Source organism: Eschrichtius robustus, chromosome 9, assembly GCF_028021215.1.
Source record: "Eschrichtius robustus isolate mEscRob2 chromosome 9, mEscRob2.pri, whole genome shotgun sequence".
Taxonomy (NCBI): Eukaryota; Metazoa; Chordata; class Mammalia; order Artiodactyla; family Eschrichtiidae; genus Eschrichtius; species Eschrichtius robustus.
Genome location: NC_090832.1, coordinates 16,026,692 through 16,170,870, shown reverse-complemented (window position 1 = coordinate 16,170,870; position 144,179 = coordinate 16,026,692). Strand labels below are relative to the sequence as shown.

The following is a 144,179-nucleotide window of genomic DNA, read 5'->3' as shown; positions in this document are numbered from 1 at the left end:
TGGTACCCCTGTGCAGGCTGAAATAAGAGATAAGTGAGGTGGAGGGGATCCAAAATGGTAAATAAGAGATGGTGAAGCAGTGACACCACACCCGGTTATTTTTTGGGTCAATATAGCGATAGAAAATGAAAGTATTTAGACATTGGCCTCAGCCTTGGTTTGGGATTTTTCCTAGTAGAGATCTTAGTGGAGGATGGTCTTCTCAATATAACTGTTCAAAGCTAGGAAAGAGAATGCAAAGTTTCAGTTGTATGAAGATTTACCAGCAGGCCTCACTTTTGAATGCCGTCCAGTAGTGCTTTGCAAGGCATGTATTCCCCCCAAGAGATCCTATCTATACTCTGGATATCTGTATGATTCCCAACTCTATATTTCCATCTCAGCCTCTCTTCTGAGCTGAGGGTCCATTTATTTTATTACCTTTAAGAATTCTTCCAATAAGAATTTCCAATATAACCTATCCAAGACAGAAATCAACACTGAAATCTTCCCCTCTTGCCTTCTCTGTCTTACAAATGGAACCCACAGGGTCAGAAAACGGGGCGGGAGTCACCTCTCACTCTTCCCTTTCCTCCCCACAGTTCACCAGATATGAAATCCTGTCAACTCTACCTCCTTCTAATCTTCTAGTCTGTCCTCTCTTTTCTGTTCACTGGGGTGGCTTAGTTCAGGCCTTCATCTCCTCTTGCCTGGGTTGCAGCCACAAAAGGCCTCCTAACTTGTTACCCTGCCTTTGGTCTTCTCTTCTGCCAGTCCTCGGAGAAGACTTCACTGACTGCCCAGAGACTAGGGGATGACATGAGAAGTCAATGGTCTGGTGATTCTCAACCTACAAAATAAAGAAGTTGTCTAGGTGGGACCTGAGGCTTTTCTATCAATTAACAAAATTGCTCTTCCCATTTTGGACTCCAAGTCCATCAGTAAGTGTGATGGGATTCCTGCTCCTCTTTCCTGCCATGGTTTACCCACCTGTAATCTTCCGGGAGCTGGGCTCTTAGACACTCAGTACTGTTCTTAACCTCCCACAAGCAAGTGTTTATGACATGCTGCAGCTGTGGCTGCATTTATGTATTCAGTGGTTGGAGGTCTGGGGGTGACTTTGGACCTACAACACAGAATCTTCACACAAATACCACAGGAAGGTGCATGTCAAGAAGACAGTCACTTTTCCAGCAGGGCCTTCCTGACTCATAACCCAGCCTTGGTTTCCTGTCTCACTTGCTGGTTAGGGAGAAAAAAAAGATGATTTTTGTCAGACTCCCTGGGAGAAGAGGGAAAATTTAATTGAGTGCCTATTGGAAAGCATTGTTGAAAGTTTGAAAACTGCTGACCTAGAATAGCCCTGTACTTTATAACATATAAACTATCCCCTAATGTTGTAGTAATAAAGATTTCCCATGGGCCAGCTATGTTCAGTCTCGTGAGAGGCATTGTGACAGACTTAAAACATGTAAGATGTATCCCTCTCAAAATGTAGGAGGCAACTTATACGCATGGACCATTAGTACAAGGTCAGAGAACCAAGTACTGAATTGTATGGGGCAGAGATGGAGGCTGTTAGAGAAGATTTTACAACATCCTGAAGAGCCAAGAATGGAAAAAAATCTATGAAGGAACCACCTGGGCCTTATATTGTATTTTAGAACTGCAGCTCACAACATATCCAGTGTATTTGTTTGGTTTTCATAAAATAGTATGGTGAGAACTTGATTGGGGTTTCACTGAAAGTTTGTAAGGCACCTTTTCTTTTAATTCTAGTTACTGGTTATTTTTCTGTGATGATGAAACATGGGTATGAAGAGAGAAAAATTCAATCATCTGTCTGTTTTTTGCTTACTTTGTAGGATTGAATTTTAAACTGTTCTTTTAAATGTTGGCAGCATGTAGACTGAAACATGGCAAATGGTAAGAGATTCTAATCACGGTTAATGAAAGCTGTAAGGAAATAATCATGGACGTGTTGCCTTCTGTCAGTGTTTACTGTGACATGGAGATTAATTTTATTTTAATTAGGATGATCACTGTGGCCGCCATGTCTTTAATGAATGCCAGGTTAAATCCATTACTTACTTCACAGCTGTGAATGGGTTCCATTCTTTGTTAATATTTGCATATTCCAGAGGTCAGATTTTTTCTTTCTTTATGGAAGAGGAATTTTTCCTTTAGTTTCATGTTTAGGATATTTAACTTCTTGGTTCTGAACTGAACAGAAATAACAGTTATGATTGCTGCTTCTCAAGCTGAATGGACTCATTTGACTTAGGGTAAAACTTTTTAACATCTAACAAAAGTAATATATTCTTAAGACATACCTTAGATGATTCCTTCAGTTGGGACAAACTCAACACATCTGTTATGGGCTGAATTGTGTCCCCTCAAATTCAAATGTTGAAGCCCTAATCCTCAGTAGTTCAAAATGTGATAATCTAGAGATAGACTTTAAAGGGGTGATTAAGTTAAAATGAGGTCATTAGGCTTAGCTTTTATCCAACCTGACTGGTGTCCTTGTAGGAAGAGAAAATTTGGGTACACAAAGAGACACCAGGGATGGGCACAGAGGAAAGACCATGTGTGGACCAGTGAGAAGGCAGCCATCTGTAAGCCAAGGAGAATGGCCTCTGGAAAAATCAAACCTACCGGCACCTTGATCTTGGACTTCTAGCCTCCATAACTGTGAGAAAATGAATTCCTGTTGTGTAAGCCATCCAATCTTTGGTATGGCAGCCCTAGCAAACTCATACAAACTAATGCAACATCCAAAGCCAAATTTATTATTTCCCTGTTCAAAGCCATTCATACTGCGGCAGAGGCATTTACTGCTCACTGAATATCCATGTAATTCCACCTGAAAGACCTGCCCACCCGCAGTCAGGAGGGGCCGTACACTAGCTCTGGTCTGTGGGCATCTACAATCTTATCCCCTGTCCCAGTGACCAAGGAGGCTATTGTTCCAGACGGTGGGGTTTCCATCAGGTCCCTGGGAGACTGAGTGGAGTGAAACCTCCCCCCATCCAATGGAGGGTATGTCTCCTAGGTGAGAAATAATTCATTACTGTATTAAGCCTGGCATTTGGAGGGTTTAGTTTGTTTCTTCAGCTTAACTTTGTTTGTCATGAGCAGTACCATCCCCAACCTCTTAGTTCACCTGGAAGTGTAAACTTAGCCACATATTTGCACTCGTAATTTCATAGTTTCACATCTGACTGATCATTAGTCCTTTCCATTCTACTCTTGCAACATTCCACAGGCCTGCCCCTCCTTTCCATTCACAGAGCTGCCATAGTTATCTCCCTCAGCAAGTGATAACGATGGTGACAGTGGTGATGATGATGATGGAGGAACACCGCTCCAGGCACTGTCCTAGTGCTTTCCATACACGAAGTCCTTTATTCTCGTAACCTGTGAAGTAGGTACCATTGTCATCCCCTTTTTCCAATGAAGAAATTGAGATACAGGGAGTTTAAGTAACTTGTTCAAGTTCACACAGCTAGTAAGCATTGGCAGAGCTGGGATTTGCGCTTGGTAATATGGTTTCCATTGCTCTCAAGTAAAGTCACGGCATTAACAACCCTTCCCGTTCTAGTCCCAGCGTACCCTCTTCATCTCTTCTCCCATCAAGGACAACCCTCTACTCCTGACCACTGCCAACCCTTCACTCCAGTTACAGTCTAGATTATTTCTGTTCTCTAAACAAATCCTGCATTTGCCAGCCTCTGTTTCATCGCTCAAGCTCTTCTATCCGAATTGCTCTGCTGTCCATTCTCTTTCCCCCTTGGTCCTGCCTATCAACATCTTGTGTATCCTGCAATGCCCCATTTGTTTGCCACCTCTTCCGGGGAGCCTTCCTTAAGTCGTCTTCATTCAGCACCCCCGTAATCCCTTGCCTCTACTTCCCTGCAGGCACTCATGTTTCACTTATTTATGTGTGTCTATTTCTCTCTCTAAAGTATAAGCTCCCTGAGCACTGGGACCGTATTTTCTTCGTCTTTAGATCTCCTCTGCAAGCAATGAGCACGGTACACACACACACACACACACACACACAATCTTTGGGTTATAAAGCTTTTCTTTTTTAATTAATTTATTTTATTTATTTATGTTTGCTGTGTTCAGTCTTCGTTGCTGTGTGCGGGCTTTCTCTAGTTGCAATGAGCAGGGGCTACTCTTCGTTGCGGTGTGCGGGCTTCTCATTGCGGTGGCTTCTCTTGCTGCAGAGCATGGGCTCTAGGCACACGGGCTTCAGTAGTTGTGCTACGTGGGCTCGGTAGTTGTGGCTCGTGGGCTCTAGAGCACAGGCTCAGTAGCCGTGGTGCACAGGCTTAGTTGCTCTGTGACATGTGGGATCTTCTCGGACCAGGGCTTGAACCCGTGTCTCCTGCATTGGCAGGAGGATTCTTAACCACTGGGAAGCCCTGGGTTATAATGCTTGAATGCAATTAAGAGAAAGGAAAGTTTCCTTGAATGCTTTGCTACTTAACAAAAGATAATAGTGTTACCCCTTGTCACTTTGTCCACCATGGCTTAGGATTCCCAATCACACTGTGTGGAAGTGACTTTGTTAACATCAAAACATTTTGCTTCATCCTCTGTCTGTGCTCCTTTCTCTGAGTTTGATGCTGTCACTTCTCATCTGTGTCGTGTTAGCAAATTGTCCCTTTGGTCTTTATAGTAGAACTGAATTTCACTGGGTTTCAATTATTTCTTGGCTTTGATTTATTGATTAAGAGCAGTCTTTTATCCTGGTGGCACTTTTCAAGCGTGTGGTAATACGTGTTCCAGTGAGTTGCAAGGAAAGAGAAGAATAGTGCCTCCTGCCGCTTTTCTTCCCCGCAGGTCTCACCTTCGAGCGTTTCATGAAGCCCTTAGTCCTCTTCTCTCAGGGGTGGGCGAAAGTTGAAAGGAAAGTGGAGTTCAGTCACGTCTGCCACAGGTATTTCTGGTTCACATGCAGGACAGATTGGAAACTTGAACACAATTGGATTTTCTGAGGATTTCAGTTCTCATTTTCCCCAAGAATGTATTTGTGTTTGTCGTCTTCTTACATAGACATGAATCTTCCCTAGTATGGCGGCTATTCCCCAGGATGGCCTCCAGTGATCCTCACCTCCTGCTAGGCATGCTTTTGTCTTGTCCCCTCCCACACTAAATAGGGGAGCAATCCTATGTAAACAGTGGGCTGTTGCAGAAGGGATGGGGTGTGTCTTCCAACACTAAATTATAAAAGGCATTGTGGCTTCCACCATGAGACTATGGAGAGGTCTGTGTGGCAGTGAATGGGGCCTCGTGCCAACAGCCGGCACGAACGACAGCCTTATGAGTGAATCATCTTGAAGGAGATGCTCTATCCTCAGCCAAGCCTTGGGATGTTTGCAGCCCCAGCTTTAACTCATGAGGGACTGGAGCTGGGTCAGCCCAGCCAAGCTGTTCCCCAGGTCCTGACCTACAGAATCTATGTGAGATGATAAATGTTTATATTTGCTTTAAGCCGCCTAGCTTGGAGGTAATTGTTTGTGCAGCAATAAACAATATACATGGCACATGAAATTTCAATTTCCTGGTTCTTTGAGAGTCCACTATCTCATGTTTTCAGTTCTAATAATATTTTTGGCGATATATAGAGTATGACTCTGTGGTTGAAGTGAAAGTCAATGGTATAAAGAAAACCCACCCTGGTTTGGTCAAATGCTCAGCCTAGGGAGATTGCCTGTTTCCTGCTTCGGTTGCGCCTGGACCCCTGGAATGGCCCCAAGACATGCTCCCCTTACTTGTTTCACCCCCCAAGCTCCTCTGCTCCCTGCTCCTGGCCCCCTGGCCCCTTCTCACAGGTGCTCTGCCATCAGGACTCAGAGACATCCACCGACACCCAAGACAACCTGGACCTCCACGCCCCTTCCATCTGCCAGCATCCCCACAGCCCTGATGGGGATGCCGTGACTTTGAACTTTGTGAAATATTTTCTTCGTCGACCCCAGAAGGAGAGAAGGCATGCTGAGACAAGGATGCAAGCGCATAATCACAGAAGAGGCCAGATCTTTTTTTGGCAACTGGAAGAAAGAGCTGAAGGCTGTGAAGTCTGCATTTCACTGGGGGAGAGAAAGTGAGTCATTCATTACTTCAACAGAACAAACCAGCCCCAGACACAGATGACCCCTTTACCTTTTATGAGCAAGTAAAACCACCAAAGGTAACTTGCACAAGCCGGAACCTCAGCTACCGACATGACGGAGTACCTCTTTGCCAAAGACACCTGGAGACATCCACAACTGGAGTCCAGTCATGGGCTTGAAGAAAGGTGGCCTTGCCCACTCCCGTCTGTTTCAGAAGGGGCCTCCGGCCGTCTGGGGCTATCTACACTGCCTGCCTGAGACACTGAACACTTCCCCCTCCTCCCCATCTTCCTCCCTCTACCCTCCTCCTTCTCTACCCTCTTCCACACGGGCACAATGATAAAGTCCATCTTTACCGTTCTAAACAGGGCGTTTAAGGCACTTCATTATTTAACGGAAATTCTGCGTTGCTTTACAGGACAGGAGTATGGAAAACATTTGTAAAATTCTGTAAGGATGAATCCTCAAAACTGAAGCAAGTATATATTAAGTGTATACATGTTTCCTGTAAAATGTTTAAGAACACAAGTCATCTCTAACAAATATTTGCCGCGGACCCATACAGTTTAGAGAGAAGTGGAAGTTAAAATCTACATGGTTAATGTATTCAGTGTTCAAAACCATACCAGATAATTTAGGCAAGAAAATATACTTCATCTACTTTGATTACATCTGCAAGACACTGTAGCTGCCAAATTTCCAGTTGGCTCCATATCTCACGGAGAGATTGTTTTGAAAGATATTCTCAATAATTCCTGCTTTAGGGACACACACAACCCCTGCCACTGCCCACCTCAAATCACTTAGGGTTTTCATCTACTGATGCTCAAGCTCTGAACAGGTCAAACCTGGCTAAGCGTCCACTGACAGTGGGCTTGGTGGTCCGAGGCAATCCTGACAATTTAGCGGAGCCCCCGGGGCCTAAGGGACGACAGATGATTCTGGTCCTTTCAGGCCTCTTTGGAAGCTCAGGCCTTTCCTGAGGATCCCGGTCAACTCCAGGTCTGCCTATGAGGGCAGGGTCAGCTGTTTGCCCCTCCAGCTCCTGCCCACTCATCCCCCCTTGCCCAGGGCTGGCCCACTCAGACCGGCTCCAGGTAACACAGCACATTCTGGGATGGAATGGTGTCCGACTGCCTTTTCCTAGTCACGATGTCAATCAGGTGCTTTACACGGTTCCCCCACCCACCCACCCATAGCCAACAAGAGCTATTGCATTACTGAAACTTCCTGGGAACGTGGAATTCATCAAACAGAAACCCACAAAGAAAAGTATGAACAAATTCTACAAGTGTTTGCTCCCTTCAGGGCTGCCAGGGCAGGAAAGCACTTTGTGCTTCTTGCCTTTGGAGAGACTCTGGGGGCCGCCCAACCAGCTGCCCCTAAGTCACAATCATGAGTCTCGTGTGGAAATGTCTGGAAGGAAATGCTGTTCTCCAGGAGGACAATCCATCAACCAGGGCCAAAAGGCCATTATCGTGAGCAGTGCTCTGACGAGGCTGGGCACCAGCCTGGCCAGCTCTGCGGTGGCGGGCTTGTGCCGTGGTCTCCCTCCTACGGGCCTCTCTCCTCTGCCACATCCTCTCCAGTTTCCTCGTCCTCTCCTCTCATTGCCCCTGTTCCACTGGCCACACCCTTCTCAGCACTGGCCCCCAACTACCAGGCCAGCTGGCTTCAACTCAGGCCAGCCTCCCCTGCCCTGGTAAGACACCCCCGGCTTCACCTCCTCACCTTCTCCTCCAGGCTTGTAACCTGATAAGGTCCTGCCCACTCATGCCCCAGTCAGAGACCGCGGCACCTTCCTAAGCCTCCTCTGCTTTTGAGGGAGCACACGTACATCCTACGATGCTCTGTGTGCACGAGTGTAACACTCCCACCTCTGTAACGCAGTGGTGACTGTCTGGGGAGAAAGCGCAGCCTTAAGGAGGGGACATGGTCATGGGCAGGTTGCTTGCACAGTTTTCTTAAATTTTTATTTAGTTGTCAACATTTTAAAATTAGGAGAATTCACATTTAAAAAATGTATTTCTAGATTCTTTTGAAAAATTGAAGACGTGGCCATATGGGTCCTGAGTAGATCTTGGGGGACTGAAGAACGTACATGAACTTAATATGCAAATGGAGCTGCTGTACTCCCTTCCCGGGGCCCTGAGGGCTGCGGGTCGGGGAAGGTCTTGCTGGTGGGGACGAGGTGCCACCAGGTCCCTGGGTAATTAGTGCCTGGTGAGAATTTGCAGGAATTCAGAGTCAGGATTCTCTGCTCAGAACCTGTGTGTCTGGCATCAAAAGAAGGTAAGTGACAAACTTGCACCTGAATAAACATGGTTTCACAATGATGCTGATGTCAACACTTCTAACCAATCAGAGGCTGTATTGCTCAGGAAGCTCCTCAGAGGTCAAGGAAAATCAGCTCTGGGGAGGCGGAGGGTGGGTACGGGTGGTGGGCTGGAGCTCAGGACTGGCCTCAGGGGCTGTGACCTGTGCAGTCACGCAGGGCCCGCGCTTGGAAGGGCTGCACGGCTGGTTTAATACTCTGCAGATGTTGTCTTGAAATTAATGATAATTTTTGAACCAGGGTCCCACAGTTTCACTTTCACTAAGCAATCTCCCCAAATTACATAGCCAGTCCCGGCAGAGCTTAACCAAAACAGGAACCCCACCTCACCAAGGGGATATTTTTCAGATGAGATGTTTTAAAGAGACTTGAAATGTTGATGGATGCCCGTAGCTCTGGTGTTCTGAGCAGAGAGTGATTTTGTGTAATACTGGCCTAATCAGTGAAAATAGAGAATCCAGTCAATAGATGATAGGGCTTCCCGGAGAATGTGGGAACAACTTAACACACTCTTAAACGAGCAGAAGACTACTGCTGTTTCAAGGAGGGTGAAGTTAACATCTTTTCTGCTTTAAGAAATTTTGCAGACTGTTGGATGGGTGGACCCAAGACAGCTAGGACCACATGTGGCGTAATGGTGGTGGGAAGCTGCAATGCCTCACAGCCTTCACGTGCAAGTAAATGCTTTGGAAACCTCTAGAGAGTAATCTACTTGGTGTCGTCGTACGAACGCGGGTTGGAAAATAATTTCCAGACACAAGGCAGAATGTAAAGAAGACAGAATTTATTAGAGGGAGGGGTCGCTGCCAGAACAGAGGGCCGACTTCCTAGTAGTCTGGGAGAGTCGAGCCCGAACATGTGCTATTGATCAGTTTTTATAACCAGAAAACAAAGGAATGGTCCGAGGTGAAAATTTCGTTTACTGATTGGTTGAGGCACATATACCTTCCTTCTATAGCGTGGGAGTGGGACAGGGCAGACGTCTTTCCTTATTTGGGACAGGTCCCCTCGCCCAGGTGGGCGTCGCCCAGGTGGGCTCAGGAATTTCATAACCATCGCAACCTGGTGGGGAGGGCAAGTAAGAGTCCGGTAGGGGGTGTAACGCTGGCATTTTTTCAGGCAGGGTTGTCCTTTGTCCTTGAAGCACCATTGTCCTTGGACAGCACACTCGGGGTTGCTACTTTCCTTCCTAAGGAGTGCACATAAATATCAGGGTACCGCAGCATTAACGCAACCAAACTATTTCAGAACCTAAACCTCCCAAATGGAATATTTCTGCAAGTGTATTATATTAGAGTCTTTTGCTAAATATGCTAGTTCGTACATGGACCTTAGAGCAATTAAAAAGTGAATTGAGGGAATTCCCTGGAGGTCCAGTGGCTGGGACTCTGCACTTGCACTGCAGGGAGCCCGGGTTTGATCCCTGGTTGGGGAACTAAGATCCTGCAAACCATGTGGTACGGCCAAAAAAAAAGAAAGTGAATTGATAAGTTGTTATGGGTTGAATTGTGTCCTCTCCAAGACATTTGTTGAAGTCCTAACCCCCAGTACCTCAGAATGTGATCTTATTTAGAAATAGGGTCATTTTGGATGTAATTAGTTAGTTAAGACGAGGTCACACTGGAGTTGGGGGACCCTTAATCTAATGTGACTGGTGTCCTTATAAGAAGAGGAGAGGACACAGACACACAGGTGAGGCAGCCATGTGGTAATGATGAAGGCAGAGGTAAAGTGCTACAGCTGCTGGACGGCGAATGTCAAGGCTTGGTGGCCATCCCAGCACTGGGGAGAGGCCCGGAAGGCCGCTTCCCTGCAGATGGCACAGGGCCTGTGGCTCTGTGACTCTTGCTTTTGGACTTCTCCCCTGGAACTGTGAGAGAATACATTTCTGCTGTTTCAAGCCACCCAGTTTGTGGTATTTTTTTACAGCAGCCCTAGGAAACTAACCTAGAATATCTAGGTATTCTTCAATTATGTATTTTTTCTTTTTGGGTAAATCTAGTTCTTCCTAGATGTCTAGATTTAGAATTTTAAAAAAAGAGGCACTCCATGTTTTTTGATATCTGGATCTCATTTTAAGCTCCGCAAATGTTGGCCTCATAAGTAAACTTCGGTATTTTTAGTGTGTGCTATACTGCTTAGTACTATAATACTAAGAGGTGATTCTAGTCTATGAGTATTACATTAAAATAAGTAGCTGCCATGAATGAGTGTGTAACTATTATAGTGAATATGCAGGAATCCTCGAATGTAATCACAGGTAGCGGCATTTTTGTCTCTCCTTGTCCTTAAGTTTCCCTGTGGGCCTGGTCCTGTCTTTGTTCAAGGTGAAAGAACTAGAAGCTTTTCTGATTATTTGCAGTTTTTCTGGTCACTTTCAGTTAACCAGTCCCAACCTAGTAATTAATATGCTCAGGCTGGTATAATATAAAAGCTTGAACTTTCTCTAAAGCTTCCTTCCTTCCTGTTCATCCATCCAGGATTAATATGTGAGCACAGAATGAACTTCTGTGGTGGTGGAGCTGGTACACACTTTGGGCCTTTGCCATAGCAGCGAGCTACTCTAACGAACACACTCTGCGTTACTGGTACAGAAGCAGGTGCATAAGTAAAGCGTGCGGCTCGCAGGCCAGATGGAAATAAGTGCCGCATAAAATCCATGCATGATATTTATTTCCCAGAAAAGTGATGCACTGATTAAAGTTTTTCTGAATCGCTTCAAGATATCATTTAATGCTAGTAAAGATAGGCGAACTAGCTACAGTCTGGGACGTGTCCTGGGGGTGGTCTAATGAGTCTGTAAATAAACATGATCCATATATTACCTTGGCCACATCAGGTAAATTATCCTCACCAGCAGAACTCCCTCATTCCCATTCTAATTTCTCATGTGCGCTCAGAAAATTTACTAAAACCTCCAGGAGTTTGGCAAAAGGAAGTCATCAGTCTTGACCTTGCAAACGGAATCATCGCTGCCGTCCTCTTGCTCGTCTGTTTAAAATTTAATTTCAATTCTGGCTATTCTAACCATGTCCAGGGGGAATTGTGGCATCGGGAGAAAGAGTTATTTAAGCAAACAAATAGTTCAGCTTTTAAAATAGGCTAAAGGAATTTATTTACAAACACTAGCACTCCTCCTTCGGAAGACAAGCCAGAACCCTAGGTCCTACCCAATGAATACACCGTGATTCACACCTTGGTCATAGGGTGTTATGGCTGAAAGGATTCTCTTTACCTGCCTGACTCGGGGGAGAGAGAGTTGAGTAAGCGCGAGCTTCCGGAGCCTGAACAGCGCTTTATAGCGGAGGCTGTGCAGTGTCCGAATCTCAGGTTGGAGGAACGCGAGTGGGCCGTGACCCGGAAGAGCTTTCCCGGTAGCGGCTCAGTGGTGTTTCTTCGTCTCAGTGTGATGGCCAGATGTGGCACTCGCATGCAGTGGCTACTTCATAAATGTGTGCTGGAGGAATGACTCCTAATGAGAGGCTGCACTGTGTAGGGGGCTACACTGGCTGGCTCTGCCCCTTACTTGCTGTGTGACTACGGCAAATTACTTAGCCTCTCTGTTTCCATTGCCTCATCTGCCGAATGATGAGTCGTGAGGATTAAACAGTTAGTAGATGTAAAAGAAGTGATTATGATAGTAGTTGGCATTTAGTAGGGTTATATAAGTGTTGCTGTTGTTATTACAGTAGAAGTATGAATATTCTCCTTGAATATTGACTTTCAGAATGTTGAAGTGGTTCTCAGCATTTCTCTCTTAATAAGCCCAGTAGAAGAGTATAGAAGCGTTACAGCACATCAAGATGATATTTTCATGTCCAAATAGCATTTGGTATGTAAATATCTTTTTTTTTTTTAAATTAACATATGTAGTCATGTACTTATTCATTCAACTTACTGTTTGCTAATCCCCTGCTAGGTACTAGGGAAGCCAAGCTAGTACGGTAAGCCAGATCATTCTTTGTTTTTCTTCCGAGATTTTATGATCTAAATCCTGTTGGTTAAAAACCATTTTTTCCCAGTCTCATAAAATTTCCGAAACTACTTTGACTTTATATCTTAAATATTTACACTTACATAAGCTGGTCCTGTCTTGCAGGACCCTTTTGCAGCATTCTTTGGCTTACTAACAAAGCTTCCATTGATGAAGAAATCAACTGACATTCAGTGTGTTTGTATAAAAATAAATAATTCCACTTTTGAAAAAAAGATCAGATTTATTTGAAACAGACATTTGAAAAAAGTTCTAAATGTGTTATTTTGTATTCATTTCCCTTTTTTCCCCCATAAAGTGAAAAACAGATAATGTTTCAACATAGTAGGAGAGTGGGGGACTGTGGGAGCTGATAACTAGAATGTGGGTGCCAAGGCTCTGAGTCCTGGGTGGTGCCTCCAGCAAGGCTGGCACTAGGCTGACATGAGGTGTCACTCCCTCTTCTGGGTACGGACAACACTAGTGCCTGACAGTGTTCTCCCTTGTAGTGCCTGGACACCGCCTCACAGCCCAACTCCAAGCAGAGCGCCAAGTGGCCCCCCAGTAGCCATATGAACTGCCATTTGAGATGAAACTTATTTTCACCCCGAGTCTGCGGTTAGCAGCCAGGTACACGCTTAAGGCACTGTATTAGTACCTAGCATTGTGGTAACACAGTACTACAAACTGGGTGGCATAAACAACAGAAATGTATTCTCTCCCAGCTCTGGAGGCTCCAAGTCCAACCATCAAGGTGTGGCAGGGCCATGCTCTCTCTGAAGGCTCTGGGTGAGGATGCTTCCTTGCCTCTTCTAGCTTCTGGTGGTTCCTGGCATTCCTTGGTTTTATAGGTGCAATCCTGAGATCTTTGCCTGTGTCCTCACATGACGTCCTCTGGCTCTCTTCACACTGTCTTCCTCTGTGTATGTCTGTGCCGCTGCGTCTCCTTTCCTCTTAGAAGGACACCAATCATGTTGGACTAGGGGCCCACACTACTTCAGTATGATTTCATCCATTACCTCTGCAATGATCTTATTTCCAAATTAAGTCACATCTGAGGTTCTAAGAAGGACGAGAATTTGGGGGGGTGGGGACACTATTCAACCTAGTACAGGCTCTTTGCCTTCTGGATTATCACACAGCCAGTTTATTCCCATCAGTAGTTGCTGCCTTGGTCCTGGAGGATAAGAAAGTGGACTGGCTGTGGGAGGGAGGAGTGGGACACATGACAGAAGAAAGGCCGTGAGAGGCTCTGTCCGCCAGCAAAGGGTAGCGATGGCGGACAGGGCACTTGGAATATGCACCTGGGGAAGGTGGGGACCTGAAAACTAGGAAAAGGGATACATTTCCTCCACTCACAGCTTGTTTCACAGCTGGAACCAACCTACAACAGCATATCCCAGGATTAGCAACTGCAGACGGCCCAGCTAAGCCCCTCATGGGTGGGGTCCGGCTTGTTCCTTGCCCAGCCTGACTGATTTTACAGGACAAAATAGAGGATACAGCACATTTGGTAAGTTAGATTCTGACCCTGTTTCCCAGAAAGTCTCCATGTTTCTTGGTGCACTAGAATCATGAATTTACTAGAAGTTTTATTTTCGAAAAGGATGGCCGCAGTCACAATCGCAGTACTGCAACATCTACGGTGACAGATTTGGAAGTACCTTGAGGCTTATCTTCATTTATTATGCTCTGCAGCAGTTCTGGGCTTTTCTGTACAGAACCTCTTTCTAAGGGTTCAGACAGCCAAAGGGCATCTGTGGAATTTTTAATAATTTTCTCTCTCTGTGGGTTGGGCAGTGGGGACAGAGGAGGGTAATGCCACTTATTACTTATTCTACAGCTTATTGCCTTGCAGTCTGTACTGAGGACATTATGCACACTTACCGCTTGCATAGTTTTCTGGGCTGTAGCATTTTGCTGTACCATGACATACAATGTTATAATTTGGTCTGTTTTTCAAACATGATGTGCAAGATAGTGCAATAGATTTTTCTGTTATCTTAAATGTGAAAGCTGGAAAGAAATACCATTCTCTACTTTTAAACATATTATGTTTCCTAGGATCAACATAATTCTCTACCTAGGGTTCTGACAGACCATACTCCTTCAGTTTAAAATTTTTTTTCCAGTTAGGTAATTAGATTTCTTAGTGATATGATAAATTTACTTACTTATACAATTATACAACTATACCTGATCCTTTTATTATTCTATAATTGAGATGTTTTTGTCTGTCCATGAAGATCCACTCTTTTTATATTTCAAAACAGTTGCCAAGTTGCATCACCAGTTTTGAATTGCACAATGAAATTCACACTGTGACTGAACAGCCATTTCTGACGTATTTGGTTAAGCACTTATGGAGGATTGGTGATGATGATTCTGAGGGTTTTGTGAAGCAAGGCCAGAGAGAATAGTTAAGAGTGGGAAAGAACAGAAGAAGGCTGAGAACAGAAGGCAGTGTTTGGAGAGTCACATTGTTATAATTAAGATGGTCCCCAAATGGTCCTGGGTGGTGGCCCTCCTCCCCAGCTGCACCGTGGATCCACCCGGGAACTTTTAGCACAATGTCCAGGGCTGACCCCCAGAGACTTTGACTTAATTGGTGTGGGTTTGACCAGCATCAGATTTGCATCCCATGTGTCAGGGAACAGGGGACTGCACATCTAGCAGACGCCATGTAGAACTGCCAGTTGATTTCAGAATATCTCAGTTCTCAGAGTAGAGCAGGGAAAAGGAAAAACTGCCTTCGTCATTTAAAAACAAAACTTGGCTACTCCAAATTTGGAACCGGACTGGAGATCTCTGTGTGGAGTGGGCTTATGGTCCTATGAGGGCTCCTGTCCCCTGAGGTTCTCTCACAATGACCCTGGGTTCCACCAAGCCAAGCTCCAATGGAAGAAAAAGGGATGCTGGGCGTCTGTAACTCCGTGGCTCTGCCCTAAGCTCACAACCCTGCCTTAAAGATCCTGCACAGAATTGAGAGGAGGCTGGAACTTTCAGGTAGGATCTTACTAATGACCAGTGCAGCAGATAAAAAATAAGATCCCAGCTCCACTACCACAAAACTTCAGGGTGGAGGGAGGGGGTCACTTCAACTCTCACAGCTTGGTTTCTTTATCTTTCAAATGAGTGGAATCATCAGCCTTGAAGGTAGGTTGTCTGCAGGGTTGGGGGCGGGAACTTAATGAGACAGCATTTATAATAAAGTGTCTGACACGTAATAGGTGTCAGTGATGGGGAGCTTTTAGTATTATAAGAAGACCCAAACTGTCGTAAACCTGCATCATCTGCTCCAGATAAAACTAGCTCAGGACCCGCCAACCTGGTTGTGGGCCCACTTCCCTGTGGAGGACACCTACAGGCATAGTTAAGTTTAGACATCTCCACACGGTCTAATCACAAAGCCAGTGAAAAATCACTTCTCCCACCTTCCTCTGCAGCACCTAAGGAGTTCGCCTTCTCAGAAGGACCTTCTAGCTTTCCACTGGAAATTGACACTGGGAATGTCAGGCCCTTCATGGACACCCAGCCCCCTTTTCCCTGGGATGGAGCCCATTGTAACACAACACAACACAACACACAATACAACACAACACAATGCAGTGATCCCAACAGTCCTGAGAGACATATAGGAACAGGGATATGAATTTCTAAAGGAAGGATTCTCACGCCATCCTCCACAGCACATGGCGGGCAGGGTGCGGAGGCCAGGCAGCCTCCTCAGAAGGCGAACATCTTTCTGGGTCACTAGGATCAGCTCTCTTTTTAACAAAGATTTGCAGAGGAGGAAATTAAAACCAGCACCTCATTCTCTCAAGCTGGAGGAAATGCCCCGTTATTATTGCTGTTATTACCGCTATTAGAGTTGATAAGTCATTCACAATGAACACAGGACCTTTAGCACAGAGTTTTTTGGAGGGCGGTCCCTGAACTTGTGCCTGCTGGTGAACTGTTCTGTTGCTGGGCCGTGGCAAGACAAGTGCAGAATGTGAGAGTGGATGTTTAGAAAGTTTTAGAGACATTTGACATTGTCATGGGACCAGTACAGACTGGTGTCAGAGAGCAGGGTTTGGAGCAGTCTGAGTGTTGTCAGACTTGCCTGGTGAGTCGAAGGTGACACAAGCTGCAGATTAGTTGTGTCCTGCAGGACCACGCCTCGGTCCACGATGACCTGGTCCTTCACCACAGATGGCCTGGGGTGGTGGCCTTTAGAATCATTCCTACTTTTGCAGATGGGAAAACAACTGCTCAGCTGAAGGCAGAGTCAGGTAAGAGGAGAGTTGGAATCACAATTTGATTTCACACCTGATTCTTTAGCCACTATCTCCTGACAGCCTCAAACCAACAAGGTGTTGAAAAGCTGAAACTAAATACTGGCGAAAAAGGTGTGTGGGACCTTGGGAGAGCAGAGTGACAGTTATTTCCTTTGTTTACTATGGAAACCAAGTAAAAACCCAGGAGCATCTCTGTAGAGGGGAGAAGTGTGATTTCCTTTGATTTAAAAGAACAGCCACCTCTAGATTGAGCCTATACTGAGAAGAGATGAGACCTGTATTTCTGTGTATTTATACTGGAGAATCAAGGTCCAGGAGGTGAGACCCAGAGATGATCCCGGAGGGGCGAGGGGTCAGCCTGGCACCATGGGGAGATGGGAAGGGGGTTGTAGGCACAGGCAAAAGTAGCGGGAGCGTTCTGTGTTTGGGAACTCCACGTTCAGCGAGGTATTGGGCAGAGTGAGGTGTGTACGGGTGTTCGGGTGGGATGGGGAGGGTTTGAACAGATGCTGGAGCAGAAAGCAAGGGCCAGAGCAAGAAAAGCCTGTGTGCAATGCTAAGTTGTTTGGACTTCAGCCTGAAGGGAATGGGGAATAGGGAGGGAATTTTAAGCATAGGATATTGATCACATTTGCTTTCAGAAATCTCCCTGTGGGAGTAGTATAGAGAGTGCATGGAAGGCAGGGCATGAAGACAAAGTAGGAGAGCATGGGAGAAGTCCACAGGACAGTGTGGGGACCAGAGGAGGAAGCAGGTTTGAGATCCAGACAAACATGGGACCATTAGGACTTGCTTATTAATTGGACACGGTGGATAAGAGACTGAGGTAGATGGTTCTCAAGTTTCTAGGTTGAACAGAGAAGAGAGTGAGTGGTGCTAAACAGTCCTGGCAAAGGGAAGCTAGGAAGTGAAGCAGGTCCGGCCTGGGAAGATGGTGATTTCATTTTGAATTTGTTAATTTGAGGTGACTTCAAGGCATCCACGTGGAGGTGCCAACCTCCACCTGGATGCAGTGGGTATAGGTGTTTACCTAAGTAAGCAGTGGGTATAGGTGTTTACCTCCATTTATTGGAACTTGTCAGTGGGAACGCTAACTGAATCGTGCTGGGTAATGATTGAAGCAGGTTCCCTACGGAGATATTTTCCCACTGTTCTCTTCACATCCCTGGACATAGGATGTGCCTATGGCGATAATTTCTCTACGGCACTGTTGGACCTATAGTGAATTCTCGCTGCTATGTTTATGATCCCTTCACACACAACAGCAGGCACTGTTCTAGGTGCTTTTTCCCTAGTAACTCATTTTCCCTCAGAACAACCTGTGAGACAAGTGCTACTGATCATTTTATAGATGGAGAAATGGAGGCACAGAGAGGTTAAGTAACTTGCCAAGGTCACACAGTGCCTAAGTGGCAGAGGCCCGATTCAACCCAGGCACTTGGGATCTGGGGCTTGTGCTGGTAACCATCACCATATACTTGTCTTGAGGCTGGAGGCTCTACCAATCCCGGATGACCTTCGATCTTTACCATCCAGGCCCTCCACCATTTCCTGAGGGAGTGTGGAGGTCCAGCAAAGGCCCATCTTCATGTCCAGAATATTTTCCTGTAGTTCTTTTGTGGCATTGCCAGGAGGATCACACGTATGTTCTGTATCAGCCACTTGGGGTCAAAATTGTTGACCAGAACACTTAACTTAAGAATGACAGAAAAAGAGTGCCAGGGAAATAAATAACCAGCCTGGAGTGTGCCATGAAGAGTGAGGAGAGCCAGGACTGGCCCTCGTAGGCATGGTTCTGGCCAGCAGCAGCGCTTTTCCAGTTCTGGGTTGCAACCCTTTAGTGGGTTTAGTAGATTGTGAACAGCATTCTTTAAAAATAATAAAACAGAACAGAATAGAATAGGACATGTCAGAGTGTATTACATGTAATATGGGTAAGTTATGTGTGTGGATTTCTATTTAGGTCATGCCAGAAATGTATTTCTTTTTTTTTAAAATATATACACCTGTTGGTCCCCAGCCTCATTATTTTGCATCCCAGAGCTTTTTTTTTTTTTTTAAGTATTTGTTTATTTATTTATTTATTTATTTATGGCTGTGTTGGGTCTTCGTTTCTGTGCGAGGGCTTTCTCTAGTTGCGGCAAGCTGGGGCCACTCTTCATCGCGGTGCGCGGGCCTCTCACTATCGCGGCCTCTCTTGTTGCGGAGCACAGGCTCCAGACGTGCAGGCTCAGTAATTGTGGCCCACGGGCCAAGCCGCTCCGCGGCATGTGGGATCCTCCCAGACCAGGGCTCGAACCCGTGTCCCCTGCATTGGCAGGCAGACTCTCAACCACTGCGCCACCAGGGAAGCCCCAGAAATGTGTTTCTTATTGTGGTTTGTGGTAAAAAAATCTTACTGTGCTGACCATCCACGACCAAAACCATATTCACTGTACTGTTTTGCTTTCTAATGAATTGAGATGGGTGTATATTTGTGTACTTTAACTATAAACGTATTTGCATGCGTGGGCACTAAAGGTGATGTACCTGTAGATCTGAAGCTCGGACCAGGAATCCGCTGGAGGTCACGATCTGGGGAGTCTGTGGCAGGTAGATGGTAGGTTGTCAAACTGGAATCTTCATCAGGAGACAAAGTTACCTGGAGTGAGCATGTGAATTAACAAAGGGGAGCTGACAGTAGAACCCTGGAGAACTGCTTACCTTTAAGGCGGAGATGTAGGAAAAGGAGTTCGCTGGAATCACTGTGATGGAATAGACAGAGGTGGGAGGAAAACCAGGAGGGTGTTGGCAAAGAGAGGTTCAAGATTGTCAGATGTGGCAGGAGGTCAAGGCAGGTAAGAGCTGAAAAAGCACAGACTGAATTGAGCAACATGGAGTTCGGGGGGAGACCTCGGTTGGCAGTGGTGGCAGTGGCACTGCAGAGGGCGGAGCGTGAGAGGGGAAGACAGAGACCTGGGGGAATGGACCACTCTTTGAGAACACTGGACGGTGAAAGGGGAAGGGCAGGAGGCCTTTGGCTGGACAGGGGATAACTGGCTCCTCTCGAAACAAATTTGACCTTAGTTTTACAGAAAGAGACAAACTATTCCGCAGGCTAGGCTTACAAGAAGGCGCAGGGATACGTAATCTTTGTTAGAAGGGAAGAGCTGAAGATATGGATTGTTCCCCCTGCTTTTCATCATCTCTGAACAGTCAGGTAAGAATTTCTGTTAATTGCCGTGACAAAATTTTAGAATTGTGACAGTGACTGTTATTGGCTGTGGTTATTTATGCAAGTAGTGGCTAAGTTTATTTTGGAATTATGATTCCAAATTGTAGTATGTGATACAATCAAAGGCCCAGAATTAGGAAGGAAAAAAAGAGGGGTGGCAGCGGGGTGGGGAGAAGAAACAGTAGCCAGAGGAAAACTACACTGATATACTGCTAACAACATCGCTGCTCTCACACCATAAAGAATAATGAAATAATGGACTGTATTCTGCAAACTGAAAATACTGTGAGCAACTGATAGAATCCTCAGATGATAGAAGCTCATCTCTTGTGTTCTAGGAAACTCTCAGACCATTTAATTCACTAAAAACTATTCATTGTTTTAGATTAACTACCATTTTAAAAAACTTGTTTGCAGTAGAAATGAAGGGGTTTGCCCTGGAAAAATTTACATTTTAACCTTAGAGATGAGAAGTATTTTCGGTTTTGCTGAATTTAAATATTCATCTGTGTAAACGGTTTCTGGCCTGAGAATAATTCCCTTGTTCCCAAATATTTTGTCTTCAGTATTTGAAATCTGCAAAAATGGTAATTCCATTCTCCGTCAAGATTTGAACACTGAGTTTTGATTATTCAAACACTAAGTTGTGTGTGTGTGTGTATTTGTGGCAAGAGTGGGGCTGTGGAGTTCACTTCAAATGTAAATTATATCCTGGGTGGAGCTATTGGATTTATAGGAAGAGGGACTTGTTTACTTCAACTCATAATTCCAAGTCAAGGTGACACATTTGGGTATCTGAAGGTCAGTGTACCCCTGCAAAGAGCCTGACTCTTCCCTGGCTATTTTTCTACAAGTTAGGATGCCTAAAACTCTAAATTTCTTCTTATATGTGCTTAGTACTTGTCATTTTTGTAGTCATATAAGTGAAAGCTGAATTTTAAGCATAAAGGAAGAAATCTTATGCAGTGAGAAAAAACTGACACAAGAAATTCTCAGAAAGAACTTTGTGAATTTCTATAAATCCTTTGAAGTTATAATTGAATGACTGAATTCATTGTCCAAAGACTCAAAGTAAGGAGTTGGAATTTTCCACTCTTTGCCACACTCCTGGAAACCAGGCACAGTTTTCAAAATAATTGGTATGGCCAGTCCCCAATACCAGAATGAGGCCAAGATTTTATATAGTTTCTCCATCATTAACTACAATTTTAGCTGTTTTTTGGTTTTGAATGAAATTCTCCTGGTTAGTCCAGCTGGTTAAAGCTGGTACTAGGTAACTTGGATAAGTGCCGGATGTCTAGAGGGGGTGATGTGGAGAACTGTCATACATCTCTAGGTGTGGGCTTCCCTGGTGGCGCAGTGGTTAAGAATCTGCCTGCCAATGCAGGGGACACGGGTTCAAGCCCTGGTCTGGGAAGATCCCACATGCCACGGAGCAACTAAGCCCGTGTGCCACAACTACTGAGCCCACGCGCCACAACTACTGAAGCCCGCACGCCTAGAGCCCGTGCTCTGCAACAAGAGAAGCCACCCCAGCGAGAAGCCCGCTCACCGCAATGAAGAGTAGCCCCCGCTCTCCGCAACTAGAGAAAGTGCGTGCGCAGCCACACAGACCCAACGCAGCCAAAAATAAGTAAATAAATAAATTTATTAAACAGAAAAAATCTCTAGGAGCCAATCAGGGTAGTTTTGTCTCCCTTCTCCATGAAAAGTTGGGTGGGAAACCTACCACCTTAAGGACAGCTGGTCTCTTCCATGGGGCAGGGGTTTTTAGCCTTGACCCCCTCTAATTACAAGAGTCCAAGACGGACACCAGCCACCTTATTTCACACAATCCCCACTAGATCTTTCCTTTCACTCTTCAAGGCCAGACCTGTCCCGATGATGAACATTAGGCACGGAACACTTGGGAAAATCCCTTCTCAGTCATGTTCTGGCTGGAAAACCCCAAGTGAAGGAATAAAGCACAAACACAAATCTGGATAGAGCAGACCAGGGCACCAGCCAGAAGAGTCAGGACAAAGCTGCTGGCTACTTTTATTTTCAGTGTCTTTATAGCTGTGAGTCTAGGAGCCCACCCAGAATCCTCTCCATCATAGAAAGTGTTCAGAGGAAATTGACTTGATTCTTTATCTCTGAGAAACTTATTTGAGTAGCTGCCAGTAAACTCTACCAGGTTTTTAAAAAGTTCATAAAAGCTACTACTTGTGTTTGAACATCTTTGCGGTTTCTTTCAGTTGCCTGAACAGAAATGTATTGTTATGTACAACAGAAACATATTAGTGTCTCCCTATAATTTTACACACATACGCATGCAGTTTTCTGTTTAGAACTTTCCTCCCCATCTCCTTGCCCTAAACCGCATAATAAGCTCATTCATTTGTAACCCTTCTTGGCTGCCTGATGGTTTAAAAGTAGCCAGTCAGTGCTGTTACTTTACTAGCTTCAAAGACGTTGTTTGGAAATGGCATTAAGAAAGCTGGCGATGCAGGGAATACAATACTAGAAATGTAAGACCAGTAACCAGCACTGACTCTTAGAGAAATATTTGCTGTCAGGATATCCCCAGTCCCTTGGCCAAGAGACATCAAGCCTTCTGCCCTTTAGATACAAAGATATCTGAATGCACTGTCTTTGAGGTAACAAGACACTGTGTAAGGGGGGAAAAACTGGTCTGCAGAGAATTTCTCAGGCGCGGTAATTGCCTGATTGCACAAACATCGCCTCGTCAGTTTTTCTCACTCTCCGAGAGAGGAAGTGGCACGGAGAGGAACGGGTGTTTGGAGCGGCGGGGTGGGCCCGGGAGGGGAGGAGACACCGCCCCGCCCTCAGAGGAGGCGGCAGGGAGAAGGAAACCTCTGCGAGGAACCTGCGCCTCGGCCCCTTCCCGCGTCCCCTGCCCCAGGCGGTCGCCAGCGCAGTCCCCGGCAGCGCCGGCCGAGGCGGCGGGAGAAGCGCAATCCCCGTGTCCTGGAGGGCAGCACACGGTCACCCGCGCAGAGGACCATCCCTGGCCCCAGACCCACGCCGGTCGCCCGTGCGTGTCTGCGCGCCACACTCCCACGCCCCGGGCCCGCTGCCTGCCGGGCGCCGGATCCGCCTCCGGGGCTGGCCCCAGAGGGTCCTCGGCGGCGTCTCTGAGGCTGCGGCCCCCGCCCCTCCCTCCTCTCCGCCCTCCCCCTCCCGCGCTCCTCCCGGTCGCCGCGGCTCCTCCTCCAGACCTCCCCGCCAGCCGGCGGCGGCGCGGAGCAGGTGCTGACGAAGCCCGCGCATGCCGCTGCCCGGCCCGAGGCGGTAGCGGCGCCGGGCGCTCCGCCCGCCCCTCCTCTGGGCCGCATTCGGTCTACGGCGCGCGAGGGGACATGTCGGTGGCGACGGGCAGCAGTGAGGCGGCCGGCGGGGCCGGCGGCGGCGGCGGCGCGCGGGTTTTCTTCCAGAGCCCCCTGGGCGGCGCCGGCGGCAGCCCGGGCTCGAGCAGCGGTTCGGGCTCCTCCCGGGAGGACTCGGCGCCCGTGGCCACGGCGTCCGCTGCCGGGCACGTTCAGCAGCAGCAGCGGCGCCACCAGCAGGGAAAAGTGACAGTGAAATACGATCGCAAGGAGCTTCGGAGGCGGCTCGTGGTGGAGGAGTGGATCGTGGAGCAGCTGGTACAGCTTTACGGCTGCGAGGTACCTGGGCGCGGGGCCGGGAGGGTCGGGGGCCTCGCTGGCCCCGCTGCGCAAACACAGGAATTCTCCAGGGCTCTGGCTCCCAGGCGCGCACCGCCCTGGCTCCTGGGGACCCAGGGCTGGGAGGGAGGCGCAGCGTGTTCTCTCTCCAGAGTGCCCTCTGGTGCCGGGGCGCAGCGATGGGGACGCCCCTCCTGGGTTCAGCTGCCGGGTGCCCGGAGAGCTGGGGGCCCCCTTGATGGCCGTGCCGAGGGCTGGGTCTTGCTCGGCGCGCTGCGTTTCTGCCAGCCCCGGGCTCTTCTCGGCTCCAGCTGCAGCTCCCCGAAGTGGGGCTCGGAGGGGATCATCCAGGCTGCGCGCAAACCCACGAGAACAGCGCTCACTGCTGCGACCCTGGCAGACCCGGTTTTCGTGGAGGGGGAGCAGGGAAAAGACTGAAAGCTGCTTAACGGAGAGGAGAGGTTCTGGGGATCTTAGAGACCACCTCGGTTTCTGAAATATACAACAAAATCATAAGCTGAATGCTTTCCCTTTTCCAGCCAGCCCCGACGCATGTCCCCATAATTCGGCCTTGCATTACCAAAGCTGCACACGTTGGGCTTTGTTGAAGCAGCTTTCTTTCTTCCTGCCCAGTTTCAGTTACTCCCGTTGACGGGCGCAGAATGAGAGCCTTGGGCAACCTGGAAGGGTGCCTGGGTGGAAGGGAGCCTGCGGGTGGTGTGCGGGATGCCCGGAATCGCCCAGCTCCCCCTCCGCCGCGACATTTACTTCCCACAGTTCAGGGGCTAAGCTTATACGCAAATCTGACTGCCGCGTCAGGAGAAATAGTTGATGTAAGGAGAAATATTTAGAATAAGCTGTAACAAAAGTATGGCAGAGGGCTTCCCTGGTGGCGCAGTGGTTAAGAATCCGCCTGCCAATGCAGGGGACGTGGGTTCGAGCCCTGGTCCGGGAAGATCCCACATGCCGCAGAGCAACTAAGGCTGTGCGCCACAACTACTGAGCCTGTGTTCTAGAGCCTGCAAAACACAACTACTGAAGCCCACGCGCCTAGAGCCTGTGCTCCGCAACAATCCACCGCAACGTAATGAAGAGTAGGCCCCGCTCGCCGCAACTAGAGAAAACTCATGCACAGCAACGAAGACCAATGCAGCCAATAAATAAATAAATAATAAATTAAAAAAAAAAAAAGTATGGCAGAAAAATGACCAAAGCCAAAATGATCGCCCATGAGAGTCTTTAATAACAGTATTTGTAAATGAAGTATTCTACTTTTCTTAAGGGAGTGGAGTTTGGAAAGGGTGGAAGAATGAAGAGGGTTAATAATTAAGGATATGGTTTCTAAGCTGAAGCTAGGTTTGTGTCTATAGGGCTGTTACCCTCTTCAGCAAAAATGAAAGCCAGATGAACCCACTGGCTTTTCCTCTGGTTTAGATTTCACACATTTTATGGCCTATTGTGAATACATATTTTCCTTAACATTCTCATTGCGCAAGGAAACAGCATTCTCATTACAGACTCCTGATGAATGATTGTGATATAATGAAGCTTGACTATATGACTAATGGGCTTGTAAAAATATATTGTTTCTCCAGCCCAGCTCTTACAAAAAACCATTTTAATTGCATAAATAAAACTGGCCAAAATAGGAAGTGTTTATGGGGTTTTCTTAAAATAGGAAGTTGGCAAAACTCTTTAAAGAAACAATATATTTGATTTAGATGGGATTACTGTGGGATGGATGGATGTGCTCAGTCTGGCCTCTGTAGAATCCAATTACTTTTCACTTATTTCATACTGGTCTTTATACTCCATTTTGGGTTTGGAGAAGATTTGGGTTAATAGAGAAACTATTGTTGAAATTAACAGTGATTTAGCAATGTTCTTTTTATGGGAGACTAAATAGATGTAGCTTGGGAAAGAGTTCCAGCCTCTCAGCAGGTTGGCAAATCATATATTTTAAAGGTTCTTCTGAATAATTGGAAAAAAATGAAAGATTGAATACTCACTGTATTAAACATGTAGGTTAGGTACCTATTTTAAAGGGTAAATATGACCTTGAATCTTCTCCTTGTACTTCTCCCATTTCAGACCTCAACGTATAGCAAACAGCTAGAGAGTTGAGAGGTTTTGTGGTGAAATGACACAAGATGCTATAGGCTGCCTGCATGTCATTAAAATGGGGCAAATATTCCTCTTCAAGTTGTTCTGTCATTTTAGGTTGAAGAAATATAAGTCATTGAAAGGGTTTTTGGCAATTTGTAAATACTATATTGACGCTACACCTTCGTTGAATAATAAAAAGCCTGTGGACTAATAAGTAGCCACGTAAGGGATTGTCTTCTGCCATCTATTTTTCCACTGGTAGGGCTCTATTTTTAGCTTCATTTCTCTGGTCTGGTAGCCTTTCCTTGCTGATAGCTTCAAGTATTTCAGCCTCTGGTTTGTGAATCGAGAAGGACCTGCCTGGCTTGTAGCTGTGAATCTCATGAATATGAAGGTTAGGAAATGTCCTTTTTACACTTAAAATTGGTAATGTCTCCAAATGTTTAGTCCGTGAAATTGACACGGAAAGCCAGCTTGCCAGACTTCGAACCAGCCAGAGGCCTGAGCTATCTGCCAGGTTGGGGGTCTTCCAGATGAACATGTATCTAATTTCAGAAGAACTTGCATCAGGCAGGTCAGCAGTTAGATGACTTGTCCTTTTCAGAATAGAAAATAGTGGTCTTTTAGAGTGGCATAAAGTATGATATTTAAAATTGGAAAGGAGTGGGAGAGAAGAAATACACAGAATAACTTCCTGGCTATGGTTTTATCTAGAAGTTTGCAGTGGCCAATCGGTTTTATACAGAGAATAATACGAAGACAGAATTTATGGAGTACTTACATTATGCACTGCGTGTTGTTCCAGGCACTGATTCATTTAGTCATTACAACAACCCATATGAAGAGAGTGCTGTTATCATCTCTGTTTTACAGATGAGGAAACTGAGACACAGAGGGATTCAGAGGCTTTCCCAAGTTCACATAGCCGGTGAATGTCACTGGGTGAGGTGGGGTAAGAACCCAGCAGTGTGGCTCTGGTCCATGTTCTAAGCACCAAGCCTGCTTATAACTCTGCAGGGTCCTGTGCAAGAGAACAGATGGAGGCCCTTGTGTAGCATGTGTCTAAATGTTATGAATCAAGCTAATGAGCATTTATATATATTCTATCCTCCTACCTTGGCAAAGATATCTTCATAATGGCCTGGAAAGCTAGGCTTGAACTTTGAATTCTCAGATTTCCCAGAGCTCAGAGCTGGTTGGGAGAATCTTCCCCTGGGCCAGGACCTGCTTCCCTTGGTTCTTCACCTGTGATACGTTCAGTGAGGTAAAGGGCATCGTGTCCACTTGCATGTCCAGTCTGTCCACACCCTCTGCCACCCCCTAACTATGCCTCTGGCCCCAACCAGTGGCAAAGTCCCCCTTTGGGAGGCCAGACCTGAAAGGAGCCTGTTCATGCCCTGGAACTGTCCTGGTATTTGATCCGGGAATTCTGGGGACTCAGAGTGTAGCCTAAAACCAGATTGAGGGATACTGGCTCTGGATGGGTAAGTCCACCTGGTCCCAGGACCTCTGCAGGAAGATGAGTGGGGCCCAGGGCTGTGGCCCCTCCTACACAGTCTAAGGGTGGTATTGTTAAACACCACATCGTACATACAGCAGAAATTAACACAGCATTGTAAAGCAACTATACCCCAATAAAAATTTTTAAAAAACCCACATCATACAGCCTTGTGGATACGTAAATAAATGTCTTTATAGATTCTAAAATGATTATTTATGTTTATAGTTATTTTCCATTTCATCTTCTTGTACAGGTAGTTACATTTTCACCTAGGAATTTGCTTATAACAGAACTGCTAGGTTAAATCTACCTCCACATGTAAGAATTTCTGTTTTAAGACATTTTCATATCTCTCCCAAACCCTGATAGTTTTTAAGAGTATTTGATATCTGGCATAGTGTCTACTTTGACGAGTATTGCAAGAGGACTTAACTGGATAAGTCATGTCAATTTTTCCCATCTTGCCCAGCATCAAGATAACATCTGTACTTCCAGTTTTGCAGTTTGATTTGCTTTGGAAGTAAAAGCCTGTTGTTAACCTCGGATTACTGAAACGCCTGCAGCAGCCTAGCCGTGAACAGACTTGTACACTGAGGGTATCTCCTGGGTTATCCTGAATGTCCATTTAGAGGGGCTTTCCTTTTGCTGCAGCTGTCTGCATTTTAAAAAGTGGTTTCTGGCACATTACACTTTTTCATCTTCCCTTACTCCCTACCATCCTCATTCTGTAAGTCAGTGGTTCTCAAATTTTTTTGATTGTGGCCCTAGAAAGAAACACTCTTGCTCTCTGATACATACACTGACACGTGGTTGGATGAAAACAGAGATTCACAAAGCGCCACTTAATGTTACCATGTACGTGAAAGACAAATTACAAAGTTAATATAAAATATGACTTTATTAATGTTGAAATACAATATTCTGTTCTATTTAATTTACCAGAATTGCTGGTTGTGACCCTCTAAATTGATTTCATAACACATTTTGGGGTTGTAACCTGCCATTAAAAAAATACTGTCCCGAAGGGAAAAAGCTTGAACATATATAAGATAATTAGCTAAAATTTATTGAGTGCTTTCTGTGTATCAGGTATGGTTCATGGAATCCTAGTAACAACCTCTGATATTCCCATTTCATGGATGTGGAAACTGAGGCACAGAGAAGTCAAGAAGTTGCCCCAGGCCCCTCAGCTGGGACACAGCAGAGCAGGGCTGTATCCAGAAAGTCAGATGTACTTTAATCACTGCTTCTTGAGGTGGGGCAGTGCCTGGCACCTTCTCGAATCCCTGTAGGTTGCCTACTCCCCTGATGCAGCTGTTGTAACTTCTGAGTTGACTGATGCATGTAGGGGGACACCAGTGTCTGTGGGTTTGTTCTTTGATCAGGCCTCCTGTTTTTAGTTCAGGTCCTTGCTTTGTTCTCGATTCCTACTCTGCAACACCAAATTAGCGTGCTTTGCTGCTTTGTTAGTCCCTCAGCTGGAAGGTAGAAAGTGCTGTCTAGAAGATGGTTTGTGGATTATGTGGTGAATCCCCATTTGTGTAGGTATTTGAGAATGAATAGACTTTTAAACCAAACTGCTTAAAAAAAAAACCTCCATAAACTCAATCTGTAAAATATTAAGGAATGAATTAAACATGTTAAAAGTCCATGAATAAAAGAATTCTAAATTGCCAAAGGATGAAATGAAAACTGTACTTAACAGGTTTCCCTTTGGAACAATGGTTAGGGAAATTTGGTGTGGAGGCAGTGATTAAAAGAGTAAATGCTTCGAAGTGAGGTGAACCTGAAAGGTACATTGGCCCCAGCATTTAGTACTGCTTAGAGACTGGGCAATTTCCTTAACCTCTCTGAGCCCCACTGCGTTTCCCCCTGCGTTTAAGGGAATAGTCCTGGCCCCTTTGTGGTGTTGTTATGAGGACCAAATGGGTCAGACCGTGGAGCTGGACCTTAGTCGGTGTTGTAGTTGGAATCATAACCAGCCACTAACTGTTGGTCGTTCTCTGTGATGTGGGAGAGCAGGAGGGGGGAATAAAAAAGAAGTATTCATACCTATTTGGTGGTAGAGTTTGGAGACGGATGTGGGGTCAGAGGCGCTGGTGTATTTTTGAACTTGAACATGGGCAAATATTCGCTCTATCATTCCCTTTTTTCCTAGAGCCTTCCTCATTCTGGAAGTTCCTGTGGATTTTCATATATGTGGAGAGAAGTTAGGCGTCAACAATTTGAAGGCAGGATTGGCCTTAATTTTCTTTGTCTGTGTTCCTTGTAGGGCACAGTTCTTCGGCCCTTAAGCATTTATTTGAGTGAATGAAAAAGGGTCAACCTTCCGAAAACCTTTTAAAAGTCATTGATCTTTTAGTACCGGCTTATTTGGTGGTGCTCTGTTATCATACTCAGGGCTATGGAAAAAATCTGATCCAGGGTTTTGTTACAATCATCTATATCAAGCTCTTGCATCATTACTGTTTTATTTCAGCATTTTTGGATATACACCTACCTCCACTGACCTATTTGCTCAAAACAGGAATTTCAAGGCAGTAGTCACAGCTAATTGATTTTTAAGCTTAGACTGAGAGAATTCTTTTGAAAATTGAATCTTCCTCATGTCTCTCGTCCACTCTTTTCCTTTGCTTCTACTGTTCCCCTCGCCACACTAGCCTACCTGCCCTTCTCATCTCTGACACCTGTTTGCTTCCAGTATCTTCCATTTTTCTCTCACCTTTGAAACAACCTGGCTTCATAGGGTACCCTTGCCCAGCGCATAGTCTCCTCAAAGACGTCATCTCTTTCTAGATGGAGGGAACAACTGAGTCTGTTTCATTTTCCATGTGGTGTGTGCACCATGTGCATAATTGCATTTTGTAGTTTACTCTCTTGTCTCCCATTTCCTGCACTTGTCAATTTCAAACCTTCACCTGTCTTTTAAAAAATTGTTATTATTATTATTTTTTATTTTGTTTTTGGCTACGTTGGGTCTTTGTTGCTGCGCACGGGCTTTCTCTAGTTGCGGTGAGTGGGGGCTACTCTTCGATGCGGTACACGGGCTTCTCACTGCGGTGGCTTCTCTTGTTGCGGAGCCCGAGCTCTAGGCACGCGGGCTTCAGTAGTTCTCACTGCCGCCGCTTTAGTCCAGCACCGTATAATTTCTCACCTGCATTATAGAAGAGACACTTTGGTCTCATGTCCCTCAAATTACTGCTACTACTGGCACTAGTACTACTACCAGCCCTCCACTACTGCTGCTGTTATTACTACTTCTGCGACTCAAGTAGCTCTCGGTCGAGGGCCAGGTGATTTATACATTTTATCTCCTCCAATCGATCCTGACAGCAACTTTATGAGGTGGGCGGTATTATCTTAATTTCTTCTCGTTATAGAGGAAGAAACCGAGGTCAGAGAAGTTGTTCCTTGTCCTCGTCCAAGGTCACGCTGACTCCCAAAGTCACATAGCCTCGATGCTACCATTGCTCCCAGCAGCTGCATTTATTAAGTTCTTACTGCACAACCTGTCCTTCCTGAGCCCTCGTTCATTCCCTGCAGTAACTCTGCAAGGGAGGTAGAGAGACTGAGGTACAGAGAGCTTGAGCAACAGGTCGCAGTCAGAGGTCACGTCACTCTCAAGCGGCAGAGGCCGGAGCGAAGCCCCGTCTCTGGTTCCTGGGCTGGGGTCTTCTCCTCTGGTCCTTCATCTCCATCTCTCCCTCACCACGGGAGCTTCAGAGCCCCCTCCACACGGCCGGCTGGAGTGTTTCTAAAATCCTGACCGGATCTAGTCCCTCCCCACAGCCTTCAGGATACGGCCTGAGACAAGGCTCAGGGCTCTGCTGCTGCCCCCTCTCTGGTCTCATCTCGTTCCCCCACCCCACCCTTGCTTCTTCAGTTATCAACCGAGATCCTAGTGCAGGTCAGGCAGGAACCCCTTCCCGTTTGTCTCTCTCTACCAGAATCACCTCTCCCTCCCTCCTCCTCTGCCTCACCTGCCTACCTCTTACCTGTTCTCCTCCAGGAAACCTCTGTCACAGGTGTCGTCACTGGCAGGCTGGTTGATAGGCCTTTGCTGGCTTGTGCTCACCCCTGTCTCGGCGCCTTTCTGTGATCCTGTCTCCTGCAGCTTCTGAGGGCAAAATCTTGTGGTCCCTGCAGCCCCGGTAGCCTCTTGCATCCTGGCTGCACTCAGGGGTCCAGGACCTGGCTGTCAAGTGAGTGACGCAGAAACTGGTCCCCTAGACCAGATGGCAGCATCTTCCGGTGCCGTGCATTTCAGAAATACATACCCCAAATTAAGTGCATTAATGTAATTTGGCTCTGCCTCTATTAAAATCTGCTCTTCATGGGACTTCCTTGGCAGTCCAGTGGTTAAGACCCCGAGCTTCCACTGCAGGGAGCGCGGGTTTGGGGAACTAAGATCCCGCATGCTGCACGCGGTGCGGCCAAAGGGGGGAAAAAAAAATCTGCTCTTCTATCGTTGACCTGAAGTTTCGGTTCTTTTTCATGCTTAGGAATTATATACATGTGGTGTTTTGAAACTGTGAACTAAAAGGACATTATGATGGAATAAGGCACAGATGCCCGGGTGATGAAAGTCTTCAAAGGAAGTAATCACACATTACTGCCATTCTTCTCTGTAATTTTAGCTTTTCAGTATGTACAAGAATATTATTTTGTTTGCACAGTAATCATTCATTTCTTTGCAAGTGGAGATGCTTGCTGCGCTGGGAAGGGGTGAGGGCTTTTCCGTTAGGAGATAAGATTCAGAGCAACAAGCTCGCACAGGTCTTGATAGAACAAGGGATGAAAGCCAGGATTCCTGCCTCTGCTTAAAAGTTCGGGCCAATAAATTCTCACCAGGTTTTTCTTAGTCACCACTGGCATTTTGGAAATCTGTTCCACTGCGTAAAAGCTTAGAAAAAAGAAGAGACCAGAGTGTGAATGAGTCTGTAAAGCATCACTTTATGGTTGAGGAAAAAATGATCACAGAAGGGCTTTTCCTTTTTGAAAGAATCCTTAGGTCAAACTGTGGAAAGACCTGTGGAGGGAAGGAATATTCATTCATTCCAACAGACATTTACATAGATGGGGAAAGAGGAATAAGATGCCTTTATCCATTTAAACTGTGTAAGAGAAAAAGAGAAAGTAAAGGAACCCTTCCTGTTATAGGGGCAGAATGGAGGTGTCCATATGATTGGAAGCCCTTTGAGGGTGGCAACTATTTCCTGTTCACGGTTGTATTAGTGTTTTCAATACATTTATTTACCACATAGTGGTTGTGTATTTCTTCCTTTACCCAAAGCCTGTTTTCGGGAAGGGTTATCTTAAATTCATTGACATTATAATGTAAATGACTAAAAACACTTTATCGTTCATGTTAATAGGAAGTAAGGTCTTAAGTAAGAGAAAGTTGTCACTTAATAGCTGAACTTCAGGAGTGAATACACAGGGCAGGCTGTATCATTTGTGGGCTGGGAGACCACGTTGGCATCTATGATATCTATGACTCGAAATGTGTTCCCAGTATGATGTGGTGGGAAGGGTCCTGGCCTCTGTTCTAGCAGGGCTGCCGCTTACCAGCCACATACCTTGGCAAGTCATTTTCATGATAGGTTTTTGTTTTCAGGTTTTCTTTCCTCATCTGAAAAAAAAAAAAAAGAAGAGGGAAGTCTAGGGCTTTCAAGCTCTGATCTTTATAGAGATTCTATAATAAAGCTGACCGTGCATTGGAGAAAATGAGATTTATTAAAGAGAGGGTGATATTTAAAGCAGTAATAGAGGGTCTTTCCTCTCAAGGCAAACCTGAGACAATTAGACTAGTTCACCAAAGGATCATCTGATTTACGTAGTCATTTCAGTAGCTAAAGTGAGTGTCTCCAACCTTCCCTTGCATGATGTCTTATGTGATGCCACTTGGACGGGAAGGATCCAGCTGAGAAGCCTTTTTAAAAAAATCCTCTTTCCCCCTCCAGCACTTCCTCCCCACTGTTGATTTCCAAGTTAAATTTGAAATCTAACAGTGCAGATACTCAGAGCTACCCTATCTGCCTATTTTTTTTTTTTTTTTTTGCATTTAATTGGGTTAACCTTTAAGAAGAGCTGGCATATTTGACTTAAAGCTTTTAGGCATATAAGTTATAATATTGCCTGTTGGAGGCCTTTCCTGTTATTATTTGTCCATTATCTTGGCAGCTCATAATTAACTAATGGTGGTATTTATTTTAACTTGAGGAAGATTTGTGTTGAGATATAAAACGAGCATCTGAGAGAGAAAAGTGCAGCTGCTTTAGCAAATAAATTTTTAAAAAGGCAAAGAGTACAAATTAGCCTAAATAAGAGTCTGAATAAATCTGTACTAAACAAATTAATTTTCACTGGGGAATTTATTCCTGGAATGTCACTTTATACTTAGTTTTAGAACATGATGGGATAGAAAAAAGAAAGTAAGATTTTTCATAGGCAGTTCCGGTAGGAAGTGAAAAGCAGAATTGATTGATCTTTATAATATTTGCTTATTTTGTTTCATGATAGAATCCAGAAAGCACCATCAGATAATCCCATTCATCCACACAAAAGCTCTGTGATGTAAGTAGTTATCCTATTTTTAAAATGTGAAAATTGAGACTCAGAGGGGCTTAGTAACATGCCCATGTTGAAACTGCCAGTAAGAAGAGAAGGAAGGCTCAGAGTTGGAAACAGCTCTTGGAAACCATGAACATCAGTTTCACCTTCACCCCCTGATCATTTCCTTGTATTCTAGCATTTTTGACTGATACACTGGGCAAGCCTTTTCTGCTTATTTGACATATTTTCAAATATACTGCATCTTAGTTGAACAATTTACAGTATTCTGTTATTTTTTAGATGAACTATTTACAGGATTCAGCTGTTTCTTTAGAAAAATTCAAATCTATTAGTTCTCAAGTATACATCACAGTTGAGTGTGCTACTTATTTCTGATTGCCAGGTTTGCATGAGCAGTTATTATTGGAGTCCTTATGTTCTCTATTTATCCACTTAGATGGAATTTTGAGGTAAAAAGTTGGAAACTCACTTTAAATTAGCCATTTTATCCTACATGTTTGAAAGTACCAAATATTACCTTTGACATGGTTGAAGTAAAGAAATAATGCTTCTTCAAAATGAAATGTGAAAAACCCTTAACAACATCCTTTGCTTCTGCCTAAGGATGTTTTTGTCCTGAGCTGCTATGGTCAACCATCTATTAATATCTTTTATGTTTTCTGTGTCAGTAGTACAACTAACAGAGCTGCTTCATTCGTTTCTGCAAATGTTAATGGAATCAAATCTGTTTCAAGCCAAGCAGGTAAGATGTTGAGTTTTCAGATTGGTGAAGATAGCTTTTCTGCTTAGTTCTTATGAGCTAATACTCCACATAACAATTCTAATTAGTCAACTGGTTTTTCTCCTGTTTGTGATGGGGTGTGGAAGCTCTCTAACAAGTCGGAAGAAAGTGAGTCATTGATTTGGTGCTAAAACATGATTATGCTTGCTATAATGAAAACACTACAAATATTACAACTAAAAAAAATAACATGTACTATCTCTGGTAGACAAGGGCCTTTTGTTAAGCTAAAATATTCCATTTCTTCATCAAACCCCAGATGGTTCAGTATTTAGTAAGCTTATACCAGAAGCAGTTTATATGGATGGATGTTTAGGTAGTGAAAGTGTGTGTGTGTGTGTTTGTGGGGGGTGTGTGTGTGTGTGTGTGTGTATCTAGGTAAACAGACGGACCATCACCCAAACTAGCCTGAGACTTTAAAAGCATTTAGTTGCAAGTCACGTCTCAAACTTCTGCAACATTCCCATGTTAAACTTCAGAGAGGGATAGTGGGCTGCATTTAATATGTGGAAGATCCTTGGGTTGAGTTAACTCATTGTTCTGAAGAAGAAGAAAATGAGGAACTAGTTTATTTATCCTTGACACCTTACTATAAATTGCCTTGCATAAAGCAATTTAAAACAATCAAGGAGGGCAAAGAATGAGATACAGAGAACATATAAAACAGTAAAGTGAAATCCAAATTCTCAAGCCAGTAGTTATGACTAAGACACTGACCCCCTCGGCTGCCTCCGTGGATGCAAGGCCGACCTCTGAGCAGTCCTGGAGGGCGTGAGTGTGGACCTGGCCTTCCTCCCAAGGAATTCAGGCTATCTTTTCCATTTCACTAATCAAAACAAACTGAAAAGTTTTTAGAGACGGCTTCTTACTGGTGATAAGAAATAGGTTGTCTCATCTCAAGATCCCTACTGGTAGGGATCACGGTTCTTTTTCCATCCTTTATGCCCGGATGCAGGGCATGGAGTTCTAAGATAGCCCCTCTCACCTCCCTGGGGTAGGAGTGGGCGTGGTCTTCCAGAAGGAGGAGGCAGGCTCCCCCGACCCGCCTTTATTTGCAGACTGGGTGTGAGCCGTCATCCTTGGCTTCCTTTAATTTCCCCCTTTAAATGATAGAGCCCTCACGGGGATGTTTTGAGGATTAATAAGGTTAAAAATCATCCCAGGAAAAGTCAAGGATACTTATGAAAGTACTACTAGCAACATCTGTGATCTTTTTTTCCATAGTTAATTCTGCCTTGTTAATACACAGATTCAAATGAAAGGTACGTCCATTGGTCAAAAAGAGAGAAGAGGCTTTTGGAGTTTTTTTATTTTGAATAATTTTTGGTGGAGTTTACACCTTGATTGAGAATTTTGGTCACACACCAGGTTTTGTGGATATAGAATAATCTAGTTAGTGTCCCAATGAAAAGTCTTCTTGTTGGGTTGCTTCAAGAATATTACCTTTTTAATTCAAGAGAATTATCACATTTGAGTTAAGTGATCATGGATAACGTGCATTCTGGATACAAACTGTTTTCATAGGATGTCTTTGTGCTTAGAAAAAAGACTGCAAAGATATAATAAAAAGTGCTTTTTAGTATCATTATGGGTAATTTTAATTTTATTTATGCTTTGTACAATGAATGTGTATTCCTTTTATAAGAGAAATCTAAGTTATTTAGAAAAAGAGGTGCGGGTGGGTATCCTGCTCTGTTGTCATCGTAAGAAAAGGCTTCCTATCTCTTCCATGATCAAGCTCTCTCCTGTCACAGGGCTTGATAATGTTCAGAGCGACTTTTGGGGTATTTTGCCTTCTCTTCTCAGGCAGTTTTTTTTTTTTAATTGCAAACAATTAAGGGGAAAATGAGCAAACAAGTGTGTTCATATTAAATTCTTTCCATTTTCAGAATAACTAGTGATAAGGCTTTTGGAAATTAGGGTGTCTTTATGTTTTTGGGTGGAAAGACCATCTGTGGAGAGGATGGTGCTACCAACCATGGGACAGAAGGAAGTTTAGAAGGAAGATGGGATCACCCTTTACCTTCTCTGAGGAGCCCATCCCCATCCTCCTACTCAAAAGGGACTTTCTTCTTCATCTTCAGCCTTTCCTTCAAGAGTCATAGAGCTGTACACTTAAGATCTGTGCATTTCATGGTATGTAAATAGTGCCTGAATAAAGTCCTAGACACACAGACACAAGACTCTCTCTCCCTGTTTCCTCCTCTCTTTGCCCAGATCTAACAGGGAGCTCGTCTATACCTTTTGTCCGCATTTTATCACCTTCTCCTCCCCCGCAGCCCACTGCTGTGTCGCTGTCTCTCCTCTCCACCTAGAGGGCTTATGCCCTTCAGGTTGCTGAGACCCTCGTGCCCATCTCAGTTCTCGTCTTTTGTGCTCTCAGCAGTGTTTTTTTGTTTCTTTTTTAATAAATTTATTTATCTCAGACCATAGTTGGAATCCTGGGCATTTTCTCTCTTCTTTTTTTTTTTTTTTTTTTGAATTTTTGAATTTTATTTTATTTATTTTTTTATACACCAGGTTCTTTTTAGTTATCCATTTTATACATATTAGTGTATATATGTCAATCCCAATCTCCCAGTTCATCCCACCACGCCCCCCCCCACCAGTGTTTGCCCTGCTTTCTGAAGCCACGCTATCCATTATCCATCCATCAGCCATCTTGCCCTCCGTCCATCCTCCCATCAGCCATTGTGCCATCGATCTGTCCCTGTCTCCAATACCCATCCATCAGTCCTTGCAACCACTTTCTGTTGGGCCCACTTACTTTTTTTTTTAACAAATAAACTTTATTTTTTTAGATGGCTTTAGATTTACAGAAAAATTGCAAAGACTGTACTCTATGTACTCTGTGACCAGTTTTACCTATTAGCAGCACCTTAAATTACTATGGTAAATTTGTTACAATTCATGGACCAATATTGATACATTATTTTAACGAAAATCCACACTTTATTTAGCTTCCTTACTTTTTATCCAGGGTCTTTTTTCTGTTCCAGGGTTCTGTCCAAGATACCGCATTACATTTAGTTGTCCTGTCTCCTTCGACTCCTTGGCTATGACAGTTTTTTAGGCTCTCCTTGTTTTTCATAACCTTGACAGTTGTGTGAAGTACTGTTAGGTATTTTGTAGAAATGCCCTGCAAATGGGATTTGTCTGATGTTTTTCTCATAATTAAACTGGGATTATGGGTTTTTGGGAGGAAGGCCACAGAGATAAAGGGCAGTTCTCATCACATCCTGTCAAGGGGCATCCTATCAGCAGGACTTATCACTGTTGATGTTGGCCTTGACCACCTGGCAGGCATGGTGTCTGTCAGGTTCCTTCACAGTAAAGTTACTCCCTCTCCCGCTTTCCATACTGTATTCTTTGGAAGGAAATCACTATGTGCAGTCCATACCTAAGGAATGGGGAGTTAATGCTCCAACTCCGTATATCTCTATATGATTTATATGGAATTCTTCTGCATGGGGCATTTGTCTCCTCTCCCCCATTTGTTTATTTAGTCAATAATTTATTTAAATCAGTATGGACTTGTGGATATTTATTACGTACTTTGGGTTAAAACTCAATGCTGCTGTATTTATTTGTTGCTTGAATTGTTTCAACTTTGGGAGCTATTTCAGTTAGCTCCTTTGTATGTTTGACGTACTCCCATCGTGTGTGTGTGTGTGTGTGTGTGTGTGTGTGTGTGTGTTTAATACTTCCTTACTTTCTGGCGCTACAAGGTGTTCCAGGTTCATCTTGTATATTTTTTGCCCCAGGCATAGAATCAGCCATTTCTCCAAGGAGATCTGGTTCCTTTTATTGGAGAATGGTATCAGAAACCAAGACATGGATGCTAGGTGTGCTTGTGGCTACTGGGGTGTCATTGTTTCTAGGGTCTGTCAGCTGTCAGAGTAAGGAAATGTATGTGTGTATACTAACCTGTGTATATACATATATCTGTAAATATTTCTGTATGTAGCCATCAGTATTAAGTGAAACATGAGTTCAAGATGATGTCTCCAGCTCTAATCCATTACCGCCTGGATTATTCTAGCCTCTTTCTCTTGCCCATCTGTAAATTCTCACTCCATCAGTAAGAAACCTGAGGTTCCCACCACCTGCCATCCATTCACTTAATTGTTCAATTGTGGCATACAGGTACAGCAGCATTGGAATTAACCCATACCCCTGTGGGAAACAACTTTATCAACTAGAGTGCTTATGCGCAATTCACTTGCATTTAGTCTTACAGACTCTATTCATTTCCCGTTACTTAGGTCAGCACCTTTTCCCCATACATCCTTCAGTGAGGTTGTTTCATACATTTGTAATATAGTCAGATTGTTTTATCACATTCTGCATTCCATTTTGGGATCCCCCAATCTCTTAAATGATTTTTTAAAAATTTGCATACCCAAGACGTATTCTTTGTGCTGTAAAGTTCATGTGCCTTGACAAACACATGATGTCACGTATCCACCCTTACAGTATCATATAGAATAGTTTCATCACGCTAAAAAAAACCTCCTGTGCTTTACTCATTCAACCTTCCCTACTTCCCCCTGAGCCCCTGACAACCACTGATCTTTTTACCATTGCCATAGTTTTGCCTTTTCTAGAATGTCATACAATTGGAACCATGTAATATGTAGCCTTTTTAGACTGTCTTCTTTCACTTAGCAACATGCATTTAAGATTCATCTATGTCTTTTCATCACTTGATAGCTCATTTCTTTTTATAGCTGAATAATATTCCATTGTTTATTGGCATGTGCCACAATTTGTCCATCCAGCTATTGAAGGACATCTTGGTTGCTTCCAGCTTTGGGGCAATTATAAATAAACCTGGCATAAACATTTGCACACAGGCTCTTGTGTGGTTATAAATTTCAAATCATTTGGGTAAATATGACAGATGTACTTTTAAGTGCTAGGGGTATGGTGCTAGGGAAACAGCAGTGAACCAGAGAGGGGGTCCCTGTGCTCTGAAAGCAGATACACATGAGTAAAACAGAATGGTTTCAGCTTGTGAGAAGGGCTGTGAAAGAAATAAAACAGACTAATGGAAGAAAGTATGAATGACTGTGCCTAGGTTGCTGGACCAGGGACGGCCTCTCTGAGGAAGTTCGTTTCATTTGAACCAGGACCTACGTGGTGAGAAATGACACCAGCTGTGCGAAGACGGGAGAGGATGAGCTTTCTCCCAGTGGGCTCAGTTAATGCTGAGACCCCAAGGCAGGATGGACCTTGACATGGTCAAGGGACCAGGGACAGAAAAAAATGTGAGCTGAGATCATGAGTGAGAGTATTTTTTTAAAAAAACTTTTTCCTGTAGTATGGCATACAGAGAACACAAATCCTAAGTGTGCGGGTTGATGAATTGTCTCGAATTGAACCCACCGCGTAACCACCGTCCAGATCAAGAAAGGGAACGTTGCTAGCACCACAGGAGTCCCTGCTGTGCCCTCTTTCCATCATTAGCGTCACCCCCCACCACCCCTGCCTGCAAGGTAATCTGGTTGCCTTTTAAAATAACTTTTATGTCTGTTTCTTTTGTTCAACATTGTGTGAGATGCACCCAAGTCGTTGCATGCCATTGAGGTTTGTCCGTTTTAGTTGCCATATAGTGTTCCATGTATGAATACATCACAATTGCTTTTAATCTGTTCTGCTTTCGGTGGGCATTGGGGAGGTTTCCAGTTTGGGATTATTCTGAAGTGAGCTGCTGTGAACATTATTGCACATGTCTTTTGGTGAACATATGTCTGCATTTTTGTTGGGCTGTATACATAGTGGAGAAATTGCTGGCTTATAGGGTATACATATGTTCAGCTTTGCTAGATATTCCCAGACAATTTTCCAAAGTCACTATAGTGACTTACATTCCCACTACAGTATCTGAAAGTTCCAGTTGTTTCACATCCTTGCCAACACTTGGTATTTTCTCTTTCACTTTAACCATCTGTTAGGTATATATTGTTGTTGCATTGTGGTTATAATTTGCATTCATCATGAAGTTCAGTCCTCATTCATGTTTATTGGCCCGCTGGGTATCTTCTTCGTGAGGTGACTGTTCAACTCCTTTGCCCACTAAAAAATAAAACTTTGGGTTGTGTTGTCTGTCTTACTGATTTTTGTATATCCTGGATGCTAATCTTTTATACATCCTAGATATCAGTCGTTTGTCAGAAATATATATTGTATGTATTTTCTCCCACTTTGTGAGTTGCCTTTTTTACTCTTTTAATGTTTAAGTGTTTTTAGATGAACAGAAGTTCTTAATGTTAACATTGTCCAGTTTACCAGTTTTTTTTCTTAATAGTTAGTGCCTTTTGCATCCTGTCTAAAAAATCTTTGTCTGCTCCAAGCTCATGAAGGTGTTCTCCAATGTTATCTTTTGGACCCTTCATTGTTTTACCTTTTATAATTAGATCTGTAATCTATCTGAAATTGATGTCTGTGTATGGTATACTGCAGGGATCAAGATTCGTTTTTTTCCGTGGGGACATCCAGTTGACCCAGCACTATTCATTGAAAAGATCATCCTCTTCCCCACTGTGCGGTAGTCACAAAACAGAGGACCTTGTATGTATGGGTCTATTATAGATTCTGTTGGGTGTGTTTTCATGCTGGACGGGACCTTCCCATCGTGCTCACTGTACTGCATCTCCAAGTCCTGGCACAATGGCCCATGCACTGTAAATGGTCAGTAGGTATTAGCTAGTTGATGATCAGGTCTGAACTTGCCTTTTTGGCAAGAGTACGTAAAATCCCTAGGTTCAGGCTCAAAGAAAAGATACTCAGATTTCATTTTAGAGCAGACTTTGCTGACTACTTAATTATATTTCTTCAACAGGCCCAAATATGGTTTTGGAAAAGCCCTGCTGGCCACAGTCTAGCGAAAGTCAGTTAACTTCAGACGAGTCGGTAGGGCCGCGTGTATTCAACCATCCAGTCAGCCACTCAATAAATATCTGTTAAGGGCCTACTATGTGCCAGGTGTAAAGTAGAACTGTGAAACAATGGGATTCTTTCCAGAGTTTCTGTTTTTCTTATTTATTTATTTGTTTATTTATTTATTATATCCTTATTGGAGTTTAATTGCTTTACAATGTTGTGTTAGTTTCTGCTGTACAACAAAGGGATCAGCTATATGTATACATATATCCCCATATCCCCTCCCTCTTGCGTCTCCCTCCCACCCTCCCTATCCCACCCCTCTAGGTGGTCACAAAGCACCGAGCTGCTGCTCTCCCTGTGCTATGCGGCTGCTTCCCACTAGCTATCTGTTTTACATTTGGTAGTGTATATATGTCCATGCTACTCTCTCACTTCATCCCAGCTTCCCCTTCCCCCTCCCCGTGTCCTCAAGTCCATTCTCTACGTCTGCATCTTTATTCATGTCCTGCCACTAGGTTTATCAGTACCGTTTTTTTAGATTCCGTATATATGCGTTAGCATGCGGTATTTGTTTTTCTCTTTCTGACTTACTTCCAGAGTTTCTATTTTTGATTTTAGTACATTTGTTGTTTCTTTCTTTACAAGTTAAACGTTCAGTGCGAGGAGGGTAACTTTTGGAATTTTCTTCTGTTTCGAGGATAGCTTTGTTGTTCTATTATAGTTATTTAAAATTTTTTTGTGTGACAGTCTGGGTAAACAGGCAACAAGCCTAAGAATTAGAGCTTTTATGTTGCTATCAGAATATTTCAAAACAAAACCCTACAAAAGAAAAGAGATTAAACATTTTTTTTTAAAAGCACATTATTTCATCCAGTGAACTTAGTGAGTAGTGAAATACTTTTTTTATTTTCAGAATTTAGTGCTAGCCCAAAGACCACATTCAGAGGAATAGAGACGTGCATTTTCAGGAGGTTGGCCTTGTGCCTAGGAGAAGAGTCGGCGTTGTTACCTCTGACCTCTGATTGCACTGTAAGTGGGTCTCATGTTGGTGCTGCCCCTGGTACCTGTCCATTGCGGGACCTGTCAGTTGATGGCTTCTCCGTGGCCGCCATCTTGCTCCGTGTTGCTAGGGCTCTATTCATGTCCCAGGGCCCCGCTCCTTGCCTCTCTCCAGGGATGTGAATGAGGAGGGCTGGGTTGGGCAGATGCCCTAAGCTGGAGCCAGCCCCCAGCATTAGCTGCTGGAAGGTGGGGTTGCCCCCGCCAGCACTTCCTTGCCCACTGTTGCCTGTTTCTGGTGGTTTCCAGCCGCTCAGAGCCCTTTGTTCACACTGGGAGAGGCAGCCCTGGAGCTGGGCCATGGCCGGTTCTGCCCTCTGCCTCGGGAAAGGGACAGAGACTGGCAAGAGAACAGGGTTTCCTTCCTTCGACTGTCACTTACATGCAGGACTTTGATTCACTTTCTTATTTAGTGAATGTTGGCCCTTTATTTTCTCTCTCTCTTTTTTTTTTAGTTTGTCTCAATTGAATGTTTTTATATGCTGAGTCAAACCTCACCTATCCAGAGGTCACTCATTTGGAACACAGAGAAGAACCTAAAAGAAGGCAGAAAGGGTAACTTTGGGAGCTGAAGGAGCTGTCCTGGAGTGTCTGTTCTTTCTTCCTTGGAGAGGGCCTGAGGCTTTGGGGAGAGCTTATTTCCTCCTACTTTAGCCGTGGTTCTAACAAGCTTGATTTCCTGTCTTCTTAGTTCATTCTGATTTAGAAGCCACAAAGTAGGCTGCTAGATATAAGTATGGGGAGAACATCTTCAAGACGGCTGACAGCCTGACAGTAGGGGGTTGGCAGGGAATCTATAAAAAGCTCAGGAGGTCGGAGCCATCTTCGCAGAAGACAAAGAGCTCGACGCGTGTCAGTGGCCTGGAGGGTTGCAATGCAGCGCAGTAGGACGTCTGACCTGAGGTATTAAGAGAATATTCAGTTCTGTTGGTAACCTCTGCTTCAGAAGGCAGGCACATTTAGAGCAAATTTCAGAAAAAAAAAATTGTAAATATTGGTTATCTGGAATAATTTGCTTACACATAAAGAGCCATTATTTTCTTCAGAATACTAAATAGATAAAACAATTCTTTCTCTCTCTCTGTCTTCCCATCTCTCCTCCTCCTCTCTCCCCTCTTCCTCTGCTCCCCCTTCTTGCTTTCTTCCTGCCCTTTCTCTCTCCCTTTCCCCTCCCCACTCTCCTCCCCTGTCTCCTCCTCCCACCTCCCCATCTCCCTCCTCCCACCTCCCCATCTCCCCCCTCCCACCTCCCCATCTCCCCTTACTGCTCTCTCTGCCCTTGCACTTTCTCTCCTCTCTCCCCATCACCTTCCCCTCCCCAACACAATACAGTTTCCCATTTGCATTGTCTTTGAAGGACACGGATGTCCAATGGGTTGATGATGGTAAATGTATAACAACCAGCTCTCAGAAGAAAACTCCCCTGATTTATAGCATTTGCCCATGTCCTTGGTGTAAACACTCCCTCCATGGTTGATTTCAGGCTACCATTGTGAAGTCACAAACTCAGAGCAGGGAATTCACCTCAAGAGCGTAGATAATAGTGAAATTAATAAAATCATTAGAAAGTGATGAGTTTTGAATATTTACTAACTTTGTTTTAAATATAATTAATTTACTTGTATGTCTATAAAATTTAATTTTTAATAATGCTTGTTTACTAGCTGTCTTGTAAAATTCCTGAAAACCTACCAGTTGTCTCTGGTGAGCTGGTATAAGCCAGCTCCAGCACCCCATTGCACATACCTAACTCCTTAGAGCTGAGGGATACCGTGTAACCTTATTTGACCATAACAGCAAACTAAACTCTGTGAAAGAATCCCAGAAGCTCAGATCTAAAAGAGACCCTAGAGATCATCTATTCCGCCCTCTCTGCCTGACACATTAATTCCATCTACAGTCGGGTAAAAGGATATTCTAGGGCTTCCGCTGCTCAGATTTCTCATGTCCCTGTACAGAACCCATAACTGACATACACATTTGAAAGTTAAGGGACTTTCTTCAGGCTCCAAACCAGGACAGGAGTTTAATCTCTTTCTCCTGTTGCTCTCTAATTTCACTCTTATGGAAACAACCCGATTCCATAATTTAGCATAAGATATATTTTATTTGTAAGGATTAATTTAAAGACCACCAAACCATGTCATTAAGTAAAATCAACAAATGCTTATTAGCATTTATTATGTGGTAGGTGTTCAGAATCTCTCTTGTTTTTTACTGAAGAATTTACTGATTCATCACTCATGTTTTAAAGGATATTCATTATATAGGTTTTTTCTTTTTTTTAAAAGCTATTTTAATTATTTATTTATTTATTTATTTATTTATTTATTTATGGCTGTGTTGGGTCTTCGTTTCTGTGCAAGAGCTTTCTCTAGTTGTGGCAAGTGGGGGCCACTCTTCATCGCGGTGCGCGGGCCTCTCACTATCGTGGCCTCTCTTGTTGCGGAGCACAGGCTCTAGACGCGCAGGCTCAGTAATTGTGGCTCACGGGCCCAGTCGCTCCGCGGCATGTGGGATCCTCCCAGACCAGGGCTCGAACCCGCGTCCCCTTTATTGGCAGGCAGACTCTCAACCACCGTGCCACCAGGGAAGCCTAGGTTTTATTTAACCTATATATGTTCATTATATGGTATATTCACTCACAGGTACATATATATATATATATGATACATATATTTTGTATACATATATATTCAGTCTATGCTACTTTCAACATTCAGAACTGATGGTTCAAGTTGTATAGGTAGGAAATATTTGATTCTCTCAGGCCAGTGAGACTAGACAACTTTCTAGAAGATCTCTCTAACCCTGGGGTGTTGGTGCTTTTGTGAGATGGTGAAGCTCTTTTGTGAAAGTGCATTTCTGTGTGTGTTTGGCAATGCAGCAGACCAGACATGGCCTTCTGTACGAGGCCGCACGGAGTGGTGGGGAGAACCGTTGCAGAGCAAGGCTTGCTGCAGAGCAAGGCAGACCTGAGTTATGGAGAGCCACTGCTAGGGATATATTTTCCTTAAGAAGCCTTGGTGTATTATGGGCCTCAAAATAGAAGCTTCTTGGTCTGAAGATAAAGTTCTTTAGAAATGCTATCTGACTCCGCTCCTGCTGGGCAAAGTTGCTGGAACAGGAAGCAGCGTGCGTGTAGGGGGGTGCTCTACGTATAACCGGGCTGGGGAGGTGGCTTCCTGATGAGGACCGTGAACGTGGTGACTGGAGAGGATAGTCTGGCCATCCCACGTCCCTGAGAGGCCAGATTTGTCCAGATCTGACTGAGGACCTTAAGTTCTTAAACACACCAGTCTCTCCTCTCAGATTTAAGATGGCCCAGTATTCCCCTTCCCCAAACCCTCCTTCTCCCTCGTTTAGGATCCTATCCATCCTCCGAAACCCAACTCAGATCTCCTCTCCATGATGTTTTTCATTTTAGGCAGAAATCAATCAGCTTACCCAGCACTTCTTAGCACATTTATAAGTCAATTAAAAATAAATGTGATAGCATCGCTCAGCTGGCTCTTCCCATATGCTGCCTGTGGTTTCTTATGTGTATGTGTCTTATCTTCCTAATTCTTCTGTAAGCTCCTAGAGGGTAGGAACTTTGGTTTATAGTATGTTGCGTCCTCCGAAAAGTCCAGCAGATGTTCCCTGTTTAATGGATGTGGGCACGAGGTCACGCTCTCCCATGTCAGGCTTGCGTATCTCCTTGGTCTCCCAGCAACCGTATTGCTGTCTAAGTTGGTCAATCAACTCATTACCTGAACTCCAAACCAGTACTTGCCGTGGCTTCCCTCTTTTTTATTGATGATGTGATGACTCACCCAAAAAGACCTGGAGGTTTTTTTTGTTTTTGAAATAATTTTGGATTTACGGAAGAATTGCAAAGACAGTATTCAGTTTTCCCATATCCCCATTCACCCAGCTTCCTCTAATGCCAACATCTTATCATCTGGTCCATGTATCAAAACTCAGAAATCAACATCAGTACAATACTGTTAGCTAAACTACAGTCTTTATTCAGATTTCCTTGTTGTTGTTGTTTTTTTCCCACTAACGTCCTTTTTCTCTTCCAGGACCTAATCTAGAATATCCCAGTGCATTTAGTGGCGTTTGTTCTTGACCCCTTCTCTCCTGGCCCAGCCATTCTTGGAGCCACCTGATCTGGCCCCTTACACCTGCCCTTCTTTCCCATTCCTGGGGCAAGTGCCTGGATGCAGCTCCAGCCCCTTATCACTCACATGTGGACCCTGGCCCATTATTATCAGACTCCTGCCCCCAATTCTCCCACCTTCTTGTGAGATGCCCAGAGATGCCAGGTGAACCATCATAAAGTGACTCTTCCCAGGCGGCTCAGATCTGTCCCTGAGTGAAAGCTGAGCTCTCCACAGCCTCCTTTCTCACCTTCCAGCTTCATCTGGCACCACATTCCAGCTTTGACTTCGGCCTCTTCTGCAGAGAAGAGGCAGCCTCCCTAACACCACTTAAGGTCTCACAATGACTGACCTTGACTCCTACTGTGTGCCAGGAACTGTGCCAAGCTCCTGAGATGCTTCATCTTAGTCTTCAGGACAGTACCTATGAGGGGGACCGATTAGGAATCTGAGGCACAGAGAAGGTTAAGTAACTAACTGCCCACAGTCCCACAGCTAGTATGTGGTTGAGCAGGGGTTTGGACAGGGGCCGTCTGAGTCAGGACCTTAAGTTCTTAAACACACCAGTCTATCGTCTCAAATTTAAGACGGGCCAATATTACCCTTCCTCAAACCCTCCCTCTCTCTCTCAGTTAGGCTCCTATCCATCCTCCGAAGCCCAACTCAGATTCCACCTCCACGATGTTTTTCACTTTAGGCTGAAATCAATCAGCTTACACAGCACTTCTTAGTATTTATAAATCAATTGAAAATAAATGCTAAGGCATCGCTCAGCTGGCACTTCCCGTACGCTGCCTGTGGTGTGGTTTCTTATGTGTACGTGTTTTGTTTTCTTAATTCACCTGTAAACTCCTAGAGGGTAGGAACTTCGGTTTATAGTATATTGTGTCCTCCAAAAAGTCCAGCAGATGTTCCCTGTTTGATAAATGTGTTTTAATAAGTAAGTGTGATTTCCTGGGACGTCATGTGATAATAAATAATGAAGAGTGTGTCTTTTTTGGTCTCATTCTACTTGAAGCATACTATGAGTGGCTTGAATGTTGCTACTGGTGCTGCTATGGCTTCTAATCCCCGCTGAGCAAATAATAAAACCCAAACAACAGTTAGCCTCCCCCATATTAACCCTTTATCCTCTTAACAAACCTATGAGGTGGGTGCTGTCACTGGTCCCATTTAAAAAGGTGGAAACCAGACACAGAGAGGTTCAGTAACTTACCGAGGGCTGCAGAGAGGCAGGTGGGGCAGGAAGGATTGTTCCCCATGGATCTCTTGGATCTGATTCAGTGGGGTCCTTGCCTGCAGAGGTCACAGACGGATACGGAACCCACCTTCTCTTTTTGTGAAATCAGAGTGGTCATTTACTAAGGATACAGAACTTTGACACATTGAGTATATTTTGGAGAAATTGAGTTCGTTAATACTGTGAGTCTTTATAAGTATTTAACTCCTCGCCCTTTATGACTGCTCAGTAATTTCCTTTGTAAAATATTACTTCAACAATAAAAAGCACAAATAAAGGTGAGCTCCCTAGCTTGGCGCTTGTGAGGGCATTTCTCACTGCAAGGAAGTTGCTCTATTTCCTGGGTGGTGGTTTGGTTCCCCCAGGACAAAGGTAGGTAATTACCAGAACTCTTACTTTGTGTGGTTTGTCTGTTCCAACGCTTAATCATGTTACAGCGTACGACCCTGTGTTGCAGGATAACCATAACACATGGCTTTTGACTCTGCTAAGTTCCAGGCTGGTGTTTATCTCAGCAGAATCGGTTAAAGTGAAACTCGGATGTCATACTACAGGTGTGTTTTGGGAAGTGCAGTTTGTACCACAGGTTCAGAAAATACCTGTGGCATTTTTAACCACCATTTGGTTTGCTGCAGTGGGTCCTGAACTTTCTGAAGTTCTCTGTTTGGTAACAAGATTTCTAAACCAGCAACACCTAAGTCTCAAGTTACTCTAAGAAAGAATTCAAAACTCCACTGGGAGTATTTGGAACTCTGGCCTGACATGGTCTGTGGGGTTTTTTTTTTCCCCCTTTCTTGTGGGTTTATCCTTTGATTGGTTACCTGGTTTGGGGGTGGGGAGGGAGAATTTCTCATGACTGGGGTACACAGGAGGGTTGTTGATGGTCACCACTAGGCGAGGGAGTGTGGGCTTGGGGGCAGAGCCCGTGTGATGCTTGCAGGCGTCCAGCTGGCTAGTCTGGAAAGGCCACCCTGGAGGCCGTCTCTGTCTCGAAGGGACACTCATGGCCTCCTTGAGTTACAAAGCCAGGAATGGCTCCTAAAAATCAAGCTTGAAGCAGGATGCTTATGGTACAATTTGTGTCTGACGCCCTTGGGGCAATTACCTCTTGTTTTGTTTCCTGTTTCGAGGCAGTATCTTCGGGTTTAAACTGAACTTTCTCCTTGATTGCAAGTCTTAATGCCAAAGGGATGACAGAAAAACAACATCCTGTTTCTGTCTGTGCTGACACTTAAAGTACCAAATAAGTTCAAGCTCAATAAATGTGAGAACTGCCTTAGTCCATCTGAAGGAATTGTTCTCTAATTCACGCTCTGCCTCTTTATATGGATATTTCGGTGGATCCGTGGGTTAGTGTGTTGGGAACCAGCAGAGCTTTTACGATCATCTTCGACTAGTCCACATTCAGACAAATCCCTTTCAGGTCATAGAAGCGAGATTTTTCTTTTAAGCTGTTCTCGGGGGTGAGGCCCGTGTCAGGCAGGTCCCTGCCATTGCGCAGATGTCTGGGTTCAGCAGAGGACTTGGAGGAGTGACTGAATCAGGAGAATCCTGTTCACTGTTGGGGGGACCCTGTGGGTGAGGCGGTGGGTTTTATACTGACTGATGAGGCCCCTCAGGGAAGTGGGACGAAAGATCTGCAGGCACAGCCAATTATTTAAGGCAGGTGCCCCCGGGCAAGTGACCTGGCCTTGCCCTGTGTGTCAGCTGGCCTGTCTCTCTACCTTCTGGCTTCCCGAGTTCATGACTCCATGTCCTGTTTGCTGCCTTCCTGTTACCAGAAATTCTAATATCCTTGTTCCCAGCCTGCAAACTGGGCCCTAGTTCCCGACAGGTGACTTGCTGGGTGGTTTTGCTGTAGATGCTCTGGGCCCTGTATTGTCCTCTGTACACAGTTAAGCCCAGCCTCAACAGGCAGCAGAGAGAATGCAGGCCTTTCCCCTGCTCTGTGGGCTGGCCAAGAGGGAAGGGGCGTCTGCTTCAGGAGAAGCATCCCAACAGTTCCAGAGGAACAAAGACACACCACTCTGTACCTGTTGCTTGTGTGAAGGGATCTGGGGAGAAGAGATGGAAAATGAAGTGACAGTTTGGGCCCAGGTATGGGTCTCACTTAGTGAGGCTTTCAGGCCAAGTCTGTATTGGGAAGGGAACTACCTCGGCAGATAAGAAGTGAAAATCCTTGCCAGTGTGACCGAGGACTGGACCCTGTGTGTTGACAACAAAGAAGGGGAACAGGGTCATGTGAGGTGTATCCGAGGGGCTGTGGAGATGCGGTGATTCCACCGCAGGGATGGGGTGGCCACCCCTGCCGTTCCCTTCTCCTTTCCATTCTGCACGCCTGTCTTCCTCTCCCATGGACGGAGGCAGGGGACCGATGGGGGAGAGTTACTTTAATTGGGCCAGTTGGTCCTGCATCAGAACCCAGCGGCCAGGGCTGCCCAGTGATCCTCCCAGCGAGTAGACGGGACAGACCTCATCGCCAAGGCCCTGTCTCGGGCGAGGAAGATGGGCTTCTTTGCTGTCTGTGTCCTTCTTTGCACTTAGCCCTGGCCGTGGAACAAACACTGTTCAGTTGCTCATTGGTTTAATGTTTTGCCTCGATCATGAACACGCTTTCCCCACGTGGCTGTGGGCTGTGACGTCATTTCCCAGCGGACTTCGTGTGTATGTCCTGGCACCCGGGGCCCTTCACCACCACCCACAGTTTCCCTGAGGAGGCTTCCTAGTCCGTCTGCGTCCCAGGATCAGGGGCTGGCACCACACTGGAAGGGCGTGTGGTGACCTGTCTCGGGCCCACCTGGGAGCAGTAGTGGGAGGCCTGGCGAAGGGTCTGGTCTGTCTGATAACCCAGCCCGTGCGGGAGGCTGGAGGAAACCCCAAGTGTGGGCAGAGGGGCGTGTTGGGGGCCACGAGGATGGCGGAAGTCCTATGGGGGCTGAGAGGGAGGGCGGGGCAAGACCAGCTGGAGGGCCTCAGGAGACTCCGGGCTCTGATTGGCGGGGTTACAGCAGGTGAAGATTTGTTGTTCTCCTTTTATGCCCGGCCAGCCCTTGAAGTTCAGTGCTTCGTGTTAGTAAATTGATGATTGATGTAGAGACCTGCTGGAAAAGTGTCTCAACCCAAGCAATGACTGTGTGTCTGAGCAAAGCACAGTCATAGACGCATTACCACAACGGCTTGGTTTTCACTTTCCTTTTTTGGAATCAGAGTTACACCTGGCTTTCAAAATAGTCGTGGTGCTACAAAACACTGTATCAGGAACACTGAAGAGGCTCTCTATGCTGTTGGTTGCTGTGTTACCACGTCTAATCCGAGATGAAGAGCCGGCAGACTCTGACCCGGCGTGAGCAGATACGGAGGCATGTAGGCGCACTCCCTGAGATGGGGATTTTCAAATCTCACAGCTGACTCATTTCTTCATCCCCAGAGAAGGAGGGAAGATGAGATCCGTGCTCCTCTTGGAAGCCGCAGACAAAGCAAGCTCTCCAGGGAAGGCCAGCCAGCGGTGCTTGTTAGCTTTCTAGACTCTCTGTCACTGTGAGTGTAGAAGTCCTTTTCAAAGCTCTGTTCTACTTCCTAAATTACCCTCCCAGCCCACTTCCTCTTGGGAGGAAGGGAGGCCTGTGGTGTCAGCGGTCCTGAGAGTGGGTCCAGTGTGGGGAAGCCTGGGGAGAGGCACAGGGAGGGAAGAGACTTCCAGCCCCAGAGGCCTTCCTCCTCACAGTGACGGGAACGGCCCCCCGGGGCCGAGGGTCCCAGTAAGTGTCCGGACTTGGGGGCCTGTCTTTTAAGGGGAAGCTAATCCAGCAGATTTGCCCTTAATTAAAATCTGAATCCCCAAATACGCATCTCATGTTAAAACTCTATCGTTGGTTCATGAGCTATTAAAATAATGGCCATTATTCAGGATGATGATGTTATATATGTTCGATGAAACATCCTTCTGATTATTTTTTAGTGTGGTTGTGATGAAACTGAAGGATAATAGCATGCAAAGATGAGTGAGGAAGAGGAAAGTTTGAGTACCAGCTGTGCCACATAGTGACTGTGCGATCTTGGGGAAATTACTTAGCCTTTCTGTTCCTCGGTTTTCTCATCTGTGAAATTGGGGGTCACGAAAGGGAGGTTGTGAGATTGAATTGAGGTGATCCAGGTGATAAAGCATTTAGCTTGGTGTCTGGTAGATACTAGGCTCTTGGTAAATGTTAGCTATTATAATGTTTGAGGCAGAATAGTGTAGACTGATACAAGGCTCCGGTTGTGTGACTGTGGGCAAGTAACTGAACCTCTTTCTCTGAGCCTCAGTTTCTTCATTTGTAAAATGGGGAGATTAGTTCACCTATATGAAAAGGCTGTCACAAGAGCGACCTTGATAGTGTTTGGGGAAAGTGCTTTCACGAAATGTAAGTACTTTGGACTGTCATACGTGGTAGTTTTTTATTTCTCCAGCATTGCATAAAGAACTCTACACATGTAGATAAATCTTGAGAGCTCCTCAGTTTGCCTTTGCTTGTTTTCTCTGATGTAAACGTTGTCACAGCCATACAAGTGATGCTTTAAGCGTGGGTCTGGAGGACCTCCCTGGGGTCACTTCAGTGGGAGTCACTAGAGAAGCCATTTGTGTGAGCTCCTTGAGCACATGTGATGTGGAGATCAGAGTGACACCCGGGTGATTGTGCAGAGATTTAGGACTATCACCAAACAGTGTGATGGGGGAAAGGGTGGGTGAGTGTGAAAACTGCAGGTTTGAACTTGAAGGAAGCCTGGGTGTGGTTTTTACTGCTGGATGCTAATCCTGAACCGTATCATCAGGTATCAGAGGGGCTCTGCTTGAAATAAGAAATGACTCAGTTGGGACTTCCCTGGTGGCGCAGTGGTTAAGAATCCGCCTGCCAATGCAGGGGACACGGGTTCAAGCCCTGGTCTGGGAAGATCCCACATGCTGCAGAGCAGCTAAGCCTGTGCGCCACAACTAATGAGCCTATGCTCTAGATCCTGCGAGCCACAGCTACTGAGCCCTCGTGCCACAACTACTGAAGCCCACGCGCCCAGAGCCCACGCTCCGCAAGAGAAGCCACCGCAATGAGAAGCCTGCGCACCACAACGAAGAGTAGCCCCCGCTCACCGCAACTAGAGAAAGCATGCGCACAGCAACGAAGACCCAACGCAGCCAAAAATAAATAAATAAATAAATAATTTTTTTAAAAAAGCAGTGACTTAGTGCCAGTCTGCATTGTCACTAGAAAAATTAATGTCCATGTGCTTATCGCAGTGCATCTGAAATAAGGACAGTCAGAGTTTAGGTTTATTTGGGTGAGAGCAAGGTAGGCAAACTATAGCTTCTCCCTTAGGAACTAATGGTCAGAGTTAAATTTAGTAGTAAATGATATATATCTTTTTTAAGGTGAAATCAACTAAGCTGTCTTCAGAAGTGCAATTTTTCTTCGCTCTGCTTCCTTGTCTATTTTTCTGTAAGGGGCTGACTGCTTCTGGTGAGGCTGGCAGTTGAGGAGATAGTCTTTTTTTTTTTTTTTAACATCTTTATTGCAGTATAATTGCTTTACAATGGTGTGTCAGTTTCTGCTTAATAACAAAGTGAATCAGTTATACATATACATATGTCTCCATATCTCTTCCCTCTTGCGTCTCCCTCCCTCCCACCCCTCTAGGTGTTCACAAAGCACCGAGCTGATCTCCCTGTGCTATGCGGTTGCTTCCCACTAGCTATCTATTTTACATTTGGTAGTGTATATATGTCCATGCCACTCTCTCACTTTGTCACAGCTTACCCGTCCCCCTCCCCGTGTCCTCAAGTCCATTCTCTAGTAGGTCTGTGTCTTTATTCCCGTCTTGCCCCTAGGTTCTTCATGACCTTTTTTTTTTTTTTTTTAGATTCCATATATATGTATTAGCATACGGTATTTGTTTTTCTCTTTCTGACTTACTTCACTCTGTATGACAGACTCTAGGAGATGGTCTTGATAAGGATTGCCCAGCCCGGTGGGGAATCAGCTCCTCACAAGGAGTTAGCATTTGAGGGTCCTTTTCAGGGAGGGGAGGCGCCGGTGGGTATTTTCCCTTCCTTTCTGCTTTAGGATTCAGATTGTCCTTAGAGGAGAAATGTTAACAGTATGGTAGAACCTTTAAAAAATCTTGTCTTGAATATTTAACTGTTAGTTATTCATGTTCTTCTCTGTTATGCCAGCTCTTCACTTTTACTGCTTCCTGTTTCCCCAGGTGTCACACTTCTCAAATTAAAAAAAGGTCTCTTACACATAATGGTTTTCTTGCTTATACCTTAATTAGGGAAAATGTCACATAGGAGCCTGGACTTCTTGTTTCTAAACATAATAAGATGCTTTGTCCTTTGCCTTAATTGTAGCACACTGGAGAGAGAGGTTGCTCACAGTCTGTGTGAGCCATCCACCTGACAAACATGGCACACTTTGTGGGTATCTTTGTTAAGATTTTTCATTAATGTGATGATTTATTTATTTATTTATTAAAATTTATTTATTTTTGGCTGCATTGGGTCTTCGTTGCTGCTTGCGGGCTTTCTCTAGTTGCGGTGAGCGGGGGCTGCTCTTCGTTGTGGTGCGCGGGCTTCCCATTGCGGTGGCTTCTCTCGTTGCAGAGCACGGGCTCTAGGCGCGTGGGCTTCAGTAGTTGTGGCTCGCGGGCTCAGTAGTTGTGGCTCACGGGCTCTAGGGCGCAGGCTCAGTAGTTGTGGTGCATGGGCTTAGTTGCTCCGCGGCATGTGGGATCTTCCCAGACCAGGGATCGAACCCGTGTCCCCCATTGGCAGGCGGATTCTTAACCACTGTGCCACCAGGGAAGTCCCGATGATTTAATTTTGATTTGGGTCTCTGACCGGTTTTCTTTTTCATTGCTCCTCTGATTAGAGACTTGAAATAAAATTACCTTGTGTGGTAAATGGTTTGTCTCTTTCTTCCTTTTCTTCCATAGCAGCTGCTAGATGAAGTGGGACATTGGATGCAGGGGTAGAATAAGAATCCGTTTTTTGGAAATGCTGAGCTTGATGTGGACTATACAGCTAACTAACTTGGGTGTCAACAATATTAAAGAAAAATAGAACTTAATCTTGTCATTGGATTAAATTGAACCATCTTTATCAAATTGGTTAGGGTCAGTAACAGAAGCACTTTTAGTTCAGTATGGCCAAGGGCACATATTCAACATTCAGACCTGCTGGGTTTGAATCTGGCGTGGTCACTTCCAAGCTGTGTGCCTTGGGGCAAGTTACTTAGCCTCTGTTTGCTCAACTGTAAAATGAGGATAATAAAGGCGTATACCTACTTTATAGGGTCAGTGTGAGGATTAAATGATACAGATAAGGTGCACTGTACTGTCACCAAGGAAGCATGCTGTAACTCTAGAAATTCATAAATGCCCGTTTAAAGTGCAAATATTCTGCTGGCTTGTGGATTGTCATTTTCATAATTGCTGTGGTAACTTAGACTTTCCACATTTGAAAGGGAGTGATTTTTTAAAATGAATTATCTTGGACTCTTAGCAAGCAACTCTAGCTTAATGTTAGTCATAAATTTGAATTGAGTTTTCTATCGTACAGTTAGCTATAGAGTTATAAAAAGGAAAACAAATTGGTGAAATGGGTTTATAAATTCAACTTTATCTCCACAGAATGGAAATAGAATGAAAAATAGAATGTATTTTGTCTTAGGACTTCAGGGAAGTTCAGCGTTCAGAAAAATCCTTCCCAATGTCGTAGTACATGGAGAGTTATTGCAAACCTATGGCGGAACATCTGAGTGTTGTTTTCTACCTTTCTAAACTGGGAAGTTTCTTGAGATGAGTGAGTAAAACATAGAAAAGTTTCAGTGATTTATGTAAAATCTCACACTGATGCAAACATTAATAAGTCTTTATTTTAAACATCTGAGAAAAGCAGAGGAGACGTGCTATGGTGTAATGCTCTCCTTTTGACTGTTCACATATTTCTCAAGTTTTGAGTAGTCACTTTGGGTGTCAGGTCAGTGATTCATCTGGCTTTTGAAGAAGGATTGGTTGTCAAAACTTGATGAGCAACTAAATCGGGCAGGTTAAATATCATTTTCTTCTTTGTCATAGATGGACTCAGAAGTTAATGTCTGGGCTCTCCATTGACTAATCTGCAGGTGTAGTCATGCATCTGAGTACAGTAAATGCTGCACCTGGTGAGCATGTATCCCAGGTAGCATGTGATGCTGTCACAGCAGGGGCTCAGCACTGGGCCTGTTCCGTCTTTGAGCTGAGGTGGCACTTGTGTGGAGCACCGAGGGGCTGTCTTACTCACGGACACGTCCTCCTGTTAGCAGGCAAGCTGCCTTCTCTTTGATGAGCACATCCAGCCACCTCCAGGTACATATGGATGCCTGTTTCTTTGTCCCCTTCCCCACTGCTCTCCCTTTATGGCCATGTGCTGTGATTCGCCATTGCTTGCAATTTGGGGGATATTACTTTTTAGGCATGTTTAGAGCTTCTCTTTGCCAAAGATATGGATATGTGACCCCTGGTTTCCCCGGGGGGTCCACACTCGCAGTTTGTCTGTTTTCTTCATTGGATAAAAGCTTCCTGGAGTTTAGCCACTGCATGGGCTCATTAACGATTGTATCTGTGAATGTACAATAAATAGTACCTTGCATGTGGCAGGCGCCCCAAAAGATTTGTGAATGAGTCAGCGAATGAATGAATTTATGTCTTTGAGCAAACCAAAGCTGGCACACGTGGCCTGGCTGAGATACAGTCAAGAGGTTTTGGTCTTGACTCATCCACCGGGGGAGGGAATGACTGATTCCCCCTTCTTGCCCTTGATTCCTTGGCTGGGCAGCCAGGACCTTCTCTCGGCTAACCATACCATCTGTTGTTAGATCTTGGCTATCACATTCTGTTACAGATCTTTCCCCTTTTTAATTTCATATTATTATGAAGATACCTAATTTCTAATGTCTGCATTCTCACATCCCTACCTCTCAGCTTAGCTGGGTTGCTTTGGGTGAGTTATTGAACTTCTTTCCTTATCACTTTCCTTATCCATGAAATGACATCCGTGGTTCTGCCCATCTGAAGGCTGGCTGTGAGGAGGAGAGGAGTTAATGGTGTGAAGTATCAGTAGTTAGAAAGTGCCTGGCAGTAGCCAGCTCTGATCACTAACAGTCACTCTCCGTGTCGTGTACTCATGCAGAGCTGTCTCCACTCAGGCCCTGGGCCATCTCTGCTTTACTCTTGCCCCTGCCAACTACCTCACTGGTTTCCAAACTTTGTTCATCTTGCCCTGGGGACACTCCTCACGGCCACCAGAGGAATTTTCCAGGTACAGTCCGCTGTATCCCTAGCACTTAGCCCAGGGTCTGACAAGTAATGCATATCAATAAGTAACTGTTGATTGGACGGTACTGTGGTTCCCTGCCTAGGCCCCTGCCAGGTGTGAGGCTCAGGGCCCCACAGTCTGAAGGCCTCTACGACTTAACAGATCTGCAGCCTCCTAGTCTGTAATAGGAAACTGATGATGATTTTTTTATTACAACAATCAGTGACACATCAGCTCAGCGTTGTCAGTCAAGATCGGTTAGGTTATGTTGCCATCAGGCGTGACCCCAAATTTCAGTGGTCTGAAACAACAAAATCATAATTCTCACTCATGCCGTGTATCCAGTGTGGGCTGATGCGGGGGGTTCTACTCCTCATCGTCACTCACGGGCCCAGGCCGATGGGGATCCCTCTAGACACGTGTTTCCACCATTAGCAAAGCAGATCAAGTGGCGTGTGAGACACCCATGGGCTCTTAAAGCTTCTACCAGGAAGGGCACACAGCACTTCCGCTCCCAGTTTATTGGCCAAAGCAAGTCAGTTGCCACACCTGACTTCAGAGGGAGCAGCAAAGCACAGACCCGCCCTGTACCCGGACAGAGCCACCAGAATATTTGCAACCAGAGAGATTTTGCTGAAAAATGGAGTGTTACTGTCACTAAAGGGATCGTTCCCTGCCACGTCTCTGCCCTCCTATGAAATCATTATTTTATTTAGTCAAGGAGACAAATTCATCCCAGGAAGCTTACCAAATGGGGTTTTCCTTTTTGAGGGTCTTCCAAAGCCCCCCCGGAACAGTCTTCCCGTCCACGTTGAAGGAAATAACTGCTGTCTGTCTGAAGAGCACATGTCCTATGTAATCTAGAGCCGGGCCTCAAAGGGGAGTGTTTTACAAGAAAAGCCCCTCAGTTAACTCAGTTATTTTATCAGGCTGTTGCCAGGGGTTTATACAGCCTTGCATCCTGATGACTGAGTGGGCCTGTCATTGTATGGATAAGCTCCACAGCCAGTAAGCCTGCTTTGATCATCTCGTAAATAACCCTTTGGGCGGGTAACCTGCCTGTGCCCAGCACTGTGCTGGGAGCTGGGTTGCGATGGTAATGCGGTTAATAAACACAACGATGGTGGCTTGAGAGGAGAAGCAGAGGGAAGTGTTGGGCTGAAGCATGAGAGGAGGGTCAGGCGGGTTGGGCCTCTCGCAGGTGCTGACCAGGAGGTGGAGTAGTCAGCAGTCAGCTGGCCTGCAGTGAAAGGCGGGGGTGGGGGGGGGCACTTCAGGACATGCTCACGGGCCTACATGGCTGCCTCAGGCACAAAATGAAGCTGGTAGAGTCAGATCAGGAGAACCTTGTGGGCAAACTGAGGAGTCAGAATTTTGAGTTTAGTCCGACGTGGTGGAAGCAGGGGAGCGAGGTGTTCAGATTTGATTTTTTTAAAGTTATTCTTGATTTAGTCATAATTTTTTGTTTCCCATGCTTTACTTCTTGGTATGATTTATACTTCCACAACTAATGACTCTCTGCAAAATTTCTGTCTCAAACCTAAAGCTATATTTTACACTGAATAACCACATTTAAACTCATCTTTTCCAGTATTTTTCATTCACACAGAAAATTCAACAAAAAACCGAGGGAGAATATTATTCTCTCTCATAGATTCAGTCACTGTGGAGAGAGATCTGTTTCTTATCAGGGTTTATTCTCTCATTAGGTGATTGCTACCATTTGTTGTTTTGTCAAAATTTAACATTGCATGTGTGTGCTTAAAGCATTAAGTGTTTCTAATTTCAACAGATTACTCTACATACTTCTGGCTTTGCTGGTTTTAAAGTGAGATAATCTATTTACTTAAATCTTTCTTCTTTTGGTAAGACCTTAATTAGATGGTCAGACAAATGTTTATCCAACACCTTCTAAAACTATAAGTTTTGTTTCTCAGTGTTTGAAGGCAGATCAGAATTTGGAGAAAACCCATGTGGTTGCTGTGTGTAGACAGTGCCAAGGTCGAGAGAGAGTTAGGAGGCCGGAGGGGGCCTGTAGCCTGGACCAAGGGGGTGGGGTTGCGGGGAGGGGGCGGGTGCAGGTGCTCCTTGGAGGTGAGATTGACAGGACTTGCCAGTGGATGGGTGTCATGTCTAGCAGGAAGGCGACAGTGGTCATTTGCTCAGGGCAGCTGTCCTGCAGGGCAGGGGCACCAGGGTACTGAGAAGGGAGATCAAAAGATTGGTGGTGAACAGAACAAAGGGAGCTGCCTTTGTAGGAGGTATGTTCATTTCCCTTTGTTCACTCCCTAAATTCCCCCTCCTTTGAGTTATTTTTTCTGGATCTGACTGAAATCAATCCTTGAGAGGCAGTGCGATCCCTCTCTCGGAAAGGTGCCAGATAAAGAGTGATACATTTAAAATGTTTGCGTCCACGCCTCATCCCTCACCCGCTGTGCTTCTTAACGTATTTCCTTCTGTTGACACAGTGCCAGCTCAGACGGAGGTCAGAATGCAATAGAGCAGATTGCAGTGTTCTTTCATGACTTAATTGACATCCTCGTCCCATTTTTCATGGTCACTGTTATTGGATTTGAGGGAGACTCTGGAGTCTTGATTTGATAAGGAAGACACCTGCGTGTCCCTGATTGAATTTGGCAGATGTTCTGGTCGCCTTGTGGAGGACTGAGGAAATACCCAAGTCTCATCCGCAATATGTTATCAAGCCATCTTTTACCTTGGAGGGATTCTGGTGACGGCCAAGCTCATCATGTGGATGTTGATTGTTTTAGCTTTTCTTTCAGTGAGAACATTTGTCTGACCTTACATTCTAGGGCTGCTCCCATTTGGAAGCTTTAAAACCTTTCTTCAGACTGATATGGAATGTTTTATTATAAGCATACCTCTGGGTAGAATTTGAAAGCCGTAGACATCTTAACACCAACAACTACGGTTTGGAATCTTAATCCTGGCTGGTTCTGTACTGAATCCCAACCCCCTTCTTCCTAGTCTTCTGAATCGATGGAGTCACACAGATCTGTTCTGGGTTGTAACCTCCCACTGCCCCCAGCACAGACCAACTCCTGGAAGGTGAAGGTCAAGTAGGTCACTGCCCATCAAGGCCTTCCCGGCTCTTAGTCTGGCTTTGATTCTCCATCTCACTTGCAGGTTAAAGGAGGGAAAAGATGTTTTTGGTCAGATCACCTTTGGGTCAAGCTGCCTGACGGAGGACAAATCATGGAACCTCTAGAAGTCTTCATTTCTTCACGTGTTATACTAGCATCTACAATTAGGTTGAGATGAGAAGTAATTAAACTCTTGATTGCAAAAGTCACAGGCACAATGCCTGGCACAGAGGTGTTGATAAATATTAGCTATTATTATTTTGAAAAACAGAGGACTGCCTTATTTAATTTTGCACTATTTGACCAGACCTACACCTGTGCTTTGTGATGGTTTGTGTTTTACACAGATTTCTTAGAGAAAATAAACACGTAGGCTCTAAGTCACTGATTCATAGCTGATTTATGGTGCAGGACTTTGCCTTTTTACTACTAATCAGTGGATATAATAGTCTCTACTCTGGGGCTTTCCTGATTCTCAGAGGCTGTAGATCTGGTGGTTGCTAAGCGGTCTTCTGGACAGAGGCCAGTCGCCCTAAAAAGCTGAGTAATAAAATATTTTGAGCTCGGTAAACAAAGGCATCACTCAGATATGATAAAGAATTTGAATCAAAACGAATCTTTTCTCTGGCCTGGGTCCACCGTTGACTTCCTCAGATTTATAGAAGCTCTCATTGGTGAGCACTTACCATAAGGCCGGCACAGTGTTAAGCAAAAGACGTGCTATTTAATCCTTGAAACAGCCCAGTGAGGTAGGCTGTCTTATTCTTATTCCCATTTTTATGGACGAGGAAACGGAGCTGCAGAGGGGTTAGGTTGCACAGCCTATAAGTGGCAGGGCTGGGACCCAAACCCTGGTCTGCTCCGCTCTAGTGTCTATGTTCTGAAATACTATTACGGCTTGAAGGTGCAGGTGATGTTGGGTTTGAGAATATTCCTTTGGGAGCAAATATTGAATGGAGGGTCAACAGTGTGCAAGGTGATGTGAGAGGTCCACTAAAAAGGAACCTGCTTTACTTGTGTTCAACCGTGGGTTCTGCCCCAGCACTACACCAAGGCCATTCTTGTCAGGGAGCGGTCACGTCCACGGTGCTCAGTCCAGTGGCCCATCTCACTTGCAGGATCTGATGCAGCTGATTGGCCCCTCCTCCTTAAAACTTGTTCTTCTACATCTGGCTTCCCAGGCACGACACTCTTCCCATTCCCTTTGCTGGTCCTCCCACATCTTTCTTTTTTTTTTTCTTTAAACATCTTTATTGGAGTATAATTGCTTTACAGTGTTGTGTTAGTTTCTGCTGTATAACAAAGTGAATCAGTTATATGCATACGTATATCCCCATATCCCCTCCCTCTTATGTCTCCCTCCCACCTTCCTTATCCCACCCCTCTAGGTGGTCGCAAAGCACTGAGCTGATCTCCCTGTGCCATGAAGCTGCTTCCCACTAGCCATCTATTTTACAGTTGGTAGTGTATGTATGTCCGTGCCACTCTCTCATTTCGTCCCAGCTTACCCTTCCCCCTCCCCATGTCCTCAAGTCCATTCTCTACGTCTGTGTCTTTATTCCTGTCCTGCCCCTAGGTTCATCAGAACCATTTTTTTCTTTAGATTCCATGTATATGTGTTAGCATATGGTATTTGTTTTTCTCTTTCTGACTTACTTCACTCTGTATGACAAACTCTAGGTCCATCCACCTCACTACAAATAACTCAATTTCATTTCTTTTTATGGCTAAGTAATATTCCATTGTATATATGTGTCACATCTTCTTTATCTATTCATCGGTCGATGGACACTTGGGTTGCTTCCACGTCCTGGCTATTGTAAATAGTGCTGCAATGAACATTGTGGTACATGACTCTTTTTGAATTATGGTTTTCTCAGGTTATATGCCCAGTAGTGGGATTGCTGGGTTGTATGGTAGTCCTGTTTTTAGTTTTTTTAAGGAACCTCCATACTGTTCTCCATACTGGATGTACCAATTTACATTCCCACCAGCAGTGCAAGAGGGATCCCTTTTCTCCACACCCTCTCCAGCATTTATTATTTGTATATTTTTTGATGATGGCTATTCTGACCAGTGTGAGGTGATACCTCATTTAGTTTTGATTTGCCTTTCTCTAATGATTAGTGACGTTGAGCATCTTTTCATGTGTTTGTTGGCAATCTGTATATCTTCTTTGGAGAAATGTCTATTTAGGTCTTCTGCCCATTTTTGAATTGGGTTGTTTGTTTTTTTGATATTGAGCTGCTTGTATATTTTGAAGATTAATCCTTTGTCAGTTGCTTCATTTGCAAATATTTTCTCCCACTCTGAGGGTTGTCTTTTCGTCTTTTTTATGGTTTCCTTTGCTGTGCAAAAGCTTTTAAGTTTCATTCGGCCCCATTTGTTTATTCTTGTTTTTATTTCCATTTCTCTAAGAGGTGGGTCAAAAAGGATCTTGCTGTGATTTATGTCATAGAGTGTTCTGCCTACGTTTTCCTCTAAGAGTTTTATAGTGTCTGGCCTTACATTTAGGTCTTTAATCCATTTTGAGTTTATTTTTGTGTATGGTGTTAGGAAGTGTTCTAATTCCATTATTTTACATGTAGCTGTCCAATTTTCCCAGCACCACTTATTGAAGAGGCTGTCTTTTCTTCATTGTATACTCTTGCCTCCTTTATCAAAGATAAGGTGACCATATGTGCGTGGGTTTATCTCAGGGCTTTCTGTCCTGTTCCATTGATCTATATTTCTGTTTTTGTGCGAGTACCATACTGTCTTGATTACTGTAGCTTTGTAGTATAGTCTGAAGTCCAGGAGCCTGATTCCTCCAGCTCCGTTTTTCTTTCTCAAGATTGCTTTGGCTATTCAGGGTCTTTTGTGTTTCCATACAAATTGAGAAATTTTTTGTTCTAGCTCTGTGAAAAATGCCATTGAGAGGTTGATAGGGATTGCACTGAATCTGTAGATTGCTTTGGGTAGTAGAGTCATTTTCACAATGTTGATTCTTCCAGTCCAAGAACATGGTATATCTCTCCATCTGTTTGTATCGTCTTTAATTTCTTTCATCGGTGTCTTATCGTTTTCTGCATACAGGTCGTTTGTCTCCTTAGGGAGGTTTATTCCTAGGTATTTTATTCTCTTTGTTGCAGTGGTAAATGGGAGTGTTTCCTTAATTTCTCTTTCACATTTTTCATCATTAGTGTATAGGAATGCAAGAGATTTCTGTGCATTAATTTTGTATCCTGCTACTTTACCAAATTCATTGATTAGCTCTAGTAGTTTTCTGGTAGCATCTTTAGGATTCTCTATGTATAGTATCATGTCATCTGCAAACAGTGACAGTTTTACTTCTTCTTTTCCAATTTGGATTCCTTTTATTTCTTTTTCTTCTCTGATTGCTGTGGCTAACACTTCCAAAACTATGTTGAATAATAGTGGTGAGAGTGGGCAACCTTGTCTTGTTCCTGATCTTAGAGGAAATGGTTTCAGTTTTTCACCATTGAGAACAATGTTGGCTGTGGGTTTGTCATATATGGCCTTTATTATGTTGAGGTAGGTTCCCTTTATGCCTACTTTCTGGAGAGTTTTTATTATAAATGGGTGTTGGATTCTGTCAAAAGCTTTTTCTGCATCTGTTGAGATTATCATATGGTTTTTCTCCTTCAATTTGCTAATATGGTGTATCACATTGATTGATTTGCATATATTGAAGAATCCTTGCATTCCTGGGATAAACCCCACTTGATCATGGTGTATGATCCTTTTAATGTGCTGCTGGATTCTGTTTGCTAGTATTTTGTTGAGGATTTTTGCATGTATGCTCATCAGAGATATTGGCCTGTAGTTTTTTTTTGTGTGTGTGACATCTTTGTCTGGTTTTGGTATGAGGGTGATGGTGGCCTCGTAGAATGAGTTTGGGGGTGTTCCTCCCTCTGCTATATTTTGGAAGAGTTTGAGAAGGATAGGTGTTAGCTCTTCTCTAAATGTTTGATAGAATTCACCTGTGAAGCCATCCGGTCCTGAACTTTTGTTTGTTGGAAGATTTTTAATCACAGTTTCAATTTCAGTGCTTGTGATTGGTCCATTTATATTTTCTATTTCTTCCTGGTTCAGTCTTGGAAGGTTGTCCTTTTCTAAGAATTTGTCCATTTCTTCCAGGTTGTCCATTTTATTGGCATATAGTTGCTTGTAGTAATCTCTCATGACCCTGTGTATTTCTGCAGGGTCAGTTGTTACTTCTCCTTTTTCATTTCTAATTCTGTTGATTTGAGTCTTCTCCCTCTTTTTCTTCATGAGCCTGGCTAATGGTTTATCAATTTTGTTTATCTTCTCAAAGAACCAGCTTTTCGTTTTATACATCTTTGCTACTGTTTCTTTCATTTCTTTTTCATTTATTTCTGATCTGATCTTTTATGATTTCTTTCCTTCTGCTAACTTTGGGTTTTTTCTGTTCTTCTTTCTCTAATTGCTTTAGGTGTAAGGTTAGGTTGTTTGAGATTTTTCTTGTTCCTTGAGGTAGGATTGTATTTCTATAAACTTCCCTCTTAGAACTGCTTTTGCTGCATCCCATAGGTTTTGGGTTGTTGTGTTTTCCTTGTCATTTATTTCTAGGTATTTTCTGATTTCCTCTTTGATTTCTTCAGTGATCTCTTGGTTATTTAGTAGCACATTGTTTAACCTCCATGTGTTTGTATTTTTTATAGTTTTTTCCTGTAATTGATATCTAGTCTCATAGTGTTGTGGTTGGAAAAGATACTTTTGATACAATTTCAATTTTCTTAAATTTACCAAGAATTGATTTGTGATCCAAGATATGGCCTATCCTGGAGAGTATTCCATGAGCACTTGAGAAGAAAGTATATTCTGTTGTTTTTGGATGGAATGTCCTATAAATATCAATTAAATCCATCTTGCTTAAAGTGTCATTTAAAGCTTGTGTTTCCTTATTTATTTTCATGTTGGATGATGTGTCCATTGGTGAAAGTGGGGTGTTAAAGTCCGCTACTATTATTGTGTTACTATCGATTTCCCTTTTTATGGCTGTTAGCATTTGCCTTATATATTGAGGTGCTCCTATGTTGGGTGCATTAATATTTACAATTGTTGTATTTTCTTCTTGGATTGATCCCTTGATGATTATGTAGTGTCCTTCTTTGTCTCTTGTAATAGTCTTTATTTTAAAGTCCATTTTGTCTGATATGAGAATTGCTACTCCAGCTTTCTTTTGATTTCCATTTGCATGGGATATCTTTTTCCATCCCCTCACTTTCAGTCTGTATGTGTCCCTAGGTCTGAAGTGGGTCTCTTGTAGACAGCATATGTATGGGTCTTGTTTTTGTATCCGTTCATCCAGTCTATGTCTTTTGGTTGGAGCATTTAATCCATTCACATTTAAGGTAATTATCGATATGTATGTTCCTATTACCATTTTCTTAATTCTTTTGGGTTTGTTTTTGTAGGTCTTTTCCTTCTCTTGTGTTTCCTGCCTAGAGAAGTTCCTTTAGCATTTGTTGTAAAGCTGGTTTGGTGGTGCTGAATTCCCTTTACTTTTGCTTATCTGTAAGGCTTTTAATTTCTCCGTTGAATCTGAATGAGATCCTTGCTGGGTAGAGTAATCTTGGTTGTAGGTTTTTCCCTTTCATCACTTTAAATATGTCCTGCCACACCCTTCTGGCTTGCAGAGTTTCTGCTGAAAGATCAGCTGTTAACCTTATGGGGATTCCCTTGTATGTTATTTGTTGCTTTTCTCTTGCTGCTTTTTTTTTTTAAATTAATTAATTAATTTATTTTTGGCTGTGTTGGGTCTTCGTTTCTGTGTGAGGGCTTTCTCTAGTTGCGGCAAGTGGGTGCCACTCTTCATCGTGGTGCACGGGCCTCTCACTGTCGCGGCCTCTCTTGTTGCGGAGCACAGGCTCCAGATGCGCAGGCTTAGTAGTTGTGGCTCACGGGGCTAGTTGCTCCGCGGCATATGGGATCTTCCCAGACCAGGGCTCGAACCCGTGTCCCCTGCATTGGCAGGCGGATTGTTAACCACTGCGCCACCAGGGAAGCCCTCTCTTGCTGCTTTTAATATATTTTCTTTGTATTTAATTTTTGATAGTTTGATTAATATGTGTCTCGGCATGTTTCTCTTTGGGTTTATCCTGTATGGTACTCTCTGTGCTTCCTGGACTTGATTGACTATTTCCTTTCCCATGTTAGGGAAGTTTTCGACTATAATCTCTTCAAATATTTTCTCAGATCCTTTCTTTTTCTCTTCTTCTTCTGGGACCCCTGTACTTCGAATGTTGGTGCGTTTAATGTTGTCTCAGAGGTTTCTGAGACTGTCCTCAATTCTTTTCATTCTTTTTTCTTTATTCTGCTCCCTGGCATTTATTTCCACCATTTTATCTTCCAGCTCATTTATCCATTCTTCTGCCTCAGTTTTTCTGTTATTGATTCCTTCTAGAATATTTTTAATTTCAGTAATTGTGTTGTTCATCACTGTTTGTTTGCTCTTTAGTTCTTCTAGATCCTTGTTAAATGTTTCTTGTATTTTCTCCATTCTGTTTCCGAGATTTTGGATCATCTTTACTATCATTACTCTGAATTCTTTTTCAGATAGATTGCCTATTTCATCTTCATTTATTTGGTCCTGTAGGTTTTTACCTTGTTCCTTTGTCTGTAACAAATTTTTTTGTCATTTCATTTTGTTGTTTTTTTTTTTTTGATGGAGGATGCTGTATTCCTGTCTTACTGGTTGTTTGGCCTGAGACGCTCAGCACTGGAGTTTGCAGAGAGTTGGATAGAGCTGGGTCTTGGTGCTGAGATGAGGACCTCTGGGAGGCCTCACTCTGATTGATATTCCCTTGGGTCTGAGGTTCTCTGTTAGTCCAGCAGTTTGGACTCGGAAGTTCCCACCACAGGAGCTCGGGCCCGACCTCCGGCCTGGGAACCAAGATCCCGCAAGCTTCGTGGTGCAATAAAAAAAAAAAAGAAAAGAAAAAAAGGAGCAGTACAATACCAAAGAATAAAAAAACCAAATAAAATTAGACAGATAAAAAATATATTAGGAAAAATAAAACTGTATTTGAAAGAACTGCAACAAGGTAAAATAAAACCACAATAGAAAAAAGAAAAAAGAAAGGGTGGGGGGAGGGAACAAGCCAAAAGGAGAGATCACTAACAAAGTAAAAAGAATAAAATAAAATTAGAAAAATAAAAGATTTATTAGGAAAAATAAAAATATAAAAGAATCAACAACAATGAATCAACAAGGTAAAACAGTACCCCAATCCAGAAAAGGAAAAAAGAAAAGAAAAGAAAAAGCCTTGGCCATGGTGGAGTTTAGGCAGGGCAGAGTTTAGGGTGGGGCAGGACCTAGGCAGGTGGGGAGGTGACGTTTGAATATGGGGCGGGGCCTAGGCGGGGTGACGTTCAAGCGTGGGGTGGGGCCTCTGCTTAGGACCTGCGCAGAAGGGAAGAGGCAGCATGTGGAAAGGAGGGCCTCCCGAGTGTGGAGTTCTGGAGCTTGGAGGCAGGGCCTCGAGGAGGGTGTGTGGGTGTGGTTTCGGCCCAGCTCGGGGTCTCCGAGTGTAGAGGTGGGGCCCTGGGGGGGGTGTAGGGGCGGGGCTTGGGCTCTGTGCAGCAGGAGGGAGGCTCCGAGGTCAGAGGATTAGGCCCGGGAGCCCAACCAAGAGGCTTCTCAGTGCCTAAGTGGACGGGGAAAGTGCTGGCCCCGTTCCCTTCGCGCCCCTCCCCCACCGTCTCCCCCAGGGTCTCCTCTGTCCCCGCTGGACCCCTAACTGTGGGTGGGTCCCACTGGGTGTAGGAACTCATCCCCTCCCCCAGCCACTCCTCAGGGGTGCCGGTCCCCGAGGTCCAGCCTTTACTTTTACTCCCCCTTCCCTCCCTCCGGACCCTCGTGGCTGGAGGGGGCCTCAGTGGGCAGAGGATCAGGCCCCAGATCTCAGCAGGTTCCTGGGGGCCCAAGTGGGCAGGGGAAACCTGGCCACGCTCCCTTTTGATCCTCTGCCCTCCCAGTGGTTCCGCAGTTTCCCCCTTCGGGCGTGGGACCCCTTCCCCTCCCCCAGCCGCCCGTCAGGGACGCCAGTCCCATCCTGCCTCCACTTCTCCTCCCCCTTCACTCCCCCACGCCCCACGTCCTACCCGGTCTTTGGGGGTTCCTCCTGTGTCCTTAGGTGTCCATGGTCCCCCTCCGGTGCCTGGTAGGTGCCCTAGTTGTGAGGAGATGCGAATTCCGCTTCTTCCTAGTATGCCATCTTTACTCCCTGCCTTGTTATTTTTGTTGTGAGGATTTCCACATCTGAAGAATCAGCAAATTCTCCCAGACTTTATGGTCTGGATTTCTTCAGGGAAGACCTTCCAAACACCCTCCCACGTCTTTCTAATTTCTACACATTAGAGGTCTCAAGGATTAGCCCTCAGACCTTTTCTCTTTTCTTTCTACATTCCATCTCTTGGGGGTTCTTATTTGGTTTCATAGCTTAAAATGTCATCTATACACTTGTGAATCCCAAATTTATGTCTCTAGCCTGGACCTGTCCATCAAACTTCATCTTTACATATCCAACAGCATCCTCTATATTTCCACTTAGATACCTAGAATGCAGCTGAGCCTCAGTACGTCCAGAACCAAGCTCTGACCTGTAGCTCCATCCCTCCCCCAACTGCTCTTCCAACCCATCTTGCTCATCTCAGAAATGGCAGCCCCATCCTAATGGTTCCTCAAGTCAGAAACCTTGGAGCCGTCCTCTCCTTGCATCCTGTATTCCAGCGGTCAGCAAATCCCATTGGCTCTACCTTCAAAGTATACCCAGAGTCTGACCACCTCTACCGTGATCTGTATCACCTACTTCTCTTGCCTGGATTATTTTAGCTCTACCTGTTCTCCTTGCTTCCTCTTTTGCCTCCTACCCCTTTATTCTCAACACAGGAGCTAGAGTGATCCTGTTACTGTAAGTCAAATCATGTGTATTTCTTTCCTCTGATCTACAGGGTCTGCATGATCTGACCCTCACCCCCACCCCGTTACCTCTCTGATCTTCCCCTTCTTTTCCCTTCACTGACTCTTCTCCCCACACTGGCCTGCTCTTCTCCTGAACAAGCCATGTGTGTTTCCTCTCCAGGGCTTTGCAACTTGCTGTTCCTCTGCCTGGAACATTCTTCCCCTGGACACCTGCATGTTTTACTCCCTCACCTCTTTCAACACTTTACTCACAGTGAACCTTCCACAGTCAATATTTTTGGTATTGCAATACCTCAACCCCTCCTATATCCCTTTCTTGCTCTAATTTTCCTTATAGTACTTATCTCCATTTAACATTATTTTGCATACCTAAATAAGTTTCAAGAGGACAAGGATTTTGTCTAGTTTGTTTCCTACTCTATTCCTAGTACCTAGAACAATGCCTTGCATATAGTAGGCACTCAATAAATATCTGTGGAATGAATTTATCTGCCAAATGTTTACTTATGGTCACTATGCACAAAGAACGGTGCTTAGAATTGGGAGGGACACAAAAATAAATTAGAATGTATAATGCTCTCAGAGTATTCTCAATAGCACGACAGAAAAGACATGTGCATAACACCTATTTTTAGAATCATTATTTAAGTGCCATCCCAATATGAGGCTTTAAAAGAGAGCGATCTTACCCTGCCATCTGTTCTACAAGGAAGTGGTTTCAGGCACCAGAGTGGTGTTAAGCTGGGAATGAGGTGTAGATGGGGATGGAAGAGCGTTCCAAGTGTGGACGCCCATGTACGTGGAGGCGGGAGCTTTCAGACTCGATGTGCAGAATGAGTCACTTGGTTTGCAGTTCCATTTTGTCTGTTTCTAAGCTTCCTGTAGGAGATCGGCCCTGGAATATTTTGAGTGCTTGGTTCCCTTTCTGCATGTCTCCTCTCTTAATCTCTTGTTTAACTGCAAAGTAAAAATAATTTGTGTAGGCTGCCACTGGACCACAGGTAGGGGCCAGGCCTTGATTCATGGAGAGAAAAGCTTGGAGGTTATCAAGTCCTCTGTTTCCCAAGCTTGCTGCTTATCAGAGTCATCAGTGGAGTTTTCTAAAGCCACTCCAGGCCTACTTCATCTGCATCTCCAGAGAAAGGGCCCAAGAATCAACATTGAAAAACAAAAGGAGACTACAGTCTGGAGGAGGGATGGCGCCCTCCATCAGCCTCTGCTGGGTCTTTCAGGTCTGGAATGGCCTTCCAGTGCAGCCCATTCTGGTTTTGAACAGCTGGGCTTGAGAATAGCTCATTCCCCGTTTCCTTCAACTGTCGTTCCTATGATGTGGCTCCTGACACCACTGTCCTAAGCCTCCTTACCCTGCCTCTCATCCAGTTCTCTGGCAGACATTCATTGAATGCCTGATGTGGGCATGGTTTTCTTAGCTCTTTTTCCCCCAAATCCCTTTTCCATTTTCATTACCCTTCTCTTATCCCAAGAAATGGTTACTCAACCGATCTGTAACCCTTCTGAGGATTCGGACACAGCTCGAGCCAAGATTTATCTTTGTATTGCACACCTCTGTTTGTTTTCTTTTTAAAGAATGTGCAAAGAAGGATACAGTCAACAGGACTTTTAAGTGGTGTGTGTAACTTAGTGACGAGAACCAAATAATGTCCCACCATAATTTACATGTCAATTACAAATCATTCTTTTTCCATTAATTAAAGGAAGAACTCTCCAGTTGTCTACCAAGTAACAGTTTATTATCCTAGGATGGTTTTTTAAATGTTATTTTGAAGTGATGAAAAAACTTCTTATTTAAAATATTTTACTTCATATTGAGTTACATCGGCCTCTCCTCATTCTGACATTACTAACCCTTTTACTTAGTAAGAGGCTGGCTACTCTTGCTTCATTTCACCTTTAGCGCCAACAGTTCTGGCATTTGTTAACTTGATTAAATGCCTGCCTTGGCCGACTACAAAATGTAAAAGATGCTCTTATAATTTGTTCCATAATTTAAAACCCTGTTTCATTTATTTGAACTCCTTGGCAGTAGATGTTTTCTATTCTATAACATCTCAGTGAGTCAAGGGGAAATCCTCTTAAGTACTGATGCTTATTGAATTTAATTATTGATATTGAATTTAAAGGTGAGATTGAGCCAGTTCATAAATATAACAATTGATCCAAGAGGGTCTCTGTCTGGGTTGAATCAATCAACAAAGGCAAGAATTATAAAAAGAATGTATGCCCACTTTCTCTTTGGACTATCTTTACTTACATACCTAGAGCAGTTACTACTTACAGCCTCTCTTATATAACCTGCATGATTATCTTATCTCCAATTCTGGGTCAATTTCAAGAGGAAATTAAGTACCCATGCGATTATATGGCTTCTTCATTCTTAACTTGAATAGTCTAGAAAGTGTGTTTAATGGTAAAGCTTTAGGCCTAAGCATTTTATTTGGGAGAGGGTTTCATTTATTCACTCAATAAAAATTTCACTGTGCGGGTATGTGGGTTGGATACCATGTTATACATGAGGGTTACTAAAATAAACGAAGCACAGCCCCCGCCCTCCTGGAGCTCTGAGTTTGCTGGTGGAGACAGCAGATATACATCTTGATGAGTTTTAATGTGCTAGTGACCGTGATGAGATTTAATGTGCCAATGACTGCAGAGTGTGGGCGGCTGGAGACTCCAGGTGCTAACACAGTGTCCGGGTGTGGGCAGTGGTTGCCCTGAATGGCTTGCACCCCATCTCCTGATACTCACTGGATACCGAGGGGAGAAGGCCCGAGACCCTTTGGCCTCGTCACTGGGCAGAAGAACCTGTGTCAGTGAGGGAGAAACGGGATTCTCCTGTCCTGTGTCATAGACTCTGAGGACTATAGTCCTAGTAGACCCTCCCTTTCTAAGTAGGAATAACAGGGTTTTCAGAAGGGAATCATCACAATATACTGTTGTTATGCCTGCTGAGTACTAGCTGGGCTGCTTCAAACAGCCTAGAGGCTGGTGAAGATTTATGGTCATGGGGGCAACTGGGCCATCATAAATCTTCAACCCTGCTTGCCTTTGTAACAGGGGAGTTAGCTTGTTGGTGCAAAGGCCCATCGGGACTCAGACTAAATCATTCAGGCAGTCACTCACAGATAATTACGGAGTGCCCACTAGGTGTGAGGCCTTCTGTTCCCCCATTTATGTCAACATTTAGCAGAGTAGGAGCAAGGCATCGGATTCTTGAATCTAATTTCTGTTCTAAGGACTTTTTAAAAAAAAATTGGTAAGGTGGTTTTGAGTGTCTCATCTTCAATCCAAATTGTTCTCTGCTCAGGACAAAATAAATAAAGCTTTGGGGAAAGATCTGACCATTCAGCACCTTTCTGGGAATAAAAACGTAGTAAATGCAAGAAATTTGCCCCCCTTGTTATTTGTCACCATTTTTTTCCTTTGAAAAATAAATCTGTAGTTCAATCCATTCATTTGTTAAAATGAAAAAGCATGGCACCCCTGCTCTTGTTCCATCTGCCAATATTTGTGATCTCAAATGAGTGTCTGTTCCAGTAGCAAAAGTCACAGATGGAGGTGAGGTGACAACCTGCTGCCTCACTAGTTGAAGCTTACTTTGTGACTGAATCAGAATAACAGAATTGGAGTTTTTGCGATTACTGGAATTGTATGTGACTTGCCCAGGGTCTAAGTTACAAAGCTGTTATTGTAAAGGGGAAGCTCTATCATCATCAGGGCTGACAGCATTTATGGAAGACAGATGAGAATTCCCAGGTTTCAGGAAGGCCTGGGCGTCCTCCCCTCCCCTCCCCGCGGTGCCACATAAACCTAGTAACCTTCCATTCACCACTGGCTAAGCCTTGAACTTCTTCTGCTTGCTTCACCCCTTTAGTTCCCAGACACGTAGCCTGGGGGAACGATTCAAACTCTGTCCTCGAAGGACTGCCGGGGGTTACGAGGATTATCAGCCGAACTTGCCTTCCTCCGGCCGCGTACAAGTGGAGGATGGGGGAGTATTTCCGTGGGAGAGAGAAAGTCAGGAGAGGAACCCAGGGTGAGACCTCAGCCCCACCTGAGAACTTAAACTGGACCCGCTGCAGGTTCAGTTCAGGTGAAGACTGCTTTCTATTCCCTGTCGTTTGTCTAGGAGGTTCCACCGTGGACCTCCTCTCACCAACACCCGCTCCCAGGGGCTGCTCCAGCAGACCTGTGGCTCCGGAGGGCGCTTGGCTTGGGTGTAAAAGGCACCAAGCGTTTGAATTGAATTTGATGTTAACCCCATCCCTGGGATCTGTGAAGTGAGAGAGAAGGGGGCCGGTGGCCCAAAAGTTAAAGGGCTGCTTTGTAGGTTGGCAGATTGCTGAATTCCAGGCTGTTATGGGATGTCTGGTGGTAGGTATCGCTTTCCAGTGTGGAAGCAATCTGCCTGTGACATCTGTCCCCTGACTGCCACGGTCGATGCGGAGGAGGCCTTGGTTAGGCCCTGCTCTGGCTGCGCTGTTGTCAGATGGCCTCCGTCCCCCGTGGGAGGAGGGCAGCTCCTCGGTGAGGGCTGGTGGATGGCTCAGGTCCCCTGCCGCAGCTCCCTTTATCCTGGGCATTTTCCTGTGTTTAAGACCTGCACAATGACAAAAACTATGGAAGATGGCTTTTTGGGGACTCATTTCCAAAACAGAGGCCCCGGCAGGAGTTGGGAAACACTCAGGTGATTGCAGCAGTGCCATCTGTTTGCAGAGGGTCCTGAGCAGCAGCAGAGCAGCGGTGGCCTTGGGCCTGGAGAGGAGCTCCCGGGCCCCTGATTTGGTCGCGACAGGGCGGCCTGCTCCCGCTCACTTAGCTGAGCTTGGCTGCCGCGGCCAAGCAGCAGCGTGCCTTTGGGTAGCGGCCACCTGCCTCCGTCAGCATCCTCTGTGCACAGGTGTGGGCCTCCTGTCTTGTTCATGGTCTAGTCCTCAGCACCCAGCCCCTGCCCAGCCCCTGGTAGGCAGCCGGTGTAGAATGAAGGTTTTTAAAGGGCTGTGGAAATCAGCCACCACGGACAAGGAAAGGCTTTTCCTTTTTTTGTTGTCACTATCTTAGAAGACACTTGGAACCTCCTGAAGCAGTGGTTTGCAAGCGGTAATTGGCCTCAGTTCCCCTGGGCTCCGGTTACCTGTGGGGCTTCTGAGTTCCTCCCTACACGTTAGGGTCCAGATGACCCTGAGGGGGGTGCCCAGGAATCTGCATCTCCACAGGGGGCTTCGGGGGCAGGTATTCTATGCATCATGACTTGAGAAAGAGACCTTCAAGCTTCTAGCTGAGAAGTGCTCTGGAAGAATCTCTCCAAGTGGGGAATCAACAGTTGGAGAAGGGAGCTCTTGCCCGTTCCCCCTGCTTTCATCGTGCACCTGGGGTTTCCCAACCTCTGATTTCTTTTGCCGTCCCACATTGAGTCTCCGAGGCACACTTTACAATTCTCTTCAAGCACACTTTAAATCTTCAGTGGCGTGGTTGCAACCAGTTGACATTTTAAAAATTGAGTACTTTTGTAGGAGAACAATAATAAACAATTATTGGACATACATTTAAAAACCACGGGGGCTTCCCTGGTGGCGCAGTGGTTGAGAATCTGCCTGCCAATGCAGAGGACACGGGTTCGAGCCCTGGTCTGGGAAGATCCCACATGCCGCGGAGCAACTGGACCCGTGAGCCACAATTACTGAGCCTGCGCGTCTGGAGCCTGTGCTCCGCAACAAGTGAGGCCGTGATAGTGAGAGGCCCGCACACCGCGATGAAGAGTGGCCCCCACTTGCCGCAACTAGAGAAAGCCCTTGCACAGAAACGAAGACCCAACACAACCATAAATAAATAAATAATAAAAAAATTTAAAAATAGCTTTACCAAAAAACCACGTAAGTTTCCAAATATCAGATCTTAAAGAAACTCGATTTTAGCCCCAGGAGACTTGGCAATACATCACAACCATCCCTCCTGCTGTCAGGGTCCTAATTACTTGCTTCTATAGAACAGTTGAGGTTGTTTTTTTCTCAGTAACCTTGAACCCTTCTCTACCCAAGTCTCCAGACTTAGGCTTATCCTTTGCACCCTAAGGAAATCCATCCAGTTCCAGCTTCCAGCCTGGGGAGCACTCCTTTCTCACTGCTGAGTGGAGGGTAGTGGGGACTGGCCCAGCCCCTGGCTCCCACCCTTTGGACAGTCCCCTCAGATGCAGATGTAACAGGCTCAGAGAACAGCAATGTCTAAATCAAAAAACCTCCTTAGGATTTGTAACAGGTGAGGCCCAGGCCTCCAGCTGGCGGTTCAGCATGTTCTCTGGAAATGGTTAGTCATTCCCAGACTTGCCCTAAAACCCTGAGTCCATTCGCTTCTGTCTCACAAAGGGTGTGGTCCATGGAAATTTAGAGTTGCTTCCAGATTGCCGTGGGTGCCCCGGCTGCTTCTGATGTGCTGAGTGCCTGGAGGGCTCCCTGGCTGCCGGCCCCCCACCACTGACAGGGCTCCGCCATCCTCCCTCGCTGCTCCAGAAGTCACGGAAATCAAAGGGAGAGAGCTTTTCCCCAACAGTGCCTCATCCTGAAAGACGTAGAGCACACATGTTGGCTCAGGTTGTCCGGGTTTGAAACTAAATCTATCAGCTCCATTGGTCAAGACCCTGACACACTCCATCTGTAAAATAGAGATGATAATAATACCCACCTCTGGGAATTGTTTACTCTTTAACTCAAAAAATGATTATCAAGGGTTTACTGTGTGCCAGGCCCTGTGCAAGGTGCTGCTCTATGGACTTGGAGTTTAGGGAGGGAGACCAACAGATGTAAATTTTATCTGTTGGTAAGTGCACAAAGGAGAGATGGATGGTGTTAGGAATGCACTTTTCAGGGGTGGGGAGGGGTACCTCATTACAAGGGAGACCAAGGAAGTAATTGCTGAGCTAATGAGTATTGCATACCACATATGCACGCAGCCAGCATGTGCAAAGGCACTGTGGAGGCCTAAGTGGGGAGTGTGAGGAGGAATTAAATGAGGCTGGAGAGGAGGCCAGGGGCCCAGCATCCAGAGCCTGGTAGACTGTGTTAAGAATTTGGGTTTTAAGAATGATGGGAAACCGCTAAAGGTTCTCAGCAGGGCAATGACAGATTTGTGTTCTCAAAGTTGGAAACTATTTGGAGGGGGAATGAGTGGATGTGTGGAGGCCATTAAGAGAGTCCTGGAATAATTTAGGCAAGAGATGATTTAGCTTAGACTTGGGAGGTGGTAAAAGTGCAGGTTCAGGAGACAGTTAAGCCATGGAATTGATAGACTTGGTGATGATTTGATGGTGGGGACAGAGGGAGAGGAGGGGTCAGGGGGCAAGGTATCCTTGAATAGTCACATTGCCTACACAGAGTAAGCCCTCATTAAATGTAAATTATTATGCTAATTGTAAAGCAGCTCTCCCTTTGGTCTGCTGAGTTCTCACGGAAGCTCTCAGTAAATGACTTTTAAGGGGGGACGAGAGGGCTGGCCTGTCTCCCCGAGACTAGTGTTTGACCAATGGCAGTTGGGCCCATGTACCCTCTGACACCGATGTGGCCCTTTCAGCATGGAGTCGAACCCTCCACTCAGGCCGAGCAGGCTGCTTGCAGTCTGCCCCCAGGGTCCTCATCCTACACCCTCATCCTGGTCCGCGGTGGAGCTTAGAGCCTGGATGCACCTAAGTTGGCTGAATGTCATAGTTTGACTCACACTTGGGACCTTTTACACCTCCGTATACTGTAACAAGGATTCACGTGGCCATTAACGGGAGGGTCAGCCTCTCACATTGCTATGTGTTGTCACCACCAAACAGTAGTCTTTCTCTCTCTTTTTTAATCAATAGGCTTTTTTTTTTTTTAATAAATGTATTTATTTATTTATTTTTGGCTGCGTTGGGTCTTCGTTGCTGTGCGCGGGCTTTCTCTGGTTGCAGCGAGCGGGGGCCACTCTTCATTGCGGTGCGCGGGCTTCTCATTGCGGTGGCTTCTCGTTGCGGAGCATGGGCTCTAGGCGCGCGGGCTTCAGTAGTTGTGGCTCGCAGGCTCCGTAGTTGTGGCTTGCGGGATCTAGAGCGCAGGCTCAGTAGTTGTGGCACACGGGCTTAGTTGCTCCATGGCATATGGGATCTTCCCGGACCAGGGCTCGAACCCGTGTTCACTGCATTGGCAGGCGGATTCTTAACCACTGTGCCACCAGGGAAGCCCAATAGGCTTTATTTTTAGAACAGCTTTACATTAATAGAAAAACTGAGCGGAAAGTGCAGAACTCCCATACACTCCTCACAGTCCCCGCCCCTCCCTCTGTTTCCCCTGTGATTAACAACTGCTATCTAGTCTGGTATATTTGTTAAGCTGATGAGCCAATATTGTTACGTTATTATTAACTGAAGTCCATAGTTTAGATTAGGGTTCACTCTGTGTGTTGCACATTCTGTGGGATTTGACAGTAATGACATGGATCCACCATGACGGTTTCATACAGAATGATTTCACTGCTCTAAAAATGCCCCGTGCTCCACCCATTCAACCCTCCTTTCCTGTGAGCCTTTGACATCCACTGAACTTTTTACTGTCTCCATGGTTTTGCCTTTTCTAGAATGTCGTACAGTATGACATACATATACAGTAGGTAGTCCTTTCAGATGGGCTTCTTTCACTTAGTGATATGCATGAAGGTTCCTCCACGTCTTCTCGTGATTTGATAGCTCCTTTCACCAGGTCTTTCAAATTCCATCTGCACCGTGGCTGCCGGTCTGCACCTGGAAGTCTCCATGTGGAAATCACAATTTCTTTAAAGTTTTTATTTATTTATTTATTTATGGCTGTGTTGGGTCTTCGTTTCTGTGCGAGGGCTTTCTCTAGTTGTGGCAAGTGGGGGCCACTCTTCATCACGGTGCGCGGGCCTCTCACTATCGCGGCCTCTCTTGTTGCGGAGCACAGGCTCCAGACGCGCAGGCTCAGTAGTTGTGGCTCACGGGCCTAGTTGCTCCACGGCATGTGGGATCTTCCCAGACCAGGGCTCGAACCCGTGTCCCCTTCATTGGCAGGCAGACTCTCAACCACTGCGCCACCAGGGAAGCCCGGAAATCACAGTTTCTTTTCGGTGCCTGGCGTCTCTTCCAAGTGGCATTTCCATATCATCTTCTCAGTGTTGCTCTTCTCCACACCTGTCAGTCCTGAAGACATTTGGCTGATTTAGGAGCCTTCCCAAGATAGGAGCTGGAAAATGACTGGATTCAGTGTTCTGTGTTCAGGAAATCTGATACCACAGTGACTCCATAGTCCCATCGGAATGATTCAGTGAAAGTTTTGGTAGCTGAGAGAACTGCCTTCTCTAAGAATTGGGCTGTACCAGACGTTGAGTTATTATTGCCTTTGTGACACCCTGGGGGTAAATTGAGGGTTTCCAGCCTAAAAAGTTTTGCTTGGTCCCTAAGCAGTTCTACTGCAAAGGTGAGTGTATACCATCTTCTATCAGAAGACATTCCTGGCCAGATCACTGAATGGATGGGAAGCGGGTCATAGCCAAGTGTGACTTCTTAGAGACAGGCTGCATGGCCATTGCCTCTTGCTCTCCTTGGACGACACCAGCCCTGTCCTTTGGCACACTACTTTATTCTTCCCCAGTGTCCTCATTCATTGCTGCAGTCCAGGACCAATTGGAGATCATTGCTGAGTTGCCTTGTTCGTATTATGTTTTGGAGCTGTCCACTCCCTCCTGTCTTTTCAAGGTGTCCTAATGTCTGTGTCCTCCACTCCCTCGGTACCCACTTGGGAGCTTACGTGTGGTGTTCCTCATGATGTAGGTGCTGCCATGGAGATCAGAGGGTCAGAGGCCAGGCACCGCTGTCAGTCAGCCCAGGGGGCATGGGGATGGTGGTTGTCCATCTGCTGTAGCTAGAGCCTTTAGGACGTCCCGTCCTCACTGTCCTCAGATGTGCCGTGGCTAAGAAGGTTGTCCCTGCCATCCTTATGATCTGCCTTAGCCATCCCTTATCTTCAGATACCTTATTAGGAACAACCTCCCAGTTTTCTTGTCACTTTGGCATTGTTAGCAACCAGTTGTGCATCTTTAATGTTCAGATGCAGAAATGCAGAACCAAGTGTTATCGTTTCCAGAAAGCTCTGCATCTGGGGATTTTTGCTTACATTTTCTTTTTCTTTTTCTTTTTTTTCTCCTCTTAATCCTTATGTTTTTGAACAAGTTGTCAATGTGCTAGGTCTTTACTTATCATTTTCAGGCATCAGGAATGAAAGAGTTCTTGGAAGAGACATTTACATTGAATTTTATTTATTTATTTTTAAAGAAGAATGAAGTGATCAAAAGTGCCCAGTCAACTGAGCACCTTCGGAGGTCATGTTACCATTTGCTAGTTTGCACCACCTGGCCAGGCACCTTCAGGCCAGCTTCTTATCCAGCCCTGAGAATTACAGGTGTGGGAGATAGGGTTAGGGAGGTGAGTTATCTTGCCCCCGCTCACGCCAGCTGTAAGGGGCAGGGACAGAATTTAAACCTGGGCCTGTCTCTCTCCAAACTCCGCGCACTGGGCCCACCACTACGTGTCCCCTGCCGGAGGGGTGTCATATGTGCTGAGAAGCAGAGCCGCCTGAGGCCTGTGTGGGAACATGCAGGTTCTGACCCAGATCTCCCTGGTGTCCTTTTATCACAGAAGGATGTGGCCTCATGAGCTACTGGGACCAAGGATGGGACATATAACCCTTTCTGCCCTGACTCTGAGTCCTTTTTTAAAAACCGTGTTTGGAGAGTTACGATTATCTCTCCAGAGACAATCATTTGTTCAAACGAATTGCTAAATGTTTTAGGAAGGGCAGAGATTTGGGGGTGGAGGAGGCCCACCGCGGCTGCCCTGTGGAGGGGAAGCAGCGTGCGTGGAGGGCAGGGAAGGAAACCGGGGTGCAGCCTGGGGAGAGCCCCTCAGCTGGCTCCACGCTTTCCCAGGCAGCATCTAGGTCGTCTCCCCTAACACTCGGCCTGGGCACCCTCGCCAGGTGCCCTCCCTCACTGCCAACGGCTCACACCCACCATCGCACCCACCCGAGCTCAACAGGGGACCTTGATGCCCACTCCTCGCAAAACGCTCCGGCTCAGCCCGCCTTGTTAACCGGTGCAGCTGCACATAGAGGAGTTTGCCCTCTGAGGTTTGGATTAGCAGTGACCCAGATAAGAACAGAATACATTTTGTGCAGTCGCCCTGGTCTAAGCCAATCTCATCTCTTACCCAGTTATTTCTGTGGCCTTGTCAGTGGTCCTGCCTATGCCCTCAGCCCTTTCTTCACAAAGCAGCCAGGGCGAGACTTTGTAAAAGGTAAATCAGAGGGGATATGGGGATATATGTATACGTATAGCTGATTCACTTTGTTATACAGCAGAAACTAACACACCATTGTAAAGCAATTACACTCCAATAAAAATGTTAAAAAAAAAAAAAAAGAAAATCATATCACGCCATGCCCTGCTCAGACCCGCAGAGGCTTCTGTCTCAGTCGGGGTCCAAGTCAGAGTCTTTACAGGGGCCCTACCCCAAGTCCACTGCAGTGACCCTGGGAACCTTGCTTCTCAGACTCAGCTGGGTACCTGCTCTGTTCCCCTTCGGTGCTCTGCCCTCAGATTTCAGCACGGTCCTTCTTCAGGTCTGTTCTTCAGATATTTCTCTCACTACTCTGACCACCCTATTAAAATTCCAGCCATCCTATTAGTCCCTGTCCCTCTCCTCTGCTGTTTTTTCTTGAAAATATTTATCACCATTTGCTACATCATATATTGTACTTAGGTGTTTATTGTCTGTCTTTCCCATCAGGGTTTTTTTTTTGGTTTTTTTAAAATAAATTTATTTATTTTATTTATTTATTTTTGGCTGCATTGGGTCTTCATTGCTGCACGCGGGCTTTCTCTAATTGTGGTGAGTGGGGGCTACTCTTTGTTGCCGTGAGCAGGCTTCTCACTGCAGTGGCTTCTCTTGTTGCAGAGCACGGGCTCTAGGCGTGCGGGCTTCAGTAGTTGTGGCACGTGGGCTCAGTAGTTGTGGCTCGAGGGCTCTAGAGCACAGGCTCAGTAGTTGTGGCGCACGGGCTTAGTTGCTCTGCGGCATGTGGGATCTTCCCGGACCAGGGTTCGAACCTGTGTCCCCTTAATTGGCAGGCAGATTCTTAACCACCAGGGAAGTCCCCCCATCAGGGTTTAATCTCCGTGAGAGCAAGTATTTTTGTCACTTGTTCATTCTTTATCCCCGGCGTCTAGAAAGTTTCTGGAAGATAGCAGGTCCTCAGTAAATAGATGTCACATGGATTTTCACGTGACCAGTAGTGTGGATCTTTATATCTCTGAGCTGGCATTTGTTTTATATTGTTGATTGTTAGGGTGACAGTCCTCAACTGGGCTGCTGTGACACGAGGATGTGTCCCGAGTAATTGGTTCAATGATAATAGTGAAAGTACCAAATAAAGGTAGTGAACTATCAAAACATTAAAACATATTCTGGGTGTTTGTAAAGTAATGTCAGTATTGTTCACTGGTATCACAGTGTGTTTTCTTAAGCAGGAGGAAAGGGGGGCGCTCGGGACAGGGCACATGCCCTGTGGCTTTTCTGCTTTCTGCTGCAGCCGTCATTTGTATGCGCTGATGCCCCAGAAATGAACCTTAGCTGTGGGGAGTGTGGTATAAAGGGGCGTCCAGACTTGCTCTCCTGGGCAGCAAGGACAGCAGCCTCTCTGCATACTATTTAAACCATCCCTTCACTTCATCATAGGATGAAGTTCAGTCAGGATGTTTTAATCTTTTTAGAGGAGGAGTTTGGGGGATTTTGCTGTTTGAGCAAGCTTCAGCCTTTGAAGGTTATTTAGCTTCTAAAACAAGTGTGTATTAGGGACATGTTAGTAACATGGGATGGTACCGTTCGCCAGTGTTGAAGTTGGAATGACCTCCAATTGTTTACCCCATTTTAGTTCCATTTAAGGCCTCTCCTGCCCCAGCCCCTCGAAGCGGCCCAGCGGATGTGTGCCCATCAGGCACCGGACCCCATGCCCGTATTTAAAATAGGCTCATCTCCTCTCTCTTCACTCAGTGTCCCAGCTCTTTAAGCCTCCCCCCCTCAGTCTTGATTTGTTTATGCCCTCTGGCCTTCATGGTCCACAGCTACAGATGACTTTCCTAGTTTATTTCTTTGTTTCACTGGAGCACTTCTTCCTGAAATGGGAGGTAAACATATAAGATATTAGGCCTGATGTGTCATAAAATGTCTATAGTTTTTCTCTAACTCCTAGTCGACAGTCCGGGGGGACGTAGGCGTCCAGGTTGGAAATCGTTTCCCTTCAGGATTTTGGAATGATTGTTCCCTTGGCTTCCAGCTCACAGCGTTGCTGCTGGGAATCTTGGTGACGTTGATTCTCTGTCCTTCTGTGTGTGGCCTGTTTTCCTCCTGAAAGCTTCCCAGATCTCCGCTTCATCCCCAATGTTCTGATATTCCAAAGTGATGTGCATAGGGTAGGCTGGGCTCCTTTTTAAGTGGAAAAAATTTCTTGCAGATTCCAGGGCTGATTTAAAGGTTTAATACGATCATATTTATATATGTACCACTTAAAACTAAAACTCTGTATGTTTATGGTTCTTCCGATTACAAAATCAAAATTGCAAATTAAACACGAAGTAACCAACCAGCAGAACTCAAATGTCCAACTTTGAATCACCTGGGACGGCTAATGTCATTCTTTCTGTGAGAGGAATTAGGTACAGTTGCGGGTAGCACAGAGTCCTTTGAGCGATGGCTTCGGGCTTCACTTGGTGTGAATGAGTCAGTCAGTTATGCGTTCAATCTACTCTTTGGCCTTTTTCTCATTAGGTCATTAAGCTAATTCTGCTTGATGATAAACACAGGGCTGATCTGATTATATAGAATGGTCATCCAGATGATTCTTAGAATAAACGTGCTTGCTTATAGAAATGTTTTTGGGTTGTCATTAAAATGAAAACATGAAATGTAAATATTTTCACAGAGAAAATAATAATACTCACATAGTCCCTGGGAGCCGGTGTGCCTCTGTTCTTGTTAGGTTTTTCCTACACCAGTTTCCCTGTAGGCCTGTGGAGGGGAGCCCTGGGGAGTGTGGGCTGTCAGAATAGGCCAGTGCCCCCCGACCCCGACCCCTGCTGCCCACGTTTCTCCCTCAGTGCCACGGTGTTCACAGCACTCTAATCTCACGGTCCTTCACGTCCTGATCTTGGGGCAGAGATGCAGAGAGCTGTGAGCCACTGTCACTTTCGGGGAGCCCTTAAGCTGAGTGTTGTGGAGCGTGAAAATCATCATCCATTTTCAAGCAGTTTTAGCCTCAGCATTCCTGCCCCCTTCACTGTTGAGGAGATCAGCGAGCATTTGTATTTTTTTAACAGCTGACGTCACACTTGACGGGGTTCGTGTTGTGAATTTTCTGGCGAGTTGGAAGTGTGTGTGAGTGTGCATGTGTGTTTTCACCGCAGGCCGTCTGTTTCGGGAACACAATACTCGTTGCATCACTGCATCCTGGTGCCTGAGCCCAAGGTGGTTGCAGGCCCGGCTGAGGTCCTGCCTGCGCGGGGCTGTGCCTCTGGCCCTCGGCGCTACCATGTGTCCCTGTGCGGTGGCAGCGTGGGGTCCCCCTTCTGTATAGGGTCGGGGGGTGCTGGAGGTGGCTTCCCTCTGACCTGCCTGTTGGTTTGTGAGTGTCTTCGAGGTCCCAGGCGTGCTCTCTTGTCACTGCATGTTTCTCCAAAATCTCACGGGCTCAAAACCTGCATCTTCTTTCTACCTTTCCCTTCTCCCTCCTCCAACATCCAGTTCATCTCCAAATTCCATCCCTTTTCCCTTCCTGTTTAAAATCACTGTTTAAAATCTTTCCATTCTTGCCACAGCTGGCATCCAGGCCCTGATACCTCCCACGGGATGACCACAGCCGCCTCTCAGCAGCCCCCCCTGCCCCCTCCTCGTTCCCGGGGCCCTGCTGCTGGGCCAGCTCTCCCAGCATTTCCCACCCTTGCTCTGGAGCCCTCATTGGCTACAGTCTCTGCAGGCTGAGGAGAAACTGGCAGCATGAAGGCTGATGGATTTCGTTTGTCTTTCACAATATTTTAAAGAATTGTAAACCAACTTAAAAAAAAAGATACTTTAACATTAAAAATCTATATTTTCAGCTTTTCTGAAAACTTGGAAAATCTGGCAGCATAGAGCACATGTTCCTAAAAGGTTACAATAGTTGGAAATGGAGGGTTGTTTTGTTTTGGTTTTTGCTGCCTTTCCTTGGGGCATGCTTTCTCTTGTTTGCCGCACTCCTCACTACTCCTTATAGCACCCCACCTGCCTCAGCTCTCATTCTGGCTTTCATAGTCGTTAATATTCATAGCCCAGAGCTGTCTGACCCCCAGGCCAAGGACCTTTCTACACCCTGTACTTAGAACAACCCTTGTATTTTGCCTTCTGTGTATACCATTCTGCCTCTTTTGGGTGTTCTCTCTCCCCCTCTAAACCTATCCAAATCCTGCCGTTCCACAAGGCCAGCTTACATGCTCTCTCCTCTGTGAAACCCTCCCCGCCTGCCCCAGGAGGAGGTTTTCCCCCTCCTTAAATCATAAAGCCCTTTGGGTTTGTCTCTGTCTTTTGGTGCCGTTGGAGATCATTTGTTTCTATGCTTCGGCTGCCCCTCCAGAGCAGGGCCTCACAGTGTTGATACTGTGCCCGTGTACGGTGGGTGCTCAGCGACGCACAACCAGAAAGATGCACAGACATGGTCAAGGGCCTCGTTCTGTGGGTATCGACAGGAAGGTGAATATAGGGTGCTGTTAGCTGGTGACTTACCCCAGCCACTCCGAAGAGGTTGTTTCGTTTTTGTCACCAGAGCCCCTGTTTGCAGATCTATTTTTAACGTGGGGAAATTCCCCAAACACAGCTAGAGTCTGGCAAACCAGAGTAGGCTGTGGGTGTAGTCACTCCCTGGTAAGTGATTTGATCTATCACCAAGGTTGTTCAGTGATACTGCTTTATACAGACGATAGGGCTCAAGAGAACAATTGAATTTGGAGTATTGCTACACTCATTAAAAATATTTAATACCAAATATACACAGGATTCTATGCTTGATACTAGATCAGTCTTTTCTTCCTGCATGTACCTCCATGGCCCCCATCTCTACGTCCTCAGTGGGGCTTTGGTTTCAGTATCACCGACCTTCAGAACCCACCGTGCTCCACGCTCCTGGTACACGTGCTGAGCCTGACCTCCTCCTGGCCTCTGAGAGAAGTGGGTGGGGGTAATGAGAAACTCATAGGTTGGGAGAAAATGCTGATGTCTAGTGATTTGTTATAATTACTCAGCCAGTGAATACTTGTTTTGCATCAACCTTCCCGCTTGGAAAGCCCAGGCCAGGGTTTCCCAGCCACATGCCCTTGGGGCATGGTAGTGACCTTGCGATGCTAGCTAGCTGTTTTCTTTATTCCTGTCAAGCTCCTCTGAGAGGGGAGGAGGCTCCCCTTTGTCTGGGCCAGAGGGTGAGTGGACTCAAGGGCCAGTCCCGTCCAGTGGTGTGAAAGGCCCTGTGTCTTCACTGGTGCAGCAGTCACTCGCCACGTGTGGCAGCTGAGCCCTGAAACATGGCTAAGGTGACTCAGGAACTGGATTCTTAACTGTATTTCATCTTAGCGAATTTAAACTGAAATACAGCCCAGACCTCAAGGGTTGGGAAAACTGGGTCAGATGCGGTCAGCGCCTGCGGGAGAGCCCAGCGCAGTCGTGCTGAGAGGACACCTAATTGCAGATACTGCTGCGTGGGTGCGACTCTACTTTGCTATGCAAGTAAAAGCCTGTTGGACCAAATTTGGCGGGGCTTCAAAGCTGCACGATGTTTGCAGGGAAACCCACGGCTGTGCTGTTCTGACGGGGGCGTTGTTCGCTTATTCTTTAAGTTCCTTTCAGAACAGCAGACACAGAGCTCCCCTTAGCTGTGATTACTTGAACAGTTTCTACAACCTGCTTCCTCTGCTTGATTTCATTAAACCGTGACATAAATACATACTTGGTGCCCAAACCACGTATAAGTGCTGAACCCAAATGACGGTTTTGGGGGAGGAGTCGGGGAACTTAGGGGGAGGCTGTATATAGACTGTTACACAGATTGATACTTGTGGGTTTATCGCTTTTGCTTGGCTTTTCTTGAACAGAGTCAGCTGAAATCGGCTCTGGGTATTTTGACCTCACACGGTGGTTATTAAAGCCACGCCAAGCTGTGGACGTAGGTGAATTAATCTTGAGCCACATTTGCTAGAATACACACACAACGTGTGCCCGGCGCTGCTCCAGAGGCTGGATTGCCGTGGCTTCAGCATTCTTTGGCCTGGGGAGGGTCCACGTGGTCCATGTGTGATTTATCCACACTGCGGCTTCCCAGTTGCAATCTGTGTACATGGGCTGCCAGTTGTTCTGTAATCTAGTGAGTTTCTTTGTTGGTGTTTCAGTTCCCACTGGTCCTTTCACTGTGGAAAGTCTGGCAGACCCTTGAGAGCTGTACCACTATTGGTGGCTCCCCAAATGACTCCCCTCTCCCCCCGCAGTCTTACTTTCAGCCACAATTTCAAATATACACAAAATGGGAAGTCGGGCACAGGCAGCATTGGGGCAAGAGAATGCCAGGGTGGAGGGGACGCAGTCGCCAGGGAGGCTGGTACCCATACAGGGAAGCAGTGCTCAGCATCCTGACTGAACGGAGTACAACCTTGGGATCCTCCAGCATCCTCCCCCCGATGGAGGCCACATCTGTACCCATCTCCCTGCTCTGCCCTGGAGAGGGCTTAAAAATGGCATCTCATTTGAAACAGCAGCTCTGTGCCGGTCTGAGAGACAGGCTGGCTGGATGAAAGTGTGGGATGGATGGCTTCTAGTGAAGGAGGGGAAAGCCACAGAGCTCAGCCAGCTCTAAGCGGAGGGCAGTGATGCTGTGTTCACTGCCATATGTAGGTTGAGTCTCAGGGCCTGGTACGTACTGTCCAATATTCCTATAGGCAGATACACACCGCCACCCCTGTATGGTTTTCCTGACATCCTCGGAAGCCAGGTGATTATGTTTTAGTTTTATTCCTATCCCCCCACCTCCAGTAAGAAGCGTTCTTTCCTAGTTCTAAGGTCATTTGAACTTTCTAAGGAGATATGCTTCCCCCCCCCCATTTTTTGTGAGTATTATTATTAAAACTTTTTAAAGAGATTTTAACCTTAATAAGACTAAGATGTTAGACTTGCCCCTCTGCTTTGGGTTCAGTTTTCCTTCTGCTTTATCTGGGCTTTCCAATATGGATTGCATATCTCACCGTAGTAAAGAAACAAAAGTCAGCACCCCTATTTACAAGGGTTTTAGGAGCTCTGTGTCAAGAACTAGGGGCAGAGACCAATATATATATTTCTTATTATTATTCACAGTGGTGTATAATATTCCTCAGTTTCCTCAAAACACTTGGGTCCTCGCTTTTGTGTTGGAGCAGGAAAAAGAATGGTTGAGCACTATTAGTAAATGCATTTTACTAGAAAGGAAGTTCTCAGAAAGTCAGCCTTGCCCCTGAAGACCAGACAACACAGCTGGCACAGAGCGGCTAAGCCCAGGTGTCCGCACAGGTGTCCCACACACAGGTTTCTCCCTGGCTTCTGCAGACACCCCTCGGCCATCCCTGTGGCTGGGACGAATTGGCCTGCAGGTGACTCCTCATGGGAAGGGGAAATGCAAAATTACAGCCCTCTCCTAAATGCGATTTTTTCTCAGCATTCTCAGAGATGTGGGGAAGATCAGGTAACAGACAGAACGAGAGGTAGCCAAGATCTACTGTGGGTTGGAGCTGCAGATTCCAAATCAGTGAGGTCTATCACCGCATTGCAGCTGGACTTTCCTGCCCTCTGTTATGGACTGGATGTCTTTGGCTGCAGGAATATGAAACTTGACTCACAATAATGGGGCTTTACTAGAATGTCGGTGGGCTTCAGAAGTGGTGTGACTCGGTGACGTTATCCAGAACCCTCTTTCCATATTTCTCCCCACTCTGCCCACCGTGAGTCAGGCTCTCCCTTCGTGGTTGCACGATTGTTGCCGGCAATTTCTAGGTTACAGGCTTCCTCAGCCAGCTCTCCAGCAGGGATGCTTCTATTGAAAGAACTTCTGTTCCCAGAACCCCCATTGGTCTCGGTTGCGTCTGTAACTGGGGTTGGGGTGGTATTGACCCAAGAGCCCTGCCTCAGAAATGCGTGGCACACTCAGGTTTTCCCAGACCCAGAGCTAGGAAGGGAGATGCGGACCTCCCCCCACCCCCCAAAAAAAGATCAAGGAAGGGTAGATGTTGGGTAGGAAGCTGCAAGTCTCACTACTCTTCCTATAATCTGCCAACCCGCCATTACATACTCAGAAGTGCAGTTTTTTTGCCAGAAAGTAGGAAATCGTCATTTTTGAAATAACATTACTTTCTACGCTTTGTGACTCTTATGTCTCCTTTGCTCCCTACTCCTCCCTCTGTTCCTTTTCCCTCCTTCCCCTTCCCACCTCTTCTTCCTTTTTTCTACTGTTTCTGCCTTTCTCTCTAACTCCTACTTCCCATTCCTTCTTCTTTTCCTCCCCTTCCTCCTAGTTGCTTCTTCCCCCCCTTAATTGTCAACGCATCTATATAACTGAACTAAATTGGTTCGATACAATGTAGTATCTCACTAAATAGAATGCTTTCACATTTGCCCCCCAGGAAGAAGAAATGCCAGAAGTGGAAATTGACATTGACGATCTTCTTGATGCAGACAGTGAAGAAGAGAGAGCTTTAAAATTACGGGTAAGCAGCATTCAAAATCTAGAACCTTTGATGGATGCTTGAATCCACTTGGGTCTCCTGAGCGTGGCTTGCACTGATTCTGCCCTGGGGTGGCACTCGGGCAATGGCCATTTGCAGAGAGAAAGCAATGGGATGCTGAGTATTCACCCTCACAAACTGCATCTCTGGTGATAAGGCAGGTCTTGACTATAGTCAGTTCTTAAAGCACCTTACAGATATGAGTTTCTCCAGCCTTAACTTCTTGGGAGAAAGATGGTTCTTTCTTTCCAAGAAAGATGGTTCTTTCTTTCCAAGAAAGATGGTTCTTTCTTTCTTCTCTCCAAAGATCCATTTGCCAGAGAAGGAAGTGATGTCCCATAGTTATATGAGAAGGAGAGAGGCTGAGCTAGAACTGGAGTATCTAAGCTCAGGCTTCTGGTCTTGCAGTTGTGGATTATATCATTCATGAAATTAATTTCTAGATAAGATTGTCTACAGTATAATTCTATTTAATAAAATATCCTTTACTGGAGTATGCTCACCTGATACAATGGATGTTGAGATGCCCCACGTCTGCTTTGTCCAGAGCAATAAAATATTTATTTCCCTTCCCGCAGGAAGTCAAATCTATCATTTTTAAATCTGCATTTGGGAGTTTCTAAAACCAATTAACCTTTGACCTGCCATTGTTCTTAATGTTTACTGAGAATTACTGTTAATGGCTGTTAGTTATCACTGATGGCAAATGATCACTAAAGGCAAGTAAAGGGCACATTTGAATGTGTTGAATGTGTTAATAATTGCTAGTGTCCCTTGAGTGGCGAACAGTCTCAGTTTAATGTTTATCTCTTGTTGGTAAATTTAGCTGGGAGAAGATAGCATCCTAGTTATGAAAGTTGCAGTACAAAAAACACAAAAACAAAACACCAGGCGCCAGTTCTATAAAAAATGTAATGACATAAAATTTTCTTCTTAAAAGTAAGAACTTGAAAGGGGCTTTGGCTGCCAACAGGTCAGCCCCTTTGGTTCCCAGGGGAGGACAACCAAAGCCTGCTGAGGTGTGACAGCCCACTCTGGGGTTAAGTCACAGCCAGACCCTCACTCTCCAAGTCCAGTGTGATTGTCACCATCTCTTACAGGCTGTCTCAACTTACGTGTATCCAGTTCATTATTAACCACACTGGCAGCCAGAAGGACGGGTATGTGTGTGTGCTTCTGTGTGTGTGTGTGTGTGTGTGTATTCTGAAGAGTGCAAGGCATTCCTGCAAAGGAAGGGTACAACTTTTTGTATCTTCAGAGGACCAACAAATGCTGAAATAAAGTGTGGTTCTAGGTAGTCAATATGAAAAATTGATTTACCATGTTAAGAATAATACTATAAAGATGAAATGATTTTTGACTTCACTTTTAAAATGATACTGAATTTTAAAATAAAACTTCTGTGTATTTCATTCTAGGAAGCTCTCGTAGACTGCTACAAACCAACAGAGGTAAACAAATTACTTTTCCTAAATGCCAAGTTTGAATTGGTTTTTATTAAATCAATTTGTCTATTTTTAAATCTAAGCCATAATAAGCGGGGTGATTATGTGTATACTAAGTAGCCATTATTATCCATAAGTGAAGGGCATGTGTTTGTTTGTTTGTTTTTAATTTATTTATTTATTTATTTATTTTTGGCTGCGTTGGGTCTTTGTTGCTGCGCGCGGGTTTTCTCTAGTTGCAGTGAGCGGGAGCTACTCTTGGTTGCGGTGTGTGGGCTTCTCATTGTCGTGGCTTCTCTTGTTGCGGAACACGGGCTCTAGGCGCGCGGGCTTCAGTAGTTGTGGCTCGTGGGCTCTAGAGTGCAGGCTCAGTAGTTGTGGTGCACAGGCTCCGGGGCATGTGGGATCTTCCCAGAGCGGGGATCAAACCCGTGTCCCCTGCATTGGCAGGCAGATTCTTAACCACTGTGCCACCAGGGAAGCCCTCACGTGTTTGAATAGTACTAACTTGCTTATTTGTAAATCTCAGCACGCCTGGTTCTGGAAGACTTAAAACTAATGGAATTGGGTGTGTTGCCTGCTTTTATATAAAAGCCAAACTTCAAAGGAAATTGTGAGAGGGTTTGGAATCATTTTAGTAAAAGTTTTAGATTTACAACTGGAGAATACATTCTATTAGGGTATAGGTATGTATTTTTTAAAAGCTTAAAGCTGATTCTGTCATTCATAATTGAGCAATTGCCTTTATTGGAAGGATAAATTGTATGCTTTGTTTGGATATTTGTCAAGTGTATAAGTATTAATGTAAAAAACAGTAGATGTTAGTTTGATTAGACCCAAGTATTTAATGTATACTCTAATGACCAAAATCATGAACAGTGTACAAATTAAGAATTTGATCAGTTATGAATATATTGGTAAAAGAGGTACTTTCAGTTTGTTCCTGTGATAAATCAGAGAAATTAGAAGATCCAGCAGATGTTTTGTAGTCTATTTGCAATATCAAAGCAATGATGGTAGGACTTCTGCTTTTTGAAGTGGTATAATTACAAAGTGAGAGGAAAGCATGCTTTTAAGAGTGTGTAAAATTTAAATGAGTGTGGGGTTTTAGGGTAATTTGGTTTGAGGTCAGTTACTTATTTGAGTTTTATTCTTACAATCTCCAGTTTTCCTTTATATTTATTACTTTCTGTATTCATGGAGATTTTTAAATTTTAATTTTAGTTATTAAAATATATATTTTTAAATCAATGTAATACATATTCATAATTTTGAAAGTCTAAAATACTATTAGGCTTATGAAGAAAAAGTAGGAGTGTCTTTCCCACTCCTTAGTCCCCTTCCCTAGAGGTGTATATTTTATATTTACATACTATATTTATATATTTTTATACAACAACAATCCTGGCTGTTTCTCTGCTATTTACTCTTTTATTCCTAAATATACGTTTACTACTTTTTTTTTCACTTCTTGACTTAAGAGGAAATATGATAGATCCCTCACTCTCCACACAATTCATTTCCCTCCATCCCCTCAATAAAGTTATATAACAGTATTAGTTTAAATCAGTAGTCAAGGTTCATAATATTATGACTTAAACAAATTTTTTCACTGCTAAGTCAAACAGTGAAATATGACCACTGCTCCTTTCTTGTATAGTCATTTGTTTTTCCTGGAGTTGATAACTACCTTGTCATTTATTTTTGTCTAGTGCCTATTGATATTTTTTGTTAAACTCTCCAGAATCTTTGTCAAACTTGTAATATATTTTTTTGTATGCTCCAACATATAATTACTATTCCTCCATGCCAGGCTTTCTTCCTGGAGCCCCTATGCAACAATCTGGAGAAGTTATTCTCTGGGTTTACTGAGTAGCTACTGTCCTGAAAGTTCTGTTCAGATGCTTTGTTTCTTAAATCCCAGTCTTCCTCATTTTAGTTGGAGTACATCATCCAGTAGCTTTCTGAGAAAGGATGCATAAAAGGTAAATTTTTCCATCCTTGCATATATGAAAATGTATCTTGATCAATAGTTTGGATGGTGTAGAATTCTAGAATAAAATTCATTTTTAAAACTCAGTTTTAAAGGCATTATTCTATTGTTGTATTACTTCTGTTGTTAAGAAGTCTGATGCCTTTTCCATTCTCAGACCTTTGTAGGTGACCTATTCTTTTCCCTTCAGTTAACTTTTAGGATTATCTCCATATTTTGAAATTTTACAGTGATATGCTCTAGTGTGGGTCCTTTTCTATTCATATGCTGGGTACTTTGTAAGCTCTTTTATTTTTTAAATTAAATTTTATTGGAATATAGTTGCTTTACAATGTTGTGTTAATTTCTACTGTACAGCAAAATGAATCAGCTATACATATACATATATCCCCTCTATTTTGTATTTCCTTCCTATTTAGGTCACCACAGTGCATTAAATAGAGTTCCCTGTGCAATACAGTATGTTCTCATTAGTTACCTATTTTATAGATAGTATCGATTGTGTATATGTGTCAATCCCAATTTCCCAATTCCTCCCACCCTTGTAAACTCTTTCAGTCTGAAGATTTATGCCTTTCAGTTCTTCAAAACTTGCCTTTTATTATTTATTACTTTTTCCCTCAGTGTTCTATATTTTGGCTCTCCTGTTATTTAGATGTTTTACCTTCTGGATGGGACCTCTAATTTCTTATCTTTTCCCTTCTGTTTTTCATCTCTTTGATCTTTTGTTCTACTTTCTGAAAGATTTCCCTGACTTTATCTTCTAGCCTTTTTACTGATATTTAAAAATTTCAGCTATCTTATTTTTAATATCTAAGAACGCTTTTTTTTAATCACTGTCTACTATTTCATTTCAGTATTTCTTCTTATATTATGGATGCACTCATTTCTTTTTTTTTCCTTTGAGAATATCAATCAAATGTTTTATTTTCTTTGTTTTTGTTTTCAAGATTATTCTGCCCTCTGCATTTTCTCAGAATCACCTTTTTTTCTGTCTGTTTTTGTCTGTCTTTAGTGATTCTGGGGTGTGTACCAGTGTTTGAATGTTAGGACCCAGTACACTGATTGGAATCTGTGTGAGCACAGCTTGTCCGTTGGTGGGTCTCACCATGGAGTGACCAGGTTGCAAATCAGATTTTTTTCAGCCTGTGTGTGTCTGGAGCAGGGGGATTCCTCATACTGTCACTATTTGAACATCTTTTTTTCTGGAGCTTTTTTTGTTTTTTTTTTAAGTTTGATCCTGTTAACTCCTATCTGAGGGTTGATCATCCGATTTCAGCCTTTTTGGAAGTAAAGATGGGAAGGTGGCAGAAGACCTCACCATTTAATTCTTTGGGGACTAGAACTCCTTTATTTATAGTTAGTTGGGAAATTAATGTAAGAGTTAAAACAATTTAGGTATTTGGAGAGCAGTAGCAAATTGTTGTGAAGGGTTAGACAAGCTTAGTGGGATTGTAGTCAGGAAAAGTGATGGATTATGCTGATGAATTAACACGTGATGAGGGGGTGAGGGATTGCTGCTGAGAGTAGATCCGGACTGGTGGGTATAGACGTGCCATTTACTCACTTTATCATTCTCTTTTTCTTCAGTTCTTCTGGGTGGAGAAGTTCATGTTTTGGTGTTTAGGTGAGAAAGGCTGGATATGCATGAGTCCCCCTCTCCCTCGAGGTTTTGCAGTGTCTAGGGAGAAAAATATTTACACTCATTCACAACAGTTAGATGAAATGCAAGGTCTGTGTCCTCCTAGAACAAAAGCGTTCCTCATCCGGTCTCTGTAAGGAGGCTTATGAGATGAAAGGATATGGTATTTGAATGCTCTCAGAGTTCCAAAGGAAGAAAGAAGAAAAAAGTGCTGGAATTTACGAGCGAGCCTCTCGTGTTCCTTGTTTAGCTCATGGTTTCTAGGAATGGAAATGGTGTCAAATGCTGGGGAATTTCAGTCAAGCTCATTGATCTATTAAAGGATCATTTCAGAAAAGTTTGGGTAGTTTTGCCCTTGAGCTTACGTGCATAAGAAACAGATTTTACTGGCCCCTGGATTGTGATGATAAACGTAATAGCTTGTGTTTCCCCAGAGCTCTAGAGTTCAGATTGCGGGAACAAGCATTATCTTATTTAATCCTCACAACCATCACTTGAAGTAGAGAACTTGTGTACCTTGTCTAAGACCTCATAGCAGTGAGCAGAGAGGCCAGGGCTCATCCCCGAGTTTCTGACACCTGATCTTGTGCTCTTTCTTTCCATCCTGCCCGTCTTCCTAAGCTGCTTGACTCGGCAAGACCTGTAGGACATTAAAGGACTTTGTCTTATCTCAGCTAAATGCCTAACAAATTAATGATGTTCTTTTTCAAGTCGTCTTCTCTGGAGGTGCTATTTTTTTGATCAAAAGAATTTTACATACAATTATTATGCCACTTTGAAGTTAGGAACGTAAGGAAGCCATCTTTGCTGACTCAGACACGTCTATTTATAGTCTCATTGCAGAGGCTGGGGTGGGGAGTGAGGGGTGAAAAGAAGGCTGGGCTTTGAATCGAGAGTCTTACACCAGCACCAGCACCAAACGTGTGTGGCTTTAAGCAATTTTCTCAACCTCTCCGAGCCTCCATTTCCTCCTTTATAAAAATGGAGGTAATCATAACCACCTCCCTGGGTTTTAGTAAGGGCTGTTTGCAATGATAATTCTCTTAGTGATAAGAACAACAACAATGATAATAACAGCTCAGTCATTACTGAGCACATGCCAGGCACTGATCTAATCACATGTATTAACTCATTTCACCTTCGGAACAGAGCTGTGAGGTTGCCGCTATGATCATCAGCTAGAGAATGCGAGACACAGAAGGCTGCATAATTTGCATCAGGTGACATAGTAAATAAGTGGAGAAGTCAGGGTACATAGGAAAGCAAATAACATGGAGCTTGACACTTGCTAGTTGAATCTGGTTCCATATGAGGCAGTGCTACTCCATTACATATTAAAGACACAAAATGCCCAAATTCACGGGTAATGATACTCAATTCGACGAGCAGACTTTAAAGAAGCTGCTGATTTCACAGAAGTGATATTGTTTTGGCATGTCACTCTCTGTCACAGACTTTGGGTCCATGGTTTCATCCTGTGTGGGTCCCTGGCTAATAAGAAAGGGACTCATGTGTCCCCATTTTGATTCATATTCCAAACTGTGGACCCGTGACATTTAAATCTTTCCTGACTTAGACCCTTTAGAAAACACAGCAGTATAATTGTGGCCACCACACTAACAGATTAGTGATTAACTAGTGAGAATGGTGTTTTGATTTTTTCCCCTTGAGCAAATGCCATTTCTGATGTAGCTGATATTAAAATAGAGCTGATCTAACGGTAGAAGAAGGATGTTTCTAGATAAAGCATGAAGAAAAGGAGTAATTTTGTTTTGGCTATTACTTGGATTTGAAGGATCCTAGTGGACATTGTAGAAATCAGGGAGAAGGATGTCGAGGCCAGCTAGCCAGGCTAGAGAGGAGCTTCTTTTCTTATTTCTCACTCTTACTTTGCATGGTTTTCAAATCTCAGGATCACAGAGGAGCGCTTCCATTGTGCTGGGATGGTGGACAGAAAAATGCATTTAATATGGGCTTGAGGGCATCTCTCTTACCATCTGTTAAGGGAATTGCCAGTCTTATCTGTGGACTTCTAGAAACCTCTTTTTATAGTTAAAGGTGGCTGTGCCATTGCTCTCTGATAAACATCAGATTTTTCTTTCTGATTTATTTCCTTTCTGTTATATGGAGGTCAAGGTACTACCTATCATCTTAGCAATCAAAGCCTGTAAATTGATATGCATCAGAGGTTCACTCAGGATGACTCAGTCTGTGAGTAGGTGGTGAAAGGCATCTTTGAATCCCAGTAGTCAGCTGGGTCATGGAAATGTCATGCCATGGGACGGTACAGAAGAAGGACATCTAATTATTGTTTGCACATAGGAATTGACCAGAGTTTTCAAAAAGGCTGACCTGCTCTGTTGTTCGTCCTGTGTTGGTGGTAGGAAGGCAGATTCTCCTTCTTTGCTTTGGTGTCCCAGTGACTGCATCTTACTTTTCTGACAGGCTTTGGTGATGGCCATTGTCACCTCATCCTACTCACATCAGTCCTCTATCCATTTAACGTCTTAACCTGTCTTTTAAAATATTGTTCCGTTTATGTGTACATGGAAGTACTCCCAGCCCCTGATCACTGAGCTGACTGCAGCAGAGAGAAAATATAAACTGGGAGAGGCTGGGTGAGTGACTGGAGGAGGCATGGCTTGGCATTTTATTATGTTCTCTTTATTCATTTGCTCAACAAATGTTTATTGAAATCTGTGTGCCCGTAACTAATCTAGGGACTTAGGGTAGTGAATATGTGATTGTTAAAAACAGTCTCTTAGAAGGACACAGCCAATTGTGGTGAGAATTTCAATGCTCAAAGAATATTAAAACAGGAATAAAAGGACAGAAATGCCAGGGTGTCAGCTTATCCCATGGTTCTCTAAGTTAGGAACCGGTTGCTTAATGGAGAGTGATTTTAGGGGATCCGTACTTTGCTAGAAAAAGCAGAAGAGGCAGGCTACGTGCAGGGAAATCTTTTCATCTGGCTTCTCATGGGGTTTCCTCAAAAACAACTGCAGTTTTGGGCTGGGATGAGGAGCAGAACTTGAATGTGAGATTAATGAGTTGAAATCTACCCTTTGAAAGCTGTCACCTTCAGAACGATGTTTCTGAAAAGTGAGAATCGGGAAATTACAAAGAAAGACCCAAATCAATGAGAATGATATTCTAGTGGTTGGAGCCATTGGTGATGAGAGCCTAATTATGTCTTAGTGTAATTAGACAGGTAAATGATAAAGAGTTGGGATTCATTAGCCAGAAACATGGGAAGCTTTACCTATGGCCCAAAGGATTTTAGTCCCAGTATGTCAGTTGCTCACACACGTTCATTAGGCCTCCTCTGACCAGGGAAAAAGAGCCAGGATGTGCTGGAGCTGGCATTTGGACACATTTTGAGTCGACATCCTGTGCTCTGTCTACTTCTCACTGCCTTTCTCTTAATTCTTACTAGGTGAGCACAAGCTCTACTTTGGAGTATTTATAAATCTGATTATGATTGTCTTTATTGAGGAAAATCAACCCTGAAATATTAGGAAAGCTTGCCAAAGACATGTAGTCACGGAGCAAAACTCGGCATTTATTTCCTGGTCTTATTCAGCACTCTGCAGTGTTAGGGGATGGGCCACAAGACCATCCTCACTTCTTTTTTTAAAATTTATTTATTTATTTATTTTTGGCTGTGTTGGGTCTTCGTCTCTGTGCGAGGGCTTTCTCCAATTGCAGCGAGCGGGGGCCACTCCTCATCACGGTGCGCGGGCCTCTCACTGTCGCGGCCCCTCCCGTTGCGGAGCACAGGCTCCAGATGCGCAGGCTCAGCAGTTGTGTGTGGCTCACGGGCCTAGCTGCTCGGCGGCATGTGGGATCTTCCCAGACCAGGGCCTGAACCCGTGTCCCCTGCACTGGCAGGCAGACTCTCAACCACTGCACCACCAGGGAAGCCCCCATCCTCACTTCTGACACCAGTTGCAAGTTCCAAGGTCCCCAAGACCATACTCATGTTTGACAATTTGCTAGAAGGACCCACAGAACTCACTGAAAGTTGTCATACTCACAGTTAAGTTTTATTACAGTGAAAGGCTACAGATTAAAATCAGCCAAGGGGAGAGATACTTGGGACAGAATCCAGGAAATTCAAATGCAGAGCCTCAGGCTGTTCTCTCCCAGTGGTGTCATGGACGGTGTTGATTCCCTCAGCCGTGATGTGTGTGTTATGTACACAGTAGCCAATGAGGGAAGCTCACCTGAGCCTGGGGCTCCAGTGTTTTTACTGGGACCTGGTCACATAGGCATGGTTGACTGTGCATGTAGCTAAGCTCAGTCTCCAGACCCTGGGGATATAGAGCTGATACCACATGACCTGAAGTCCCCCCACCCCCACCCCCCCCACTCCCGAAATCACACTGTTAGACTCTCTTGCATGGCCCAAGGTCCCTGGGTAAACAAAGGCACTTTTATAAGGGAGGCATTCCAAGGATTTAGAGCTTGCCACTGGGATTCTAGGGCAAAGACCAGACCTCCTTTAGGGCAAGGTTAAATTCTTTACTACACTCTTAGAAGCAGGATGACCATGAGAATAATGATAATGATGATGACAACAGTAATTGCAATAAAACATGAGGAAAGAAGAAAGAGATGCCATTATAGGAAGAACCACATGCATCTTGCCTTTTTGGATGCTTCCAACCTCCCCCCCCCCAAGAAATTAATGATTGTTATTTTATACAAGACTTGGTGGAGGAGGTACAGGCTTTAAAGGGCAGTGGACCTTTAAATGGTTGGCATTTTCCAGTGATTGATTGTGATTTTATGGCCTTTTCTTTTTCCATTAAATTCAGAATGAATGATCATGTTTTAAAAGCTCATCAACCCTATATTAAAAAGAGCTTTACATTCTTTCGTGTTTAGACTTAAATGGACAGAAGAAAAAATATGAGTTAAAGACAATTTGACACATGACTTTTGGATTTCTATATCTTTAGCAAAGGGAGTCACAATCAAAGAAGCAGGTCTCAAACAGTTTAGAAATGGGTTTCTTTCATTTAGACAAGATTCATGTATTTGTAGTAAATAATATTGTTCTTCATTGATAATGGGACCCATGATGCAAGTAGTTTCCTTAGTGATTATAGAGTGGGAGATTATAATTTTGCTGAATTTACTCCTTTGATTATTTACTGTGGTTGGATTACTTATGTGGACCTTATGTTGAGTGAATTGCAAGTGTACAGATTGTGAGAAACCCATTAGTAAGTGAAGGAAGAATTAAATGCCAGTAAGGTTGAATCTGGTGAGGGCAGATGAACTGTTCTGCTGTATATAAACCAAGGTTAGAATTTGGGTACAAAATAAATTAATCTAAGAGCAGTGGTCTGAACCTCTAAAATAGATTAATGCGACTGCTCTCACCAGCAGAACAAATTAATCTTTAATAGTGGGTAGTCAAGGGGAGGGGGAGGGGTAAGATGTGACAGGGTGAGAGAGTGGCATGGACACATATACACTACCAAATGTAAAATAGATAGCTAGTGGGAAGCAGCCGCATAGCACAGGGAGATCAGCTCGGTGCTTTGTGACCACCTAGAGGGGTGGGATGGGGAGGGTGGGAGGGAGGGGGACGCAAGAGGGAAGAGATATGGGAACATATTGTATGTGTATAACTGATTCACTTTGTTATAAAGCAGAAACTAACACACCATTGTAAAGCAATTATACTCCAATAAAGATGTTAAAAAAATATGTAGATGGACTGACTTAAACAACAGAAATAAAAAAAAATGAATAGTGGATAGTCAAGAAAATAAATAGAATAGTGTCAGTGGTTTTAAGCTGAAGGCGGGGGAACCAGGATGCAGTTAAGACCTTCAGGAATTCATGTTGGCAGAAGTCATTATAAGCACAGCAGGCACAAACCCTCACCCAAAGCAGGTTCATAAACCTCTTTTCAGATAATGAAAAACAGGATCAGTTCTGGTGTGCCCTGTCAGCAAACGAACCCCTCTAAAGACAAACCCTCTCCCTTCCCCCGCAAAAAGCAGGGGAAATGAAGTATTTCAGTGATGAGTGGTGATGGCACTTGTGGTGCTGAATAAAGCCAGTGACTGCAGGTAGCAACTCCCAGTGTCACACAGGGATGGGGTCGCCCCCAAAGCTGTGTTCGTCAGGGCTGATTCACTGCGTGCCCCTTTGGCCTCCTGTGTGACCCCGATATTCAAGCCAATGAAAGTTTACAGTGTGATTTTTAAATGCTTAGCCAGTTCTTCGGGTGAGGACATTTTGCCATTTGGAACAGTTTTCAGGTGTTGCCATCACGTTTGAAAAGAGGTACGTACTACCTACCCTTCCATTGTTCTCATGTATCTAATCTTTGTTGGATCTAGAAATTCTTCTCATAGAGCCTGGTGACTCTAGTTCACAATACTGTATTGTATGTTTGAAAGTTGGTAAGAGGGTAGATCTTAAAAGTGTTCATCGTAAGAAAAAAATTGTAATTCTCTGTGGTGATGGGTGTTAACTAGACTTGCCGTCATGATTATTTCGCAGTATATACACATATTGAATAATTGCGTCGTACTCCTGAAACTAGTATAATGCTATATGTCAGTTACATCTTAATTTTAAAAAAAAGAAATTCTTCTTTCTCCACCCAATCACTACTTGCCTGATTCCCGTGTCATCTGTTGAATGTCAGGCTTTTTGGAAGAAGCGTCAGGTAGCTATGTAAAACATGTGCGAGGTGACTTAATTTGCCGTCGTTTGGCAGTGAGGCTCAGGACCAGGAGCAGATGGGCCCTGTGAATGTGCAGTTTTAGGAAATGACTAGTGCATTGATTGGGGTGACAAAGAGGAGTCGCTGACCCCCATGGATCCCAGCCTTCAGAACCCTCCCCTGCTGTTTCTCTTCACCCCAGTCGGTACTCCGTGTAAGGGGTGGGTGGTATTTTTCTGGCAAGTAGGTAGAGCTTCCAGCGTTCTGCTGGGTGCCCTTATTCGGAGCTTGCGTGATCTACACAATCACTGTGGTTGGTGGCACCATTCACTGAGCTGCGGTTTTAAGCATTTCTTTGGAAAGTCCTTTTGTCAGGAAATACTTCTAATCAAAGGGCTACCGCATAATATCCATTTATCTTGTTTATCTTTTCCAATGACTTGAAATGCTTGAAAGAACACGAGTGCAGTTTAATCATGCACAGAGCAGCGACTTGCAGTGATCCGCTGCTTTCTCCTTTTCCCCCTTTCCGTTGGACCCACCTTCCTTAAAGCAGAGTAGTGTCATGACTGAGTGTAACGGATGAACCACTTCACTTTGAGCGACCAGGGAAGGGTCCCAGACGCCTGCCTATGGAGTTAATTACAAAACGCGCGTCCATCTGCCGCCTCTGGCGCAGACCCCAGCAGGCAGGAGGGGGTGGCAGCTGAAAGCCACGGGGCCCAGGAGGGATCCGGGACAAGAGCTCGGAGAGAGTGTGGCCTCTGCGAGGCCATGCCCTGTGCCAGCGCCACACGGCCAAAACTCCAGAGCGAGGAGGGACCTTTGTGTTCTCATGATGCTGCCAGATCCCTTCAGAAGTGTACTTTGGCTTCTTTCTCTCTTAGGAGTCTCTCCGTAAATCAGGTGGCCGCATGTCATGTAAAGTCAGGTTTCCAGGGTCACTGGAAATGTTTCTTTTCTTTCTGTTGCTTCTTTGATCTCTTCTGTATGTGTGTGCGCGCGCGCATGCCTCCCTGACCCCTCCACCGCCAGCATCCTAGGCTCCGCTCTTCCCCAAGTGCTTCTCCTTTTCCCTACCTCCCCCAGGTGGCCTAATGTTCCAGTGCTGAAAGGAGAACCTCTAGAACCTTCCTCCGTGGTAGCTGGAGCCAGTTGATACTTTGTACAATTCCGCCCTCCCCCATTGATATACAAAGATTCTCCTGTTGCCTCTCTCTGCTACTTCACTTTAATGCCTCAGCTGTATGAATTAATTGCTTCATACACACATTTCTTTACTTTGCACACCTTTGCCGGGCACCTCCTGTGTATTAAGCACCATGCTAGGAAGACAAAGAGGAGTTGGATCCTTGCAACCAAGTAGGGGTGACAAGTGTGCACATGGATTATCTCGCATGCTTTTTATAACTATATAAATGATACTTTGCAAGTTTTCTTCTTCAGCCTGCTTATTGTGCCCAACATGAGATTTCTGAGATTTGTCCATGTTGATACAGGAGGCTCTAGTTTATTCATTTTTATTGCATTCCTGTTTAGTAACATTTTAAAAAATGTGTATAGTCATCCTTATTATAATTCATGAATACATTAGAAACCAACATGGATCTCTTTAGTAAGACATCTAGATTCCCATGGGCTTCTGCTTTCCACTCATTAGAAAATCCTCCGTTTATTTGAGAATGGTAAAAAAGGCCAATATCTTAGTGTCATTATGACAAGTCTTCACCTCATAGGAAACCTGAAAGGGTCGCTGGGCCTCCCAGGTCCTGAGACTATACTGTCTTAGCAGACCTGCCCACACTCAAGTGTCTTCTGGAATTCCTTATAAATTTCAGTGGGCACCTGGGCAACAGAACATTCTATTACTCTGCTGGCTTTTAAGGTGCAGTTCCAGGGTTAAATAATTGTGCCCAAACTTAACATTTGCAAACTGTCCAGGCTTATCTTCCAAAAATAGTGTATTACTCACTTTACCAACTCTCCTTGCCAAGTAAAGGACCCCAAAGCATTAAGTGTTAACTGCAAAGAAGTTAGGCGAGGCTGCTCTGCTCTCCCCAAATCAAGTTTTTTGGAATCCCAAGAGAATGCAAGTACTGCAAATGCAGGGCAATAGTCTTCCCCGAAAAAAAGCAATAACATTCTTATGTACTAATATACTATAATACACTTATCCTCTCTTCTGCTGATACTCACTTAGGCTGTCTTTATTCACAGACAACATGATTGTCTATGTAGAAAATCCAATAGAGTGTACAAAAAAGTTACTAGAACTAATAAGTGAGTTCAGCAAGCTTGCAGGATGCAAGATAAATATTTTAAAATCTATTGTATTTCTATATACTAGCAGCAAACAGTGAAAAATTGAAATAAATGCACACCAGTCACAATAACATAAATATTAAATATTGAATACTTAGGAATAAATCTGACAGGAGATGTGTAATATTTGTACACTGAAGACCACAAAATGTTGCTTAAACCAGACTTAGATGGGTGTAGAGATATACCGTTTTCATGGGTCAGAAGATTCATTATTGTTAAGACGTCAGTTCTCTCCAAATTGATCTATAGATTTAATGCAGTCTCAGTGAGAACCCAGCAGGTTTTCATTGGTAGGCATTTACAAGCTAAATAATTCTAAAATTATTAAGGAAATTTATAGGACCTAGAATAGTTTTGAAAAAGATGAATAAATTTGGCTGATTAACATTACCTGATTTTAGGACGTCTTATAAAAATCTATACTTATCAAAACTGTGGTATTGGTGTAAGGACAGACACATAAACAGATCAATGACCCAGCCATTCCACTCCTAGGTATTTACCCAAAATAAATGGAAGCATATTTCATACAAAGACTTGTATGTGATGTTTCAGCAACTTTATCTGTAATAGCCCCAAATTGGGAATAACTCAAATTTCCATCAACAGGTGGATGGGTAAACAAATTGTGATACTTCTCTAAAGTGGAATGCCACTTGGCAGTAAAAAAGAAATGAACTATTAATACATGCAACAGTATCACTGAACCTCAAAATAATTATGCTGAGCTAAAGAAGCCAGACTAAAAAGTATATGGTGTTACAATTCTGTTTATAGAAAACTCAAGAAAAATGCAAACTAATCTATAGTGACAGAAAACAGATCAGTGTTTTCCTGGGGTAGGAGGAATAGGGGGAGGAGGGAAGGATTGCCAAGGGAAATGAAGAAACTGCTGGAGGTATTGGATAGGTCCATTATGTTCACTGTACAGATGGTATGCTCATAGTAATTTTATACTTTAAATATGTCTAATTTATGGCATAACAATTATATTTTAATAAAGCTGTTTACAGAAAAGTCCCTGGAATCCTTTTAGTGTTGGGAGCTTTTATCTCAACCATTCTACTGAAACTTCTCTCCTCCAGGACACAGTGGCCCCTTTCTTGCCTAATCCAATAGCTTTGTCTTTGACTGACTCAACCTCTCATCAGCAATTCCTTCTGTTGGCTTTAACCGCACACTTTCTTCACAATACTGTAAATCAACTATACTTCAATTAAAAAAATTTTTAAAACATTTAAAAAATAAAGTAAAACAGCACACTTTCTTGAGTTCTCCCCTATCTCATTGGTTCTTCTTTTTAAGGTGTCCTTTGCTGGCTCCAACTCTTTTGCCAGATCTCACTTGTTAGAGGGCCTCTGGCCTTGGTTTTGGCCTTTTCTTCCTCTCTATCTACACTTTCCTCCAAAGTTTTCTCATCTGGTTTTGTGATGCCAAGTATTGTCATCTTGTGCTGTTCGACAGAATTTTCCGAGATGATGGAAAAATCCTGTATCTGCATTGTCCAATATGGTAGCCACTAGATGTATATGGTTATTGAGTATTTGAAATGTGGCTACTGTGACCAAGGAAGTGAATTTTAATTTTAATTTATTTTAATTAGTTTAAATTGAAATAGCCACATGTGGTTAGGGGCTGCTGTATTGAATAGCCTGGGTCTAGATCATTGTGTTTACAAACTATGGGTGGTAACCATTAAGTGGTCTTGACCTGTATTTTTTTCAAAATATGAAATAGAATAGAAAATATCTTACATGTAGTAAAAGTTATGTTTTTACATAAAACTTTTGTTTCCTTCTTGCATCTCTGTGTACTAGGTTGCTATAACCATGGATAGATCACATAGGGATTTTTAGGGTTTTTTGTTTGTTTTTGTTTTTAGGTGAAAGCCACTGATCTAGATGCTAGTGATGCCCATATTTATGTCTTCAGCCATGAGCTGAGACCTGAAGTTACATTTATCTGACTTCTTGACATTTACCCTCAGGTACCTACTAGGCAACTCAAGTCTGTAAACTTGTTGTTTTTTCCCTCCGGTTATCCCCCGTCTCAGTAATCATCACCGCCCTTCTGCCAGTGTTCTGCTGAGGATCAGCGACCTTAATTTCCCTTTTTCCTGTTCCTGCTCCCTGCACCTACTCCCACTTTCAGTCCAGCAGCAAGGTCTAGGCTCTGCCTCTGAAATGGATCTCAGATCTACCCATTTATTTCCATTTTGTCTTCCATGGACTTACTCTAAGCCACTGGCATCCCTTGCCTGGACCATTGCAACAGCTCCAAACTGATCTCTCTTTCACTCTTGTCTTCATAAAACTCATTCTCCACATAGCAGCCAAAGGGATCTTTTAAAACCCTAAACCAGACGATGTTGCTTCTCTACTTAAAGCCTCCAGTGGTCTCCCATTACACCGAGGATACTCCCTCGTGGCCTCCCTGTGGCCTACAAGGCCCTGGTGAGCTAGCCTTCGCACCTCCAGCGTGGCGCCCGTCGTGCTCACCTTGGCCTTTCTGCACCAGGAACACCCACTTCCTTGCTTGTTTCTCTGCAATGACTCTGCACACGTGCCATGACCCAGACCCCCAGATCTTCTTCAAGCTGGCTCTCTTTATTAATTCAAGTTTCAACTCAGAAGTCATTTCTTCAAAGGGGCAGTCCTTCTTTGGCTAAATTAGTGTCCCCAACCCAAGTCCGAGTGATCTGTTTTGGAAGTGAGTGAGATATGTTGTTACTTTTATAAACTATTTTTGAGTAATATAAGCCAAGACCCATCAGTCAGTATTTTTGATTAGAGATCCTTGAATCTTCTTTGAGAATCATCTGTGATCAACGGAATCTTTCTGTGCAAGTGGTGTTATCAAGTTTCTCTCTGAAGAATCAATATTGGTCTTGCTATTTTTTAACTTAGCTGAGCATCTCATTATGCAAATTTATTGAATGGTTTAAAATACGTACAATACAGTTATATTAAGTTATGGACATATAAATTGCATTAATATAAAACTTAAAATTAGAGTTTTTCATTAATGTCAATATATCATAAATATAAGATGCATTATTTAAACTTTTTAATCACTGAGATTTATGTACAGCATGACCAATTTTTGGAGAAAATTTGAATTTGATTTAAATTACCAAATCGCTTTTCTCTTGAAGAAGAAACGTCTGTAGCTTAGGGTACATTATTCCTTATGTGATTTTAGTCTTTATTTTTATAATGGTCTTTATGAAAAATGTTATTAAAATAGTGCAGAAATATGACCAGAGTTAAGATAAATGATAAGGTTTGTGATTTTGACCTTTGCTTCAAAAAAAAAAAAAAGAAAGGAAAGAAAAACTACACTCCAGTGCTGAAATTTTCACAGCAGTCATTTGAGTAAGAGATTGCAAAAACAATGAAATTAAAACTGTATGCTCAGTATCCTATGTATTGTTTAAACCACATGGTAAAGGGGGCAACAGGAAATGCATTTAACTTTACAAAATGAAAATTTAATATAAGTGGGGAAAATATAAGTGGGGAAATTTGACATTATTTCATCCTAGAAAGTTCTTAAATTAGATAAAAGTAGTGTTCAGAAAACTAAAATAGGGTGTCATTTTACCTCCCGTGTATTCCATTGTGTCCAAGTTCAGAAACAGTGGTGATTAAAATGTTTATGTCCTTTGACCGACTACTGGATAGCTCGCCAAAGGGAAATAATCCAAATTGCAGAGAGAGATTTATTCACAAAGATGTTAATTGTGGCATTATTTATAATTTTGAAAAGCCAGGAACCAACCGAATATCCAGTGATGGAGGAATTAAGCAGACTGTAGAACATCCATATAATAAAGGACCGTATAACCATTAAAATTAATTTTTAAAAAGACTAATGTTGTGGGAAAAAGCCTTGACATAATGCTAAGTGAAAAAAAGATATATTTTATACAGTATGATCTTAATTAGGTAAAAATAATTTCCGTAGAAGAAAATATGTTAATAGTGGTTCATTCTGAAGAATAATTGTTGCTGGTTTGTATTTTCCAGGTTTTCTAGAAAAAGCACATGTTACTTTTATAATAGCAAAAAGATTATTAAAAAAAGAAATCGTGGTGGCTAATAAAATACTAACTATTTAAGCATATTGTGTTTTAGAGCTGGAGAGAAGCACAGGGACCATTTAGTCTGGGTGCTATGACTAGGGGTTGTAATTGGTAGGCGAGATTGTCTGAGAGCTGTTTTTCAGAGGCCGTAACAGAGAAGAAGGCTCCTTAGTGTTTTCGCTCTGGGATGCCCCTACTGTGTGCAGTTCTGTCGTGCACTGGCTGTCCTTTGCTGATCAGAAAGTCTGACTTGCTGTCAGCTTTGCTTCAACAAATATAAAAAAGGAGGACAAAGTAATTGTTATCTAATAAATGTGACATTTGGTAGGCAAAAACTTTAATACATGAGGGAATAATGAAAGATTGCTGAGGGTTTAAAGTGGGAAGCATTCTAGGTTGTCCTTTAATCTTTGGGTTTTCATCCATGAATTGTCACGACATCATTTTAGTGGGTCTCCCCCAGCATTACCTTTTAAATGAAATTAGAACAGAATAGGAACGATAGGGTGCATGGCATATAGTAAGTATTCATTCTTTAAATTCTTACTTCAGGTATGTTTTTGTATGTACTGGGCTGTAAATGTAAATGTGTCTGTTTTTCTTTTCAAACTGTGATCTGTAGTCAAATAAAGTCAAGAGACTCTTACTGTGATCTAGACCAGTGGTTCTCAGTAATATTCTGAGACCAGAAGCATAGGTGTCACCTGGGAGCTAGTTAGAAATGCAAATTCTCAGGCCGCACCCCAGACCTACTGAGTCAGTAACTCTGGGAGTGGGCCCAGCACTCTTTGGTTTATATAATAAGGTCCCCCCCCCAACCGGTGATTCTGATGTGCACTCAAATTTGAAGACCACGGGTCTAGCCTTGCTATTTCAGGTGTGGTCCAGAGACTAACGCTGGCATCACTTGGCAGCCAGTTGGAAATGCAAAATCTTCAGCCCCAACCAGACCTACTCATTCAGAATCTACATGCTCCCCAGGTGATTTGTATGCACGGATTAAAGATTTAGTAAAGGTTGGGAGGAATTGATCTAAACCACATAGGCCTTCAGGGGCCAAGTGGTTAATGTCAGTGAGTAAAGGCAGCTTGGTTTTCTCTCTAAAGAGTACAACAGTGAGAAGGCAGGATGGTGTGAAGGTTAAGCATCTTCATTTGTTTAAAAATGTCCTATATTGTACCAGTTGAGTTAACACACCCAACTAAGCTCATCAACTAAGGTTAACTGCAGTTGACATCAATGACTTCAAGCAGATTTTAAACCCAAATTTTAATATCATGACCCCCTCATATAACTTCTTCTGATCTCTTAGGAATTTATCAAGGAGCTGCTCTCCCGGGTAAGAGGCATGAGGAAACTGAGCCCCCCGCAGAAGAAGACTGTATAATTCCGGACCAGGTGGAACTCTCCTGGAGACCCGTGAAGGGATTTCGACTTCACGAAGACTTTTATTAAAGAATAGTTGTCCTTATGAGCAACTTTTTTGGGGGTAGGGAGGGGTGGTATCTATTAGACATTTATTCAAGAACATTACTTTTTTTTGGTTGTTTTTAAAGGTTTTGTTGGTGTGATATTTTAATAGCAAAGACATCACCACTCTGGTTTCAGCCCAACCAGGGATTAACAAACCAGGCAGACACGCAGGGCCGGGCTGGGCCAGGCATCTTCTTGGAGAAACCAGATGCTTAGGGCCTAACTATACAGGGATGATGGTTTTCTTAGGCTTTTTTCTTAAGTTGTACATTTGACTCAGAGGTTGAATTTCTCGTGCTTGTATATATCTTCAGGCAACTAAGTTAACATGTTGATGTGAGTTTTATTTCACATTGATGGAATAAACTTGTGGTTGTCCTTTCATTGGAGGTCACGGCACGTATGTTTTCAAGAGGCCACTAGGTATTCTTCGTGTGAGTGCTGGAGACCTACAACATTCACTTTATGCACCAAAGTGAAAGAATTCAGTGTATCCGTTATTTTAATGAGCTACACTACAACAATGTGGAGTTGGTCAAGGGCTTAATTTATGGACTTTGTATTATTTTGTTAATCGGATGCTTTGCCAGGTTATGTACTTATTGCCTCATTTGTGGTATTATTCAAGTTTCCTGAACCCTTTCTTTGAATGTTTATTCAGATTTCTAGAGAAATGCCCATGCTACCTGAGTGGTGTTTTGCAGTGGAACAAGGAAGCGCCGTGGAGCAATTCATTCTCTGCTTTCAACCAAATACTGTGTATTATTCTCTCTCCATGAAAGCAGGTCATAAGGAAGTGAGCAGATTAAGTTTCTTCCTCCTTAGAAGTAGATCTGGTCACTTCGGTGCCCGGGCAGCATCAGACCAGGGTGTAAAAGGGAGAAAGCCTCACCTCCTCTCAAGAAAGTGGATACAGGAGCATTTGCTGGTTTGGAAGCGTGGTGGAGATTTCATTTCTGGCTTCTCTCAGTGGCATATGGTGAGGACTCTGGCCCTAACTGTGCACCCTGATCCCTTTGCTTGGAGCGGAGCCTGGGATGCCTGCCCTGCCCCTCTCAGTTCTATACCAGCTCCTTGGAGAAGGATCAAAATGCAGATGGATGTGGGCGGGCTCAAAGGTTAGAGGAGAAACTCTTGCTTTCCTCCAGGAGGTCCCCACTGCCTCCCCACAGAAACCACCCATACTGTAAGGTGTCTCTAGGTGGCCCTGTCAGAGGACAGGGGTCAGGCATTTTATATCAAGGGTGCTCAGAACATATTTTATTTTTTAAAAGAACTATGTTTGTGAATTTTACGTACACTGGCAAGCTTTTGAAAATGTATTTAATTTTGTAATGTTTACCAATGATTTATTTACAAGCTATTTACGCAAATAAATGAAGCTGCTTACAGTTCTGCTTACGTGTTTGCCTTGGAAAAAACAACATTGACGTGATGATTTCACTTTGTCAGATGCTCTGCAGACAAGGGTACCAAGCACCTCTATCTAGCTTTTCATTTTCAGGTCTTTGGTCATTTGATCCTAGACCTCACCTGAGGTGTCTCCAGATCAGGCAGTGAACGCAAAGGGGCCGGGATAGGGCTTCCCTGGTGGCGCAGTGGTTGAGAATCTGCCTTCCAATGCAGGGGACACCGGTTCGAGCCCTGGTCTGGGAAGATCCCACATGCCACGGAGCAACTGGGCCCGTGAGCCACAATTGCTGAGCCTGCGCGTCTGGAGCCTGTGCTCCGCAACAAGAGGGGCCGCGACAGTGAGAGGCCCGCGCACCGCGATGAAGAGTGGCCCCCCCCCGCCCCCCTCGCTTGCCACAACTAGAGAAAGCCCTCGCACAGAAACGAAGACCCAACACAGCCATAGACAAATAAATAAATAAATTAAAAAAAAAAAAAAAAAAAAAGGGGGCCGGGACACATTCCCGGCTTGAGAAGGAAACAGAAAGTGACTCTGTGCCCTTGGCCCTGCCTGCCTCTCTCAGGCCATGCCCCTTGCATTTCACTAAAACTCCCTTTTGCCCATCTGGTATAAATCCTCAAGATTTCAGATTAATCAGATATTCCAATTATTGTTAGAATCCCATGCACCCTGTGAGTACAGAAAAATCAGAATTTGCAGGACTTCTGTTAGGCTTGACCAGCCCAAGTTACGGTCTTCAGAGGAAATAAGTATGAACTTTTCCTCCAAAGGCCTCTGATGCTACCACGTCACACATTGCCTGCCTTTCCTCCCTGCCCTTGCTCAGGGACTGGCATCCCCTGACTCCCCTGAGTGCTCAAGCCACAAGCTTGGACCTCCTCCTCGACCCCCCATCCCGGTCCCAACACACCCTTAGTCTCTAAGCTCTTCCCCCACCAGTGCCACTCAGATCTGCCCCTGGTGGAATCTTGCCTTGATTCCTGCAACCACCTTGGAATTGGCTTCCCCCTCGCCGGTCTTACCTCCCTCTGAGCTGTTCTCCACCCAGTAGCCAGAGTAATCGTTCCCAAAGACAGCTCTGATCACTCCACCCGCCTACTTAAAACCCAAACCCTTCTGACTTCCCTACAAGGAATTGGTCCCTGCCTCTCCAGCCTTCTCTTTTGGCCTTAGACTAATGTCCAGTCATATTGAATTCCTTGGGGTGTCTGGAAGGTTCTCTGTATTTTTTTCTCCAAAGCTTTGCTAAAACTATTGCCTGGGTCTGGAACACCCTCTCCACCAACACTCTCTATGGAGAGCTGGATTGGACCCCTCCTAAGTGCGTGCACAGCTTCGTGGCATGTCTCCACGGTATTGCTACTGGCTAATCACCTGTTATCTCTTCTGTTCGTCTCTAGGATCCTTGAGGTTTGAACTGGGTCTTATAAATCAAGCCCCTGGTGTTTGCCAATTGAATAAATATGATAAAAGATTCTTCAAGAAAACTCAACTGTTTCCTTCCCAGCTAGGAGAGTGGTTCTTAGACCTGAGTGTACGTTTGAATCACCTGGAAAGCTTTAAAAACAGCTGATGCCTAGACCCCAGTCCTGACCAACTTAATCAGAATTTGTAGGAGCAGAGCTTAGGCATTTTTTAAGGTCCCCAGGCTGAGCGGCCCTGGGCCACTGGGTCATTCTTGTGTAGTCTGATGCACACATCTGATCACATAGCATCCTGCTTGTGCTGTCACGGCAGGTGGCAGCTGTGATGTGAGCACATTAACTATTTCTCCTTGTGTTTTCTACTGGAGGGGAATTAAAGCACAGCCCTAGGGAAATGACTGCAAAGTATCCAACTTCTGGCCCAGTGATCTCTCGAACACTGGGGAATCTAAGTTTAAACTTTACGGAGTGGTGTCCATTTACAACAATCATAATAATAGTTCCCATTTCTTGATCATCGTGCTAAGTGCTTACCTGCCTTATCTCATTAAATCTCGACATTAATCTCATGAGGTGGGTTGCATTAGCCTCACTTTACAGATAAGAAAATCAGCTCAGAAAGGTTAAGCAGCTTACCTGAGGTCACACAGTTACAGAGCTGAGATTCAAACCCTTTGACCATTAGGCTTATCTGCCTCTTACAGGGGCTACTGTCAGTCCCATGCGCAGGAGTGAAAGCTGGGAACTCCATCTACAGTGAGCCGGGCCCCTGAGCTGGTGGGTGGGTGTGGGGAGGCTCTGTGGTCAGAGGGGTCCTCGGCCACCTGCCGGTTCTCTCTCAGTCCTGAGAACGAAGGGCTCCCGAGCCGCAGGACAGCCAGGCTCTGTACTGCGGCCCCTCTGTTTCCAGGCTCTCATGCCTTCTCCCCTAACAAAGAGCTCCTGGGCTTGGCCTTAGCAGCTTCGCATAGAGCACCCTTTCATCAGTGTCCTGAGAGAACAAAATTAGGAGAAAGAGCAGCCCAGGGTAATGTGGTTGCCAATTCTTGTAACACACAGATATTTGATTTTCATTTACAACCTGGAGTCCCCATGAAGGACTGTGTGCTGCGCGGAATCAGTTTATCAACGGTCGGGGAGTATGTGGTTACATCTGGCTCTTTCCAAGAAGACTAAATGGTTGGGAACATGAGCCCTCTTTTTTTCTTTTTTTTTTTTAAAGGTTTTTTTTTTTTTTTTTTAATTTATTTATTTATTTTTGGGTGTGTTGGGTCTTCGTTTCTGTGCGAGGGCTTTCTGCAGTTCCAGCGAGCGGGGGCCACTCTTCATCGCGGTGCGCGGGCCTCTCACTATTGCGGCCTCTCTTGTTGCGGAGCACAGGCTCCAGACGCGCAGGCTCAGTAGTCGTGGCTCACGGGCCTAGCCGCTCTGCGGCATGTGGGATCTTCCCAGACCAGGGCTCGAACCCGTGTCCCCTGCATTGGCAGGCAGACTCTCAACCACTGCGCCACCAGGGAAGCCCCATGAGCCCTCTTTGAGTCATGACTACCATTTCACAGAGGGGTACAGAGAAGGGGCCACAGCCAAGAGATAGCCAGCCAAGCACTAGGCCCACCCCTGGAGATGCAGGTTGGAGAGCATCTGGGAGATGACCTTGTCCCTTTCCACGGTCAGAGTGGGAGCCAGATGTTTGCCCTGTGGCTTAGCGCTGCTCTGGGCATTGCTCCACGCCCAGCCCACTGGGATTGAGCTTGTCGTTCTTTTTGCTGCCCCTCGGGTGTTGTTACTCGGTGAGACGCCCAGGCCCAGAGCCACCTGTTCGTGTGACTGCTGATTGACACTCCCCCGCTCCCACCTCATTTTTGCTTCCGAGTCAAAGATGCTGGGGTTTCCCTCTGCTTCTCGGGGACCTTCCCTGAGTGTAGGCACTTTGCGGGAGCTTCCTCCCACCCCTGTCATCCCCCTCCTTTCACCCCTGCTTTGGGCACTAGCCTCAGGACCCTTTGATGGCTCAAATGGCTCAAGATGGCTTGGCGGGGAAGTACTGTGGGTCGGGAGGACCCCTTGTCTGTGGTCTGTCCAAAATCACAGAAGAACTCAGTGTATTTGGTAATTGGAACTTTGGGAAAGCCAGTTTCAAATTGGACACAGACAGGGGGGACTGGTGATTTTCCACATTGCTGTTTTCTTCTTCCTTGAATTTATTTCAACCCAAAGGATCCTGGAGAGTTACTACGGAGAGCTAGTGCCATTCCCTTTGGGATTCGGGATGGAACTAGCTATGTGTTTGTAATTTGCCTGTGAAAATCGAGTGGCTTCTGACAGTCTTCTGTGAGCAAGAAAGAACAATCTCGACTTCATGGAGTTCCCTTCCGCCCCGACTCAGACACAAGGGCTGGAAATGCTTCACTTCTTAAGGGTTCTGATGCCACTGTGGTGTTGCTTGCCTGGGGATGAATTGTTTGTGTAAGCCTGGACTGTTCTCCACCTCTCTCGGCTGTGTGCACGTTCCCACCACAGCACACCAGACGGGCATCTCAGTAGAGTAATGATACGAGAACGACTGCAAATTAGGTCCTGGAAATCTGTTTTCCTGGTGCTTTTATTGGCTCCATTGAATAAATAAGGCCAGATTTATCTCTGATACATATTGCCTTTGACTTTAGGCTCTTCAAGTAGGGTGTATTAAATGACCTTGCTGGTTGGGGTTCACCTTGTTTGGTGGATTCTAGGGGTAGGAAGTCCTATCAAACATGGGGATTTAAAAAAGGGCACTTTTAACGTTAGTGCTGTTGACTTGATCACATTTATACACACACACACACACACACACACACACATATATATATATATAAATTCAGTGTTATCCTTGTAAGGAGACAATTCTACACAGGTCTCTCATGTTTCTGCATGTCTGTGGGCAGACATTGCCTTAGTTATGGACAAATGTTTTCAATATGTTTGTATGTGCAGCAAACAGCCTTGGAGGATAGAGATTGTTTCTCCCTCTAAAGCAAAATGCACGTGAGCTTACTGCCCATTATAAAAGATGCAGGTTCCGGGGACTTCCTTGGTGGTCCAGTGGTTGAGACTCCACGCTTCCAATGTAGGGGGCGCGGGTTCGATCCCTGGTCGGGGAACTAAGATCCCCGGATCTTAGCAGCCAGGAAATAAAAAAAATTAAAAAAAATAAAAAATAAAAATGCGAGTTCCTTAAGCTCAGCGTTCTTTCTCCTACAGTGCAACCCTCCACAAGTGCAGTTGTCACCCAGCCTTCTTTGCAACCCCCTGTGGGAATTGGGACTTACAAAATCACTGCCAAGAAATGCTGCTCCTCTGGATGCTGCTGTTGCTGTGAGTGATAAGCCGTCCTCTCTCTCTGATCCAGGAGTGTCCGGTCTTTGGTGCATCCATGGTGCTGGGGCGGGCTAACCTGTCAGCTTGGAAGTAGGGTCAAGTCTCATACCCTACCCAAGTCTTGACAATGGTCAGTCTTCCTGGTCTCTTTGAGTATGATTTGCATCATTCTTGTAACTAGCAGATAATTTCTTGTGTTTAGACCCTAATCTGATCCATCATTTTCAACTATACAGGGTCAGAAGTTTTCTTTAAAGAGATTTTATGCCTGGAAATGGGTGTTCTGTGGACAGAATTTACTTTCACAAAAGCTACGTTCTCTCTCCTCCTTGTTAGCAACAAAAGGGGGATGCCGCCTGGTGGAGATCAGGGAAAATGGGCTGATGGAAGAGCAACATACCTTATTTACAGAAAAACGACACTCTAGAGTGAGGTAGAGAAGACAAGCAAATGGCAGTTCTTGCCTTGCATCGTTCTCTTTAAAATACATGCCTAAATAATGAGTAGCATATTATCACCTGTCATCTTGATGTTCCCAAATTAAACTCCAAAAGCAGTTTAGTGAGCATAATTTATTTGCAGTATCACAGTCTACCCAGTAGTCACTGACCCCAGAAATAGCAAAGTGAGCTCATGGAATGAATATCTGGTGCTCCCAGATTGCAGGGTCATCCATATAAAGTGTAACCCCACATGCTCCTCTGGGTCACAGGTTGCCTGAGGGTAAGTGATTTACAGTTTGGTTTTCCTATTGTTAGTACAATAGTAGGAAATCACTCCTGGTGTGGATTAGATTCTTAAAAGGGGTCATTGCTGACTCAAACCCCCTTTCTGAGCTATGGATTATGGGATAAATAAGACAATGCATCTTTTTTAAAAATGTATTTTTGTAGCACTTAGCACAGCACCTCACTGTTTTTGGCTGTACTCCCAACATGGGTTACCAAAATATACAATCTCTAGTGTAGGCTTGTATCTCTTTAACAGACTGCTCCAAAGCCTTAGAGAATCACCTCTTTCTGAAATTAATGATGGGCGAGGAGTTGAATAAAACCTCCCAAACTGCTTTTTAAAAAAAAAAAAAAAAAAAAGCATAGTTGTTTGTTTGGGTTTTTTTTTAAACTTATTTTTTGTTTCAAACGTGTGCTCCTTTTAGAGCTGAGAACTCCCTGCCTTAAGGGGGTCCTCAACATCTCCGAAACTTTGTAAGAGAGAGAGGGAGAGACCAGACTGAGATAGAGCCACACACAGAGCAGCAGAGAGAGATCATGTGCCAGGGAGAGAGAGAGAGAAAGAGTGCCAGAAAGGAGAGACACAAAGAGCAGCAGAGAGGTGGGAACATTTTGGGGAGGAGAGGGTCTAGGCTCTCCTCAGGTTCCCCAAATGTCCATACCTAGAACAGGTGAAGAACCAGGACCCCGAGCTCTGGAGGCTGCAAGCCCTGCAGGAAGCCAGGGTTGCTGGTTGTCCCAGAAGAGCTGGGGTGAGCCCAGCCTCCCCTCCTGGGCCTCAGACCTCCCTGATGTCCTGGTCTCCTTCCTTCCCACCTCATCCTCAGAGGGAGGTTCTACTCTGCTGAATTCCTTCCACGCATTATTAGCTTCTCCTCGAGATGCTGTTCCGAAGCAAGCATCAGTCTGCCCGGCAGGGAAGCCAGTGGGGCTGGTCCCGTCTCACTCACACACTGGCTCATTCGGGAGGTGGGTTCCACGTCCCTTTCCTCTTCTGCTTTTTGTGGTGAGCTCCGCCCATAGGTTCTGAGGGTCACAAGCCTTTGGTGTAGATTTACCTTGAACAGGTTCAGCTTCACAGGTCTGCTTCAGAGGCCAAAGCCCTTTGCCTAATCTGTGCACACCCGGGGCTGACAGAACACCTGGAGAAATACCTTTCCTCCTCCTCCCTCTCCCATCCCTTCTAGCATCTTGTTTAGGTCATTAAACAAGCAAACACGTGAAAGACAAGCTTGTGAACACTGGTGTGCAGTGCAGAGCAAGGAGTGGAAGAAAAGTCCACACTTTATCATCCTGTCCCTGGGAAAAAGAAAGGATAAGAATGATGCCCTGGCCCTCAACAAACCACTTTTCTGTACATTCTTCTGTTGTTTCCTAGGTGTGCAAAGAAAGAAAGTTATTGTGTTATATTTGGGCCGGGAATTTAAATTCCATAAAATATTTTATAACTTCTAGGAGGAAGCTCTTAATTGCTCTTTTTGTTCGTGTTTTATCATGAGTCTCATTTAATCCAAGGTGCTGCTTCGTAATTTATGATCTTTATGTGGAGGAAACGTGAAAGATACTTCATAAAGCCACTCTACAAGCAGGCTGCACATTTAATGTTCGGAACAGAAATTGCCCTTACTTAAGCAGTCACCCACCCTTACCCCTCCCTGATATCAAGAATGACTCATCCATGTATAGGATGAACCAGACAAAGCAATATTTCTAATGAGCTGCAGACCCTGAAGGCAGAAACCCTTTAACAGTTGAAACTCCCATTTTATTGCCAACAACAAATATCAAACTGAATGTTAATTCAGTGATGATCGTCTGGGGAAAAATGAGCAGAAATGAAGAGGTTTTAAACTGATAACCAATCATTAATCCAGTCAACTCCCTCAAATACTAACTTCATTACTAAGGGGGTCATTATTTTTATGTTGTCAGAGTTTCAGTGAAAAGTCCTTGGGGGTTATTTATGAGTAATTGGGAAAGTAAATGTTAATGTCTGCCATGGATGTTTTATGACTAACTCTTCAGATCTTTATATGGGATTTGTTGAGTCTGGAAATTGCATTGGTTTTCCACCCAAGGCTTTGCAAGAGCTTTTATTTATTTATTTATTTATTGTTTTTGTTTTTGTTTTATTGGAGTATAGCTGCTTTACACTGCTGTGTCATTTTCTGCTGTACAGCAAAGTGAATCAGTTATACGTATACATATATCTCCTGTTTTTTTGGATTTCCTTCCCATTTAGATCACCACAGAGCACTGAGTAGAGTTCCCTGTGCTATACAGTAGGTTCTCATTATGCAAGAGCTTTTAAATTACCTGTAGTTGTCAGATGGGATTGTCTCCTCAGGAAAGTGGATGGAGCTTGCCCACCACGCTCTGCATTTCAGGTTTTTAAAATAATGCTGCTGCCGCCTCTGGTCTCCCCCTTTCATTTTAAATGGCGGCCCTGAGGCCAAGCTACAGTGCCGCTAATTTTATTTTATTTGTTTTTTTTAATTGAAGTATAGTTGATTTACGATTTTGTGTTAATTTCTGCTGTACAGCAAAGTGATTCAGTCATACATAGACATATATATACACATTCTTTTTAAAATTCTTTTCCATTATGAGTTATCACATGATATTGAATATAGTTCCCTTAGTGCCACTTATTTTACAAGAAAGACTCCTATAGGAAGCAAGCTTAGGTTGTTATGAGGGGTAGGGTAGGGTTAGCAGCACCTACTAGAAGAGTTTTCAGCAGCCATAGGGGGGCCCCTTGTCCCCTGCCCTCCTCCACATCACACCCTCCACCACATTCATCAAAGACCCAACAATCAGACATTTGTTCTCCTTCAAGTTAACCAGCACATACTCTTGGTAGGGGTCTTAAACTTTAGTCATCTTTGCTTTTGTCAGATTCCTTATTGAGGGGGAGGGTCTGGGTGTGTGAGGGCTGTGTATGGGCCATCACATCTTTTGGCCCCCATCTTGTGATATAAGCCTCCCCAAACAAAGTAAGGGCATCTCTCATAATTAAAAAATTTAAAATAGCAAAACTAAATATGCATTGAGGCAGGCCCTCCCTTGGTGCTAGATGAAGCAGTCTGTGATTCTGGTACATCGATCTGCATATTTCCGCCACAGAAAATTTCATGCAATACAAATATCATAGAGAAAGGTCTTGCTCAGAACAATACCCGAGGGGCCATGAGATTGAAGTTTGCAAGGGGGTGGATGGGGCAGGCGCGGTCTTCACCGTGATAAGGTCCACAGTGGGCCTCAAGTGGGCTCTAGGAGGTTGGCAGAGTGAAAAAAGCACTTGGATCTGTCACACCCCAGCCTGGGGTCTTTGGGCAACTGATTCTGTCTGGACTTCTGTTTCCTCCTCTTAAAATTAAGAATATTTGCCTTAACTATCTTGTGGAGTAGAAAGGTGCAAATGAACAATAAATGCAAAAGGTCGGGCACAGCATAAACATTAACCAGAAGCAGGGGAATTCCCTGGTGGTCCGGTGGTTAGGGCTCTGCACTCTCACTGCTAAGGGCCCACGTTCGATCCCTGGTCAGAGAACTAATATCCAGCAAGCCGCAAGGCACGGCCAAAAAAAAAAAAAAACCATCTACCAGAAGCAAGTAAGTATGGTAAGTATGTTCATCAGATAGGAAGCCTGAGTAGCTGCAAAGACATGGTGCCAATCAATCAATCAGTCAGTAGCACTGGGCTTGGAATCAGCCCCAGCTCTGCTGCTTACTATCTATGTGATTTCAGGTGCTGCCTTAAGTGTCTGCCTCTTGCTTTCTTTATCTGTAAAGTGGGAAAGCAACAGGATTAGAGTTTATATGTATATTAGCATATGTAAACATACAGCATCCTACTATTATATAATTAGAGAGATACTGCATGTAGTTACTTAGAATACTTTTCTTGCTCATTTTCAGTTTTAAAAATGATGATCTCTACCCTTAAGGCCCTTGCTTTTTCTCCTCCCTCTTCCTTCTTGATCTGTTCCCGTTGATCTGATTCTGCTTGACCACAGGTGTGAAACCAGGGGGAGTTCAGTGGAGTTGACAGCACACCTTAAGTCTGCAAGGCCACCATCAGGAGTCTCTAGAAGCAAGACTGGAGCACCGGCCTGTGAGGGACAAGTGTCTGTACCCCACAGTTCTCAAGCTCTCCAATTCCATAGTTAGAAGCTTGGAGGACCTGAAAGAACTTTTGATTTGATCTTTGTTGTCTGTGTATTACACTTTCTACTTGTTAGTATTGAAATGTGTTTGTATCATTTCTCCCTCTTGGGGTCATACTTGGCTGTGGGTGGAGGTGGCCACTGAGTAAGTACCCTAGATCCAGTAGCCATCCCCATGGGGGAAAATTATGGGTAGGAAAATGGACCTCCATAGCTAAGTTTCAAAGAAGGAGAAATCCGTCTAACAAAGCACACATGTTTTTTTTCCAGCATTTCTCAGGGCCGATGTTTTTTAAATCAAGGACAAGGCTATGGAAAATCATCTTTAATTAAACCTGCAGTCAGTCCCTCTAGGGCTTTGTACTGTGTTCACCTCTTAAATTATACACTCCAATTAGCAGAATCCTTTCTCCTAGCAGAATCCTTTCTCCTAGCCCCGAGGTTTTATTTGCAGGTCTCACCGTACTCTGGCAGCTCCAATCTGTTTCATTCTGTCTGGAAGCATCAGGTGTACGATTTCTTCCCTGGCTGCCTTAGGCTGCATTCTTTTTCTCTCCCAGTGTGTCTTTGTTGTAAGCCCGGCTGAGACGACAGCCTGTTAAACCGCCATCCCCTGCCTATCCCTACCCCACTGACTTTCACTCCTGGCTCTTCCCCAAATCAGTCTCCACCTGTCCATGTATTTAATAAAGATGTTGACCAGCATTCTTTGCTGCTTTCAGAATGAAGCTTACAGAAGCTATGTTCCCTCCTTCAACCAGAAAAACCAAAGTGTAAAAGGAATTCCAGGGGAAGAAATGGAGGAACCTCCTTAATCAAGCATCAACCCAGTTGACATCACGCCCTAAAATGATTAGAAAAAGTCACTTGATATTTTAAATCTTCATCACTTGATAAATTAATCTAAAAAGGGAACAGAGACTGTGCATTTTCTTTCATGTGATCCACATATTGACCCTAAAAGACTTCAGCTTCTTGGAATATCTATTAAGAGCTATAAATTACTGAGCAGTAATTTTAAAAAGAAATTATTACAACAAAATATTTCTAGTGTACAAAAAAATCCAAGGAACAATATCAAAATATCTATATCTGGGGAATCCCCTGGTGGTCCAGTGGTTAGAAATCCGCCTTCCAGTGGAGGGGACTCAGGTTCAATCCCTGGCTGGGGAACAAAGATCCCACATGCTGCGGGGCAGCTAAGCCCTCACGCCTCAGCGAAGAGCCCGTGTGCTGTAACTAGGACCTGAAGCAGCCAAATAAATAAATTAAAAAAAAAAAAAGAAATATCTGTATCTGTATCTATCTATATCCATGTAAATATCTGTATCTATTTATCACCTATTTATCTACTAGTCATAAGCTTAAGAAGGGAAACAGATAAAACTGAAGCCCTCTTTATACACCTCGCTGACCCTTCCCTCTCTCTCTGCAGCTGTAAATATGAACCTGAATTTGGTGTGTATCCTTGCCATGCATGTCTTCATACTTTCACTACTTATGTAGGATCCATAAACAATACTGCATTAAAAACTTCATGTAAATAGCATCGTATTCCATGTATCTGTCTGTAACCTGGTTTTTACATGTGAAGATTTCCTGTGTGATAATTTGGCCACTTCATTTATTCTATAGGAGGTGTCCATTCTCTCCTGGATGGATGTTTAGGCCCTGACTTTTAGTGATTATGAACAATGCTATGAAGGACTCGTCATTACAGGGGATCTATGCCTGTGACTGTCTTCACAGGTGAGTCTTAAAATGATCAGGCAAGTTTGGGAAACTCCAGAGCAAACTTTTCCTGTAAAGGGCCAGATCATAAAAATTTTCAGCCTTGTGGCCACAAAGCTTTTGACAGCCTCTGTCAATTCTCTCCCTACACCCCACCCTCCAAGCCAACTTCTTCACAATCCTGTAAAAATATAAAAACCATTCTTAATTTGAGGACTGTACACAGTACGCTGGCAGATTTGGCCAACTAGCTAGTGCATGGTCCTGCTCTGCGTACCACCGGGCTGAGGCTACCTGTGTCTCTGAACCTATTAGATACTGTCAAATGCTCCCGAGATGATTTTGGAGAGTCACAAAATCTGTCACCTCCCCTTTCTCCCTGATAGTCCATGACTCCCTCCTTCCCTCCCTTCCTTCCTTCCTTCCATCCAATATGCTGCTTGCACGTTTTATCATTTTTATGGGAACCTCTTGCTTGAACTCAGATTTTTTTTTTTAAATAAATTTATTTATTTATTTTTGGCTGAGTGGGTCTTCATTGCTGTGCGTGGGCTTTCTCTAGTTGTGGCAAGTGGGGGCTATTCTTCACTGTGGTGCGCGGGCTTCTCATTGCGGTGGCTTCTCTTGTTGCGGAGCATGGGCTCTAGGCATGCAGGCTCAGTAGTTGTGGCACATGGGCTTCAGTAGTTGTGGCTCGCGGGCTCTAGAGTGCAGCCTCAGTAGTTGTGGAGCACGGGCTGAGTTGCTCTGCGGCATGTGGGATCTTCCCAGACCAGGGCTTGAACCCGTGTCCCCTGCATTGGCAGGCAGATTCTTAACCACTGCGCCACCAGGGAAGCCCTGAACTCAGATGTTTATCAATTACCTTTGAGGAGCGGAGTGCCAGAGTCACTCTTCTCCATAAAATTCTTACAGAATGAGGCTTATCCCACTTCTGGAAACCGGTGTGTGGCCCGAGCAGGCGGTACAGTGTGGAAACGCTTCCTGCCTCTTGGAGCCAGAGCCCCAGAACAGATGCTGCTTGGGGACACGGGGCAGGCCAGGCAGTGTTCACTGGACACATAGCCATAAATGTGCTTGGATTACTTGGCATCCTTAATGATGCATACTAATGAAGGCTTTTAATTTTTATGATTATCTAGGGAAGAAAACATATGGGGAATGGCGGTAATCCTGGAAGACAAAGATAACATTAACACAGAACAGTCTTGAAAATACAAAAGAAAAATATGACACGTCTTGAGGGCTGAGTGTGAAATCAATATTTGCAATGAAAAGTGTACGGTAAGGAGCTTTGAGAAAATGGAGAAATTCCAGACCACAGGCTGCAGGGCTTCAAACAAGCTCACACCAGTCACACTTGACACGTTTTAAGTTCCAACTATGATATTAGAGGAATGGGTTGACTCTGTTGGATTTGAGAGGAAAGCATTTTGGTCTCAGAATTAATTCGTTGGCCTGGATAAAACCCGGAAGACCAGGGAAATACTCAGTGGCCCTGTGGCCCTACAGGTGTGGTGTCGTTTGGCTTTTGGTGTCATTGGCTTAAAGAGGAGTAAAGAGAAGGGCTTGGATGGAGGCTGCTCCCCAAACACCTGAGATGGTGACCGCTGAGCGCTCTGTAATGCAGGGGCGGAAGCACGCGGAGTCACCAGGGGCTCCTGGAGGAACGCAGCTACACCGGCAGCTTGGCCTCCGTGTTGTGTAGACGAGGAGGTAACTGCAGGGCGTCCCAGTGACAGGGGTGCTGCTGGGTGGTTTGGTGGCTAACTTGTCCACACCCTTCTGCATGCGGCACACAGGGTGCCTTGCTCGCAAGCACACTCACTGGGTTCCCCGGCACTCTGCGCCCCACGTCTCGTGCCTTTCCCACGTGCAACCTACAAGGAGGCACCCCTCCCACGGGACACCGCTCCTAACCCTGCCAAAGGCTGTACATTTCCGAAGGCCTATTTCTGGCCCACTGGTGGGTCGAGGGGTTCCCTCCCCACCTCTCAAATCACAGGGGGCTGCTCAGCCGGAGCTCAGGGACATCCTGACCCAAGATCCCAAGGCTTCGGCCAGTAGTTTCACTGCACGGCTCGGAGCAGGCACTCTGCCTGTTGGTTTTCGTGGTCACGCTGTGACGGAGTCCAAGCTTGCTCTGCTCACCGCATGACCGGCCAGTAAATCAGGAGACGAGGTGTTGAAGCAAGGAATATGACTTTATTCGGAAAGCTGGACCGAGGAGATGGCAGACTAATGTCTCCAAAACACCATCTCATCGGGGTTTGGATGCCAGTTTCTTTTATAGAACAGAGAGGGGGAGGAGGTGGGGAAGTAAAGTAAAAAGGCCACAAGTCTTGCAAATATCCCCTGGAATGGCCAGCCTCGGGGTGGGGATGTGTTAATTTCTTCTTTCTTGCAGCCATTCAGAGGTGGACAGGGTCAGGATACTTCCCTGAACAAAGGCACTTAGGTTTAACATTCAGGCAGAGGGGCGGGGTTCCCCAAGGCAGGCCATTATGTATAGACAGTATCCGTTTAGTGAACAAAAGCAATAGGATGCAAAGGTTAAAGTAAAAGAAACAGGTCCAACATGGAGTCAGGATTGGCTCTTCCTTGTTACAACGTGTCTCCTAAGGAGATTGCAAGGTTGATGGAAAATACCTTATTTCCTCTGTCTCCATGCCAACAGAGCGCACACAGGTCCTGCCTGCCTGCCTCTGTCCTCCCCGATGCCCCGCGGCATGTATTGATCACCTCCTGGCCCTGACTCGCCGTGACCTCCAGCTGGCTCGTCTTCATTCATTCCCTCTGACGCCAAGCACCGTCTTTTTATTGTCCCACTTTGAGGCCAGTTGTGCAAAGTTGGAAAGGAAAAGAAATAGTCACCTATCACCTGTAAGAAATATGCCTTTGGAATTTAATAACTGATACTGGTGTGGCATTTTGTTTAAAAAGTATTTTCATCTGTATTATTTGATGCTCATCACATCAACTCTATGAAATAGAGTTGAGGCAAATATTATTATTCAAAAAAATTTTTATTGTCACTTCATAAATAAGGAATTTAAAGCTTGAAGAGAATTTCTGAAGGTAATTTTTATGTCTTCCAGAAATTTCTGAAGTTTCCAGAGCTGGTATGTGATGGATCTGGGACTTATACCCAAATCTTCAACTCTTAATCTTGAGATTTTTTAACAAAACTATTGTTTCCTCAGGGTTCACCAGAGAAACAGAATCAATAGAATACACACATACATATACACATATGCATATATCGATACAAATGTGTATGTGTATATATGTGTGTGTATAAAATTTATTTTTTTAATTGCAGAATTATGTATTATCAATATAATATTATTTATTAATATTATTATTTATCAATATTATCATATTATTATTATCTTAAGGATTATTTTATGTGATTGTAGCAGCTGGCAAGTTTAAAACCTTTTGGGCAGACTGGCAGGCCAGAACTCAGATGAGAGTTAATGCTTCAGTTTTGGGGCAGAATTTCTCTGGGAAACTTCAGTTTTTGTTCCTAAAGTCTTGAACTGATTGAATGAGGCCCAGCCACACTATCGAGCTTAATCTCCTTATTTACTATCAACTGCTTTTAGAAATTACCCACATCTACAGAATACCTTCTCAGCAACACCTAGATTACTATTTGATGAAGTCACTGGGTACCACAGTCTAGCCAAGTTGACACATAAAACTAACCATCACAACTATATCATAGAAATCCCCCTAGTATAAGTCTCAGTTTTGTGGTAAGCAGAAATAAGAGTTAGCACAGAGGGATGAAAATGAGCTTGAGGATTTATGCACTGGCCTGTGTTCCATGGACGCTGTGTCCCCTGCAGGCAGGGTCTGCATCAAGTTCAGCTTTGCTTCCCCAGTGCCCAGAATGATGCCTGGTCATGGGAGGCCTTCAGTGAATATGGACTGAAGGGATCTTAGAGACGCTGATCACGGAATTAATTTTATCTTATAAAATTGGTGACTTCCAGGTCTTTCTAGCCATAAGAGATGTGCTCTTGTGCCTGACTGCCAAGGATCGAATCACAGCATTGCCATTTACGAGCTGTACCACCTTAGGCAAGTAACTAAACCTGTCTGGCTGTCTTCCTCATTTGAAAAATGGGGGTGATAATTGTATTTACTACGTAAGGTTGTTGTGCAAGTTAAGTGAGTTAATACACGTGAAGGGCTCAACTCAGTGCCTGGCACATAGAAATAGCCAATAAATATTAGCTATTATTCCCATTATTATTTACACATCTATCCTAGACTCTTTTGCTTTGAGCCCCACATTCTTCACTTGTAGGAAGGCCAGAGTTCTACAAATTCTTCTTTCCTGAACAGTTCATAGATTCCTAGGTTACCACTGCTAATTGTGCACACTGGAAGCAGTATGCTATTTAATAATTTAAAAGATATTACCTTATGGGAGAGAGTCCCTACAAATTAAAATAATCAAGGATAGCTTAGTATATTAGTTTGCTAATATACTAGCAATATACTGCTAAGACAAAGTGCCGCAAACTGGGTGGCTTAAACAGAAATTTATACTCTCATTGTTCATTAGATCAGAAGTTCAAGATCAAGGTTTTGGCAGGGTTGGTTTCTTCTGAGGGCTGCAGGGAGAATCTGTTCCATGTCTCTTTCCTAGGTTCTTGTAGCTTATGTCAGGTGTTCCTTGGCTTGTAGAAGGCTGGCTTCTCCCTGTGTCTTTACATGGTCATTGTCTTCTTTCTATGTGTGTCTGTCTCTATGTCCAATTTTCCCCTTCTTGTAAGGACACCAGTTATATTGGGTTAGGGTCTGTCCTAATGACTTCATCTTAACTTGATCATCTGCGAAGACCCTATTTCCAAATAAGATCATATTCACAGGTACTGGGGTTAGGATTTCAAGGTCTTTTGGAGGGGACACAAACCCAGCTTTCATACTGGGCCCAGTGAACTGTAAATAGCTTATACTCTGGCCTCAGGCAGTGCCCTTTAGCTGATGAGTAAATACCCAATTCCAAACAGCTCTGTGGTATGTGCTGAGGAACCGCAGCCAGAGTGATGTTGGGGGCCATTGTGCTGTTAACATTCACTGTTGTTATATTTTAACATCTTTTTTTTTGTATCTCACAATAAACACTCATTTAGTTGGTGGTTGTAGTGCTGAAAGATGGGTTGGAATGATTTAGAAATAAAAAGCTATGGTGGGGGCTTCCCTGGGAGCGCAGTGGTAGTGAAGTAGGTCACAAAGAGAAAGCCAAATACCACATGATATGACTTATATATGGAATCTAAAATATGACACAAATGAACCTGTCTACAAAACAGAAATAGACTCAGGGACATAGAGAACAGACTGGTGGTTGCCAAGGGGGAGGGAGAGGGGGAGGGGGGAGGAATGGAGTGGGAGACTGGGGTTAGCAGATGTAAGCTCATATATATGGAATGGATAAACAACAAGGTCCTACTAATAGCACAGAGAAATATATTCAGTATCCTATGATAAACCATAATGGAAAAGAATATTAAAAAAAGAATGTATATATATGTATAACTGAATCACTTTGCTGCAGAGCAGAAATTAACACAACATTATAAATCAACTATACTTCAATTAAAAAAAAAAAAATACACAAAGAACTTGTTCCAAATCTCCCAGAAAGACAGGAGAACCCTTAATGATGGGAAAAGGTGAAATTGCACAATGTTAATTCATTCCCCTGGGTACTGTTTCTCCTTGAAGTGGAAATCAAATACTGAATAACCAGTTGTCCTGAGGCCTCCACCTTTTGAAGGTGATTGGCCAAAAATCAATTGTCCAATTGAAGTCGGTCCTGCTGTTAACTGAAGGTCAAGCCTGGCGGAGCTGGTCACTGAAGACAACCATTGGTCAGCTGTTGGGAATAGTTCTCGGTGCAGCTGCTTCAGGCACTTACAGCCTTTCACAAATATCTGTACTGTTATCACCTTCCTTCCGACAAGACCAGACACTTCCCTTCCCGCTACGCCTGTCTCGTGGGATACTAGCAGCCTTCTGTGAGAACAAGGCCCTGAGATGCTCGTGGGCACAGACATAACTGCTGGCAGGACAGGAAAGGGAGTTAGGTGGCGCCGTGCAGGTCTAAACAAGAGCCTGTCATGGGCTGGAAGTTCAACAGAGGATGATAGTAAGAGCTGCTGTTTTCTGGGGATCTACCATGTGCCAGTAGGCACTCAGCTATTCCATATATTACTTCATTTAATCCTCTCAACATTTCTGTGAGGCTGGTAATACTATCCCGTTTTACAGATAAGAAAACTGAGGCTTGGGCTTCCCTGATAGCACAGTGGTTAAGAATCCGCCTACCAATGCAGGGGACATGGGATAGAGCCCTGGTCCGGGAAGATCCCACATGCTGCTGAGCAACTAAGCCTGTGTGCCACAACTACTGAGCCTGCGTGCCTAGAGCCCGTGCTCCACAGCAAGAGAAGCCACCGCAATGAGAAGCCTGTGCACCACAAAGAAGAGTAGCCCCGGCTCGCCGCAACTAGAGAAAGCCCACGAGCAGCAACAAAGACCCAGTGCAGCCAAAAATAAATAAATTAAATAAATAAATTAAAAAAAAAAAAAGAAAACTGAGGCTCAGAGTGGTTAGAAACCTTGCCCAGGTATACAGCTAAAAGTAAGAGAGTCAGGAAGTTAGCCTAATTGGTCTGACTTCAGAGCAAGGTCTTAACAGCATTTTAAAAACATCAAGGAGTTTACGGTCTAGAGGGAGAGACTGGCAAGCCCACAGGAATTATGGTAAGGAGTGTAATGGGGGCTGTGGGAACAGAGAGAAGGGACCCTGAATGGAGTCTTGGGGGGCATCATGGAAGCACTTCCAGAGTTGGGGGTCTGGCTATGTGTCCCCATGGCACCCTGTGATGGTTAATTTTTTTTTTTTTTTTGTGATGGTTAATTTTATGTGCCAAGTTGGCTGGGCCACAGGAAAATTAGGTCAAACATTATTCTGGGTGTTTCTGTGAAGGCGTTTTGGATGAGATTAACGTTTCAATGGGTAGGGCAACTAAAGCAGATTGCCCTCCCTACTGTGGGTAAGCCTCATCCAGTCAGCTGAAGGCCTGAATAGAACAAAAAAGCCGCCCCTCCCCCAAATGAGGGCGAATTCCTCCTGCCTTTGTGCTGGGACATCAGATCTTTTTCTGCTTCTGGACTAGAAGTGAAACTTTGTTTTTTCCTGGATCTTCAGCCTGCTGGCCTTTGGGCTGGAACTCCACCACCGGTTGTCCTAGTACTCAAGCTTTTGGACGTGGATTGGAGCTAAACCATTGGCTCTCCTGGGTCTCAGCTTGACGACTCACCCTGCAGGGATTGAGACTTGGCCACCTTTGGGATCACACGAGCCAATTATTTATAATAAATCTCTATATCTCTATCTACACACACACACACACACACACACACACAGTCTCTTGTCTACTGGCTCTGTTTCTCCAGAGAACCCTGAATACACACCCTGTTCTTATCCTGTCACACCATCTCCTCCCGGCATCTTATCACTGCCTGTTTACTTATTTCCCTTCACTGGGCTATGAACTCTGGGTGGCAGGGGCCAGGTCTGTTGGTTCCTTGCTGTACCCTCAGGGCCAGGTACCATCACGTAGGGAAGGAACTAGCAGAATGCCTGTGGGTAGACTGACTGACAGGATGAATGAGGTGCTGGGACCCGAAGGAGGAGCAGGAATGAGCCGGGACAAGGTGTCCGAGGTGGTGGGTTGGCGGCTGGAGAAGGATGTTCTAGCGGCGGTAATGGCACGGCTCAAGCATCTGGCTGAGAACGGGCACCAGGAGTCTCTGACGTCAGTGATTTCAGCAGGGCTGGAGGCCGCAGTGCGAGGCCGGGAGGGGTGAAGCCGAGAGCCATGCGCAAGGGGCTTCGCACATGTGCTGGGCAGTTTGGACTTCATCGGCACAAGGAGCCATTGAAGAGTTTGAGGATTCGGAATCTATCCTGCAGTGTGACCTTGGCCAAGGTATTAACACCACCTGGGCCTGGGTTTTGCTGTTGTTTGTTCTGTTTGCTCCTTTTCATCGTTAGATGCATGAGGGAAACATCTGCCTCGAGAGGTTGTGAGGCTGCCGTGTGGTGCAGTGTGAGGGGGGGCCTGCCGAGGGGTCGGAAGCGGGCGGGGACCCGCGTGCCTGCGCGGAGGGGTCCCACCTCCCCCTTGGCCCATGGATGCAACTGCACCACGACCTTCTGCTCTGAGGGGGGACGGTCAGCAGCCTGTGATGAATGAGCGTCCAGGGGCGTCAGAGAGCTACCGTGCCTGCCCTGAGTGCCCCACACGAAGGGAGTAATTTCTCTCTTGGGAGCATCTAGATGAATAAATGGTGTCTAGAAGAGTCCCTGGGGAAGAATCACAGCAGCATGAGCGGAAGTCTCTGTGTTCAAAGCAAGGGCCGTTGAGTTCCAAGTTTAAAAAACCCTTGGATCCATTTAAGGGCCAAGTACCTCCATGTGATGGTTTTGTATTTATCCATGCTCATAGAATATTCAGCGCAGCCGCTGACGAGCCTTTTCATTGGTCAAATGTACGACCCTATATGGGGACATGTGGAAGGTGAGTAGATTAAATAAATATTGCAAAGCCTTCCAAACCCGGTTTGCTCCCAGGTAAACTCTTGTTATAGCACTGGCTGGTTGTAACTATTGTTTCGTTTAGCCAAATGTAATTATCAATAAGGTCTTGAAGGGAAAGGATATCAGAGTGATCCGTGGCACATAAGAGGTGCTCAATACAGATGAATGAATGCTTACACTCTCATCTGGAGATAAATAGGTGGAAATAAATATTACAAAGGCTTCCAAATCCTAGTTTGCTTCCAGGAGAAGGAGTTTGCTTCTCTGAGCTCAGTAGAGGAAGAGAGGCAGATCGGTTTTCCCAGCAGTGTGGTGGACAGGAAAGGACGGATAGGATTCTGTGTTGGGTACCGGGACGATGGAAATACAGTAAGTACTTAGGAAATGCCAGTGGTTTGCACCGCCTCAGCTGATGGGGGTTGTGAATGGCAGGCTGGGGTCATTATGAAGAACTTGGCCTCTATTGTCACACTCATGTGAGTATCAGGAGAATCCAACATGATTCATATCATCTGAACAGGCGCTCAGGAAGTCAAACAGGTACCAGCTAGGATGGAGATGCTACCCAAGCAAGACAGAAAAGCATTGTCTAGCCCAAGGGGAAAGTATTTTTTCCCTTCCCTCTTTCATTTGCTTTCGTGTGTAATACCCTCCCTTTCCCCCGTCTTTCTTGTCCCCCTTCACTCTTTTTTTTTTTAATAGTTTTTTTAAATTTATTTATCTATTTATTTATTTTTTTAATTTTTTTATTTTTTGGTTGCGTTGAGTCATCGTTTCTGTGCGAGGGCTTTCCCTAGTTGCGGCAAGTGGGGGCCACTCTTCATCGCGGTGCGCGGGCCTCTCGCTATCACGGCCTCTCTTGTTGCGGAGCACAGGCTCCAGACGCGCAGGCTCAGTAGTTGTGGCTCACGGGCCTAGTTGCTCTGTGGCATGTGGGATCTTCCCAAACCAGGGCTTGAACCCGTGTCCCCTGCACTGGCAGGCAGATTCTCAACCACTGCGCCACCAGGGAAGCCCCCCTCTTCACTCGTAAACTGAGTGTACCCCGCCCTCTGCTTCCTTGAATTCCTATTTGTGCTGATCTCACTTCAGGACAGCAAGGGTGAGGGCCGTGTGGATAAACAGGTGAATCACACAGCAGAGGCTGTTCCCAAATCAAATGTATCTAGCGACTGCCGCGTGCTTAGTGCCTAGTCCCGTGCTTATCCATAGCAGGAGAAGCAGATGGGTAACCGTCACCAACTCTACAGACCCCACACGAGGAAGACTGAGCACAAAGCAGTGAGTGTGGCCCCCAAGTGCTGTAGGAATTCAGAGAAAGTAGAGATGAGTGAGGAGTCAGGTTTTGATGGGCAAAGAGGAACACTCAAGGTACGAGGGTTAAAATGAGCAGAGACGGCGAGTTGAGAAATCACGAGAACACCAACCTGGCTGGAGTGAAAGTGTTGAGCCCAGCAGGCAGGCAGACAACCAGAAAAGGAAGCAGGCTTTTGGAGAAGCCTAAGAGCAGGTAATAGCTGTGTTTCATTTAGGGGGCACGGAACCCCATTTTTGAAAGCTTATCTAACTCTTGGTCTCTGTCTTCTCTGCTCCTCCATAACTCTAGATCTCCTGTTATCCACTAACTGGTTGTATCATAACGTACCATTCGTAATTATTTTTGTTTATCCAAATGTAATTTTATCATCAATAAGGTCTTGAAGGGAAAGAATAGCAGAGTGATCCGTGGCACATAAGAGGTGCTCAAAACAGGTGACATAATGTCTATGCTCTCATCAGGTAGCACAGGGCCTGGCATATGGGACTTTCAGCACATCTTTGCTGAAAGTCAGGGTTCAGTTGCAGATAACAAAGTCTACTGTAGTTACTTTGCTTAGAAAATTGTTGGAAGGGCTAAAGGCGTGGGATTTTAGGCTGGGTCCCCAGGAATGATTTTCAGGAGAACATGATTGCAGGACAAACCGGCCAAGGGTCTGGGAAATTCCATTTTTAATCCTTCAAAGTGACTGCAATATATGAAAGCTCTTAGAAGAAGGTTGGAATAGATAAAGAGCTACCAAGCTATCATCTCCACAGCACTGAGGAAGTATCTGAATATTCCTTTGTCCAGCATATGCCATTAAACATCAATGCCGGGAGTTGGCGAGAGGGGAAATTCTCATTGCTTCCTATTTTTAATATACTTACCTAGAAAGGTCTAAACACTTACCCTCTTCCCTGATCCCAATTTGTGCTTAAGCTCTCTGCAGTTTGGAGAAACGATTTGCTAAAGCAGGCTGGGGCAAGCTCCAAGAGAATTGCTGACAGTGGTCACTTTTATGGGCCAGAGACACAGAATCAGATGGGTCAGAGGCGGCCCATTCATCTCCCTTTCTTTCTCTTCTAATTTTGTTCCTGGACCCCTTAGCCAAGACTGGATAGCTAATGGTAGCTCTCATTATAGTTGAGGTTCCCAAATTCATAAGGAAGTTTCTGGAAGCCTGAATTTAACTGGTTTTATAAATGTGGCTGGGAGATACCTCACCAGTCTCTGCTTCCACATCTAACCCCCAGGCTGGGTGGGTTTGGGCATGTTCCTGAAGGAAGGCAGCTCTGCCCACGTGGAATACTTGACGCTGGATTCCAACTGCATGATTCACGGAAATGAGGCACCGTGCCCGCCCTCCCCCACCCCCATGAAGCATCTGCCACTAAGTTAATTCATTTGCATAGTACAGCCTATAGCTGTCCAAGCGCCAGGACAGTGTCTCCCCCTTCTTTCTGATTATAAAGGTAATAAAAGCTTGTGCTGGAACGTTAGAAAATACATCCAATAGGAAGAAAGGGAAACCTAATCTATAATTGTACCACACACTGTTTACCACACATTTTGGCACTTTCCCCGTCTTTTTTTTTTTTTTTTTTCGAAATCACAGGATTTTAAAAGCAATCCAAGAAAACAAGTTAGTCTGTGCATATCTACCTACGTATAGCTGAGCAAGGTCTTCATCAGGTAGCTGGGGCTCGCTCCTCTTGTAGGGACATAACCAGGGAGACATCACCACCTCCCGTTGCAATATTCACCACTCTGTCAGAAAAGTCTTTTTTTATAGTTAACTTAAAAAATTGGTGTGCTCATAGCCCATTTTCTCAGGCCCCCGGTGATAGATGACATTAGGCCCTCACTGTCTGGAAGATATGAAGAAAGCCCCACAACCTTCTTCGGACAACAAAAAAACTGCTCGGTAGAATTGTCAAGGGGCTGACAGATGTCTGGGGAGGGGGGATATGTGAGGGGTGCATTGAATTAATAAGGGCTTTTGTTCTAGTAAGTGTGTGGACAAAGGCTGCACTAAATGGGCAGTATCTCCACAACTCCCTGGACATATGTTCTGACTCTGCTACTTAAGCACGTAGAAAGTTAGCAGATGGCTTTCCTTCTCTGCCGTGGAACCCAACAGGCCGGGGCGTGTCCATCTAGTCTGCTGCAGCCCTCGCTCTGGAAAAGGAGTGTCTGTAGAGCAGCTGCAAGGGCATGATCCTTCGTAGGGGGCTCCCGGCAGGCCTGGCCCGGTGAGTGAGGGGTGGGCGAGAGCAAAGGCCAGTCTGGCCGGTTCCTGGTGGAGCAACCAGCCTTCACAGCAGCAGAAGTTCAGATTTGGGTTTGAAGTTAAATATAGCTTCACACACCTTCTCGAGTTGCACTTGGGTAGCTTAAAAGGGCAAATCAGTTGTAAAATGATTCAGGAGAAACACCATGTCCATTCAGGTTGCAGGGATGAATGGCCTTTTGATCTTTCAAGGAGAATGACCTGAAGTGAAATGACCCAGCTGTGGCAAGAAACAGTCACCTCGGCACTTTCCTTCTGTCTCCTTCCCTCAACCTGGATTCCGCCCCCAGCTTCTCCTTTTCATTGCTGACACATCAGAAGCATCCAGAATACATGGCGAGGGCTGGGAGAAATTAACTGGGAAAGAAAGAAAGCAAGCCAGGGGAGAGGAGAGGGCCTAGGTGGGAGGTTTTCAGATCAGATTAGTGCTGCGAGCTTCAGCCTTTTCTGAAAGGAAGCGTAATCTTCCATCTGTTCCTGGTGATAAGCCAGTCCTGTATTGGTGGTGGGACTTTGACAGAAACACATGGATCTGACAATGTTGCATCCTCTTCCCACTCAATTGCAAGCAAGCTGAAAGCACTCCCCACACCCCAAATTAACCTGTGAAGAGAAGGTGTGATATTGTGATTTATAATTAAAATAAGATGTGTATTTGGTCTTAGTCCCAGTTCCTGGCACAGAGCTGCTAAAACCCTTGGAATTTTTTCAAAGTGATGAGAATGATCAAGGTGACTTTTGTTATGTTAATGAAGCGACTTTTGGAAAGCCCCTAGGTCACCTAAGGAGGGGAGGTGGTTGCCAGGGGAACCAACGGGGTGATTAGAGGGTTCAACTTTCAGTCCTACCCCCTGATCTGGGAGGAGAGGAGGAGACTAGAGGTTGAGTCAATCAACAATGGCCAATGATTTAATCGATCATGCCTATATAATGAAGCCTCCATAAAAATGCAAAAGGACGGGTTCAGAGAGCTTTCAGGTGGGTGAACACGAGGAACTTTGGGGAGAGCGGAGCACCTGGAGAGGGCATGGAAGCGCTGAGCCCCTTCCCCATGCCTTGCCCTAAGCCTCTCTTCCATCTGGCTGTTCCTGATTTATAATAAACCAGTGATCTAGTAAGTAAAATGTTTCTGAGTTCTGTGAGCCACTTTAACAAATGCATCGAAGCCAAGGAGGGGGGTCCTTGGAACCTCCGGTCTGTAGCTGGTCAGTCAGAAGCACAGGTGACAACCTGGGCTTGTGATTGGCATCTGAAGCAGGGTGATGGGGCATTCCTATAGGACTGAGCTCTTAACCTGTGAGATCTGATGCTGTCTCCTGGTAGGTAGGGTCAGAATTGGGTTGAATTGTATAACACCCTGCTGCTGTGGGAGAATTTGTTGGTGGGGGGAATCCATACGACACGTACAGTCACACACATTAGATCTGAGTGCGCAATCATTAGAAGGCTAATAAACATGTTTGTTGTGCAGTAATTATAGTGCTTCCCAATCTTTTTCACCTCACAAGACGCATTGAAAGAGATATTTGATGGCATAGTGCAGCAAACGGAGAAGCTGGCCTCTGAGGGATCAGACCTGTAACCCACCCCAGAAAATGGGGCATATTGTGAATTAATGAGCCCAGTCACGCTGCATTATCTGGGGAGGAGAGGGCAGAGGGCGTTCAGCACAGAGCAGCTGGAAATTCTTCTAGAGACGGATGTTCATATGATTGATTCCTCTCCTCTTGCTCCCTTTGCCCCTCTTTGATTGATTGACTGGTTCTTTCTCTCATCAGAATCTGTCTTTGGAGATCTCACCTTCAGTTCTAGGAAAAAGGCCTGTGAAGCCACCACAAGGCAGCGTAAAAGGTAGGAAGAAGAGAGAAGAATGATCAAAGTATATTTATTGAAACATGTTTCTAAACCCCAGCATGTGGTGCATATTGGAATCGTCTGGAGTCTTCTTTGTAGATGCAACCTCCGACCTCATCCTCAGATTTCCTGCGGGAGGTCAGGAATCTTCATTCTACCGTGCCCGTGGTGGGGGGGGGGGGCCCCTCAGGTCGCATTCTGGGAAACCTGCTCAAAATACTGTCCCTCCCCCTCCTTCCTTCCTTTATTAACTGCACGTCAGGATGATTAGAGTCACACTGTGTTTCTCTGGCCCATTTGGTGTTTACTCCACCTCCCTTCTGTCCAGACTTAGGTACTTGTTTTTCAACACCAAGTAAGCATTTCTAACCTTTCTGTTTCCCAGAGGGCACTCAGCTTCAAAGCCGTACCTTGCAGGGTGAAAAGGTTTTCTGCAGCTTTGGTGTGGCTGCTCTCCCGGGAGAGTCAGGAGGGGCCGGGGCTGCTCCGAGGGGCGGGTGCACACGTGCTGCAAGGTGGTGTCAGCACCGACCTGCTTCTGCTCTTGAACTTGTCGGTTTGTGTGCATGAAGAAAATGACTACAGAGTGTACAGGGCCAAAGACTCTTTGAACTTGAAGTGATACCTAGGCTAAGAGCTGGGTGAAAAAACACAGAACATTATGAACACAGGCTTCAGGCCATCCCAAGGGAGCCTGCCATCCTACAGCTGAGTCAGGGAACGCTTCCCCTCTGATTAGTCTCTGAGGCCTGGCAGACACTGGCTATCTGTCCAGCCAAATACTAGGGTGACCATATCATTTACTGTTCAGCCAGGCGCTGTTGAGAGTGAAAAGGGTACTGTTATTTACAGGACAAAAATATATACGAGACTGTCCTGGGCACCCACCCTAATGCCCACTTCCTGAAGTGGAGGAACATGAAACCGACGGTGTAAACTGATATAAATCCTGTGATTTCAGCCAGTTTGCTAATAGAAGTCTACGTCTGACGTGTGCTTCCCAGCCTGGGACTCTGAGGTCCAGCCTTCACTGTACCTCTACCTGGCCAGTGAGCTTGGACGAGCCACTGGCCTTTGTGGCCTCGTCTCTTTCTCTGTAAAATGAGCTGATAAATGGGCCAGTTGTGCAGTCTCAGGGCTGATTAAGGAACGTGTGCTCTGGTTCCCTCCTCCTTTTCTTTGTTAACTCCTGCTCATCCCTCATTCTGCACCAACGTGTGAATGGCAGCACCTACGGTTATTGTTACTATTTCAAATCTCCTGTTTCAATATGCAAGCCACTAGATTACAAAATCAGAGACTATTTTAATCGTGGAGGTGTCGCTACTCGATTGAACCATACCCTTGGTTGTTTACATGTCACTTTCCTCAAGCGCATCCTAAGCCCCTTTCCAGGAGGCTGGGAGCTTAGAGCGTCCATCTAGTGTAACACCTTGCGTGGCTGCTCCGGAAGTGAATTATAGCAACTGAATTGAGCTCATTCAGTCCTGGCAACAGTCATGAGGCTAAAAGAAGCTTTTTCTTAATGGTGGTAGGAGCCCAGAATCACCTCAGTTTAGAGTGATAAGGATTTTTCTGAGTTTCATCCTCCTGCCATCTGAGACAGCAACTGCTGTGGAAGGGAGGGGTGAGAAGCTGCAAACAAGGAAAATGGATGAACAGAGTAAGTCAAACTGCTTCACTAAGTCTCTGATGCAGAGAACCCTCCAAGCAGAGAGGTTGCTACCATCAGCCCCAGGAAACGGAGAGAAGACGCTTTAGGTCTGTAGTTTGCTAATGACTTGATAGGATTAAGTCTTTATTTAGAACCATCTTTTAAACAGGAGTGGCCAAGCTATGGCCCAAAAGCTGAGTTCATCCTATTTTTGCAGGGTCTTGGAGCTAATAGTTTTTCCACTTTTAAATGGTTGGGAAAAAAATCAAGAGAAGAATGACATTTTGTGGCATGTAAAAATGATCTGAAATTCAAATTTCAGTCTGTTAATAAAGTTGTATTGGAACACAGCCACGCCCATTGGTCTAAAGTTGTCTATGGCTGCTTCCCGCCATAGCTGCAGAGAAGTCGCCAAGAGCCCAAATGATGCCCTCATCCCCTTGCTCTGCTGCTCTGCTCGCTGTAAATCTGCGTTTGTAACTCCAGAGCATTTGGGGAGCTGCCCCTACTGCTGTACTAGGGCATTTCCTTTTATTTCTTATTACCAGCTGTTCCAGAGACTTCAAATGACAGAGAACAAGAGGGTAGAAGTGAGTGACTCTGAAGCTCTGGGTTCTAACACAGTGTTGCTGAGGATGGATTTGCTAACAACTGTAGACCAGAGAATCCAACAATTTACCTCGGTTGTTTTAATTTTTAAACCTATGCTTACACTGAAGTGGGGTGGGGTGCATTTGAGATGGGGTGGAATTAAGCCATCCAACTGCACTAGGCTCACCTAGGAGTTGTTATTTGCAGGCAGACCTCAGAGACATTTTGGATTCAGACAAAGGCAGTGAAGCAAGTATTGAACTCGAGTGAGTCACATAAGATTTTGGTTTCCAAGTGCATATAAATGTTTACGTTATACTGTAGTCTATTAAGCATGGAATAGCTTTATGTATAAAAAAAATCAATGTACATGCTTCAGTTTAAAAATACCTTAATGCTAAAAAATGCCAAAAGAATTACAATAGTGACATCAAAGATCACTAATGGCAGATCACCATAACAAATCTAATACTAATGAAAAAGTTTGAAATACCATGAGAATTACGAAAATGTGACAGAGACACAAAGTGAGCAAATGCCATGGGAAAAATGGCGCCAACTTGCTCGGTGGAGGGTTGCCACAAACCTTCAATTTGTAAAAAACGCAGTAAAGTGAAGCACAATAAAACGAGGTAGGCCTGTATTTATAGTTATATAGCAGGTGCATAATATCCTTGATTTTGACTCTTGACCCGCAAAGCCTAAAATATTTACTACCTGGCCTTTTATAGAAAAAGTCTGCATACCACAGCTTTAATATTTTCTGTCTCTCCCTAGAGAAGTTCAGAATCCTGGCATTCTTTGGCTTCGCAGCTGAGCCAACCTCCACTCCAGTCTGATCTTGCCCGTCATCCCACATGTACCCTGGGTTGTGGCCACAGCATTGAGGTGCCCCCCTCAATTCTGTTCACCTTGCTCCCTGAGCAAGGGCTGCTTCTTGGGCTCCTCCATCCTCTCCCACGCTGATTGCTAGGTCAGGGAGGGCACCTCTTTCCCTGGCTTTCTGTTTCTATGAGAGTAATAATAACAGCTTACACTCATCGAGCACTTACTGTGTACCAGGGACTGCTCCACCCACTTTGCTGTAGGATCTAATTTAATCCTCTCCAGCCCACTGAGGTAGATTCTATTGCCATCTCCATCTTACAGATCACAAAACTGAGACTCAGAGATGTTAAGCAATCTGCTAAAGTCACACAGGGAGAAAGTGGCAAACGCAGGCTTTGAGTTCAGACAGCCAAGCCCAAGCATCCGCGTGCTGAGTGCTTTGCCTTGAGCCTCTCTGGAAACATATCTGGCCTCTTGCAACCTTTTCTTGACCTTCCATGGAGGCCACCTTAGTGACCAGATTTGGGGTCACAGCCAGTGGCCCATGGTTGGATGGGGTCAATCAAATAAATGCCTTCAGATCTTGGGGATTCAGTTTCCTCTGTTTGCGGTCCTGGGCAGCAACGTTGGGTCAGGGGGTCTGCTCCGCAGTTCCCAAGTAGCTGACCCACTGTCTACACTTGGATGAAGGGCTGGGGTATATTGGCAGGGCCCACCTGTTTTTCTCTTTGATACTTTGGTTTTGACAAGTTTTAAATTTACAGAAAATCTAAGAAGATGGTTTAGAGAGGCCCGTGACTGTATTGTTTCCCCTATTATTAACATCTTACATTAGTATGATACATTTGTTACAATTAATGAACCCAGATTGATATATTCTTATTAACTGAAGTCCATCATTTATTTAGATTTCCTTAGCTTTTACCTAATGTCCTTGTTCTGTTCTGATCCCATCCAGGACACCACATTGCATTTTTTGGTCACATCTCCTTAGGCTCCTCTTGGCTATGGCTGTTTTTCAGATGTTCCTTATTTTTGATGACCTTGAAAGTTTTGAAGAGTACTCGTCAGGTATTTTGTAGAAACTTCCTCATTTGGAATTTGTCTGAAGTTTTTCTGATGATTAGACTGGAGTTACAGGTTTTGGGGAGGAAGACCTTGGAGGTAAAGTGTTATTCTCATCATATCATATCAAGGGCACTTGGTATCAACATGATTTACAACTATCAATATTGACCTTGATCACCTGGCTGAGATAGCATCTGTCAGGTTTCTTTTTTTTTTTTTTTTTTAATTTTTTTTTAAATTATTTATTTATTTATTTATTTATTTTTTGGCTGTGTTGGGTCTTCGTTTCTGTGCGAGGGCTTTCTCTAGTTGCGGCGAGTGGGGGCCACTCTTCATCGCGGTGCGCGGGCCTCTCACTATCGCGGCCTCTCTTGTTGCGTAGCACAGGCTCCAGATGCGCAGGCTCAGTAGTTGTGGCTCACGGGCCTAGTTGCTCAGCGGCATGTGGGATCTTCCCAGACCAGGGCTCGAACCCGTGTCCCCTGCATTGGCAGGCAGATTCTCAACCACTGCGCCACCAAGGAAGCCCCTGTCAGGTTTCTTCACTGTAAAGTTACTCTCTTTTGGACATGCTTTTTTGACCACATGTCTAAAGCCATGTTCTCCAATTGGCTTTCTCAGCAATAAAGCTGACGTTTTGACCTCCATTTGTCTACCTCTTGGATCTTGTTTCTCAACTGAAGAAGGGAGAAGGGAAAAAATAAATGGATATTATATAGTGAACCCCTAAGACCTTAATACGATCAGTCTGGCAAAATACTGCTCATCCTTTAAGGCTCATCCAAGCATCACTTCCTCTTTGAAGCCTTCCCTGATCTCCCCAGGCAGAGTCAATGTGTCCTCCTAGGTGCTGCCACCACCTCCACCTACAACTCTTGTGGGACTTTCACTTCGCTGTGATGATTCATGCACCCTGTTGTTTCTTCCACAGGACTATCAGCCGCTCAAGGGCACTGGCCATGTTCTATGAATCTCTACATCCCCGAAACCTGGTTCAGAGTGGAATTTAGAAGACACTTAGTAAATAAATGTTTGCAGAATGAAGAACCATTCCCTCCAATTCTCCTATCAGTGAGAGTCGCCCGAGTCCTCCAAGGTGGAGACTTAGTGGGACTCCTCTTGATGGTTTGAGGAAGCCATTGCTGAGAATCAGTTCTATTCTCTTTACAGCTCCTTGGTAAGGAAACAGGGCTGCCTAGCTGGTACAGCTAGAATAACACATGGGTCCAGGACCTATGTTCTGTTTTTGACAGGTATTACTGAATGAGCTGCAGGAGGAAGGTAGTCTTCCCTGGGTATTAGGCTTTCTCTTGGTTGAGGTTTAAAAAAAAAAAAATCTCAGAAAAGGAGTGTAGTCTTAGAAACTGATAAATATACAGTAATCATAATAATAGCTTTCATTGTTGGGCAAATATGCTAAGCACCGTGTTAGGTGTTTCACACAAGTGATGGTTAATTCTTACACCTCTGTAAAGTAAATCATTGCCTGGGCCTTACCTGAAGTCATATGACTGGAGACTCAGAGAGGGAAAGCAATTTGTTCATGATCACACAACTATAATGACCTGCACCTAAGTGTGTCTAATTCAAAGTTCACTCTATTTCTATTGATTCTACATTGATTCCCTTCATGAACTTTCTGTTTCTCTTCATTTTCTGCTTCTGTAATTAGCTAAGTCTAAGAAAATGATATGAGAAAGGACAAAGTATTGGCCAACAGAACACAGCAGATGGACCAAGGCTCTGTTCTTTTTTCAAAAATAAGACTCCATTTATGTAATTTTGCCCTAAAGAATGCTGACTCTAAACCATTTCTGTACATTTTACCCAAATCCTCACTGAGATAACTTACTGTGTTTTCTTGATTTTAAGATGCACATTTTCCCATATTTTAACATCCTCTAAAATTTGGATGTCTCTTCAATTGCATTCAACCTGGATTGAAATCAAGTTTCTTAAGAGGGGATCTTAGATTCTATTGGTATTTAAAGCTGTCTCAGTCTGGGGGTCCTACCTGCTTGGGTTCAAATTCCCCAGGGAATATTTTTTCCCCACCTTCACTCAGTACAAGTTGAGACTTGAAAGTCTTCTGCTGTTTCTTTTTGTGGGGTGGATTTATTCTCATTTACCCCAAAACAGAAGGTGTAGCTTTGGTGGACTAGCTTTATTTGGAGAGTCTCCCAATATTGGCCATTTTTTCTTTCTTATTGCTACATAAAATAAAGATGTATCTTACAGTCAATGGTATTTAAGATCCAATTAAATACCATTATTTATCCAAATAAATGTGTGTTTACTGAATTCTGATGTTCATTTCATGCAGTGTGGAAGCCAGTCTCCACGATGCCCTCCCTGCCCACCATGGTTCTTGCTCCTGATACCTATGCCCTTGTGAGTCACCTCTCATACTGAATAAGACTGACCTGTGCATCCAACAGGATATTACGGAAATGACTGAGCATGACTTCCAATGCTGGGTCATAGAAGACCTTGCTGCTGCTGTCTTGTTCTCTTTTGGATCACTCATTTTGGAAGAAGCCAGCTGCCATGTTGTAAGGACACTAAGCAGTCCCATGGAGAGGTTGGTGCAAGGGATGAGGAGCTTTGTCAACAGTCAGCACTAACTTGTCAGGCATGTGAGTGAGCCAACTTGAAAGAAGATCTTTCAGCCCTAGTCGAGCCTTCAGATGACTGCAGCCCTGGACTTGACTGTGACCTCATGAGAGACTCCAAGCGAGAACCACCCAGTTAAGTTACTTCCAGATTTGTGATTCACAGGAGCTGTGAGACTGTAAATGTGTATTATTTTAAGTCACCAAATTTTGGTGCAATTTACGACATAGCAATGACAACTAATATAAAAGTTAGAAAAATCTATTTTGAAACAAAAAGTTTTACTTTTCAAAAGCAGTTTTCAATTCTTTGTTTTCTAATGATCCCTTTTCCACATTAATGAGAGAATTTCTATTATTTTCAGGATAACTGAGATCTAAAGAAACTATGAATATTTGCTGTGTCTAACATAAAGGTAAAGACTTGCAAGTGACTTCATACTTTATACTGCACACTTTATGCTTCAAACTTCTTAGTTTCATTGAAGAGATTTTTCTTGTAGTACTATAAGGAGGGATAGAATATGTATTGCCTTTTTTTTTGAATGGGAAAGTATTGGTTGTATTATTTTTAATCCAGAAGGAATACTTTACTTGCAAAGATGTCCTTAATTACCCTAAAATGGCTTATTTTGAGGCACCAGCTCTTATATATTAAAGAGACCTTGCCAACCCCTGGTTGCTAGTCTCAGCTATGTATTTGGGGATACTGTGGCTCTGCCCTTTGGGCCTGCTGAACTTCCATTTTAATGAGCATTTAACCAACACATTCTTTGGGGAGCCTCTTGGTTTTTTATATCATCTTTGGAAAAAGCCAGTTTGTGTTGTCTTGTGCCCTAGACATTGACTACAGCTATTGAAATAACTGAATATTACTTTTCCTCTTTGATATCCAGTCGATTGTTTTAACCTGCATTTTGGTTATTACCATGGATTGTCACAAAGATCCAGTGGTTTCTAAACTTTGTTGCTCATCAAAATCACCTTTGGAGGTATTTGTTTTATATTTTAAAATGTAGGTACTGGACCTCATGCCTGATTTTCTAACTTAGAATCTTCAGGAATGGGCCTTGGGAACTTGTATTTTTTTAGTTAACAAACTCTCCAGTTGATTCTTTTAGAAGCATTCCAAAGTACCACTAACAGGTATGTTAGAATCCACTGGGTTTACTCCCTACCCTTCCTCCCCAGCCTCTAAGTCTACAGGGAAGAGAAGACACAGCATGGTATTGGCCAGAAGAAATCTTAGGGATCCGCTGCTCTGCAATCCCTCATTTTTCAGATGAGGGAACCCCTACTTCATGAGAGAAGTGAAGTGACTTGCTTTCTTGGGAGTTTTGGTTATCCCATTAAGCATTATGACAGTGTCATTGGAAATAAAAAGTTAGTAAGAACAAATACAACAATGATTTCTACAAATCTCTGTTCTAGGGAAGGGTTGTCATTTACCTTTAGGACACCAAAGCTTGCACATGACTTCATGATTGTTTTCTTGAGATTTTCTAATAATGAATATCTGTGGGAATAAAAATACATCTCATTTTTAGGTTGGGTAAAGAATTGGTTAGAATATTTTTAATCCAGAAGGAAATACATTACTTGCCTGGATGCAAAAATCTTAAAAAAAAAAGAACCAACATTTTCTATGTTACAAGTAGCAGAATTTCTGGGTTAGGGTCTCATAGCCTGGGAGAGAGGACGTACTTGGTAGGAACATGAAGATAAGTAGAAATCCATGGGATCCCTGTGAACGTAG

The 144,179-nt window shown here is 44.5% G+C and overlaps 1 protein-coding gene across 1 annotated transcript; it reads left to right on the top strand.

Moving 5' to 3' along the window:
• Positions 1-22,758: 22,758 nt before the first annotated feature.
• On the top strand, positions 22,759-110,109 carry PPP1R14C (protein phosphatase 1 regulatory inhibitor subunit 14C). Its single transcript, XM_068551084.1, has 4 exons — positions 22,759-23,577; positions 89,017-89,100; positions 90,537-90,569; positions 108,611-110,109. The coding sequence occupies exons 1-4, from the start codon at positions 23,272-23,274 to the stop codon at positions 108,683-108,685; spliced, it is 498 nt and encodes a 165-aa protein (XP_068407185.1). The 5' UTR covers positions 22,759-23,271; the 3' UTR covers positions 108,686-110,109.
• Positions 110,110-144,179: the final 34,070 nt, after the last annotated feature.

Excerpts from the sequence above, each read along its gene's own strand:
- PPP1R14C (XM_068551084.1), top strand. The coding sequence starts at position 23,272 with ATGTCGGTGGCGACGGGCAGCAGTGAGGCGGCCGGCGGGGCCGGCGGC. Across the intron at positions 23,578-89,016 it reads TACAGCTTTACGGCTGCGAG|GAAGAAGAAATGCCAGAAGT; the intron begins GTACCTGGGCGC and ends TTTGCCCCCCAG. Across the intron at positions 89,101-90,536 it reads AGAGAGCTTTAAAATTACGG|GAAGCTCTCGTAGACTGCTA; the intron begins GTAAGCAGCATT and ends ATTTCATTCTAG.